The sequence below is a fragment of the Stylophora pistillata genome, chromosome 4 (genome assembly GCF_964205215.1).
Source record: "Stylophora pistillata chromosome 4, jaStyPist1.2, whole genome shotgun sequence".
Lineage (NCBI taxonomy): Eukaryota > Metazoa > Cnidaria > Anthozoa > Scleractinia > Pocilloporidae > Stylophora > Stylophora pistillata.
In genome coordinates, this window is record NC_142522.1 from 14765104 (window position 1) to 14907393 (window position 142290).

Sequence of the window (142290 nt, forward strand, 5' to 3'; positions counted from 1 at the left end):
TTAAGGAACCTAAATCTGAAACACTACTACGCTTAGCCGAACTAGTGCTCACACTCAATTGTTTTTCATTCGGGAACAACTTTTTCAAACAAACCAATGGTATAGCCATGGGTACCAAAATGGGACCTAGCTATGCCAATCTTTTTGTAGGTTTTGTCGAACACCAATTTTACAGCCAATACAACGGGTCCAAACCTGAACTCTACGGTCGCTACATCGACGACTGTATCGGCGCCACCTCCTCTGCCAGAAAGGAGCTGACTCAATTCATAACCGCAGCCAATTCTTTTCACCCGGCTCTGAAATATACCTGGGAAATTTCTGACAATTCTTTATCCTTTTTAGACATCAAAGTTTCAATTGAAGGCAACGGTTTATGCACTAGTGTGTATTACAAACCTACAGACTCGCATAATTACTTGTTGTATTCGTCTTCGCATTCATCTCACGTTAAGAATTCCATTCCTTTTTCTCAGTTTCTAAGACTTCGTCGTTTATGTAGTGATGACTCTGATTTCCACCGCAAATCAGTGTCAATGTGCCAGTTTTTCGATAAACGTGGTTACCCTGATTCTGTCGTTAAAGCGGGTTACCACCGCGCCCAACTTATTGGTCGGCATTCAGCACTACAAACGTCACAAAAGGAAGATTCCGACCGCATTCCATTCACTCTCACGTTTCACCCTCACAACCACTCAGTTAAATCCATCATTCGTAAAAACTTTAAATTATTTCAAAACGATCCAGAGGCAAGCACTATCTTTTCGCAGCCTCCGCTCATTTCATTCAAACGCGATAAAAACATAGGCAATATTTTAGTCAGAAGTTCTTTTCAGACTAATGACCAACCAGGCACTTTTAAATGCGCTCGTGCACGATGCAAAACGTGTCCTTTCATTCACAACACTGATAAAATATCGGGACCCAAACGATCCATTAAGATCACCGATTACTTCACGTGCACCTCCGCCAATGTAATCTATTTTATAACTTGCACTTATTGCAAAAAGATTTACATCGGCGAAACAGGCAGAAGACTAGGTGACCGATTCCGAGAACACCTTCGCGACGTGGAGAGGAATGTCAAGGACACATCGAAACCAGTCGCTGGACACCTAACCATTCTAAGCAACACATGGCAATCTGCGGTCTTTCCGTACACTTAGGTAGCACGGAAAGCCGGAAAACTCTTGAACAATAGCTCATCTTTCAAACCGGCAGTCTAAATCCCACAGGTATCAACGAACGCTTTTCATTCCACTAATTTATTCATGTTTTTCTCGTTGCCATGTTCCCACCAATCACGTAGCTCATTTTTCTGCCTTTAAATGCACACACAACCCACAATTCCCCTATTCGCTCCGAGGAAGGGCTAACGCTCGAAACGTCAGCTTTTATAATCGTAACGGTGGCCAATTTACCATTTCAACTTTGTTGATATATTTAAATTATTTAGCTTCACAATAATCTGCCTTCCCTTTTTCAATCTTCAAAGAGCATACTTGTGAATTATTTCTTCCAGATAGGTAACAAACACCTTTCCTGCTTTTCTCCAAAGACGGCATTCCCGTCAAGGCAGAGGTTTAATTGTAGTCTCATTAGAAAGCATTTCCGGACATAATCACACTCGTGCATTTGTCATCAAAATGGCGGTGTCTTCAATTCAACTACGTCACAGGAGGCGTTGTATCTTGGAAATTACCCAGTTTGGCGGCGAACCAAAATTAGCCTTAAACTTTTTAAGACAGAATCGGTCTTGTTTTTCATTTTCTACCTTCATACCCGCGCGCATACTTGTTTTGCAACTCTTTAGTTACGTATTTTCGTCTTTTGAAGTATTAATTCTGAAAAGAAGCTTTGGTGGCTTAACTCACGAAAGGGGAATCGTGCCAGTAAATTGGATGACCCAATTAACTAAGTATTTGAATACGAATTTCCTGAAATAACCGCCTTGAATGGATCCCAACGATAGAAAAGCTACGATGGATAAAAGGAAATTTGAAGCATCCCTCTTGGGGGAATGAAGAAGAATGTTTTCGACGAGTAAGGGGTAAAAAAACGTACGAGACAGCGAAGCTTCTTTCTCGAGGAAGGACGTCCGTAAACATCTGGACTCCACCTCGTTGTGGTGGACTCTCCCGCATTGCTTTTAACCTGGGTGTTTAAAACACGCAACCTGCCAATTATTTCTTATTTTCAGTCGAAAATGTTATGGCGTTATTTGTACACTTTCAAATGTTCTTACATTAGCTATTAACGTCCTGAAAACCGTGGTTTATGTCTACATATTTATTTGTAGTTCTGACTACCCATCATTTACTAATATTGTTGATCTTCTCTCCATTAGGTCGGAAATGCAGTGCCACCGCCCTTAGCGGCCGCTATTGGCCGTGAAATAAAGAAATGTTTGACTGCTGGATCCAAGTCTAAATCGCCAGAATAAAAACACGCAGTGCAAGCTGGCTGTGTATACCTTTTTGCGATCCTTGCCGCGTCAAGGCGTCACATATGATTTGTGAAACCAGTATTCGCACGCTGTGCGCTCAAATCTTCGAATACATATGTATTTTTTCACTCGAAAGCTGGACCACTTTTAACAGCAGACAGTTAGGCTCATTTCATTCAAACGTTGAATAAAAGCTAGTGATATCTCGTAATTGCCTTTGTGGTTTATATCTCTGCAAATATCAGCGTCCTCAGAGCAAAGTGTTGTCTCTGTTCCAAAACTGCCTCCACAAGCAAAGCCGTTGACCAAAGTCTCCGAATCTTTTCGAAAGATTACCTCAATTCAAGTGGCTTTGTAAAGCCATGTTCCTTCTCTATTTTTCCAATACTGGCAGAGTTGGTGGAAAATGGGATTACCATTGCAAACTAATCTCAAAAGAGGATTAATCAGCCGCAACGCGAAGAAAGCCTCCACCTAGAAACTAAATATTATGAAAATGCTATAAATTTTACGGTCAGCGTCAAATGAATGACTTTGACAAGCTGCAAGAGAACAACTTGCCTGTATTAAAATAAGCGAATCATTCGTCAGAACGAATGATTCGCTCTGACAAAGGGCTAACGCTCGAAACGTCAGCTTTTTAACTCGGCAGTTACGGTGGCCAATTTACAATTTCAGCTTAGTTGATATAACCAATTACCTTGATAAGGAATGGGAACGATTCAGGATGGAAAGGATTTGTCAAATTCAAAAAGTTTCAATTAAATTTTCAAAGATACAAATACTGCGGCGAAACTATCTTTTTTCAGCCCTTAGAAACAACACTCGTGTTAAGTGACATCTTTAAGTGAAAATAGATATGTTTAATAGGTTCATCGTCAATTGCAAATTACCCAACCACTGAAAATTTATTGTACAAAAATGATGCAAAAATAAAATCAACGATAATTCAAGATACCATTCTTGACCTGACTTACAGATAAATATATCAACATATAATTTAAAATATTCAACAATGAAAATGGTCTCAGGGAAAACATCAAACAAATCAAAACAAAATGCCTGTCTTAACTTTACAAAAATGAAAAAAGTATAATTTCCCGAGAAATATTAGGTTGAGATAAGTAAACCTCCCAGAACTGCTACTTGCAATAATAATATTAGCTTGAGCATAGTTAGTGTTTTGTCTTCACTCATTTAGAGGACAAGTATATGAGTCAGAAGGAGAACTTCTGGCACGATCTAAGGAGTAAGAGGGTTCAAAATATCGACATAAATGATCATGCCCATAATCATAAACGTGTGTTGAACTGCACTCGTTTGCTTACAGGACTGATTTGCCTTAAAACAATACATTACTGAATTCTTCAAGGACATCGCCTTCCCATTCACAATTCGAAATCTAAGATACAAAAAAAAAAACAATGTCGAATAAAATTTCAGACCTAAAGACGATTACCCAACCAAACAGAACCGAGCCCTCTTGGGTTGAGATCCATGTTTCACTTGTTGTTTTAGGTTTTTCGCCATTGCAACTGTATCTTAGCTTCTCATGGTCGGGACTATTCCTTTGATGACGGAGTCATTTTCTAAATATTAACATTTCGTGCTGGCCACTTGCACAGAGTTAACAACGACCTCGTCGGTGCACATCAAAATCTCTGGTACTCATACATCAGCCCTCTCCGTGCACTTCAACACTCCATACTGACTTCACTGAATCGCACACGCTCCGCTATATTGCTGTGTAGTTCCATGAAAGGGGGTCTGTCCTCCATTTCCCTTGTCCAGCAGCAGCACATGAGACGGTACAGATCATCTGGACATGTCTCTGGCTGAGGCAGCCGAGTGCAGGGTTTACCTGTCCCATGAAAAATCTTCTGCGCGTTATCGATGACTTCCTCGTCAGTGAGTTCCGAGTAAGGATATTCTTTAGCAAGAGTGAGAATCTCCCATAAAGTGACACCGAACGCCCACACATCACCAGACGTTGTAAAGCGACCTAAGAGTATGAACACACACGTGCAATGAATGTAAATGAAATACGAAAAAAATAAAATAAAATAAAATACGTGAGACGAAAGTCGCTCTCCTCCGCATGATCTACAGCTGTAGTTGAATCTTGTGCTTCCCTGGTATGTTTCGTAAGGGTTCCCTACAGCCCACTCTCGGCAAGTCTCCTCTACTTTTAGAAAAACCCTTCCGATATCTCGGTAAACTTCACGCTTGTTTGTCTAATTGGACGTAACCAACAACCTAAATTACTGTCCCAGATTGACATCTCCCATCGAATAAGCGCCTCTCGTATCGACCAAAATTAAAAAATAAACACCCCCACCCACCCCCTCCTAAAATAAGTGCCTAATCTCCTCCCACAGTATCACTGCCAAGTATTCAAACGATAAGAAACGTACAACAATGGCGTATTTCCTCAATCTCGTCCACCCTTCAAATTCATAGTGGGTATGACCCACTATGGAAACACCTCGAGTTTGAGGAAGAAATTACGAGTCCCAACTGAGCCGTTGTTAAAACTTTACGATCATCTGTGAGTAGCAATACACTGCTTTTCCTGTCGTTGACCCTGTATCACATAAAACGATCATATTTGGGGCCTCTGTGTTACCCTAAATTTAAGGTGAATCCAGACACTAATCAGAGGAATCATAGAATACTATGCGACAATCTGTTACCTTGTAGAATACATTCAGGCGCCATCCATCGTATTGGCAAAATCACACGTCCCTCGACGCGATAATAATGTTTAGAGTACAAGTTCCTTGACATTCCGAAGTCAGCAATCTTGACAGTATATGCGTGTCCCACCAGACAGTTACGCGTGGCCAGATCACGATGCACATAATTTAAAGACGATATGTACTTCATTCCCGCTGCCACTTGTTTGGCCATGAAAAACAAGGCTTGAAGAGAGATATACTGCCCGGCGTCCTGCCATCGATCGTTTTCACTCCAGCTGGGCGTAAGCTCTCTTTCTTTCAGGAACTGATTCAGGTCGCCATTAGCCATGTACTCTACTATCATACACATGGGATCATCCCGACACACACCTAACAGCCGGATCACATTCGAGTGCTTCAGCCCCGCCATGGCTTTCACTTCCTTAAAGAAATCATCCTTAATGTTCTTATCAACATCCAGCTTGAGAGTTTTAATAGCGACTGTTGTACGAGGGTTATTTTTTAACTCCCCGCCCAAAATATCTCCCAATCTTTCAACCTCTCCAATATACACCTCACCAAACTGTCCATCACCGATCTTTTCTTTGAAGTGAAGCCTGTTACGAGGCAGTTCCTTGAGTGTGTCTAGTCTGGGTCTAAAGTTTAGCTCCTCGTCAGGGTTACAGTACATACTGGTGCCCGTTACGCCCTGAAATGGCTCGGAATAAATCTCCTCGTAAATAGGATTTGGGAAAGTATTTAATGATGTGGGAGAAATGACATCAATTGGATCAGCATATCCGCTTACAACTCTAGGTTGGGGAGAATTCGGTATCAAACTATTTTTTTCGCAAGGGGAGTCCGGCTCGGCATAGTCACTATAGGCAGCATCTGATTCCTCCGTGAGGTCTACTTGAGGAAGACTTTGGAGTGTTGCATGTTTGGGAGATCCACCGTTTGTGGATGAAAGCCACAAAGGAGTGTTGGGCTCGGCGTAAATAACCTCTGAAGGAGGCTCAGGCGGCTTCAGTGGCGGTGGTATGGGACGTTTGTCTGAAGAAAAACAAAGACACAGATAGATAAAGTACAGGATACTGTTTTCACAGACTTTCCTTTGCTCTTAAAACATCGCTTTCCACTCAAGTGTTCAAAGGTACGCGAACGCAATGGGTTGGAGGCTTAAACAAACAAACTTCTAATTGGTTGGTAACTTTACCTACAACATAGTTCCTAGTAAATTAATTGTGAGAATTGGTTTTAGTTACAATTCAAAATTGCACCCAGAGTTCAGTTTCTACCCATCAATTGTTTATAGGATGATGTACTTGCATCGTCGAGAGAAGTGCCATGTAAGTCACTTTTAACATATGAAGGGTTACTAGCTTTTGCACATACCTTTTTTTGAAGACTTGTGTTCAGAATGTCTCTCACAGTTTGGTACGTTATTCTGTTCATCGCTTTTCACAGCCCCTTTGTTCAGATCATCCCGTATACTGGCATATATAGGACTTATGGTCACCTCTGCAGCCCCGCGTTTTTCCCCAGCCTCATTGTACACGTTGTTCTTCAAGCTGCCTCTCTTTTCTTCGTTTTCGCTTGCTGTACTATCCAGTCGAGAAACGCGCTGCGAACTTTGATAACGCGCGTACGGCTTTACTTCGACTTTGATGAAGGAGTTGAATGGCTTTTCACGCTGAGAGAGCCAATGAGGATAACGCTTGCAGCAGATAAACAAGGCAACAGCCACAAGGACTACTAAGACGGAACAAATGATTGCAGCTATTACACCACCATTTAAAGAACCACTTCCATTACTAGTCTCTCCTCCTGAATATCAAAGAAAAGATTTCTGGTTATTGTCTTTTTTCAGGTACATTTTGCATGTCTTTACTAGCAATACCACCATCTCTACTATACAGGGGAGCGGTAGTCTCAATCGGCGAGAAGAGTACAAATCCGCTGACGGATTTGAACCAAGGGCTCTAAATCTGCAAGCGAAAATGGACCTGTTGGGTCACCGGCTAAGTCGTGCGAGGAAGGCAGATAGCTCTGCTCTTTCCAATTGCGTCATGGAAACCAGAAATGCAGCAATCACTTTTTGGGGTGGTTTGCAAGTCACCCACCATGTAGCACTACTAATCGCCACATTCTTTATTTTTATTTTACAAACTTCTCCCCTAATACAAGTAAGGTGGGTCGGATGCAGAAAAGCAAAGATAGCATCAAACCTTTAATTCCTTCAATGCCATCTGTTGGGCTGTTAGTGGTGATAACACCTCCTCGACCAGTAGTGGGAGGTTTAGTGGACAAAGGGGGAATAGAAGCACACACGGGTAATGGTGGTGATTTTTCACCAAGTGGTTCTGAAATCAAAAAGGTTTAAGTATGTGCATTATGTCAGCAAATAAACTCAAATTCAATCAACAAAAAGACTATTCTTAACTTCAACAAAAGGAAAAAAACCCTAAAATAAAAATTAATACAACCCAAGAGAAAGTTGACATAAAGGAGGAAGGAAGATGGAAGGACTCAGAAAACCAGGACATTCCTTCCTTAGCTTCACAAGCTTTCAATTTTCTCTTACCAAGTTCTTTATTTTTCTTTAATTCCACTTAATAACTGAACAGAAATATTAGTTCTAGAGAATAAAGGTCACACCGAAAAAGACGTGCAAATTATAATGCACTCACTTACATTGTTCAGTATGTATAATATAGCTACGTAAATGGTCTGAAAACACAGAGTAGTTTTGAAGCAAGCAGAGCAGCAAATGACACAAGAAGAATTGGATGGAAATAAAAAACCTTGCCTGCATAACAAGCATCGCTCAAGATATTCCACTGAAATACCAACACACTTGGTTCACTACGGTATCATGCTGTGGAATAACATCACACCCAAATGGGGCAAAAATTATATTCTTATCTTGAAGCGGGACTGCACTTCCACTTGGAAACAACAGTTCAGTTACACTCTTTCAACAAAACAAATCTTTGAACTTACCTGAATTGAAAGTAACCTCACTGATCAATATCCAGTCTCCAGCATAGGTAAAGTTTAACTTCACAAACTTCCCAACATTTTGGCACAAGTCAACTGTGACATTGTAGTTTTTCCATCCTGTTCCACTTGAAATTTGCTTTGGTTTGTGGGTCAGTGGCTTGTCAAGTGTAGCACCATCTTCTTTAAATCTTACAGTAACCCTAGAAAACAACTTGACATCTGCTTCATCTCTGACATTGCAATGAATTGTCAATGAATAAAAGATTCTTGTGCTCAAAAACTCAAATATGATGTAAGGGTTTGGAGTATCCTTAGAGTTCCAGCCAATCCAACCAACTCCATTATTTTTGGCATAATTGACAGGAGCCAGATGGCCATCAGTAAGCCTTCCAAGGCCAGAGAGCAGAGTGTTGCCTTCGATCAAACCATCATAACTTGAATCAGTGAAGTTGTACTTCTCTTCCATTGTATTACCTTGAAGAGTCTTGTATGTGAAGAGTCCTGAATAATAAGAGGAAATTCAAGTTTTCAGCCAATTTGACAGTAAGAGCAACTGTTGAACAATTGAAGTGTTACTATACAAACATTTAAGATGTTGAGGTTCTCCCAGTGTTTGACACCAACACCTGCCTGGATGCCTTTAAAGAGGTAAGTGAAACTACCATAAAATGTGCCCCAAATCAGTTTTTTGCTCCTTTCAACCAATAAATAGGTTTAATTGAAAACTTATTACAGGTTATTCATTTACCGCAGTGAAGATATCAATGATACATTCCCCGTGGTATCATCAAAAAGGAAGACCAGGCACAAGAATTACAAAAATTATATTCAAATTTAAGTTTGCTGTTGAAATTCTAAATGATGAAAATTGAGTTTGAAATTCTTCTGTATTATTTGTTCTTCTGGTGACCAATTATTCACCCAACAAATTGCTTGTCACAACAAGTAGATGGCCAGAGTTTACAAAATACAGTTGAGCATTTTTACCAGTTTATTTTGATTGTTCATTTGTAAAAAAGAAAAACAACATCAAAACAAAACAAAAACCAAAGCTGGTTCTTAAAAAGCAAAATTAAACTGGCCTATAAGTTAAGTGTGAAACTCTATTATTACATCTGTTATCTAAAACTCTTCCCCCTTTGCATATCAAATGCAAGATTCAACAAGCAATGGATGCAGAAACTGTAACACTTTTTTCAATTACCATTTTTTGGTGAGCAGCCAAGAAGCTCAAGCCTCAGACACACTTGTCTCTTTGGATTTATTCTTGGAACAATTCTGATGGCATCTGCTATGATTGGTGGCTTCAATATGTTTTCTTTCTGAGGGATATGCTTACTATTACCTTCAAAGAGCTGTTGGCAAAGAAACAATAAACACAAGTTAATGAAGGTCACTAAACACAATTAATCAAAACTACATGAGGCGTGTGAAAGATCGTGCACGAGCACATTTAAAAGTGCCGGGTTGGTCATTAGTTTGGAATGAACTTCTGACCAAAAAATGCCTATGTTTTTGTCGACTAAAACATACTAGACAAAACTTGTCCTTTCATTCACAGCGCTGAGAAAATATTGGGACCAAAGTGATCCATTAAGATCACCGATCACTTCACGTGCACCTCCGCCAATGTAATCTATTGTGTAACTTGCACTTATTGCAAAAAGTTATACATCAGCAAAACAGGAAGACGACTAGGGGACCGATTCTGAGAACACCTTCACGACGTAGAAAGGAATGACAAGGACGCATCAAAATCAGTTGCTAGACACTTTAATTTACCTAATCATTCTAAACAACATATGGCACTCTGTGGTCTTTCCTTATATTTAGGCAACATAGAAAGCTGCAAAACTCTTGAACAAAAGTATCTTTCAAATCAGCACTCTTAATCTCACAGGTATCAACGAATGCTTTTCATTCCACTAATTTATTCATGTTTTCTCATCGCCATGTTTCCACCAATGGTGTAGCTCCACTTTCTGCATATAAATCCACACACAACCCAAAATTCCTCCAGTTGCTCTGATGAAGGGCTAATGCTCAAAATGTCAGCTTTTTTATTCGTTACAGTGGCCAATTTACAAATTCAACCTAGTCGATATAACCAAGTTACCTTGTTACCCCCACCGATGCAGCACCACAGTTTCTTTAGAAACTTTCAGCCTTTATTCATTAAAAATGGTAGCATAGGCCAAGAAAAATATGTCCAAGTAGCAGTAGTTAATATTATAACACTATTTCACTTGATCATTCTTTACATTGTTTGTTTAACCCATTAATGGCCGCAGCTTTTGCGGAAAACTGTGTTTTGAAGCTAGTCGGGCAGATTTCGGGTCACTGTTGTGGTTTGAAAAGCTCAAACTTACCAAAAACCACTTGACAGCTCGTGCACTCGACGGCCTTTCAATCCAAATGCAAAATGGCGGCCTGAAAATCTTGGGCACGCGCAGAGAGCAAAATTTCGACATAGTTTTTGGGTTGAAAAGTCATGCCCCACTTACGACTTCTACTTTTCTCTCTTTCTCCTGCCCTTTTTTTCCCCTCTCCTTGCCTAAAGTTTCTCCTCACTTGCTGGAAATTGAGTAGGCTTCATTTTGGTGTAGAGATTTTTCAGAAACTACTCATTATTTTCAAAGCACATGCTCGGAAAGGTAGGTGGGTAGTGAAACATGATCTTCGTGCAGATTTTCAGGTCAAAGTGACACGGTTTTTTGGCTATTTCTCCAATCTCCTCCACTCAATTGCGCTCATTCTGCTATCGTCTGTAAGATATTTTCAACCTGTTCAAGTAGGTGCTCGAATTCGTGCTCCAGGGTTAAAAGTGATGACGTCACAGGACATAGAAAGGGTGTGGGTCCCCATGGGCGCATATGGGCGCACTGGACGTTAATGGGTTAACACAGTTTCATGCAATCCTTTATTTATTGTGAAACAATAAACACTTCACTATCCCACACATGAATCAATAGCCATTAATACTGATTCTGGGTCATTAAAAGAAGATAAATTATCTTCAAAATATGCAACTATTACCAACCAGGAATTTCTCAGCTACTATAATTTCTATTTAGTTTCAAATAAACATTCTTTGTGTTATAAGTATCTGGTAGTTTATTGGCACATACCCTCAATTGATAAATGTTGCCCCCATAATACCAGACAGGTGTTCCTTTGCCTACTGGAGAATAAGTCACCCAGTACTTTTCTACACTTTCAAGTCCTCCATGTCGGCCCTGCGTCACAATGCCTTTGATTCGTAATGGAGTGTCAAACTCAATTCGTATGAACTCTCTCTTAATTGGATCTGTCAGGTTGTCATATTCTTCTTGATCAGGGCACCACCCACCATATCCATCAGCATGATTCAATCTAGCATAGGTAGCTTTGGCCAGTGGTTTAAAGGAGCTGGCACGAATTTTTTCATCCTTGATACGACCATCTTCCATTCCCAAAGGCAACAAGCAATCTGCAGAAATAAAATAAAAAATGGTTACCGGGGTAGGACTTAAAGTCACCCACTGTGGCTACTCTTTTATTAGACCATGATAACACATTAAGAATAATGAACCTTTTTTCTATACTAGGTATAGGTGAAAATTCAAAGATATGTACCATTAAGTGATATAATTTCCTACTTTCTGGCTTTTGTCATTTTTACTGCAATGGCATTGACTACTGTGGTAATTTTTTTCTTTATTTCCATTACTCCAGAGAAGAATTAACTTCTAGCCACAAAGAAATTCAGCTTAGCAACTCTTGGATGGATAATTTTTCATATATGGTGATTGGGTACATGAGATAATAACCTGAATTGAGACAGCCAATCAAAACCCAAAAAATGCCCTATCCAAAGCTGAGAAACCAATCAAATATAATTAACCTGTCACTCCCAAGATGGATAATGTAGGCTGTGGTCAGTCCTAAGAGTGATAGGCTTCATAAAAATTTAACTGACAAGACTAACTGGGAATTTACACTCTTGAAAAAATGTATGTACTGGTTACCTAGTAAACTCAACTACATGGGACTCAGATTTGGTTTTTGAAGTGCCTATTATATTAAACTTCCCTTTACTTTTGCTACAATAAAATTTTCATGCAGCAAAAAGTGCATCACTCTTGGCAAATCATTTTGAAGAAATGTCTTCATAAATATATATATATATATAAAAAATTATTATACAAATGTGAAAGAAGGAAATTATTAGTAGTATACTATTATTATTATTATTACTATTATTATTATCTATATTATATATATATTAAAGGGCTCCATGTTTACTGAGTTTGAGCTTATTCATGAACCCCTTTCACAATACAAATGTAAGATGTGTTTTTATTCCTCAGGTCTGTGCGTAAAAGGATAAGGATGAACACTTATCACCCAAACACTGTGATAATCATATAATGCTTCCCACATGATGATACAATTTATCACTTAATCGAAAACAACTTTACTGATTTTGCTACCAAGATTAACTTCCAAAAATGAATAATGCACAATTTCTCTCTATAATATCCGTACATCAGACAGCAAACAGGTAATGAGAATACATATCAGTTAGAACTTGTTATCTTGATCTAACACCATTTTCTTGTAAGTAATATTAAAGGAAATGTGTTGCAGCTGGAGGGGAGAATTGACAATTTGATCTGCAGAGTTAAAGGGCTAAAGCCAAACAAAAGTTTGCAAGTCTATCAGCATGATTCTTATTACAGACAAGTGCACCTCGGGAGAGATAGAATCAATAACAATCTCACTACCTTGTTGAAAGGATCATTTAGCAAAGACTGTTGACCCTCTAACTGCCATGAGTGACCCAGACAGAATCTCACCTTACAATGTCGATACTAACAACAACAAACATATGAAACATATGTATGAACTGCGGTTATGAGACGTATATGTGAACGATCCTTCGCAGTAAAGCACTATTTGAGCAATAGTGAAAATCAGACCTGAAAAAAATTTCAGGCCTGTACGGGATTCGAACCACTGACCTCTGCGATACTAGTGCAGCCCTCTACCAATTGAGCTAACAAGCCAACTGGGAGCAGGCCATCAAATTAATTCGACATAAACCCGTAGATGATAATCAAACAACAACAAACATATGAAACATATGTATGAACTGCGGTTATGAGACGTATATGTGAACGATCCTTCGCAGTAAAGCACTATTTGAGCAATAGTGAAAATCAGACCTGAAAAAAAAATTTCAGGCCTGTACGGGATTCGAACCACTGACCTCTGCGATACTAGTGCAGCGCTCTACCAATTGAGCTAACAAGCCAACTGGGATCGTTCACATATACGTCTCATAACCGCAGTTCATACATATGTTTCATATGTTTGTTGTTGTTTGATTATCATCTACGGGTTTATGTCGAATTAATTTGATGGCCTGCTCCCAGTTGGCTTGTTAGCTCAATTGGTAGAGCGCTGCACTAGTATCGCAGAGGTCAGTGGTTCGAATCCCGTACAGGCCTGAAATTTTTTTCAGGTCTGATTTTCACTATTGCTCAAATAGTGCTTTACTGCGAAGGATCGTTCACATATACAATGTCGATACTATATCAAGCAAATTGAGGTACGGGAATAATGAAAAAATAATAACAATTAGGGAATTGATAGCTGATCTGATACCAAATTCTCCAGATCAACATCATATATAATAAGGGCAGACAGTAAAGAGAATTACTAATCATATATTAGGAGTACAAAGGTTAAGCCTGTTTACACACTCAAGAAGGTTGCATACCAATAACCCAAGTAAGTAATACCAGTCTATACTTGACTCAAACTCAGTGTGACAGGCAAATGGATTACACTGGGTGTAATGTCACAAGGGCTACTACTAGTAAGTAATACCAGTCTATACTTGACTCATACTCAGTATGACAGGCAAATGGATTACACTGGGTGTAATGTCACAAGGGCTACTACTAGTAAGTAATACCAGTCTATACTTGACTCATACTCTGTATGACAGGCAAATGGATTACACTGGGTGTAATGTCACAAGGGCTACTACTGGTAAGTAATACCAGTCTATACTTGACTCATACTCTGTATGACAGGCAAATGGATTACACTGGGTGTAATGTCACAAGGGCTACTACTAGTAAGTAATACCAGTCTATACTTGACTCATACTCTGTATGACAGGCAAATGGATTACACTGGGTGTAATGTCACAAGGGCTACTACTAGTAAGTAATACCAGTCTATACTTGACTCATACTCAGTATGACAGGCAAATGGATTACACTGGGTGTAATGTCACAAGGGCTACTACTAGTAAGTAATACCAGTCTATACTTGACTCATACTCTGTATGACAGGCAAATGGATTACACTGGGTGTAATGTCACAAGGGCTACTACTAGTAAGTAATACCAGTCTATACTTGACTCATACTCAGTATGACAGGCAAATGGATTACACTGGGTGTAATGTCACAAGGGCTACTACTAGTAAGTAATACCAGTCTATACTTGACTCATACTCTGTATGACAGGCAAATGGATTACACTGGGTGTAATGTCACAAGGGCTACTACTAGTAAGTAATACCAGTCTATACTTGACTCATACTCAGTATCACAGGCAAATGGATTACACAGGGTGTAATGTCACAAGGGCTACTACTGGTAAGTAATACCAGTCTATACTTGACTCATACTCAGTATGACAGGCAAATGGATTACACTGGGTGTAATGTCACAAGGGCTACTACTAGTAAGTAATACCAGTCTATACTTGACTCATACTCTGTATGACAGGCAAATGGATTACACTGGGTGTAATGTCACAAGGGCTACTACTAGTAAGTAATACCAGTCTATACTTGACTCATACTCAGTATGACAGGCAAATGGATTACACTGGGTGTAATGTCACAAGGGCTACTACTAGTAAGTAATACCAGTCTATACTTGACTCATACTCAGTATGACAGGCAAATGGATTACACTGGGTGTAATGTCACAAGGGCTACTACTAGGTACCAGTTCTCAGGACATGAAAAGCTAGTTTAGGAAATTTCAGACCCCATTTAAGGAAATTGTTCTCTTAAAATTATGATTCAGCATAGCATTAGCTGTGTGTTTCTTTGTTTTTAATTTGTTGTTGTTGCTGTTTTTATTGTTTTCTTTTTTTAACAAGAATTGGCTGAAACTTTTTAATTTATGAGTTATTTTGATTTATTAACATGAGCAAGCAGGGAAGAGGGCTCGTTCTGGTCCTTCCTGCTAATTAAAAGAGCCAGCAGTAAATGAATTTACATGTTGCATGAACAATGTCAAGTTTATTCGTTTGTTGTTTCTCCTTTAAGAGTCATACCTGTATATAAAAATCTGTTTCTGTTTTGAATTAGTCAATCAGATAACACTCCCTCCACACTTTGCAGAGAACAAAATTACAGGTCTAATTGTTCATATTCATGATGTCTTAATATCAGGAAAGCTGCAGAAAGCAATACATACAGATAAGTTTGGGAATATTCTTACCCTAACCCAGGTACTACGCAATCAGTTGTCTGAGATGATCCAAAACAGAACTTACCTTCCTGACATCCACCAGGGAGAAAAAAGACACTTGCCAAAAGTAACACACTCCACAAAGAAACATCCATCTCTGCCTTTGAATAATCAAACCATTCTGCAATTAAAAAAAAAACAAATGTGACTTTACATGCATCCTTCATGTGTAATGTGATATTTAAAGCCACCTTAATCCAGATAAGCACAGTTTACAAAGAAAATAAAATCAATACAGTGGACAACAATCAGCCACAGAGCAGTCTTGCACAACGACTAAATAAACAAAAATTCTGCAACTGATACTTTGAATAACAGCCAAAATAGATCAAATTCTATCACCAAATACCACACATCCATAATGTCCAGCCCCACAGACAAGAGTTCTCCTGTTGTTCACTTCTTCAAACGCAATTGAACCAAATAATTTGCAAAAGAAAGCAACATCTGGTACTAGAATTGTTTCCAAGCTTTGTAATGATTCTTGCAAGTACATCGCTCATTTACTTACCAATTAATTACTGTCTAGCTAATCATGTCTCAACAACACATTTTTTTCTGAAACCAAGTATTGACCTCATCATGATTGTTTAAATGTTAGCACCTTCAAATCAACACTGTCATATTTGGTAATATTCTCACTTATCAAAACCTTACTTTTGCCCACACTCACGAATGTGTGTATCCTTAGATGAAAATTTTCCTCTTGTCTTTTAGTCTTTTTGGTTTAATTGTTACTTTCTTTATACTATTCAAAGTTAAATTCTTATTTTGCTAGGTTTCAAGACAGTGAAAATCAAGATATAAAACATAGAAAAATCAAAATCAAAATGGTTTTAAAAATCTAAAGCCAATAAAATACATTGAACCCCAATCCATTTGTAACTGTTACATCTGGAGATGGTTAACACAGGATAGGGAGGAGAGAGAACTGGGCTCAAAAGAATGACAGAATCATGCCTAACATGGTTAGCTGCAATCATTTTTTTGTCAACATTTCATAAGGCAGTGGAGCATGAGAGATGAACAAGGGAGCCATGGGTAATAAAACTCCTCCAAACTTAAAATTAACAGGGGAAGAGCCCCCACATTCGGATACAGAAATTAAAAGAAATGCATATTTATTGGTAAAAAAAAGTTCAGTCTAACAATTCTTGACAAATTGTTTCAATAGGAACACAATGAACTAAATAAAATGTTATACAAATTAGCAGGTACTTAAACAGTAACTAAGCAGGTCACACATCAATTAGCAATGTACATGTACTGGACTTTGTTAAAAATTGGAAAGAGAAACACCTGCATAAACAAACTTTGCAGTAGAAATTTTCCATAATACCCATGAGATTTGGCTTGGAAAATGAACAACCCTCCCCTTACCTCCCTCTCCAACTTTGCCTCTGCTTTCCAAGAAATTGTTGAACTGTCATTGAACAATCAACTTAAGCTTTAGGAGGTATCCACTTGGCCTTGGTCACAGCCAAACACACAAATTATACTTGAGCTTGAACTGCACAAAGCAATACTTAGTGATACCATATGATATGAAAAATTTTTTATCTATACAGTAACACATGATAAAACAAAAAACGGTTTTCTCTCTCTTCCTTTGCTTTATTTCATTTTGAAGGTTTTCATAATTTTAATGGGCAGCATGTATTTTGTTTAAAATTTGAATTTTATGTTGGGCATTCTTTATCAATGTGCTAATTAATGTGATATCATTCTGACATCTGATTTCAATTTCATAGGTGACATAAGATATCAAAAATAAAGGAAAAAAGTAAAACAGCAACTTTTTTATAGAAGTTTCTTGCTTCCTTGGATTTGTAATGTCAGAAAACTAAGTAGCTAAATTTGATATCAGAATACTTGCAAATTAAAATATCTCGTGAGTTGTGCATTGGTCCATAATAATTCTGCTATCTATCTGGAAAAGACATGTTAAGATCTGACAAGAGATTTAGACTTGTTTTGTCGAATTGTGAACAAGGGTTATTAGGGTCATCCAATACGTTTGAAAACAAATGTAAATTAAAGTCAGCAGAAAATTCATGTATAATCATAACCATGTAGAATTAAGAGGTAACACCAATGCTATAAATAGACTCCTTCGCAATGAAATGGTGGGTGAGACCCCAAAATATACCAAAATAATATTACTACTATTGTTAATCGGTCTTCAGGCAAAAATTTGATCACCAACAAATCGTATTACAATTTTGTTGACCCCTTTTCGCATGAGAAACTGCTTTTACATAGAAACGGTTGTAATCCATAACTTTTTCACACAAAAATTCTAAATGTAAATATTTTCCTTGTAATATCAATTGCGTTCTTGAAGCCAAAATTAAAAATTTCCACAACGTGCTTTTGGTTCGTTGTGGCTTCTGGAAGATTACTTATCTTGAAAGAGTAAGCCTTAATTCTCGAATCCTTTTAAACTCTGGATTAGATCAATTTAAGCTCAGATAAAGCCGTGAACAAATATATACATACAAGGAATATGACAAGTTTGTAGTACATATCATGACTCTCACAGAACAATGAAATATTCGCGGTTAGAATTAACGAGTTACAACTTGACATTTCTTCAACGCAAGACACGCAAACATGATGTATTGTTCGTGCATATAGAAGCATGAAAATCATACCCAAAATACATCTAAAAGAGAACTTCCACACCCAATAAAACCCCGCAAGGGCACGGTTATAACAATAACAAACAGTTTCAGTTTCTAAACAACTTCGGTTAGAAACAAGTGCCAAATGTATCTCTTCAGCTCTGGACATTTTAAGACTACAGTAGACAAATTATGTTCCAGGTTAACCTCAATCTTGGCAAAAAAACAAATCGATTTTATGTTAACTTCTTTTAAACGCGCAAAGCATTTCAAGAGAAAAATTGTTTGACAATACTCCAAGTACTTTGGTTTTGTTTTCAACACCAGCATCTTGTGACAAGAATGACTGTGATCTCTATTATTTACTTTCAAAGACTTCATGAAAGACAAACGGTCGAGACAGAGGACAACAGCTGGGAGCGAATTTAAAGTTATAAGCGAGCGAACATCAGCCAAATTTGACTTTCCGAGCATCTGCAGTTGATCGAGTATCTTCTAGCTTACAGCTTTCCTATACCTGAGCTTATCATAAGATTAAAGGGTAAAAATATGCCACCCTAAAAGAACGCACAGCACATTAAGTTATTTACTTTACCGCATACCTTCACCACAAGTCGTTCACAGAAGAAATAATTGCGCGCGCTCAAAACGTTACATGCCACAGCAAGGAGAAGAAGTTGACTTAGATCACGTTCCAAAAGCAAAATTTTTCATACACAGACTTTCACAGAGTGGTGTGAAAGAAATACATCCAGGTTTTCCTTTCTGCCACAATAATCTCACCTACTTCCTACAAAACCGAGAGTACGGTCCCACTATCCCTAGCGGAACGCACCGGAAGTGAGAATGAAATTTGGATGAAGGTCAATATTGTAACACCACACCCAAATGTATGTCTACTTATCTCTTTGTGCTTTCAGACATAGCGTCTACCTCGTTGTTCAATTTTGATTTGACCATACATAGAGTGGTTGAGGCAAAAGATTTTCCTCAGTGCCATGCTTGGATGGGTTCAAGTACTAAGTATTGGTGTTAGTGCTGGTTGTCTTCAGTCTTTTTTCAGAAAACAGCCATTCATCTACCAAGGAGGTTTTGTTTTCCAAATCTACTCTCATACCACCCTTATGGAATTTCACTTTTCCTTTCCCGGATTTTCTTTCTATATCTTTTCATTTCATGCAGTCTATCATAAGTGAAAGGCTTCTTCCATTCAGGATTCCTTTAATGTGTGGTGAGCTGATAATTATTGTGATGCAATTAACTTTTGAACCCAGGAAGAGAGTATGTTTACCTATGGTAGAAAAAGAAATGCCATATCTAGACATGTTTTAGTGTATCAGTCTCAATGGGAGAGGTAATCCTTTATTCCACCTAAGCTTGTAAAGGATGGCAGCAAATGATCTTCAGGCAATAAATGACTCTCAATGTGTCCCAAAAAGGGAAGCAAAATGGATAAATTTTGTCCTCAAATAGGCCAGGTTTTGAAGGTATTGGGGCAACCCTCCCCCCCCCCCTCCCCAAGACAGACAGAATAACAGTTGAACAATAACATGAAAACACAAAAAAGTTGAGTAATGAGTCAGTCTTACATTCTGTTCTGGCAGAACATTCTGTTGTTATGACATTGTCAAAGGATTGATTTTTTTAAACATTTATTTATAATCCATGTTATGACAAAGAGGTTGATTTTTTTTTAAACATTTATGTACAACTCACTTATCCATACATTTAATTAATACCGTATTAGTAATGTGCAATTTCTTAACAGCCCATTTCTAAATAACCCTTGGCCTCATTTTCAAAATGACTCTTGGTGCTCATCCTTTCATATGATAATAAGTTTTCATTCACATGCAAATTAAACTCATTTTCACAAGAATGGTTGAGCACCAGGCCTCGTTTAGAAAAAGAGGCCAAGGGTAATTCAGAAATGGGGTATTGAAACATTTCTTTCTTCACGTGGCAGACCAGTGATCACAAAGGTAAATCACAAGTGCCATTTCATTCTTTAATGAAGTCTTTGTCTCCAAATTTTGATGTCTGCATGGGAGATGCATAGTTCTCTTTATTTCCTATGACAAACAAAAGAATATATAATAACTACCTAAATTAAATAAACAATCACCTAAATACTGGATGCAATATGTATATCCATTTAATGATATTGACACACTTATTTTTTTGTTCTCTTACAACCAAAATCTGTAGTTCTTTTTAGCATTCCATGTTTGGTTTAAACCAACATTAAGATGGTTAATCAGATGGATCATTCTGTTGAGTTAAAAGAACATTCCCTAAGAGAGAGGTTTTCCCCTCTCACAGTCAACTCTGACCAGGTGATCTGTGACGTCATTGCGGGGGCCTGGGGAAAGAAATTTTAATGCAATATCCCAGTAACCAACGCGCGCACCAATTCAATCTGTCTTCATGGCGGCCGGTCGGCGTGATGCGAGGTCGATGTAGCTAACTACTTTCGCACTTTAACAAGTGAGAAGACTTGTCAGGGTAGTTTGAACAATGCAGCTACTGCCATGAAAAGAAACTCCGTGTCTGCGTGGTTAAATACTTTGACAGCTTTTCGCGATGAACATTGCAGACAATCCAAACGTAAGCTCGATGTACTCATGCATTGTATTAGTATGAAGTTTGCTTTTTTATTTCTTACTTATGTACTAGATCGGGCATTCGCTTAATCAACAGTAAATGTTATTCGTAATAAAGCTGCCTTGTTTCTGGGAATGGTGTGTTTGTATTGATTTTATTTTTTATATGTGCTGATTTTAAAGAAGTTTTGATCGAGCCTTCGTTGCTCTCTCGAAGTCAGTTCCATTATCGCGGGCTTTTAGACGCGGCGTTAGTCAGCATTTAAAGTACTTTTAAATATGTATTGTTTCTTTTGCCGGCCAATTGTTTTTATTGTGATTTTTATTGTTTGTTTGGATGTCTTGTCGAGCAAAGGAAAATGTGCTTCACGCCGAGTCAGTAATTCGACTTCATTGCCCATTTCAAAACTTTGGTAAATTTTAGAAAAACATAAAGAATTTAAACGAACATCTTCGTCTTTATCCGGAGCACAAACTGGATGGCTTGTCAACCTCTCGGAAACGGGTTTCATTAAGACAAGGCGCAGAAAAATTTCTAGACGACGAGAGTAATCCTTCTTCCAGGAAGCAAAGGGTCAGTGAACTGTCTGAACGATGAAGAACTTGTGGATTTAGTTTAACCAAAGATTGCCAAAATTGTGTCACCTGTGGACTTTTTACTGCAAGGAACTGATGGAAATAATGATTTTCACAGCAAATTATGCAAGTTCAGAGATGAACTTTACCTACACTACCCAGAACTTTAAGCACTGTTTTGTCCAGAGCCCTCACCAAGCACTGGTTTCTACAACCCGAGGCAAGTGTTCACTGAAATAGTTCAAAAGAACAAACCTAATTCTTGCAACTGGCTCCTTGAAATTGACAATGGTTCTTTTTTCAAGGATGTTGTTATGCCTTGTGTTTTTAAAAAACAGCACTCTGCATTTTTGGAATTTTCTTGTGGAATTGTTGGGTCCCTTGCGATTGGACAGAAGGAAACACAAGATGCACTAAGAAACAAGTGGGGAAGAAATTGGAAGTGGCCATTGGCATCAATCCAATTTTGAGTAAAGATGAGATTTTTGGTAATCTGAATGACACCCGCCAAGAATTACTGAAACAAATTGGTCTAGAATTTAATGAATACACCCAACAATTGTCAGGTTCTGATGGATTACACAGATGGTTTTCCGTGGCTTAAATGGTCTCATTATTTTACCGCAGAAACCAGTGCAAGAGTGAAACTAGTTGAGCCTTACAATTTACTTAGCACAGTTTTGACTGTTGCCCTTTGGTTGGGGAATGATGACTATGAGACAACAAAAAAAATGTGGTCATGCTGTTTACAAACAGCTTCAAGAGCTAAAAACAATTAAACATCCACTGACTGGGCAAGAAATAAAAATTATTAGTCTAAGACACACTTGTGGGGATAGTAAGGAAAGAAGGTTATCTACTGGCAGTTCATCTGCCAAATCTACTTATCCAATCCCAGAAGCACCAGCGCCAACTGGGTGACATGAAGATCATCTGTCCAGAACCAGTTTGGACAGTTTTAGATGCCGAGAGTTGCCAAAAAAAAATTTGAGAATGAACTATGTGGAAAAGCCCCCACTAAAGAAAAGTGCAGAATTTGCAAATCAAAATCTTGGGAACACTGGGCGTAAAAATTTGAATGGTACAACCTTTTTGGAGTACTACCCTGGTACTGCTCACCTTGGGTTTCGGTCACCTGAAACACTATGTTTGCGAATTGCAAAAATTGCGGCAGGTTAAATGTGCCTTTTTGAAACTAGTTCACATCAACATTGATTGTATTGTGCAAGAAAATATCTATATCTCATCCACAGAAAGTTTTTTTGGTTTAACACACTTTGGCACCAGGAAGTTGTCTTTAGCTTTACTTTCCTTGAAACAATTGAGGTAGGGGTCTGTAGGGTGATTATGGACATTTCTACAAAATGTGTAGCTCCGTAAAATATTGATATCTCCCCCTTGGAAGGGATTTTTTATAAGCACCCCACCCTCCAGAAATTCTGAAAAATCTCCAAATATTCTTTTTACAGTTTTTGGTCTTTGAGAATGAGACCCCCAGGAATTTTCATTTGCCTTCTGTGGAAGGGGTGCGGGGATAATGGCTAGTTACTGGAACTACACAATAAGAATAACAAAAACAAAATGTGTAAAGCGACATGTTAAAAAATTATCAAAGTCCTTTTAAATTTAGGAAATAACATGTATGCCTATCACAAGTTTGCACCCTTTCACTAAAAATCCTGTAAAATTATAGTCTACATTTTACATAAATTGGGTATAGTATATAACCCAACTGATACTGTATAGCACAATGATATCTGGAATTTTTACAGTTTAAAAAAGTAGTTGTGTGCTACACAACTCTGCAAGTCTGTTCATTTCATTTCTGTTCATCTTCATAACTGAAGATTCCTTGAGTCTAGATGTCACATCATTACCAAAGTTGGAGAGGAAGGTTCGAAGGCAGAGTTGTATCATTGAAGCAGAAGTCAACCAAAGATTCGAGTGGCAAATGGACGGAGGAATGTATCCTGGAAAGTGAAAAACCACCCTACCGGATTACGGTGGGACTGATGTGTCAAAATGAGCCTAAATTGAGCCAGTTGAAAGAGCTGCTACAAAAAGTTCCATCCTTGAAGCGAGCACCCAATGGAGGCCTTCAGGCAACTTACCAACCAAGCTCAAACGTCCATGGAAATCCCGAGGAAGGTATCCGGTCTTCAAAGATCCGACTCTCGTCAGAGCCGGGTAGTTCGCTTGTGTACGTCTCTTAAGCACATTACCATCACACAATAAAACTGGGTACGTCGTCAAAAATTATGTACTCCCTGATGGAAATGAGTTTTTTTAAAACAGTCTACTGTGGGAAAGAATCGAGCGCTGAGGCAAGAATACTATCCCAGCATTGGACTCACAGAAGCCATCCAAGTAAGTAAAATTTTCACCTTTCAGAACAATAGGTGTCTTTCAGAACATTTCTTTGTCGCAAACTTTCCCGCATGGCAGCTGACCGGCCGCCATGCTTCGAAAACAGATTGAATTGGTGCGCGCGTTGGTTTAGGGGATATGGCATTAAAATTTCTTTCCCCAGCCCCCTGCAATGATGTCACAGATCACCTAGGATGGGTTTGTGGTTGTTTCTTATGACATGGGGCCACTGAGCAAGAGCCTAGAACAAAAGTTCAGGAGTACAATATAACAAAGTATGTATTAATTAAAAAAGTATGTATTATTAAACCCTAGCAAACCATTATGGAATGGGAAAATTTATTTTTGGGGAAGAGAAAGGTGGCAACTTAAAAGCTCAACCAAAGGTTAACTAAACTTACCTAATGACTGATTGATATCTGAAACAGCAGAATCCACATCAGATGGAGGGAAAGATCTCATAATTCTGTGTGAAACAAACCATCCAGAGCAAGCTCCAGTAGCTAAAAGATCCAAAAAAAAATTTAAGAAATTCAATCTACAAGGTAAAAAGTAAAACATGGCTGTACCAATTCATCCTAATGAGTACCTTTTTAACATAAAGTGTCATAGTTTGTCTGACAATGTAACCAATTCTGAGCTATATTGGATGTGACTACATTGTGAGAAAAATAGTTATACTTCAAATGTAAGGAAAAAGAGTTTCACATGTATTAACTATGTTCACTTGGAGCAGTAAATTAAATCCTGAAATTCAATTTTATGTCCTCTGATTTCTTTTCAATTATAAGCCTGCATTAAAAAGGTTCTGGGCTCTAAAGAAATACCTTACTTATAGGTTTTTCTGCCTGAAACATTACAAGTAAGTTTTCCAGTTGACAAGCACAGTAATTTTAATAAGTCATTTAAGGACAAGATTAATGTACTGGGAGGCATTTCTAATTCAACAGGAATATGACACTCAAAATGTAGAAACTTCTTAACCATTAAACACCCACAAATGACCAAGACAAAATTTCTCCTTACAATATCACTCCAATATCAGTACAATATCAAACAGACAAGTGATAAGAATAGAGAAAAATATCAATAAGGAGATTATATAATTATGAATTATATGGCAGAGCATAAGGGGTATAACTCATTAGAGCCTGGAAGTGAAATGTGAATAAGTGATGTTGGCATACAGTGTTTAGATCCAGGTGGAACTGTTTACTTCGAATGACAGTAGACAACAAAATGTTGTTGGAATGGAACTTAATAGGTAGAATTGAGTAAATGAACTTTTCATATCTCATTTATATGTCCCAAAAAAAAAAATCACATTAATACATACTTAGGGATAAGAGTGGAATGTACTTCTTGGGTATTTGCAGCCGAAAGAGTGAAAGACCTGCATAAGTCACGCTACTTCCTAAAGAAATGAAGAAATAACTAATATGTACAAAACCACGAAAAGTAATGTGTGGGGGAATACCCCATCCCCCCAAATCTAAGTTGCTGATTTTGACCAACTTCTAATTTACACATTCAAACTTATACCAAAGAGAAAATCCATTTCAGAATGGGCAGAAATTTCTTAATTTCTATAGCATTCTGTTCATGTAAACATACCAAGTTTCTTAGTTTCATGCACTGTTTAAGATATCCAATACAAATATGATGTATGTATAGTAAGTGCCACTAGGTCTGATGCCTCATCAGCGCATTTGTCATATAATTTTCAGCAATGAGCTTTGCACAGGGTGGCTCCTCTTGTGCACTGTTTCCAGGTAGAATTAAAATTTGGAATTTTGCGAAGGAAGGAAACCCCAAGGACCTGAAGAACAAACTTGCAAACAAGGACGAGGACCAACAACAAACTCAACCGACATGTGATATCAGTTTGGGGAATCAAACTCAGGTCACAGCAATGGGAGGTAGTCGCAATCTCACTGCTGGCCACCATCCCTGCTCTCCCCAGAAGCTACTCTGTAGTCTTACTATACAATGTCCTGCTCAAAAATTTTATTTCAACAGAAACCCAGTAAATTAAATGTGGCCATCGCAGGTTAATTCGATTTATCCACATCAACACATCAATCATTTGCCTCAGTCTTTGCTGGCTCCGATGCTCTCCACAGACAGATCATAGTACAGTATTTCCTACATCGTCAAATACCCGTTTTATATTCTTTGATCGGAAGACAGTAATTAACTGCACCACTGAACTGATCAACTGCTCATAAAGAATCCCCTACAGCCTCTTATTAAAGTCAACAATCAGAACATTTCTGTTAAAAGACGCTTTCTTGTTCGAGCTTACCTACGATTATCGACCACAAACCATACCAAGCTGCCTTTCCTTGATGCTTTCTCCACTCCAATAGATCCTGCAACGACAAAAGGAAATCCAGGATAAAAGTGACACCAGTGTCACAAACAAAGGACTTAGCAAGATTACAATTACAACACATAACAAGCAAAAATAATGGAAAAATAGGTTTCAAAGATGGCCTGTAAACACAAAGTAAGGCCTAACATTCTTATTATTATTATTATTATTATTATTACTATTACTATTATTATTATTATTATTATTATTATTATTATTAAAAAATACTTAAAGAGGGAGCCCAGTTCGCCATAGCGGTTTTCAGTGAGGCCCTCAAAATCAACAATGTATAAAATAAGTAATCACGTAATTAAGGCTTACTGTATTTTGCGAAACCAAACCAAACCAAACCAAATCAAACGAAACCAAACGAGTTAACCCGTACTATATTTTGCGAAACCAGCTCTTCGAAGACTCTAGCGATATATAACTTATTTCTTCCGATTCTTAAACACTATTCGTAGATACAACTCGATGCAGTGATGATTTGTAAATAGAGAGTTTGAGCCAAAAGGTCATCACTGCATCGAGTTGTATCTACGAAAAGTGTTAGAGAATCGGAAGACATAAGTTGCATATCGTTAGAGTCTTCAAAGAGCTCGTTTCGCAAATTACAGATTTACATATCTGTAATTTGCGAAACGGCGCACTTCTGACCTTTTGGCTCAAACTCTTAATTTACAAATCATCACTGCATCGATTTGTATCTACAAAAAGTGTTATAGAATCGGAAGAAATAAGTTACATATCATTAGAGTCTTCAAAGAGCTCGTTTCGCAAATTACAGATTTACATATCTGTAATTTGCGAAACGGCGCACCTCTGAGCTTTTGGCTCAAACTCTTTATTTACAAATCATCGCTGCATCGAGTTGTATCTACGAATAGTGTTTAAGAATCGGAAGAAATAAGTTAGATATCGCTAGGTTTACTCGTTTCGTTTCGTTTCGTTTCGTTTCGCAAAATATAGTAAGCCGTAATTAATAGGTAAAAACTCACGGTGGAAATGTGAAATATCTAAAATATGACAGAAACAGAAAATAATAAAATTGATGTGCAAGAGATGACACACTAACGGAGCCTATTAAGATTCCAAATATTTGAGCGATGAAATTTTAAAAGCATCATAAGGTAGACCTCTCATGTCTTCTGGGAGGGAATTCTAGTCTGTCAATGCACTATCAAAGGATCTGAGCTTTCCACATGACATGCAGTTTACCCTATTTTTAAGAAAGATAACAACAGAGAAGCTCCTCTTACAGGGCGTTCGTGAGCGGTTTGTCGATTGACCCAATCCATGCCACAAAGACGGTGGGTACGATTAATTTATGTTCACATCACGGAAAACAGTAAAGCCTTCATGTTAGATCCATATCACGTCCCACTATAACTGATATCCGTTAGTACTAAGTATTACAATCTTCATGTATGTTGCATGGTATGTCCAAGCTAACCTTGTTCTATTAGTTACTCTAGTCTTCTTTGAGTTACCCTTGTTCTACCCCATTCACCCCCATCTACCCTAAGTTACCCGCATTGTACCACATTAACTCTCATCTACCCAAAGTTGCCCATGTTCTACCATGTTAAATCTCATCTACCATAAGTTACCCATGTTCTACCACATTAACCCTCATCTACTCTAGGTTAGCCGTCTTTCACATCGTTTACCCTAGCTTAGCCATGTTCTACCACGTTTACCCCCATCTACCCTTGGTTAGCAATGTTCTCCCACGTTTACCCCCATCTATACTAGGTTAGCCATGTTCTACCACGTTAACCCTCATCTGCCCTTGGTAACCCATGTTCTACCACGTTCACCCCCATCTACCCTAGGTTAGCCGTGTTACACCTCGATCGTTTACCCCGTCTACCCTAGGTTAGCCATGTTCCACCACGTTTACCCCCATCTACCCTTGCTTAGCCATATTACACCGCGTTTAGCCCATGGGTAAAGTCTAGGTTAGCCATGTTCTACCTCGTTTACCCCCGTCTACCCTAAGTTACCCATGTTCTACCACGCTTTCCCCCATCTAACCTTGGCTAGCCATGTTCTACCACGTTTACCCCCATCTACCCTAGCTTAGCCATGTTCTACCACGTTAGCCCTTATTTACCCTAAGTTACCTATGTTTTACCACGTTTATCCCCTCTACCCTGGGTTACCCATGTTCCACCGCGTTTACCCCCATCTACCCTAGGTTAGCCATGTTCTACCATGTTAACCGTCATCTGCCCTAAGTAACCCACGTCTAATCTCATCTACCCTAAGTTACCCATGTTCTACCACCTTATCCCTCATCTACCCTAAGTAACCCATGTTCTACTACGTCTAATCTCATCTACCCTAATTTACCCATGTTCTACCACGTTAACCCTCATCTACTCTCAGTTAATCGTGTTCTACCACGCCATAGTTAGTAGAGGGGACTACTAACTATGGAATGAACATGTGTACATGTGTGATAGATCCTGGTTAAATTAGGGTTAATGTGGGTCAAAGTGGTGAAACGTGGCTAACCTCGGGTAGATTGGGGTTACCCTTGTAGAACATGGTTAGCTAAGGTAGATGGAAGTTAGCGTGGACGAACAACGCTAGATAAGGGTTAGCGTGGCCTCTACTAACTATGTTCATTCCAAGGCGGAAGGGAGTGGAGACTGTTTCGTTGAGAAAAGTATATAATTAGATATGAGTCATAATTGATTGACAATTAATTTCTCTTTTCATTAAGTTCATGATACACTTGGGATTAGTAACCTCTTAAGATCGCGCAACGTGTTAAAAGTTCATTTTTAGAAGGAATCGTTCCGTGCTAAATTGTGCCCTCGCTGACCGGCGTTTCATATGATTTTGCCAACCGAATGCCCAATTGAACTGCCACCCCGTGTCTACGAGTGATTAGGAATAATCTGCTGGATATCGTCACAGAAGTAAGTGGTCGATGATATGCGATTAATCACTGTAGTTCGCTTATGTTGTAGTTTGCTTTGTAGTTTGCCCTTTCTAATATCATGTAACGTTTTCCTTAACAGATCGAATAAAACCAGAAATCATTTATACGGTTTGCGTCATCCAGTGGATTAATAAGCCCCTTTTTCGCCCCGGATCAGAGACCTCTTTAAGATGATTTGTAATCATGCGTGTCGTTACGTTAATATATCTAGTTACAAACACTGCTCACAGCAAAGTTTAAACATGTTTAAATGCTTTTTTAATAAAATCATCACTGTATCTAAGGGTTGCTCGTTGCTTTGGCTTCTAGTCCATTCAGAAGGAAAATAAAGGAAACTTTATTCACTGAGGTGAACGCAGGCGATTTATGTAATCAATAATGAATATAATCTGTAAATAGTCAAAATATAAATAATCTAACTAAACTGCCTTAATCTGAGTACAAAAGCATGGAGGGTTAATTTTTCTAACGAGAACTAGTAACTCTTGCAACATCAATTAAAACTATGTTTACTAACAGAGTAAGCATGGGAGACCGGTTATGAAACCCCGCCAAATTTTTTTTAGACATCGTAGCGGAAAATGAATCGAGTAGTACACTAATCATGTTGCTCTGAATTGAGACGAGCGCACAATACATCTCTTTTTTTTTTTTTTTTTTTGCATGTGCGCCAACTTTTATTACACTTGCTAATAAAACTGACTCATAATTTGTCCATGATCCGCGTGTTTGCGGAGTTCCTGTCGACGATAGGAACTCTGATCCTTTCAGCCTTTTATGGATTCCGGGTGACCTTTTTCTCTTCACCCCTGACAGCTTCGAGGTAGGGCGAGAACTGGCACCGTACACATTTTTGCAACCGACACAGGAGCACGAAGAGGAGCATCCCTGTCCATAACATAACATAGCATAATCTTTATTTCTTAAGATAAAATCACATATCCTAAGTTACAACATAAACTCACAAGGGATACTATTACATGTCATATTTAAAAATTATCCTATTACTAAAAACGTTCTTAAACCTTTCAGTGTGGATTCTAGGGACAGAGACTGACGTATTTCTAAGATTGTACCTCATGTTCTTTTCCTTAGGTAAAAATTGGAAAAACGGGCATTCGGGGTTATTCGATCTTTTTTTGTAGAGTGCCTTGTCCATGTCTCAGGCAGGGCACTTTTTGGCATCTTCCCTCTTCTTGGCCAAACTTTCTCCACGTCTACAGCTTAGGTGTCTACATGGTATTGTACCAGCTAAATCTTCCCCGTTGGTCCTTACATCCCGGTTCAAATTGTCACAGTTTTTGCAACTGCACCTTCTGGTACACGACATCCCTTTCCGCACACAAGGGTAAACCTTGCGTGTGGATGAAAGGCACGATGACTTGCTTCCTCTTGCCATATTTTTGCCACAACAACAGCCTTTAGGATTATCTTTTACTGATATTTCAGAATCTGCAAGATACAGAAATTACATTTTGTCATAAATGAGTGTTAAAGTGAACTGCCCTTGTCGGCAACTGTTGTTCCTTTTCTACCTGTTTATATCGGTTGTCAGCCTTTTTTTTAGAAGAATAGTGCTAGTTTGAAGAGAATTTTGTTACCTTGAAGGCATTTTTGATGTTTTTAAAATCTGTTTATAAAACTGCTTTGACTGAACTATTACAGGCTATACACCACAACAAGTACAAAAGTACATAAGGCTTCTGTGATAATTCTGGTTTGCAAATCATTGCTTTATTTTTCTTGTTTTCAGCTTTTTCATCACTGACTATAAGTACCGCATCTAGTACGTGCCTATGAACTGAATTAAATGACTTAAATACGAATGCTTTACCATAAAAACAACTAAACCAGACTTGTTATCAGTGAAAGTCAGACAAAAAAATTTTCACAAACAGTTCAATTTTTTTTTGTCTTCTGCGCAGTGATTTATTTGGTCTAAAAGACTATCAAAAAGGAAGCACTAGACGAAACGAACTGATAAAATATAACCCTGGGATTAAAAATTCGCTAGAGGAAGAAAGATAATTCATTGAAGCTCCTTTTTCTAATTGATTCCTCAACAGGTACAGATAAGGGCGAGACAAGCTCACCTAGCGATGTTCAAGGCAAGTTACAAAACTGAAAAGAAAAGTTTGGGTTTGAAAAGTACACTGAAGAAAGACAGAAAACTTAGAGAAGCTTCTTTTTCTAGTTGAGTCCCCAACAGGAACAGATACAGGCGAGACAAGTTCATCGAGTGATATTCAAGGCAAGTTACAATTTTCAGCATTCCCTGGCTTTTTTACATTACTTCCAAGATATCTTTTTACTCACAGGATGAAGTTTTGATCCCAGTTTATGAAAGCTTTTTCCAATTTTCGTATTCATTGCGGGGTGCCCAAGAATCATACATTCTTTGGGTTATGAATAGCTCACTTAAAAAACCATGATGAATGTTGTAAAGCATGCTCGCCTGCTTCGTCTAAATATGACAAATTTTTATATGTTCTTCCTCACGTTGAAACTTCAGAAAAAAGCTAGCGAACAATCTAGCTATTGAGTAATGAGAGATTGAAGTAATGCGATAAACCTCACAATGCACTTTTTTCATGCCACTTATTCGCTATGTCAACTGCGTTATCAATCGAATTTCTAGTCCCTTGTATTGTCCATCAAATCCGAAATGACCTGAAACTTATTACACTCAAGGCAAATTATTACTTCAAGAACTTTTTACACGATAAAACGATAAACAAGCGATGTTACGCCGAAAAGGGAGACGCAACGGAGATGTACAGGGTGAAAAAGATTGGATTAAGTCTATGGGAACAGCATGCATAAAGTACAGCTTTATAAGGGTTGCTCATGGCTTTTATCTTCTCTTCCATTCAGAGGAAAATAAAGGAAAATTTAAAGTTTTTTTCAATCTACTTTGGAAGCGCTACTTAACGCTTCTTTTCCCAATTTTCAAAAGTTAAACAAGTTTGAGTGGTGAGAGGGGGTCATTATTAAGACTGTAACTGAGGCGAACGCAGGTGATATAGGCATCGTAGCGGAAAATGAATCGATGGAGATAGATGGAGGTGAACGCGGTAGAACAAGAGTTTCCTAAGGTAAATGAGGGGTAACTGATAGAACAAGGTTAACCTGGACATATCCTGCAACATACATGAAGGTTATAATACTTAGTATTAAGGGGTATTAGTTATTGGGAGGTGACCTAACATGAACGCTTTACCCAGAAAACCCTTGTAATGTGTTTACATCGGACTACGCATGCGGAAGATGAAAACTATGCGAGCTGAAAAGAAAAAGTAACGATTTATGGGACGAATACCGAACAAGCTGTTTCAACTGAAGTAAAAGGCAAACAACCTCGTTAAAAGCACGGGTTTGAGTTAGTATATAGTTTTTAAAGCTACCATAATAGTGCATTGTCTACCGATGATTTTATAACAAGGGAAAAAAATATGTGAACTCGAGATTGACTCGAGACTCGAACTTGACTCGGGCTCGAACTCGTGAAACGATAGAACTCGAGCGTACTGTATGTGAATTAGAGGTCCAAAGGTCATCAACAGGAATACCTAATATAGCGTGGGCCGTAAAAAAAAAAAGAGAAAAATTATATTAAAAATAAGCGAGAAAGCTAACCCCTTACCTTTACTGTATTCCGTAACCCGCGCCTTATCGCTTCCGGTCGTTTTACACGCACCGCTTCCCCAGACGGTGTTTTCTTGCAGCAGGGTAAAAGTAACAACGTTCCTATCGATCTCCGGGAGAGTCATTTATTTGGTCTCATGATGCGCCGTCAAGGCCGTCTGGAATGCGCGTCACAAATCGAACTGGCTAGAATGGGTGGTGAAACGGAGCGCCTCTCGGGTCGATGCAGAGGAATTTGGAAACTTTTGGTGCTCAAACGGGCAGGTATTGGCAATTCGCTCTCATTGGTGCCATTTCGAGGTAGTTTAGTCGACTTTTGTGGAATTTGTTTGCCTTTAAGTGGTGACGGTTGGTGCTCTGGACCGGTTCAATTACGGTGGCCCAAAAGTGTCACGGCAATTTCAATTTGGCCACGGCAATTTCAATTTGCTCCCGGCAAAATCAACGTGGCCACGGCAATTTCAATTTGGCCACGGCAATTTCAACTTGGCCACGGCAAATTTCAATTTGGCCAAGGCAATTTCAATTTCAATTTACTCACGGCAATTTCAATTTACTCATGGCAGTTTCAATTTACATATGACCACATGTCAGCGGAATTATTGAAAAATCGCAGTAGAACTTGCGCGTAAAACGCATAGCGGTTTAAGATGGCGGTAAACCTAAGAGTGACTTTAGAATCCTTGTTTTTTAAGGGTTATGAGTATCAGGAAATTCTCTACATGTTACGGAACACTACAACATAACAATAAGCCTTAGTACACTCAAGAGAAAGCTTAAACAGTACAAGTTACATCGAAATATGGTGGAGTTTAATCCCCGCTTTTAAGAAACGCCATATTCGACATATTAATAGATGGTCCTGGAAGTTCTGTTGGCTACCGCAGCGTTTGGCATGCTCTCCAGCAGAAGTGAATAAGGGTAAATTGAAATTGAAATTGCCGTGGCCAAATTGAAATTGCCGTGGCCACGTTAACGTTGATTTTGCCGGGAGCAAGTTTAAATTGCCGTGGCAAATATTTCCTCGCCACAATCCTCCACAGTTACCAAATCTAAGATGGCGGCCTAATACGCCGGCACTGCAGGCTAGGATAAACCCTTCGACGATCTTCTACCTACTTACGGTAATTTTTTTTCCCTTTGGAGCTACATATTTGCTCTTGAAAGGAGACAAACCAACTTCACTTTAATTCGAAAAAAGGGTCACAAAGGCTGAAAAAATCTTTGCAGATAATCCTGTAGTGACCGGAAATAACTGTTGCGGGATTGATGTAACTCTTTCACTTACTGAAACATCATCTACGGGACTATATTTGAGAACTCACTTAAATGTCCCGATCCCAGTTTCTAGAAATGGGAAACTCACAAGGGATCTAAGGAAATTGAAAATACAAATGTAAAAAATCTTAGTGGCCAGCTGGGAACTGAGCACAAAAAGGTAATTGCCACTGTGTAAAATCTAGTCACTTTGGCGACCCCACAGGTTGCGATGTTGTTGAGCTCTGTCAAGGTTATGTTTCTTGTTCTAACATAACTTAATGTAACAACAAGTAAATAAGAAGCTCATTGCAATTGCCCAATTGACATTAAGGGTCTGTGATTCCTAGAAGAAGCGCAGCTACCTGAGATGTTAAGTTCCTCACAGTCTTGACAAGCACCATTTCTCTGTTATCTCTCTCTCTTTCTTGCCATCATACACCCATGAATTATTTGCCAAGTAAAGTGCATAAGCAATTAATACTCTTGATATATACTTGAAAACTACATATGATACACGATCCTCGCAGTAGATAGCGCTATTTATGCAATAGCGAAAATCAGACCTGAAAAAAATCAGGCCTGTACGGAATTCGAACCACTGACCTCTGCGATACTAGTGCAGCGCTCTACCAATTGAGCTAACAAGCCAACTGGGAGCAGGCCGTTGAGTTGATTCGTAATAAACCCGTGAAAGTGATAAATCAGATACAATGAAATATATGAAGTTCATATATTTTGAACCGCGGTATTAGATACATATGATACACGATCCTCGCAGTAGATAGCGCTATTTAAGCAATAGCGAAAATCAGACCTGAAAAAAATCAGGCCTGTACGGGATTCGAACCACTGACCTCTGCGATACTAGTGCAGCGCTCTACCAATTGAGCTAACAAGCCAACTGGGAGCAGGCCGTTGAGTTGATTCGTAATAAACCCGTGAAAGTGATAAATCAGATACAATGAAATATATGAAGTTCATAGATTTTGAACTGCGGTATTAGATACATATGATACACGATCCTCGCAGTAGATAGCGCTATTTAAGAAATAGCGAAAACTGTTGATTACATAATGATATTGCAATGCAATAGACCTCTTTCATAACAAGGTCAAATTGGACTTAAAGTACTTTGGTTTAGTTCTAAAAGCCTTCCTAGCCTCTCTACAATGTGCAAGTTATATTCAATAGAGTTTTTCTTCTAAAATGAGGCCAGAGGGTTGTAATAATAATAATAGTAATAATAATAATGTGAAATATTTTTTTACTACATTTTAATTTTGGATATGCTCAAATGTGCTTCACAATATTGAGCAGGGAAAGAAATATTTCAAATCAAACAGAAATTAACAATCTCATCTGGCTGAGGTCAGTTTGCTTTTCACAAAGTCAAGTGAAGTAGAAATCGGTATGTTGATAAGAATTACACAAGGTGTAATTAAGATTGATTCAAAATAATTACTTGTGTAGTGTACAAAAAAAAATTTCGTCAGTTTGAAACGATTGCCTGCTTAAAACGAATTTTTTTTAATACATTCAGATTTCAATACTTCACTGACTTTTTTAAGATGCACCCAAAAATGCATAGAAAGGTGGTGTGTAGAAACAATTGATACGGAGTACTTAAAAGGACAGATCTTATTGATTTGCTTGATTTGTTTGTGTATTAGTTATTGCTGTTGTTGTTAATATTGTAAGGAAAGTGAGCAAGTGTGTTCCAGGCTTACTTTAAATATTCTTAGAGCGCTGGATTCCATGTTTTTCTCAAGGAAAACTACATTTTACGACGAGTTCTCGTGAAACAATCGCGTGTCATTTCTTTGTAAACAGGAGCGGCCCTTTAAAGCAAAACGTAAACCGATATCTAAATTCAAAATAGTTAGTGTTCGCTTAGCACTAATGTTCACCTTGCGAAGCCGAACTAGACGACAGGCGCTCTTGTTAATCGAAACCAGACTTCCCCTTCCAAGTACCTTGTAGTGTCCAGTGTGTACTTTCGGCTTGGGTGACGCGCTGTCTTTAATAGACAACTAAACAATGGCCAGGGTTGGCGAGGGTCTCGTTCGGTCGGATCTTAACAACTACGCTTCTGCCTCAAACTTACAGTTAAACGAGAAGGTGAAAGAGCTTATGGCCTCTGGAAAGCAAGTGTATCATTTAGCGTTTGGTCAGTCACCTTTTCCAGTGGTGGAGTCAGCCCGCTTGGTTCTCGCACAGAACGCTGATAAGAATGCTTACCTGCCCGTGGCTGGAATCTCACAGCTGAGGAACGCTATCTGTGAATTTCATCGAGAATTTGACGGTTTTGAAGTTTTTCCAGACAATGTTATTGTTGGACCAGGCTCTAAAGAGCTGATCTTCCTTCTCCTAGCGGTTTTCAATGGTGACGTCTTCGTTTTGTCTCCTACGTGGACAACGTTCAAGCCACAAGCTCGCCTAGCACACCACGATGCCATTGTTATTACAACTGAGTATCGGCACGACTGGCGAGTAACCCCTGACATCTTAGATCGAGCTCTTAGCCGATCATTAGCAAGGAACAAAATCATCATTTTGGTCAACCCTGATAATCCTACAGGAACTGCGTACGCTCAGGAACACTGGAAAGCATTACTACCGGTGCTCAGACAACACAATGCAATCGTACTATCCGATGAGATTTATGGACGCTTGAACTTTGCAGACTCTCACTGTTCATTGGTCAAATTTTATCCAGAAGGAACCATTCTGAGTTCAGGTTTGTCAAAGTGGGCAAGTGCAGGAGGTTGGAGGGTCGGCTATCAGATCTACCCACCTCAATTAAGACCCTTGTTAGATGCTGTCAAAAGTGCTGCAAGTCATACTTACTCATGTGCCGCTGCACCCGTGCAGTATGCTGCTGTAACCTACTTTACTCCATCTAAAGAGTCCAAAGCTTACATAGCCCACGAACGTCGCATCCTGGCAGCTGTAGCTGACTACAGTTATCAGCACCTTACAGAAGTAGGGGTGAGAGCTGTGAAACCTCAGGGTGGCTTTTACATGTTTCCTGATTTTGAAGTCATCAGATATGCACTCTCCAATCGTGGTATTACCACTGCACAACAAATGTGTGATGCAATCTTTGAAGAGGTGTTGGTTGCTCTCATGCCTGGAGGTCCAGCATTCCTTAGACCTTTAACAGAGCTCACTGTCCGTATGTGTTTCGTCAATTTTGATGGTAGTGTTGCATTGAAGGCCAGTGTGGCTATTGGACTTCACAGCCCACTTCCTGAAGGATTTGTGGAGGAACACTGTATGCTGACGGCACATGGAATCCAGGCTCTCAAACAGTGGATTCTTAATCAAAAGGCCAGTGTGTCTCATGACTTGTAAAGCTTTTCAAAAATGGCCATCCTAACTTATACAGCTACTTTATTATTCCAAGTGTTCAGTGCTAAAACAAATACTAATTTATTTAGCAATCTCCATAAACTAGCAGAAAATGATTGCCAAAAAATTGATTTTGCCCTTTCTTTGGGAAAGCTTCCTGTTAAATTACAAGACGGTATTGTAGCATTTTCCTATTGAAGATTGTATTTTTTTAAATACTGTTCAATCTTCACACTATTAACCCTCAGATACCTGAACTCACCAGTATTTTGAATATAAATTGGTTCCACAAGTGGCACACTGGACTGACTTGTACAGTTCCTAGAGCTTATAACAGTTTCTGTGAATAAACCTTCCAAGAATGGAAGAGCCTGGTTTCAATAAGGAAGGGGGCTTGAAAACAAGTGCCAGAGGCAAAACTTTGTTGAGGGGGTCTGAGGCTATCCTCCCTCATAACATTTTTAAATACCTTTTACATATGTACATCATATTAAAACAATATCCTCGTGCAAAATAAGGGGCTAAATGCCTCCCTCCCCAGCTTTACCCACTCCCCTCAGATGGGACTCTAATCCAACCTACTGGTAGCTTACATCTCAAGAGTGACCTGCTTCTGATTTCTCCCTACAGCATCTGCCTTTAATCAAATGTTAAGGTCATAAGAATAAAGGAAATGATCACCAATTTAAGAAGCTCCTGATTGAAATGCAGAGAGAACTGTGGAGAATATGAATACTAACATTATGGTGTAAATGAATGAACTAGAGGTCAGAATATTTTTCTAATAATGCTGGACTCAAAAGTCAATTGTGTCTTACAGTGTATCATCATATCAACCAATTTTTCCTGAATGTGTTAATCCCACCTTACTTACTTGAACCTTTTTTTCTGGTCCCCCTGAAGTTGCTAAGATCAGACATCCTACAAGGTGGAAGGAGTGGTGGGAAAGGCTGGTTTTGAACATCATTCTTCGTAGATGTTTAAGAGGCATTAGTTAGGAATTTCATCTTAAGACCCACGATGGTAGCAATAGTGGTAGTAATAGAGTGTGTGATGATCATTAGTGATAGTGATATTGATAACAACTGTGCAGGTACTCATATTAATAGTAATAACAATAATGACAATGATAGGGACAATTTTATTAAGCAATGACAATATTGTAATTCTTGAGCATTAGTGTAGCAGCCCACTCAGATTTACTTTTTAATTGACTTCAATATGTGCCAGGATTGAATAAGGATATTTAAACACAAAATTTATTTATTGATGGCCAGGTTTCTTCAATTGCTCAATGTTTGCGATCAAAGGTTGAGTGCCCAATGATTTTTTGCCTGACATGAAGTGATCATGATTATTACTGTATAATAGTAATAATAATATTTAATATTTATATTGAGCATTTTCTATAATAATAATCAAATGTGCATCACAAACATTACAATAAATACAAAATAAGTTGAATTACCATTGTTTTGGACTTACTAGCCTCGTCTTCACATGGAAACACAAAAGGATTATCACGTGTGTGAGAGGCTAGTAAGTCCAGAACAATGGCAATTCAAATTGGATGCCATATTTCGATTCGGTGTATTACAATTGGCTATAAGAAATAGTAAGTATAAACTAATTGTACTAACATAATGTCTTGCTGAATAAAAATGTCTTAAGTTTCTGTTTAAAGTCACTTTTGGTGCAAGCAGATCTAATGCATACGGGAGGATTGTTCCAAAGCCGTAGCACTGCTGCCATGAAGGATTGATCCCCTATGGTAACTTTTGCGAAATGCTTTGGAGTGCTCAGAAGAATTCCCTTGTTATTTCGCCGTAAATCGCAGGATGGCAGTAAAGCAGAAATTAAATCCCTGAGATATTTAGGAGCTGAGCCCTGGAGTACTTTAGAGGTGATCAAAAGGGTTTTAAACTTGATACATAGGCGGGTAAGCAACCAGTGAATTTGTTGAAGGAGTGGCTGAATATGACAGTGTTTAGGTGCACAGAAGATCAATTGCACACAGGCATTCATGACACATTGGAGTTTTTGCATGTGATGGTTAATTGTAACTGACTATACTACTAGTCCATCACTGGGTATCCTGTGGTAGATTATGCCCCTGGTTGATGGGAAATACTGTGAAAATAAAGCCCCTTTCCTTAATAACACAGTCATGCCTTTTATTCAAGAATCCAGGCTGCCCTTATCCCTGAAAGAGATTCTAAATTCATGCAACTATAGAACATGCATGATCTGTGAGTAAACTGCACTTAATCTTACTAAATATTGTCATAACTGCACAGTTGATCACAGAGATGCATGCACCCTGATTGCTTGAAGATTGCATCTTATCTTGTTTCAATTACCTATTGCAAGATGATCATAGTGCAACAACACAAGCACATTGTTATCCCCCCAAAAACAAGTTCTAAGTGCATGCAAACATTGTAGGATCCATAAGAGTAATGCATGATGTGCATGCAATTTGCACTTAACCTCATTCAACATTAGATTAATTTTCAATTTGGTGTTGAAAGTAATCCCAGACTACATTGGTTTTGCTTTCCTTAACTCTGTGATTGGTCCAATAAACTTGCATCACTGACCCTCAACCAATCAGATGCAAAACTAAAACTAATCAACAACTTGGTCACCCATGTTCTAGACAGTATGGTTGTTGAGCTCTCATTGGCCCTTAGGGTTTTCTTTTCCTTTCTATTGATTGGCCATTGTGATAACTTTTGGTTTTGGTTTTACAACACTCAATCCAAAAGTGCTCTGACTTACAGACTAGTGTATTCACTTATGACAAGTATAATCATAGAAATGTGCCTGTGTTGATTGATTGAAGGTTGCATCATATCTTATCCATTGGGAGGTGACTATAGCAGGGGTATTTTCAGATTGAACTGGCGTTTATTGTCTTTATTTTAGACAACTAATCCTGTTTAACACTCTTTCAAATGAACATTGACAACCACTGCTGATTGGCTGGTTACATTCAGTTTATGGTTCTGCTATGTACAGTTCACAAATTGAACATTTTGTTTACACACTAGACCCCACATGTTTTGTCTATTTGCATGTTTCCTTGATGCATTACAAGTTGGAAGTTAAGAAACAGGATTCATGTTTCTGCTCTGATAATCACTCAGAACAATTATTTTCCTCAGGCCTAGTGAAAATTGTTGACTGATTGTTGGTTGTTAGATGGCTGTTAGATATTAAAATCCACACATCACAGATTTTCCTCCTGTTTTGCACTCACAGTGTGTGTCCCCTTAGGAATTATTAAGGTCTGATACCATTCTCTGCATCTCATATGACAACCTTTTCATGCCTGAAATAATTTTTAAATTTTCAAATGCAAGGTAGTGTCAGTCATAAGCTAAGACTATTTGGATCAATTTTACTATAGCTAGTGTCAGCCGACATGGCAACCGACATGTCGACCAACATATCGGTCGACAGTCGGTCGACAGTTGTTCGATAGTCAGTCAACAGGTTGGTTGATAGTCGGTCGATAGTCGGAAGACAGTCGGTCGACACGTCAGTTGATATGTCGACCGACTGTCAACCGAGAGATGGAGTGTCGCGTCTTGGTGGGATATCGGTCAAGTGTCGGTGGAATATCGGTCAAGTGTCGGTGGTCTATCAGCCGAGTGTCGGTAGTCTATCGGTCAAGTGTCTGAACTTTATCAGTAAATATAGTTTGAACGTCGCTCGTGCAGTTTTGTATTGTTGGAGTGTCGGTATTGAAAAATTTGATTTGAAGGCATAAACTTTCAGGTATATAATTAAGTGTCAGTGAAGTATCGGTGAAGCATTGGCCAAGTGTCAACTGAGTGTTGGCCAAGTGTCGGCCAAGTGTCGGTCAAATATCGACCGACTGTCTACCGATATGTCGACCGACTATCGGTCGACATATCAACCGACATGTCGACTGACTATTTTCCGACTATTGACCGACTGTCGACCGACTGTTGACTGACTGTCGACCGACATGTCGGTTGACATGTCGGTCGCCATGTTGGCCAACACTACTTATAGTAACATTGATCCGACTATTTTTACATGTTTTTACTCTTTTCTTTCTTTTAACCAGTTTTTGACATTTTACTTTGTGACCAAAGATATGTAATTTTTATCTCATTGAATTAAGACTACTACTGATACTACCAGCAAGACATGTGGTGATAACGTCAATATAAAAAAAGATAAAAAAAAATTAAAAACAGAAAGCATAGAAAGAGCTTTAGGTATCCTCTAAATTTAAAAGCTTCCCTTCAGCACCAGCCCTCATCACAGCATGGACTGTGTCCCATGCAACTCAAAAATTATTTTTTTGTCTCAAGTCCACCAGCCAGTTTAATCATAGATTCTTCCAATAACACTAGACATGTAGTATTCCCTGTAGCAACCAGGTGCAGAATTAGTCTTGCCTGCAAGAGTGTTTCAATCACCATTGCAAAGGCATAGCTTGGGGGGCTTGGGGTGCCTGTGGACCCCCCAACTTTTAAGCCTTTTTTTAAGGAAAATGGCATGGAGATGGTCATGACAATCTATTTGAAGCAGTGTGACTGCCCCCCCCCCACCCCTTGGGAGCCCTACATTGGATCCCACGACTAATGTCAGCACAAGACAATTAAATTCAATAACTCAGCCAAAGCTTTAGCCATTTCTACAGTTTGCATTTCTCTTCAACTCGAAAAAAATCGTAACGATTCGTAGTACCAGGTATGTACTAAAGCCCGAATTTTTTGTTACTCAAAACGTTGTATTCAAAGTTTAAAAAAAGTACAAATTTAGCGCAGTTCATAAGATCACACGCATTTTAAATACGTATGATGCACGATCCTCGCAGTTGATAGCGCTATTTATGCAATAGAGAAAATCAGACCTGAAAAAAATCAGGCCTGTACGGGACTCGAACCACTGACCTCTGCGATACTAGTGCAGCGCTCTACCAATTCAGCTAACAAGCCATAGCGCTATCGACTGCGAGGATCGTGCATCATTAGCTTGTTAGCTGAATTGGTAGAGCGCTGCACTAGTATCGCAGAGGTCAGTGGTTCGAGTCCAGTACAGGCCTGATTTTTTTCAGGTCTGATTTTCGCTATTGCATAAATAGCGCTATCTACTGCGAGGGTCGTGCATCATACGTATTTAATACCGCAGTTCAAAATATATGAACTTCATATATTCATTGTATCTCAAGCATCTTAAAGGTTAAAATTATTTGAAAGATTTCTAGTAAATCTCGAAATGTTTCTGTCACACTTGTTAAGATCTGGAAAGTCACGGACTCACTCATACCACCTCAATTAACTATGCTCATACCAGATATATAGTGTGATAATTACTAGCTTTTTAAAAGCAAGTTGCTACCTTAAGCGAAAGAGTGTTGCAAGAATTTATTTATTTATTTATTTATTACAATTTAATGGCATTAATAGTAATACATAACAACAAAACTAATATAAATAGCCATACGGATAATCTGTAAAGGAGTCCAGGACCCCATAAAGAACAGATCACCAATGAATATCTACTAAAATAAGTTACAAAGTAAAGTATAAAATCAAAATAAAATCAATAGTTCAACAATAATAACTAATTTAATGCACGATCCAGTAAACATTTCTTGACTCCCCGCTTGAAAACATCAACACTTGCTGCCTTACGAGTATCGTAGGGCAAAAGATTCCAGGAGTCAACTATCCTGTGAAAAAAACTATATTTAAGTGGATTTGTTCTTGCATATTTCTTCTTAAGAGATAAATCATCGTATTTCCTAAATGAATAATGATCCGCATTAGAATAAAAATCTACGTATGAATCGATATTGATGTTACTTATTCCATTGAGAGCTTTATATAAAAAAGTAACATCAGCTAGAAATCTCCTATTTTCTAGTGACATCAAATTTAGCTTCTTTAAACGAGTCTCATAATTGTCCTCAGTCTTTAAAATGAACTTGGTTGCTCTTCTTTGTACTTTTTCAACTTTTTCTATGTTCCTTTTGGTGTAGGGTGACCATACAGCAGAGCAGTATTCAACATTCGATCGAACTAACGCGCAGTAAAGAGTTCTCAGAGTCGTAGTATCATCCAGACCTCTACAAGTCCTTTTAATTAGCCCTAACATTTTGTTTGCTTTCGACACAATAATATCAATGTGCGAGTTCCAGATAAAATTGTCAGTAGTTGTAACTCCCAAGTCTTTGAATTAGGAAAATAAACTTTTTTTGCAATATGTTTTCCTTTTTTTCTCTTGAATGTCTCACCACTTTCAAACGTCCTTTATTTCTATACCCACTCCTTCCTTGGTTTCCGTCTCCACAGAAGGGCTGCGCCCATCGAGGGGTGTTGCTTTCATTCAGATCCGCCGGAAGATTTAAGAAAATTGCGGAGTTCCCAATTAAAGTACAGAACATAGCTCGCATGCTCCATGAAATTTCAGTAAATTAACCTTTGACTGAGGTAAAAGCGTCTTATTATGATTGTGTAAATGGTCTTATTTTCAGTAGCAGGTTCGACTAAGTACCTCGTGGTGCCCCTTCCGGTGGCTCCACCCACGACTAGCTGTATGAGCCCGCACATTCTTTTACCTCCGGTTCTCCATATGCTAATGTGCCATCGCATCCTGACATGTAGTATGTTCGAGTAAGAACAAACTAGTCTGACTTCAATTCTAGATCTGTAGATTATAGGCGTTTCTTGAAGTCGTTGTTGTGATTGTTAAAATGACCTGGGGTTTTGAGCTTTGGGTAAGTGATCAAGAGCTTGACTGTTCGCTTGTCTTTTCTCAGCTTGTGTTCTGGTATTATGAAACATCAGTGATTCGCGATATTCACCATTTTTCTGCGATGACACTAATTCTTTCACGTTTTCTATTTGGCTTCTAGGATCAGTTTGATCTCATTGCGAATCATACATCTTCTGGAATCGAATATGTGGAAAAAGTAGCGAAGTTCGTAAAGGAAAGGTGTGAAATCGAATCGCGATATGCGAGGGACTTACGGTAAGAGAGTAAAGAACTTCATTTTACGAAATCGAAATTCTTTATATGTCGTAACAGAACGGTTGGTATATTGTCCTAGTGCTTTCAAATTCATACTTCACTCTATTGTCGCGTAAGTGTAAAAAATGTCTCAACAATTTGGCATTTTTTTTTTTTAAGTCTCGTATGGATCTTTCCTAAACATCAGCTATTATTGTATGCTGCTTTATGAGCATGTTTCTAACAGACAGCTGATTGGTGTTATTCCTTTAATCATAGAAGCTTAATATTCCTTATCCGCGCTTGCATGACAGTCGTTGCTGTGCGTAGCTGCCTTTTAGAAATACTATCCATGTTTTTACTTTCGCTGAGTAGAAGTTGCTATTAATTCAGGATTAAGGAGACCATCTGTTGAATTGCAAGGATCGAAACAGAAAAGCATATATTTGTGACGTTTATGGCTTGTTTGTAGTAGTTTAGCACAACAAATTGATGGCTTACAGTCATCGAATTTCACTTTTCGACTTCTACGGTTGTGATTTTAACTAGACAGTTGTCGATGTATCTAAAACACTGACAACCACACCAACTTTTCAGTCAAATGATATATTTTTTCTTTCCCGTCATCAAAGGATCGGCTACGATTTTTATTAAAAAAAAAGAGCTGTTTATTTTTCCAGCGGAGTCACTTGACATCCATTATATTGACATTCTGTTTCAGTTTTATGTGTAGTTCATTTCCTCATGAAGAATTCAGCATTAATTACTCAAATCAAAATAAGTACTTTGAGATCTTCCATTACGACACAGTAAAACCCTAAACATAATTTCACAGCAGGTTGCATTCAATTCTTTACCATTTCAGTTACTAGGCCTGAAAATTAGCTCTCTCCATTGATTAGCATCTCCTCATTTCACTGCTATTAAAATTCAAAAGTTGTATATGCTATTTCTTTCACATTTAGAGTAAATGTTACTTCTGTAAGGGCATATTACACAATACAAATCTTGTCACAAACTTCATACCAAGATTACCTTTCATTTCTTTGTCTAGGTTGACAGTTGTCTGAATGCTCGTCAATTTTCTTCTCTGACAATAAATTGAAATTTTAGAGTTAATTTATATTCTTATGGGAATATGGCCTGGGAATTAAAGAGTCAAGGAGGAGGTTAAAGAAAGAGGCAGAATCCGCATCCCTCTTTAGTTTTCTTCCTCTACACATGTATGTAATCTTTCAGAAACTAAATTGTAATGGCCTAATCTTGGTTTTGTGTAATAGTGTATGAAAAACTTAAAAAACCTTAAATTGTTTTGACACGATGAAATGTTTATTTTTCTACTTGGTTGGTAAAAATTAATGTTGCCAAATAATCCTTTCAATAGCAAATGGATATCCCATCAAATCCTGACAGGATATCTTCTAAAGTTTTGAGCAATGTTCCTTTGAATTTGCAACTTATTTCAGTTTTGTTTCATGCAAGAATCCTAATGGTTTGATTGTATCATTTGTGGAAGACTCTGTGTGATCTCTCTTGATTGAATAAAATGTTAGCCTTTCTATTATGTACTATTTCCTTTTTTTCCACTCTTGGACCCTCAAAGACAACAACATCGATCACTTTATTTCCTGGTGCATTCTCTCATCGCACTCACCGTATAACAGCTCAACTAAAAGATGTAACCTCTGCCTCAAAGAAAAATTCCTAATCATCTGCCGGCCCGAACTATCAACACTAAACAAACGCAATGAACTTGTGTCTTCATGCCGCCACAGAAGCAAAGCCCTCCTACGCAACAACTAAACTGTCAATTTCGCACTGCATAAATTAGACTAGTTAGATCATGCAAATTATATTGTATATAAGCAATGGTAAAGTTTATTCTCATTAAATCCCCTGATGAGTGGGCGACCACGAAACAGGCTTGTAGGGATGAACTTGTAGTTTACTTGTCTTTTTCCTCCCACAATATATACTTCGCTCTACTTCTATGTATTGAGCACTGTTCTACGAAAATCAAGTCACACTTTATATATATATATATATATACATATATAATAAATGTGAGGGTAGAGTCTGCCTTAGCATAAAGTGCTCCATGCTGTGTTAGCAGAGCTAAGTATACATTAGTTGAAGAATCAAAGAGGACGCATCGATTCTCTGTTACTCTGAGTTTTGTGCCGAAGTACTCGTCAGACAGATTTTTTGTGGGAAACTCAGAGTAACAGAGAATCGATGCATCCTCTTTAATTCTTTAACTAATGTGTATATATATATATATCTTTAAAGTGCACCTAAACCCAAAAATTTTTTTTCGCTTAACGAAATAAGGGTATTTTTTGGAGTATTTCTGTGCAAACATTTTTTTTATTTGCTCAAATTTTCAATTGTCTGTGCCCAGTCAAAATACGGAAAATCGGCCGCCATCTTGCCCCACGGCCGAGTTTAAAGAGGAATGGCTCTAGCGGGCAATGTGACGTCAAATCGAGAACACGAAAGTCTGCATTTCACACATTTTCGCTTGTTTGAGAAGGTTGTAGTCGATTTGGTCCAAAAATATGCCGACTAAGTGTGTTGTAGGAGGATGTAGCGACGTGCGAAATTTGCAAGAGGGTATCACGCTTCATACATTCTTCTTACAACATACCTGGTCGGCATATTTCAGACAATATCGACCACAACCTTCCCAAACAAGTGAAAATGTGTGAAAAGCAGACTTTCGTGTTCTCGATTTGACGTCACATTATCCGCTAGAGCCATTCCTCTTTAAACTCGGTCGTGGGGCAAGATGGCGGCCGATTTTCCGTATTTTGACTAGGCACAGAAAATTTAAGATTTAAGCAAATTAAAAAATTTTTGCACAGAAATACTCCAAAAAATAAGCTTATTTCGTTAAGCGAAAAAAAAATTTTGGGTTTAGGTGCACTTTAAGAGTGCCACTATGACCAAAATTTCGCATTGCCTTTTCTTTTCACTTCTGGAAACTAGAAGTAAGAAACCCTTACCATGCCAAGTTTAATCGCAAAATCCTCACGGGAAGTATGATTATTTCAACCTTGTTTTTCGTTTTTGGTCGCCCGCCCTTACTCAATTCATAAATGGCCGTGTGTGGCAAAAAGAGTTGGCACTAGTTGGAGCCTTTCGGAAGTGACGTCATATGCGCAGCTCGACCTAAAAAACGTGGCTAAATTTGTATGCCATTTGGAAGAAGAATTTGAGGAAGAATACATCTTATAAAACGCCTAGAATTTCCACTGTCGAATCTCTCACAACACACGAAGCATGATGCGAAAGTGCGCATATGGCGTCACAGGCCAGCTCATGCGTAAAACCGCTTCTCAGTTCAGTCACTGGCTCTCGTTTGCGAGCTGAGTAATGGCGGACGGGTTTTTCGTGAATTTCGGCCAGCTATATCAAGGCGTATTTCGCTTCCATCGACCTAAAACTATCACATAGTACAATTCTAACAATATTAACTTGATTGGCGCTAAAAAATGTGAAAACCAGAGACAAAAATTTTCGTTGTAGTGGCACTTTAATGATTTATTTATTTACTCTAATTAAAAAATATATAACAACCCGATGTAAGTATATTGAATACTTCTATTTTTTCTGAGGGCTTCTTTTTTTTTTTTTTTTTTTTTTTTTCCTAATTGCTGTTGACTTATGTTATCCATTTACATGTACTCTGTTGTTGTAATGGCAAATAAATGCTTGGTTGTCATTGTTTTGTGGACTGGTTAGAAAGAACCATAAAATTAATAAAAGAACCTTGAATCCGTTCCAGGAGTAGCAATAATACATTCATTTCCAATTCTTCAAACTTAATGTAATATACACAATAGGTTTCCTTTCTCAAGCAGTGGGAGAAAGAGTCATTAGATAATTAATATTCATAATGATTAACTAATTTGTGTTACTGTCTAGACAACTTGCAAAGAAATTTAACCCAAAGAAGAAAGAAGAAGAACACATGTGAGTTGCCTGTTCTTTTTTCATCCTTTTATCCCCAAGAGTGACCAGCAGCTAATTTCTCCTTACAGTATCACCCCTGAATCAAACATTAAGGTCAGGAGAATTAAGGAAATGATCACCAACTAGAGAAACTCTTAATTGTCAAACAAATTCCCCTTGTCAGTGCCATAGGAACATGCACACTGATATAAAGGTGTAAAGGGTTAACCATGGATTATCAAAATACCACATTACATTACAAGCTGTGATATTTGTGTACCCAAAATTCTGTATCTAGCCGTGGATCAATATTAATACAGTTTACACCAGGTTTCAATCGTAATATTGTATGTTTGACTTAAAAAATCTAAGACTCGTATCTTTGTATCTATGAGGTGGAATTAAAACTAAAATGACATTAACCCGTTAACTCCTTCAGGGGTTTCATTAATGTTTTCTGCAGGAGGGCAACTGGTTTTCACAGGCGGGAAAAACTCTTTGAACTGAACTTATTTATAAGATAAACTTTCCTCCAGATGGTCAAATCAGGTGGGCAAAGCTGTCCTCACAACCGGTCAATTTGCCCGGTGCCTGGCCCTTAATGAAACCCCTGTCCTTGTAAATTTGTCGCAGTAATTTGTTATTAGATCAGGCTAATAACTTCTATCTGATGGGTATTCTCATGACCTGTTTTCTAGACAGTGTAGTTCTAGATATTATGGGAAAAAGTTACTTGTTATTCACTTCTGGGAATTATTAAAGGGTTATGCAAACAGCCATGAGACTTCTGCTAGTATTCAATTAGAAATGATATGAATAAATTGTACAATTGAAATAGTTAAAGCAAGAATTGTTTTGGGATCATGGCTACTGGTGAACATTTCTGGTTTGACAGCCTGACTTAACACTTAAAAAAAATCAGGTAACTTTTAAACCTGCCAATTTGTTACCATTTAAAATTGAATAAAACCATTCCCCTCAATGTGGAAAAAGTCTTTCAAAATGACATGTTAATCTCATACGACAATGCCTGTTTAATACAGGTTTCTAGTAACAAAAGTGCTGTAATATGGTTTGGCATTCACATAATTATAGTGGTGTCCTGGTTGAGATGTGGACCAGTTTCCACACAACCCTTTCACTTTGAAGTCTCATTAGTAGTTCTCCCTACCATCTGTCAAACAATTTTCTTAGATGTTAGTTTGGAGAATTTTGCTTTGGATCAACTATTGATCCTCTAATTTAATTCTTCTTCATTCTTATGACTTTTCTACTTTACATTGTTTTGATATTGTATGGAGAAATTCTGTCTTAGTCACTCATAGGAGTTGAAGAGTTTAACATATAGGGTGTTGATTTAAAATCAGGTTTGCTTGATACGGGTTTCACTCTATGATTACAAGCAAAAGTAAGTAATTTGATCTTTATTTCACAGCTTTACTTTTCAAAAGGCTTTCATTGGTGTTGTGAAGGAGACAGATGATTTGGCAGGACAGCGTGAACTGATATCAGAAGGTTTAACTGAAAAGATTTGGAAGGAATTACATTTATTGCACAATGAACTTAAGACAGAGAGAAGAAAGGTAAACCTTTTTGTGTTGTAGGTATGGATTCCTTATTGAGAATAATCTGGAATTGCCTTTTTTTTTTCATTTTTTTGAAAGTGGGAATCCTTTTCTCAGAGACTTTCTAGATAATATTTATTTTTACTCCTTGAACACTTATGGAAGTGGCAAAATTAACAATGTTCACATTAATCTTCAAAAGGTTCCATTTCCAGCTGCCCATACTAGAAACAGGGCATTACATACATACAACAGATTCATTTTCAAGATAATAAGTTTTGAAACTTTTGTCTTTATTTTGATTCTGGCAGTGTTAGTGGCCATTTTAGTGTTAGTGATTGGTTAAAACTTTTCAAACAGATTGTGGAATGTATTTTCAAGGAAAAATGCGTTGGTGTGGATAAGTCTAGAAATATACCGTCAGTAGCACGTTGGCTCAACTTATTGACATCTATTGTTATAATTGTAATTTCCAGCATCTGTCTGATGGAAAAAAAGTTCAAGAACTACTAGAACAGTCAATAAAAACAATGGAAGTTGTAAGTATTACTGACAGTAATCCCTTTACTCACAAGATCTCATTAATTTTGAAATTCCCCATAGTACCTGCCATACAATTTCAATGATGTTAGTAATTTGGTAATGGATCAACTAATAATCCCCTCAGCAGTGCTTTCAATAAGATTTTAAATAGGTGGCTACCACGGTACAGCACCCGCCAGAGAGTGACTTGAGTGCAACTTGAGTGCGGTGACTGCGACTTGAGCACGGTGAAATATACCCGGCGACTCACAACAGAATACCTGCTGGAGCTCTGGCGGGTGCCAGGTCTTATTGAAAGCACTGTCTCAGTCAATATTTTTATCTATACTCATAATTTGTCTGCTTGATATTGTATTGGAATTATCAGGAGAAATTTGGTCTCAAGCATTCATGGGAGTGTAAGGGTTACTTATAATAAGTTTATGGTGTTCTCTAAGTCAATAGCATGAGCCACTGTCAGTAATGATTTACCTGCAGTAAATAATGATTTCTGCTTCTTGTAGAGTAAAAGAGCTTTTATGAAAGCAAGTGAAGAAGCCGAACAAGCCCTTCAGGCATACCAGAAAGCTGATCAAGACATGGCCAACTCTAGATTGCAGATTGAAAAGGTGAAATAAAGTTGTGCTGGTTTAACCATTAACTTTCCATACTAAAAGTTCTAATTTATCAATTGAGGTAGTATTTTAATAAAAACTACATTTGAACCCCTCCACAATGGCCTCCTTGAGGACAGAAGAAAGTTGCTGTTATGGAGAGATGGCCATTGCAGAGAGGTGTCTGTTAGTGGAGGTTTGACTATATCTGCATGAAAGCCACACCCTTTTGCCCAAAGTCAGAAAGAAATATTCAGGGAGCAGTTTTTTAAGAAACAATTCACAACTTTTACACTTAAAAGAACACTTTCACGCTTTTACTCAAAATTTTGAGCACAACTTATATCATTTTTAGGAGTAGTCACTCTTCATTCAAACTGTATTCATTCAAGCATTGTAGCTGTGTAAATCTTCAGTTACATATTATGCTGCCAATGTTTAAAACTGGCTTATGGAAATTATGGGCCAGTTGTTGAAACAAAGTGTAGCCTTTGTTTGGCAAAAGTGTATTCTAAACTATCTTCAATTTAGCCGAACCTTTAACCTGAACATTAATTTTTGTAAACAGCATGAAGAGGGCTTAAAGCTCACAGTGAAAAGATATTTATTTAATTAAATCAATCCTTTTAGAGAATACCTGAGGTCTGTTACTTGGTTTGGGTTAGACCTTGTTTTAATATCTGGCCCTCTTAGTTTAGCATTTGGATACCAGTATCAACAATTTTCCTTGACAAGGAGAGCATCATTTGTATAAGAAAATGCATTTTTAGATAGGAAAGCAAATATTTGATACACCTTAACATCAGCATAATTATATAATTATTCTCCTTACAAATTGTAGCAAATTGATTGTAATATCGTTGCTATTTCAGTACAAAAATATATCAGTTGAGAAGGGCCAGGCATGTGAGAGGGCCAAAGAAGAATACAGAAACCAACTTCAACTGACAAATAGCAAGCAAGCCTTACACTACAGCAATGAAATGCCAGCAGTGTTTGATGTAAGTATGTCAGAAAGTTAAATTTGAACAGGGCGATGAGACTGATGTTTTGTGATGCATTGTCCAATTCAAAGCTTCAACACCCCCACCCCCACCCCCCACATTAGTAGTGCAGTAGGTAGATAAAGCAAGAGTAAGAAAAAAGGTGAATTCAAGAAGTTCTTGATAGCTTTTGGTTATTGCATAACAATTAATTGAGATATTTTTGCATAAATTGAATTTCATCCTACCCAAGTCCCTTGAATAACTCTGCTTCACTGTTGTGTTACTAGACCAGAGTCTGCCATTCAATTTGGGTTAGTTTTCTGGTGGTTAAATGCACTCTTGTATAAAGCAAGCCTCTACTGGCAAGATTGCTAGTCCCTCACCATATAATAAAACACATTTTGTGATCAACAAGTGTTCTTTTGGAATACTCTCTTCCTTTGGCCGTGCCCCTCCCCCTCCCCCTCCCCATCCTCCTCCCCCTCCCCATCCCCCTCCCCTCCCACCCTACTAAGAAGTAAAAGAAGACTTTTGTGAAGAGGTCACAACAGGAAAGAAATTTGCTCCAGAAGATGAAGAGGGTACCCCATTTGTGTGATTTTTGTATCATTTCAAAAAGGAGTCTTAAAGTCAGCAACAAAATTAATTTGTTCTTATCACTGAATTACTCAAAATACCTTTGCTAAATCTTCAGGAACTACAAAAAATGGATGAACGCAGAATACAGAGAACTGGAGAATTATTAGTGGAGTATGCTAATGTAGAGGCAAAAACTTTGCCTATAATACAAACATGTCTGAATAACATGAAGGAGAATGGAAATTCAGTCAATGGACCACAGGTATTGATCGCTATCAACTCTTCCTAAAACTCCCAAAAGCGATTAACATATGACCTGTTCCTATAATATCCGTGTATTATCTAGTAAACAGGTTATGAGAACACTCAAACTTATCAGGTAGAAGTTGTTATTTTGATATAACACAAGATTTGTGGAACTAAGGTATCAGGTAATGTGTAGCAGCTAAAGGGGAGAATTATCTCTGAGATCTTAATTGAAGAATTAACAGACAATTTCAGTGCAGTCAATACAAACAGGTGTACAACTAGAAGTGCGCAATCATTTATTCAAACAGCCATGTTTAATTTGGAGTTAGAGGCAATGTTTTTTGGGGGGGAGGGGAGGGGCAAGAAAATAATAATAGTCACTCCCTCACCCTCACCCCCTCCTTATCTTTCATTGTCACTCACCCCCTTGGTACCAATTTCTTTCTCTCCCCAGCCTTTTACTTCCATTAAAATCAAAGAGACTGCCATAATTTTAGCTAAGAAAATACTGAGCGCTCGCTTGTCAAAATTACATCTGCTATGTAGGCGAGTCTACTACATGATCTAGACAGTATTTTGCTAATTTATATTACATTGTGCAATTCAGTTTGAAGGACATAGCTACTCAGTAATGTGATCTAAAAAGGACACTTTGAAAAAAGATTACCCTAACTGCTACCTGTACATGGCTCAAACCAAAAAAAAAAATTTTCTTTTTTGGAGGGTTACCCTGGCAAGAAAGTGGTGTAACCTCACCCCTAGTGTCTCCCTACAGCTTAAGTCAACTAAACTAATTAAAAAAAAAAAAAAAACAGAAAAGGGAAACAGCTTGAGGAGTTTCCCTGCCTGCATGTAAATAAAGTTTAGTGAATGATTTTTTTTACAACACCAGGACAGCAAACTCCTGTGTGATCAAAATAAAACTGACTACAAGCCACCTCAAGATATCAAGTTTGAAGAATATAGCAGCAAGCATACTCTGACCAGACAGCCTGCTGGTGAAAACAAGGGAAAAAAGGCAAAGAAAATCTTTACTGGTGGGAAAAAAAAGAAAAAGGTATGAAAGCAAGCTATTGATCAATACAACATCAATGATAATCATCATCATCATCGTCTTTATCATAATTATAACAATTATAATTCATGATATCATGCTCAACCTCACCCAATAATTACTTATCATTTTACTTTAGACTTCCTATGAAAGCTCTGATTAGTCAAGAGCATATGGTCAAAATATAGTGATGCGTGCAGTTGACATGCTAACCCAATTTCTGCAGTAGATATTGGGCTATCAAAGTATGGCTGATTTCCCAGCCCCTTTTCCATGAAGTGTTGCAGATTTTATAAAAAATATATAATAAAACAGTTATTGAATTCGGTTTTTACATGATATAATGAATTACCTCAGCCTTTGGCTTCAGTCAATAACTCAGACCACAGTTTGATAAGTCGATCCTGATATCATGCACAACCTCATCCGATAATTGCTGATTATCTAAGTCTGACATTAAGATCTTCTTTCTCTTTAGAATGTTGATAATGGATTGGATGGTAATGATCAAACACTGACACCAGGTGAAAAAACTCGCAAAAGTAAAAAGAAGCTTGAGCAGTTAGAGGCACAAGTTGCACAACTCAAGAACTCTAGGTAACTTGCCATGTATTATACTGTTATTTTTTCTAGATATTGTGATTTATAAACTATCGTTTTGGACTGAAGAGGCGGGCAGGGGGTGTAAGAAGAGTCATTTGAAGTTAGTTGTTATGGTACTCTGTTGTACCAGACTAACTGAGTGACTAAAGCGTCGTTCACACGTGCGATGCAAATGCTAGTGAGTTCACACGTCTAACGCAAACGCAAGAAAAGTGAGATACGCAAGCGCAGTGAAAGTATTTGTCCAAGATGGCCGACAACGATTAAGCTTTTGCCGCAGAGTTTGCCGCTGTATGTTTTATCATTCGTTTCGTTTGGTGAGTTCTGAGGAGAAAATTTACGCTTTAACTGTTCACCGAATGGTTTGAGGGCCCTTTTATTTTTACTGCATTGATGTATTTTGGTTTATGTTGACAGTCTTTTGTATAAAATGCCATATTTTAAGCCCGCTTCTCTGGCCACATATTTCAAAGGGGGAGACTCTTTGATTTTCTTTGAATTCTGATAAACTTTTGTCGAAAAATACAGGAATTTTCATCAAGCTTTCCGCAAGTTTTTTTCGAAATGGCGAGAGGCATGGACCCCATAGAACCTGTGTTTCTCGACTTACGTTTGCATTTGTGTTTGCGTGGCCCCCGTTCAAACGTATGGGAAGCAAACGCAAATGTAAGCTCCAGAATAAAAATTTTTCCATTCCTTGCTGTGACGCTTGCGTTTGCATCTGTATTTGCGTTGGGGTAGTTCGCACTTGTAAATCCTCGCATTTGTATTTGCGTGTACGTTTGTGCTTGTATTTGCGTGTGTCCGGTGTCTTCCTCGAGAAAAAATAAAAAAGATAAAAGAACTTTGTAATTTGGTTATATCAACCAAGTTGAAATTGTAAATTGGCCACCGCAACGAATATAAAAGCTGACTTTTCGAGCGTTAGCCCTTCGTCAGAGCGAAAGACGAAGGGTTAACGCTCAAAACGTCAGCTTTTTTTTTCGTTACGGTGGCCAATTTACTATTTCAACTTAGTTGATATAACCAAATTACCTTGTTACCCCCACCGACGCAGCACCACAGTTTCTTTAGAAACTCTCAGCCTTTAAAAGAACATTGGCTTGGGTTGAATCGACCGTCTGTACCTGATGATTGTTAATTTTAGTCTTTTTCCGTTGTCTCTTTTTAGAGAAGGTATGGAGAAAATGGTTGATGTATACAGGCAAAATCCTTCACTCGGTGACCCAGCCACTATTGAGCAAAACCTCAGTGATAATGCTAGGGAGCTGGACGCTCTTAATGTTGACCTCTACAAATATCAGGTTAGAGACTACTGCTTTGTGATGATATCTGCCAGAAATGAGTTCTGCTGTAGAGACTTTGAATTAGACCCCCCATAAATTCGGACAACTTAACAAACTGAGTCCTAAACTCTGTAGAGAAGGGATCTTCACCTTCATTTGCTTTTGACTGCAAACGATCCCCCTGAATTCCTTTATACTGTTCAACTGTAAGCTGTGATTCTTAAGAGGGTGGAGAATGCCATAAATACCTCAAAAACGGTTTCAAGAGTTTTAAATGGCTGTTAGTTTTCATACTGAAAATCTGGAAATAATCTAGTATACTTTGGTTGTTCTGTAGTATCTGAGTAACTGCACACCTACCCCACCACACCCCACCCCCCTCAACTCAACATTTTCCTCAACTTGTTATCAGTTGACTGTTGTTGGGAAGGGCTAAGTGCCCAATTGTTCAAATATCGACAGTGATCCAAACTTCTGATTAAACTTGTTAATTTACAGTGCTACCTAGCTGCTTTGGAGAACAGAGATGCCCCACCGCCTCCTGAGGTCTACTCTAAAACCAGCAGCTCCCAACCAGTGCCGGCAACAAGCAGCAGCGTACCAGACGGGGCACCACCCAATGTCCCTCCCCCTCCTGAAGCTGCGCCTGCACCTCCCCCCGCCATGTTAGTGCCACCGGTTGAAGAACCGGCTGAAGATGATGAGTTTGAAGACGAGCTTCACTGTAGAGTTATTTACGATTTCCAAGGTAACACACGCCTTTTCTCTTTCCTCTGGGTTTTACTGGGCGTCTAAACTGTCTGATTGTTGATCAAACTCCCATTTGACCGTGCACCAACCTCTCATAACAAAGCTACTGCGGCGCATGCACAAGGGTTTCGATGATTTAGACCTACCGCTGACCGTTTAGCCGGCGCTCAGGCTCCTTTTCCGGGCACAGCCGCCTATTTCACCTTCGACAGCCACTGATGGAAGAAGTTATTGAAATCCCTGGCATACGTCTTTGAACAATGGGTTTCGAAAACTCAACATATGCATCTTAGCTTTATCTATTCTAATTCTTTTTTTTTAGCAACAAATGATGGCGAACTCACTGTTGTTGAAGGAGATGAGCTGGTTGTTTTGGAACAAGACACGGATAACAGTGGCTGGACGAAAGTGTTAAAAGATGATGAAGAAGGATACGTTCCATCGACTTATATTGAATATTTGTAGGAGAAACATGGATCACTTATTACAGAGTGCAATCCAATTAAAATAATTTTGAATGGTTGAAGTTTAGGAAAAGTCCGTTGGCAGTAAGAGAGTGCGTGATTATTTTCACCGCTTTCGGCCGTTAAACAGGTCTAGGAATGTGAGGAGAAAGCCAGGGGTGGGTGAGGGGTATAGTCTTTCACCCCTCCCCCCACCTTCTCTAATTTTTGCCCTCGAGTGTTTTTTTATTAAATTCAACGCTGAGAGCAAGCGACACGACTTTGTGCTCTCTTGTTTTGATTATCCAGCTGCTGAAGTTTGTTGGTTTTCTGCTCGTGTGGTTTGGCCAAAAACTTTCCCTGTACCAGAAACAACCAATCAAATACAATCAATCGCAAGGCGCTTAACTGAACAGTTGTTTATATTCGATATTTTTACTTGAATTTTTCCTTAGAAAAGTTTTTACTCCAATGTTTCCCTGGAAAGTTGGTAAAATTATTCATTGAATTGAAATCTAATGAAGATATTTGTTGAGGGTTAACTAAATCGTTATAGTCTGATGTTGGATTTACTGATGCAAATTTTACGCGAAGGATACAACAAAACCAAAAAAAATTAATGCATTTCTGTTAGCGGAAGAGTAGCATGGAGGAAGCTTAGGGTTCGCTTGACGTTGCTTAGCAATGCGAAATAAGAGGTTATTGGAGGCTCCACACGACGAGAATATTTTATTTTTGTGTCGCGTTAATTTTAGATCATTTGACAAATTTATTGGGCGTAGTAATGTAGTATAGCATTGTGTGTAATATTTCTTACAATACAAGGGTTCTCGAAATGATATATAGAAATTTCATATTATGGCCATCTTTTGTTTTTGTTAAGTTTTTTTTAAGAAATATGCATGTTGTCAGTGTTGTCTTACTAATATTGACTTCTGCTCTCACTTAACAAATGGATACTTAAAAAATATAAGAATTCAATTTTTTTTCTTTTTTCATCGAATGTACAACAAATTATGTATCGCCGATATAAAAGTACCACGACGTACTATTTCTTAGTTTGATATTTGTGTTGGTTAGATGGTTATTTGTTTATTTTTTTTTTTAGCGGTGGAATACTCTATGGGTTACACCAAATTGATTTGTTAATAAAATGAGAAATAGTTCTAGTAAATGATCAAGAGCGGCCGCTTTTTTCGACTGTGAGTCAAAATATCGTAATTCAGTATAGGCGCAACTGTTAGAATTCGATAAGCTCATATTAGAAGTAAATAAAATTAACCCTGAATGTTGATCATGTTTCTTAATGTATTTCGTCTCCACTCGTGACTGTGTAAAGCCTATGTCCCTTCTGTGCAAAGTTCCGGGTCGGTCGTATCGAAGCTCGTGGATCTAACTTAGCCAGGATAGAACTTGCACTGAGGCAATTTTTTGTTGCGGTCTGCAATTTCGCCTCCCAGTTCTCCCCCAGATTCTACGAGGGTACCAACTGAACTGTTGAAAGGGGAAAAACTTCTAATCGAGTTTTTTTGAGGAAAGATTACTCTTCTATAATGCCCTTATTAAGCCGGTCATGATGTATGGTAGTATAGTTTGGACCTATTGTTCTAAGGAAGATCTCATGATAGTGTTTCGATTGCAGAAACGTGCAGCGCGTGTAATATTAGGTACAGGTATCAGATCAAGAACTGTAGAAAATTTTAAGAAACTAAATTGGATCCCATTCTATGATGAAGTCAAGATAAGAAAGTGCGTGTTAATCTATAAGGCACTGCATGGGGAATCCCCTACGTATATTGAAAGTACTTTAACTACAAATCACTCCCTGCATGGTAGAGAGACCAGGCATGGCCAGTATAACCTAATCTGTCCCAAGTATCGAAATACTACTGAGGCAGGAAGGTCTTTCCAAGTTAGTAGTATTAATCAGATACAATGAAATATATGAAGTTCATATATTTTGAACTGCGGTATTAGATACATATGGTGAACGATCCTCGCAGTAGATAGCGCTATTTAAGCAATAGAGAAAATCAAACCTGAAAAAAATCAGGCCTGTACGGGATTCGAACCACTGACCTCTGCGATACTAGTGCAGCGCTATACCAATTGAGCTAACAAGCCAACTGGGAGCAGGCCGTTAAGTTGATTCGTAGTAAACCCGTGAAAGTGATAAATCAAATACAATGAAATATATGAAGTTCATATATTTTGAACTGCGGTATTAGATACATATGGTGAACGATCCTCGCAGTAGATAGCGCTATTTAAGCAATAGCGAAAATCAGACCTGAAAAAAATCAGGCCTGCACGGGATTCGAACCACTGACCTCTGCGATACTAGTGCAGCACTCTACCAATTGAGCTAACAAGCCAACTGGGAGCAGGCCGTTAAGTTGATTCGTAATAGACCCGTGAAAGTGATAAATCAGATACAATGAAATATATGAAGTTCATATATTTCATATATATATGAAGTTCATATATCGCAGTAGATCTCGTACAGGCCTGATTTTTTTCAGGTCTGATTTTCGCTATTGCTTAAATAGCGCTATCTACTGCGAGGATCGTTCACCATATGTATTAGTAGTATTAAGTTGTGGAATAGTCTTCCAAATGAGCTTAGGAAACAACGTAGCATCTCCTCTTTTAGAATGATTTGATGAATTATTTTATAAATTCTTATAGAGACATTGATTCTTTTGAAGCTGTATTATAATCTAGTTTTATTATATTTATAATCTTTGAATAGTTACATTGTTCGACTAGTTAGTTCTATTTTTAATCTCTCTGGCTTGGAATGTACTACTTACTAACTTTAGTTTTGAGGGCCACTGGTTTATCAGCGGAAGCTGTTATGTGTATACCCTCTTTGAATAAAGTCGATTATTATTATTAATATTATTATTATTATTATTATAAAATGCAGAAGCCAGTTTCTTTCTCGTGCACTAGGAATGGGATGGCTGGGCCGCCTGGCCCGTTCTCGACCTCTTCTTTCTTACAGATCAGTAGATTCATTCATTGCACAAACAGAACTACGTGTCATCTTCGAGCGTTGAATATTATCAGAATTTAATAACCTTGGTACCGTAGGCGCAGGCAATAAAGTGGAATTTCAGCTTCCTTTTACGTCAAAGGTGAATTTTTTCCGGCTGAATTAATTTGCGAGGCCCACAGCCCAACCTACTTCCATATCTATGACGTTAGTAGCGAACGGTGTGGACAGAATAAAAATTACTAAAATTTACCTCAAGTTTCTCCCGAAATGTACAATGAAAAGGGAGTAGATTTTTTTTCACCAGACGTCTAAACTTGAGCCAAAACTACTTTTGCGGCTGTCAGAGCCCTGCTGCCATTGTTTAGGTATATTTTTAGGCCTGTTACTTGGAATGAAATATGTCTATGATACAGTGAAAGGAATTTCCAGAGTTTCTTTTGCTCAGGGCCCCCTTCTTTTTCCTTCGCTATCTTCCATGGCTTGTTAAACTGGGTTGACACCTAACGGGAGAGCCTAGTGTGGCCGGGCAATTTGGTAAACACACTTTTTCGGAACGCGCGTAGAGGAAAAATAGATGTCTTTAGGAGCCCATGGGCTCCTGACGTCTTTGGATAGAAGCCAGTCAAAGTCTGCGGGGTCATTCGCATTGGCGAAAACCGGAGTGATATTCAAATGCTACGGCGTACTAACAACAAAATGGGTAGGTAACACCTTACGTATGGTGAATAAATTTCCTTTTAATAATTAGGCCGGTTATAGAGCCAGAGAAACTCGGAGGGTCGAAGAGATGCACCTATGGCAGTGACACCAAACAGTACTTTGAAACCGGCTGAAAGCGGTGCATGCTCAAGTTAAGTTAACAGCGACCAATTACGGGCTTACCCCGGTACCTGTTCACATAATGATTATCTTTGCCTCTACAAATTAAAATTTATGGAATGAAACCGTTTGATAGAGTATTTCATGCGAATTCGTATTTTTATCAAATATAATTTCGATAACCCTCACAGGGCCATAAGGGGCTCAAATGCTTTCACTTATCTTCGAAAGGACTTATTCCGATAGCACCGACACGTAAAAACATTATATTCCAATTTAAATAGTAATAGGAAACCAAAAATGATTTTCAAAACGAAACAGCAGAAATAACCATAACACAGCTCTAGACAGTTTTCATAATGGCTGCATTTTCAAGTGCAAACTGAATAAGAAGAATAAGTGGCAGAAAAAATCCCAACCATTATGGCTGGTGCTGTACTGAATAAACAGTGATTTCAAACTTGTCTGCTGTTGTTATCTTTCTCTATTTCCCCGCTTCTCTTGCAAAACTGGCATTGATAAAGTTAAGTCCGGAAAATTAATGAATTTACCAAAGACGTCGGGCGCAGGAGTTCAGCCATTTCAGAAACAAATATCTTGATCAACTTAAATCAGCACATGAACTTCTTCGCGAAATTTCCTTCGAAAAGTTCTGATTTTTCGATAGCAGTTTTGTAAACTCCATTTGTTTCATTGAATCAGTGTACGGAAAGAAGAACTGAGTTCTTTGTAATAGGAAAAGGAAACTAGCGATTCAGACCCACCCCAAGCACCAGAAGTGATTAGTTTTCTTAGTCTTTTGTCGCTGTTTCGTTTTCTTTATTTATTTGATGGTTACCAAGTTTTTCGTTTTTCTTTCTTTCATTCATTTCTGGTCAACGGATTCACGTCAACACCATTGGAGACCCTTTTTAATTCCGTCCGGCAAACCGCACCCGTTTTTTGTTTAGATTTTGCTATGTTCCCTGGTTCAATTTTTTTTAGTTGGTTTTAATTGTTTTGTGTATTATAGAAAAAAATTCCAGGGGTGTTCCGCCGGAGTATTATTGAAAAGCGTTCCAAATTTATTTTAGTGGGTGTTCCAGATTGTTACAGTGTTCCCGAAAAGACTACATTTCCATGCTCGACGTCGTTTACACCAGCACGGCTATGCTAATCCTTTGAAGCCATTTTTCACCACCTCGGAATTTTGTCTAGGATTTACAACAAGTAATAACTCACTGGGAAAGCAGTTACACGCTTCCACACCCGAAAACGATTAGCATTGAAAAATAAGGCGCCGCTCTGCATTAGTGTCAGTGTAATTCCTTGGGAAAGCTTACAAGTCTTTCTCCTTGAAACTTAAACTCAACAGCGCATAAACCGCAATAATAGTAACCTTTTTTATCACTTGGGGCTTTTCTTTGATTGTTAGACCCCCTGTGGTTGACAATTTACTCTCTGTGGCCCCTGCCCAAAGTGACTTTAGCACCTAACCGACAAGGAATATTGTTGATTTTTAGGTCTCCCTATCATGTGCTTCGGCTTCTGAAGCTATTCAAAAGGGATTTGTTAAGAGATGATCACACAAATTACCTAATTAAGTGAACTTTGGGACCTGAAAAGGTCCGAAATTTTTGAAAATGACGCCCTTAGGGCAAACCGACAAACAGTAACCGTTGTGATGTTGTTTGCAGCTTGCGTCGATGAAAATCGAAATGCGTTCGTTTCCATACGCAAAAACCCGAACAATGTCGACAAAATTTCCGTATGTGGCAATCCTTACGAATGATGACATCTCTAGAATTTTCGACACGTCGTATTCAAGTGGGCAGACATTGGCATTGACAAAGCCGTATTGTATTTCACCAATCACAAATGAGTGACAAAGTCGTGTTGTGTTGAGCCAATCGCCATTGTTCTATTATTAACTACGTAAACCCCTGTTATGTGATCAATCGTGCGTTTCAATGAAGCCTGCTTATTACAAAGAGCAGAGAAAGATTATGTCGAATATTTCAGGTAAGAATTGCTCTTGAGCTTTTGATCATTCAAGATGAGAAAACTTCGGGGCCTCGTACTCAGATTTTCTGCTCTTTTGTGACCTATTACAAGGTTAATAATTCGTGACACAGTAGCGGAATTGTTGTTCTAAATGCAACACCATACTTCGAGAATGAAGTGTTTTCGATCGTTCCTCGAGTTCATCTACAAGCTTTTCATACCTGCTTTAATCTTTTCTAAATGTACATTATCATCTGTCAACAATTCGAACACGCTAGAATCTTAATGTTCGTGAGCACATGTGGAAGTTTAATGTAGAACTCAGCGATATAGCTTGATCGATTTGCTATCTCCTGTGTGACTTATATGCATCAGAGGGTGATTGCCAATACTTGAAAAGCCTTGTTTTTCTGATGAAAAATTTGAATGTGCCAAATCTTGTATCAAATTAGAGAAGACATCTTCTTATTCACTGTTTCATTTACTTCTTCACTCCTCGTAGAAGACGCGGCTATGAGTACACAATCGTCTTTATTTCGTTTACTCTGCCGGTCGCTTGTGTACTTAGCTTCCATAGTCTTTGTTTAAATTGATTTCATTTCGTATTCTGTATGCGTTCATTGTGTTCGAGGTATCAACCAATGTACATAATTTAGTGGTTAAACAACTTATAATTGTATATCTGAAGAAATTTTAGAAACCTGATTTTGGCTTTATGACAGGAAAGCTAATGGTGCTAAGACAATTATGTGTAGGTTATAAATAATGTTGAATAGACGTTGGAGTACTTCATTAGCTGAATTTAGATGCAAATTGCGCACTGAACATCAATAATTGTCCCTCCTCCAGTCGAACTCTTTTATAAATAGCGCCGCAGATTCCGCTTGTGACACACCATTGAATAGGGGTTACCGAGTGTAAAAAAGAAACATTGCCCAGTAAACTGGCAACTTTTTTGCTGATGTCTGCGGCTTAGCACTCGATTCCAGCTGATTGACTGGCCTTGATGAGAGTAAAATTCTCCGCATGTTAAGAGCTAATGGCTGGTAATACGATCTAAGGGCAGGGCAAAATCTGTAGCTTTTTTCAATTGCAATCGTTTAGTTGAGAGATCTTAGACTCTCGGCTTTCTTGGAATACATTTCCAATAAACCATGTATTTTAACTCGAAAATCAACTCGAAAACGTCACTTCCGGTGGGATAAAGTGTATGATAAAAAATCGTGGCATTCATATTGATTTGCTTGTAGAGATTGTCTAGACGCAGATGTTTGTACACGTTTTCTGATTTATCCTCGGGGCAAGTTCTTCAAATTTCGGTGGATTTCGATACTTCCGAGTGGGAACCCTCATTGCTGACTCATTAACAAACTTGTGCGAGAACACTGGTAATTGAAGAGGAGATACCCAAATTATTAGAAAAACGTCAACATTTTTTTATCGTAAAATAATCTTACTTTGGTTGGTATTGGACTTCAGAAAATGTGAGTCGCTACTTTACCTGCTGAGAGTATAATGACCACTAAATCATTGTTAAGAAAAGAATAACTGTGTCACGTTCATTCCGTGTTGGATTAGCGATCCATGACTTTTGTAGATGATTCGGAAGGGTGTGAAATGCCCTTTATGTTCATACATTGCGAAGGTGATTAATTATTTTCTGGTCATCAGCTTCTTTAACACCATTTACATCGTTTTACTTCGCTCTCGGTTATGCCACTTTCCGCGAAAGCCATTGCAGTGTAAGTTAGTACGTCGAAGGTTTCACTTCTTGAGAAGGTTCCGACCAGCGCTTTTAAATTGTTTGTAAAACGGAAAACCAAAGGAATCAGCCAGAATATTTACCGCGAGTATCTACGTCAGGTAAGTAATTATCGGTCAACCGCGGACAAGTATTCGATATATTTTCTAGTATGATTCATGTTCTACTATATTCGCCTGGCACGTGCTAAGTGTTTCGTCCTTGTTGAAGGGACCGGCCTCAGCGAGTGCTGGCTGTACTGAGGTACGTAGCGTCGTCTTTGATCGTCTGCAGGCGGAGCTTTTCATAATTTAATATTCATGTATCAGTAAAATCGCCTTACTCACAGGGATTTTTCTTGTCTAGTTTGAATATCGATAACGTTAACTTAATTTTTTGAATAGGATGCTATTTTTTTTTCTTTTGCCAAAGAGCTACAAATGACAATGGCGAGGATTAGAAACTTCCGTTTAGAACAAAGCTGTCTCCTTAGGAGGGAAAAGAATTGGTAGCAGATATACAGAAGTTGAATTGCTTAAACTTTCACCTTTCAGATCCGATCTCGAAATGTTCTGACAGCAATTTGAAAACTAGTTTAATTGATAGAGGGGGAAAAGTGTGTGTGAAGTGAAGACAGAAGTAATCCTGCCAGAAGAGAAAGCAAAGAATTTAATACTCGTATGCCTTTTTTTTCCCGGCAATGTATTGATTACTCTATCGAGTCATTTGGTTATAAATTTTGAGTATAATTGGCTTAATAATCCTTTCTGATGCGAAGCAGAAGGTACTAGTGTTCTGTTCAATGTGCACACACGCGATGTTCAAGAGCTCCTCTAGTAACCATAGCAATTATCGATCACTTTAGGTCAGATTTAAAACAAATCAGGAGTAAAGACAAAGAGCAAATGGGAGAGTCGATGCCTGAGGAAGACGCTGTTGTTTGGTCTGTTTTGCGCCATATTTTACTGTTTCTTTGAAAGCGGCATCAATCGACCTCTTTCGACCGTATTATGGCAGCTAATCGGTACGATTACAATGGCGCCTGTTTAACTAACTTAGGCGCTCACAGCACGTATTTACAACAAAAATTATCTGTGAATGTTTAGTTAAATTTTTCCTCGCTTGAAATTTTCTCTCAGATTCCTGATCCTTGGTTAAGAATAGCGAAGGAAACCAAGAAGTTAGCTATGTCATCGTCGTCACAGACAGCCTTCCGAAGTCGGAGCAAGACTCTGCCAATGCCTTCCAGAGTTAAGATCGAGAAAAAGATTGTACAAGAGCCCAAAACAAGGTCGCCACTTCCCTTCAGAAGGTTAGTTAGGTTATCACTATTGTTGTTGTGTGATCTGTAAATACGTTCCATGTTGTCGTATCTCTTAAATTTGCGTGTTCTGCATCAATTTTTTTTTCTTTGTTTAATAAAGATGCACGCTGTTCAGTTGCATTGTTTTCTACTCATTTTACAGACACAACTGAAACACTAAGAGGTTTTGTGTATATTAGGTTAGCGGCAAATCAGTTACTGAATTTTGTAATGGATACTAAACAAACGGAGAAACAGGGTCTTAAAATAATTGAGAAGAATTTGCTACCTTTCTATAACATCAAGAAATGGTTCGATATTCTAGTCTTCTCGCATAGGGACGAATGAATGGAGGTCCCGTCTCCTGCAGGGTTGGGGTAGGAGGCGTTAATTTCCCACACACGAGATTACTGTGTGATGGATGTCCTCCTCTGGGGCGGGTTGGGTGAGTTTATTAGAGGGCCATGTGTTAGAAAACTCTTTACTGGGTTAGTCATCTTTCTACCCTCTCGAAATAAAGAACATTGTATTTTATTATATTGTATTGTACGATAGTTTGCAGATAAGCAGTGTGAGTTTGATAAACGTCTGGGTCTTATTTGAAAACAGCGTTTGGTTCGAAATATTTATTTTATTTCCTTTCTACAACGTTCCTCGTTCCTTCCTTCTAAAATAAACAGATTACCTTGAAAAAAATTTGTCGCCTACGTCTCTGAAGTTTTAAGGTAGAGGTCATAGCTTTTTAAATTTCCGTGACTTTTTAATCTCGTTTAACACAAATCTTATTTATTTTGGGGACTAAAAGCCACACCATCAATAATTTCTTGATATAAAGTTTGCTTTCATTTCTTCACTTGTCACGCCTTTGTCAGCCTTGCGTGACAATTTAACTGCACTGCACTTTTTCAACTCCGAGATGTATAGGAATGTAATGAGTTTGGTCTTTCGTTTTGCAGATTAGCAGACCTCTTGAAAAGGAAAAAAAAGCGAAGTAAAGGAACTTCTGATTCTTTCAATGTGCCCTTAGAAAGGCAAACCTGGTTTCATGGAAAGATCACAGCAGATTTTGCAGAGCGTTACTTACGGCGTGACGGAAACTTCTTGGTGCGCGAAGACCCAGCAAAACCGGGCAGCTGTTTTATCGTGGTGCGCCACAAACGGTCAGCGGTTCACATACCACTTGTGAAAGTAAACTCGTCTAAAGGAACAAGGATTAAGTATAGGACAGAAGAATCTGAGAGCAGTTTCGATTCCATATGCGAGTTAATCAACTATTATGTAACGGAAAAGAAACCGTTAACCCCGAACACTTCAGCAATAATCACGCATGCTGTCAGCCGCGATGCAACACTTTTGTCGTCGGACGATTTAAAAAGTTTTAACTCCAATCACCACAACAGGTATGTAACAAACACTGTTCCTGCTAATGCCTGTCCGCCTAACCCGCCTGGGACTGGTCCCTTGCGACAGAGACGAATCGAAAAACCAGCTCGCAAGAACAGTGATCCCGGATTACATCTTGAGGTTTATCAAAATGGCGACAAAATGCGACAGTTTACGATGGATTCTCGGGTGAAAAGAAATGTTCCTTCCTCCCCGGATAAATTATCATGGACAGTTCAGCCGAAACAACGGGAGAAAATTCCCGAGGCTTTCCTCGTTAAGGCCGAGAAAGAGGACGATTTTCCATTTTATGAGACACCGTCAGGAGAGAAGAAAGAAGATGATCCGAAGGAAACTTTACAAACGTCGGAACCATTTTATGAGGATCCAGATAAAAAGGAAAGTTTGGAAAATTACTATGATAAACCTGGGGAAAATGAAAAGTCATCAACGTCAGTTGATGCCTCGGGGAAAGCAGAACATTATGATGAAAAAAATGAGAAGGAAAAAGATGATGGCTACTACGACAAACCTGCCAATGGGAACGAAGACCAAGATTTTTATGATAAACCGTCCCCCATAGAAAGCGCCAAAGAATACTACGACAAACCACCCAAGCAATGCAGCCAAGCAAGCCTGCCGAACATTCCCAGAGAACAAAGTCAGGAAGATATTTATGATAAGCCACGACGTAGCATTGACTGCCTGTACGACACACCACGGGCCAGTCAGGATAACCTATACGACAAACCACCCCCCAAACCTAAAAGGACTGAGTCTTTCAGGAACTCAGATCCAACTGTTTCTTCGAAAATTCCTCCCAAACTCGTGTCAAGATGCAGTGCGCCAGCATTGCGGACCTATGATTCTGGCGCATCCGCCCCCAGGGGTCCTTCCTTTGAAACTCTTCCAGAGAAAAGGCATTCAGGGGCTGAGTTTTTCTTGAGGAAAGCCACATCGAAGAATTCATCTTCAGGTGGAGTTAACTTAGAGCCTAAATCCTACTACTCTACACCTCCATCAAGGCAAACAGAAAGTCCTATGTCATCAAAATCTGACCTGGGTTTGCCTGAAAATCTAGACATATATGACGTACCAACTGAATCTGGCGCTACAGAACAAGTACTGACACCTTCAAAGGCAACCGATTGCGAGAAAGAGAACCACACGAGTCCAAATGTTGAAGACAGCAGACCTAAGCGATCAGGTTCTGTGGACAAAAAGGGAATCTTTTTAAACGTGATGAAAAAGATTGGAGAGAACTTGCTTTCACCATTCCTAGAGATTGACTGCTTTGCCCTTGCAAGGCACATGACTCGTGTGGATCTGATACAACTATGGGGCGAGGAGCCGCAACGTCAGTCTTGGAGCATTGAGGATGGTACAGGAGGAGCGAAAGGTCTGGAGATTCTTACGCTTCCTCAAGGAAGAGACCAAAGGGCACAGTTACTTTCAAGGTTAGCATCTGTTAGATTAAAAAATCAGAATTTTTTAAATCAGTCTTGCTTAAGTTCTCCTAGTCTATCGAAAGAATGTCTTCCTCTCTGGGAACGGAAACGTGATGTGCATTGAGTAAGGGAAAGCCCTTGTCGCGAATTAACCAAGGGAACACCTTTGTCGCTGAACGGACACTCTCTGACTCTCACGTACCGTTGCTCATATCGTTATGTAGTCATCAAAACCACATCCCACAAGTCTACCAAGCTTGGATCTCTATCTTTTGCATCTCTATATATTTCTATGTCGCATTAGGAGCAACAACAGAAGGACCGAAACAGCTTTACTAGTTAACATGTCGACTTACTCTTCTCTTCTCGCCAATTTGTTTATCCTTCGTCTTTGCATGTTTTGAGCGATGTAACTCCATTTATCAAGAGGCATAAAATTAAACCTATTTGGCAAAAGAAAGAAACCCTCACCGCCTTGGTTGTCATATTTTCGTAACTTTTCAAGGAGGAAAGAACACTTAAGTCCGACGAAGTGTTTCCTTTTTAACCATAGACCATTGGTTAATCATCTCGCCTTTCCTGTTTCTTTTAGATTTTCTAATGTGAGACACTGGGTAGCGACATTGGTCGTGGCAGCGGGTGACCTGGGCACTAGAGGCAAAGTACTCAAAAAGCTGATTGAATTGGCTGATGTACTGAGCGATAAACTTGGTAATCTGGTGTCATTTATGGCTGTCATGGAAGGACTCTCTTTACCTCAGGTACTTTTTTGACCTGATTCACCTTTTTGTCTACAGATTGGAGCGTGAGCGACAGTAACAATACAGCAAAAGTCGACATTGGTTGGAAAAAATTCACAACAGCTTTCATCGCATTTAGTGTGTGTTCAAAGAGTGTTCAAACATAAGAAAAAAGCAGACTGAAAGAAAGGACCTTTGATTTTTTTTTTTTTTTTAAGATTCATTGTCGTCTTGTATTGCTACAGATTTTCGTTTCTTGCTAGATTCCTGTCGAATTACCTCAAATGAAAGAAAAAGTGGCTTAATTTACATCTTTGGTAAAAATTATTTGATTCGGCTTTCTCTCTTTCCCTTCTTGCATGCTTAAATGATAAAGTTGCATGGTCAGTTTGCCGCTGCGGTTTTGAGCACTTAAATTGATGGATGCGTGCGTAAGAGTGCTAATGCACCTGTGTGCTTTCTTGAATCTGTAAATCCCTTAATCGTGGTTTCTCTGTAGGTAACGCGACTTCACCACGCGTGGTCATGCCTCCATCACCAGTGCAGCTCAACTGCGATTCTCTACCATAGCACTCTCAAGCCATTGGCAGGGCTCTTGAGCTCGGGGGCTCCAAGCCCTTTTCCCGGAGTGAGCCTTCCTTATATCATACCCTTGGTCCGGTACCTGGAAATGACCCCGGAAGAAATTCTCAGTGACTGGGCACACGCTGAGGTAGACCTTGGGTTAGAGACAGTTTCGGCACATTTGGACTCTGGGCGCATTCTGACCCAACAGCTTGAGGAGTTCCGTGTAGAAGCAATTACTCACCTACGCAAAGATGACTTTCTGTTCGATCCTAAACTCATAAATTATTTCCAAGAGAAAGTCAACGTTGGAAATGTGTTAGGACTGGGTCCTGATCCCACTAATCGGACAAATAAATTAAGGACTTTGCTACAGTGGCTTTCGGAAAACGCGGAACATCCCACTAGTGCAGAGACCTCTGGGGTGTAGAGAAGGGAATTTTATACTCGTTCCGAAATCTGCTGATGATAGTTTATGGTTGATGGGATGCCATTTCATTTGTTTCTGTCAGGTCGCTATGAGATTATGGTGGTTGATCTTTCAATCAAACAGCCCTTCTACATTGTAATTTTGTATACTCTGGACTCTGTTTTGATTTTGTATTTCAAAACTTGGTGTTTAATCTTTTTATGGCCAATAAGGTGTTTTCGTTGACGTGGTAAAGTTTACATGAACAATCCTTTATCTTACACTTTTTTTTTTACTTAAAAAAAAATTGATAAGAAGATATGAAAGTGTCTTTTATATTGTAAATAATTCACCCGAATTGGACCTTGAACTGTGAGTTTTAATTTCTACAGTTCGAGAACGTTTCGATATATACATGACTAACGTAATTTTTTGGTTCAGTTAGGTGCCACACACTGCTGTTAATCCATATTTGCACAGTTATGCCGTAAAAGAATCACTGCTTATCGATCTTAGAAAATATTAAACTGAAGCCTAGAGTTGAACTCAGTGCAAATTTCCCAAACATGATAAAGGGTTCATTTCAAGTTTTTGTTTGAATTTTTTCCCTTTTAGATAAACGAATCTTAGTTCAATGCTAAAGTTTCAGCTTGTCTGGAACTCGACTTGGAAATGTAATGAAATCAGTTGATGCCGGGAACATAAAATGTTGTACACAATTTGTGTGAACCTACTTGTAAATATCAAAAGTTGTTGGAAAGAAGCAGAAAGTAAATCAAAGAGCATTGTTAGTGACTACTGGCTTTAGTTTGAATTGAAATGATGCATTATACAGCACTCCAGGTCTTTCAACTTTGCCCTTTCATTCCACTCTCCTATGAAAATTCAGCGCTATTTTAAGCCGGTAGTTGAAAACCCCACTGTGTGGTGACTGATAATCCACTAAAACCTATTGATTTGCTTCCCAATGTTGATTTGTTTGTTAAGCTGTTGCAACCGGTTCCGATTTGTACTTTTAATCGATATCGTAGTGCGTGACCTTTTATATCAAAACTATTGAGCTGTGCAGTTGCATATCATGCGGTGCCGTTTAATAGGCCCTTCATGACATGGATTAGGGTCCCCCGACACTGGACACAAACTTAGCGTGCGATCATTGATGTGACATTAAAACGTGATAGGAAACCATGGTCATGTAGAGCACTATTTGTTTTCTTGAACAAGCGGTGGCTCGAACTTTGAAGTTTTGTGCCAAAAAAAAAAACCAAGTGTTCGTTTGTGTGACCATTCAAATGAATGCTATTGAGTAAGTAGTGCCTTAGTAAGAATTCACCGCCCAGTTAAAAAGCTTTGTACTGTATGAAATCCCTTACCAAGGATCTCATTTGAAGATTAGATCTGTTCAGTAGTACTTTCCTCATTTACTTTGATCCTTTTAAATGAATTTTATCACCTTGGAATTAAAACATTCGGTGATTTTAGTATTTCGCCATGCAAGAGGATAATGGGAGAAATTTTTAATTTAGTTTTATTGAAATTGGTGTGTGAGGCTTTTCTTTAACAATTGCACCTGCTGAAAGTCTCAGCCAACCTTTGTTCTTTATACCTAAAGTACGTTTTAGGGTGATTAATTTCAGGAAAATGAAATTGTCTTGTATAGAGCAGGATTACTCGGTAGCTAAAGGTGAATTCCCCATTAAAAACATTAAATTATTTGCTGCAACATAGTCAAAATTCAGTTTGGGACAGTAGAGAGTTTATCACGTGAATTCAATTGTTTTTTCGTTTCTGCTTAGAATTTATAGTTAACCGCCCTTTGCGGTCCCGGTAGGTCAGAGAAAGGTTAGAAAAGAGAGATGTTTCATCCATCCAAATCGCCGAATATTGAGTAAAGGGAACCTCGGAAGTTATTTCTGACCGAAATGGTTGCCTCCCAGAGAGCCTTACACTTCTCTCCAGAATTCTTCTTTGGTAAACCAACGACCTCGCGCTCTTCAAGGTCTTTTATATCATTGTAGGCGGTATTGTCCCTGATTCGGCAAAATGGGCGGCAAGGAGAAAAAAGAACTTGTCTTATTCTTATTATAGATGAATAAATCACTGTTAATTATTTTCATTGGTTTTTTCCTGAGGAAACGGAGTTAAAAGTTCTCTTAGATGAAGGAAGTTTGCCGATCAAGATATGAAGCAATGCTTTTCTGCATCCCATTCGTTTTGAAAAATATCGGTTTTCAACAACTTCCCTACAAGTTTTGGTATATTCTTCGCTTGAGGAAAAATCATGCTCACGAATATAGGTCGTCTTTGTCTTTTTTTAATAAACAGATTACAAGAGTTAAAGGGCATTTTTGGTGACTCTTGTGAGATTTTTTTCTTTCTTCATTTGCTTTCGTGAACCGGGCTCGGTTAACAGTATATCTTCTAACAGTTGATGCAGCTTTCAGAGAATGGTGCAGACATTTTCTCATAAGACTTCGACCATAGCCTGTAAAATGCACTTTACGAACTTTATACACATGAGCTCGTATTGCTGGAAAATCACTGTCCTAGCTGGATGGGGTAAAATCATTTCAGTAATCATCGAGTTGAAGGATAAACTTTCCCTTGTTGTTTCAAAACCAGTTGTAACTTAAGCCGCATCAAATGATAGTACTTTTAATAGACTGTCGACACAGGTACATCTTATTAGTTTTGACAAGTCTTAGAGATCGATCTTTGGATGCAGGTTTGAAACTTCATACCCGCAATTAAGCTTGTCATTAGACACCGTATAGTTGAATTGTCACTCTATCTTTCAAAAGCAGAAGCCGTGGCACGTGCTTCATGGCCGCATCTTTTAAACTGGCCAACTCCATGGTTCAAGGTTACACTGAGTGCAGAAATCACCATGGGTCTCTTCACATTTAGCATTTGAACAGCTCTCAGTCTTTCAATGCTCTCGACATTTGTCATTTTACTTGATTTGATCCTCATAATCGATCCGGAACTGCCTAGAACTCGATTAACCTTCTTTTATTTCAAAGTTTCTCATCTTTTACACCTGTTGTTGTTGAGATCAGTACCGAGGAGTATCATGAAATCTTACCCACAATTCTATGGCAGAATACTCCGAAAAAAAAAATCAAACACAGGTCACCTTTTGGCATTTCGCACTCTTTATGCGAAACAACCATTAAAAAGTTCGCAGGGAAAAGGTCACGGTGCATGATATTAACAAATAGAGAAGCTGATGGGCAAGGTGCCTTACAAAATTTGCACACTTTCCCCCTACCAGTTGGCACACGCCAAAAGAGTGGCATTACTTTCAATCTAAATTAAGTTGTTTGACGTAATACTAAGCAAACTGCGCTCGGATAATTATCCCAAAAGGTCCATAAATATCGCCGTAAATATTTGAATATTTACACTCATTTGTGCGAAAATTAGACATGAAAACCGTTTCCCGTTTCAACTCAGGTGTTGAAAAGCAAATTGGAGAGTAAGTCGACATTTAAACAAAACCGCTCTATTTTGGTTACATTTAAAATTCGGCCAAATCCGTGTAACTATCCTGGGACACAGGTAAGCACACTCTACCTGCGGCAAGCTTCTTTTCTTTTTCTTCTGCAGTGCTTTGTTTTACATGTTAACTACTTAATAAACTACGACAGTGATGAATGGGGTTGGTAATTGAAAGAAAAGATGCGTGTTCACCTTACAACTGTATGTATTTTACGGCTCTTTGTTGACATTTATCGATAACCAGTTTTGTGTTTTCACGTGCGCGTTCTGAAGATGTTATCTAAAGCAATTAGTTAGTACGGGTTTGATGATCACGACAAAGTTAAGGAAGTAAATCTTTCATTCACCTTACAGTGTACGAACGCTGTATATTGTTAAAAGATAATAATAGAACTGTCTGGCAGTCCAACATGATTAACTCAGCCAAAGCGGTTTATCTGAATAGTTTTCAATAGGAATACTATAATCATATATAGTGTCCATTATTCATACTCCAATTAGCTGCATTTAGTGTTCATCGTTACAGAGATTTCCACAGAATTGTTTTTTCCCGCTTTTGAAGCCTCGTTCTCTTCGTTTGATTCCCGTAGACATAAACTCCGAAGGCGCGAAATATATCAGCCTCCACATGTCAAACTCTGGAAGATTATTTACCGAGTATTTTCCCTTTTAACGTAGAAAGTCATGAGGTAGTATTTAATTCAAAAGAGTTATAACGATTAAATTTCAATTTGTAAGAATTTCAAAGGATGAAAGCGTGGTAAAAAAAAGTTTTTACTTCAAATAGCGTTCAAATTGATTGGGTGTACCTTGCTTACTTGTAAGTTGCCCTTCTCTGTGAAGCAATCTACACGTCCAAAACGTAACATTATAACAAGACAAGTCAATTGTTGACAAAAGGTGGTGTCGTTTTATGAACAAATCGCTAATTTCGCAATCGCAGATCTTATCGTATAGTCATACTCGGCTAGGCACCTGAACTTTCCATTCGTACGCACGGGGGTGTTCTACAAGTTTGTGAAGTGCCTTAAAATAGCAAGTCGTAGCTTGAGGCGACGTGGCCATTCTTAACAAATCAATTTCGAGCTGATTACAAGTTATTATGCAATTTATAGTCACTTAAAATAGAAGGGAAAAAATCTTCCTGATCGGCACAGTAATTAAACAAAGGTTAGGCAGAAACAAGATAGCAATTCAGATGTCAGCATTTCACGGAGACATCCCACTTGGCAAGTTCCTCCCCAGGAACTAGTTCTAAGTTTTAACAAAATCTACTCTATCGCATTTCTGGCTAAAAGAATTCTGTTATATATTTACTCCTGCTGGATCCCCTGCCGAACAAAATAACAAAAGCTTTTGTGTAAGAGATCTTACAGTGACTTTAATAAAAATGCTGTGTTTATCGCGAACAAAAACCCAAAAACATAGAGCAAACAAAAGCTTAGATAATTAAGAAAACTCTGCGAAATCTGTGTTCGTAAAATCTCAAATACTCGTCAAGGTTTCTCCTATAATTAGGCAAAAAGTCAAATATTTTGCCGCTGTTTGCCAAATGATCACAGCTCCTTGACAAAAGCGATAAATTTTAGTTTTTCTTTTGTACCAGCATTTCATAATTTACCAAGAATCGAACACATTTATTTAGTAACGTAATGTAAATATTCGACTCAATTAAATCCCTTTGTTTCAAATAAAACCATGTAATTCCGCGACGAGCACTTTTTTCTTAAACACCGTTTAAAAAAAGAGTATTGAGGTGGTTAAAGAACAAGTGGCAAGGGTAGATATGAATTTAAACATATTAAAAGTCGATTTATTTTTTTTGCATAAACAATATCACGGTCGATGAATGTTTCAAAACTCACTTCCCGGCGTAAACAGTAACGCAATATAAATCGAAATTAGAAAAAACTCTTTGAAAAACACTTCTCGATACCAGGGAATGGAGCCTTAATCTTCAACATAAAACTTATAGTGAGCAAACTAGAACAGGATAAAATTAGTAATTGCGATCTTTGCTTTTATTGCGCGGTTGAAAAAAAAAACATACTGTTTCTTGAAATAGATTTTTAACATTAGGCCCCTAAAAAATCGGATTGTTTAGTTTAGTGGTGGAAGCGTACGAGTAGCAATAAATCAAACAATTTACGACTATTAATAAGCCTAAAATATCATGTCGAAAATGTATTATTGTGAACAAAAACATTCGAACCGAGATGGTTCAATTTTAACATCTTTGCACTCGCATGAAATAAACATCGTTAACAACTTTTACCAATCAAAGCGCAGGTTGTTAACCTACAAGAAACCCTAATGGTCTATTGGCCCGCTCAGCTTGAATACTCACTGTCATTAACAACAGAAGCTATTCGAACTTGTAAATTATTTATCAAAGTTTCCATTGATTGGCTTCCAATTGGTTTAGTATTGTCTCAGAATAATTCTTCGATGACCCGGCTTGCTTCAGCCGGGTGGTAATGAAGAAAGGAAGAGAAAGTTCCCTACGAATGATTATGCGCATCTGATTCAAACAAAATTACGCATAACCTGAAAAAACATATCTCCTTCCTAAAAATGTTAAAGGCCTTTTTAAAACTAAACACTCTCGATTCCCGTCTGGTGTGATTCTATTTAAGCTAAATATAAAAAAATGTCTTTACTAACAAATTGATATTTATGGGGGGGGGGGGGGGTAAACATTTTAATTTCCAACTTCTAAGGTTTAAACCGAGCTTAATCAATTTTTTATAGGACTAATGCTAATCCTTTATCATGTTAGATCAATTCCTTGCATGTGCAGAACTTGAGAGCAAACATATAGCGATCGAATAAAAGGTAACAGATATGAAAAAAATTCGCGAAAATCTACTCCGAAGCACTGCCTGAGGATTGAAAAAGAAAAACTACGCTCTGAAAGACGCACTGACTAAAATACCATCTGCTTATTATCGTTAACTGACTTTCTTCGCAGAAGAAAAAGTCTTTTAAACAGCGCTTGTTATCGAGTCACGTTTAGCTTTTCTCCTGATTGGCGGATCCGTTGAAGGAGGTTTTCCACAAGGACACCTGAGATGTTGTAAAATGCAATTCTACGTAAAATTTTTAATGCATCATTTTCATGTCTTATGCTGAAAATGGGTCGGTTTTTTCTTTACAATGATATTAGCAATTTTTAATGGCATTTTTACCTCAATGTTTTTATCTTTTAACAAACTTAAATTCTTTGGCGCCACAACATAAATATCTCTATTGACATCTTTATTTACATTTTAACATTATGACCAACGATATTTGAAAATGAACTGCCATGCAATTTCATTTTTCGCAGCTCACATCTATTAACGGTTTTAATGATCTCGAGGACAAAGTAAGACCATTAAATGAAATGATGCTCTTTTTAATTTTGCAAATTATTATGTCCATTAGCGGGAAGCTAAAATTGTTCTGAACCATGACAGTCCGTTTTTATTGATAATGTTTACCGAGCCATCCCAATTTAGCTGTGAGCCATAGCTAAGAATACCAAATCAAATTGGGCGCACGATTCCGAAAAACATTCATACTGATTAATTAAAAATGTGGAATCCTACTCGTTCGTTGAAGGAGACATCGAACCACATCCTCGCTTAGTATATTTCGCATTCCTTACAGCGTTGTCAGTTTCCGCGCTCGCTCGCAAAAATGTTACAAATGCCTGTTCAACGCCAAACGGCGGCCTGTTTTACAGGAAGTGCTCCAAACACTGTTAAGATATCTTATAACCGGTCGTTTTTTCATTACTAAAATTGTCTTATTATTCACAGAACATTAGTATTGATAGTGATGGCCTTTATGTTAGGCGTGTACAAATAAACCTCGAAGAGAATTTCTTAGACACGCGTATGGCAGGTGTCTAAAGGTCTAACTTTGGTATTAGTAATAAAATTTACCATTGTATGCATTCAAACAGGGCTTATATTAATTTTCAATTTTCTCCGCGAACGCTGTGGCTATGATGTTGAATTCATGCATCATTGCAGCTGCTCCACAGCTAAAAACAATTAGCGCCAAGGCCCTAATCAGCTCGTGTAGCTAATAAGTTTCAAAGAGAGTGAGTCGTAAGGATCAGAATTGCACGGACCTCAGTCTTCGCACACGTACCCCTAACTATAGCGGTCAGTCATTGAAGCCAAGCCATGGAGCAATCTCTCGGTCTGGGAAAACCCCATAGCCAGTATGTAGTCAGCGATGTTTTAGGAATCGAGAGCCTAGCAACTTCCTCCTCTAAGTGTAAGCACAGTTTATCTGTCTTTATTTTGAAAACAACATTAACTTTAGCAAAGGAACGTCCAAAACCTATAACCTAGGCCTGTCAAAAAAGACAGGGATGAATATGAGTTAACTATGTTCCAAACACTTCCCTCTCTAGTCCCCTCTTTGGTTTACAGAAGCTATCAGACTCAATCGGCAGATCTCCAAGCACCATCAGATCCTCAAGGACATGTTGATGGTGAAAGCTCTGCCACAGTAAGAAGAAAACAACGTAGAAATCGTACCACATTTACGAAACAACAGTTACAAGAGCTGGAAAAAGTTTTCGAGAAAAAGCATTACCCAGATATCGCCCTCCGAGAAGAGCTTGCTGCCAAGATTAACATCAGCGAGGCGCGAATTCAGGTGAACCGTTTTAACAATTATTACAAACACCCATCTCTATGCTTGTGCCTCCTCTTTGAATACACAGAGCTCGTCGATAGCGATTTCAAGTTGCGTGTGAGGAAAGTACTCTGAAAAAAAATCTTAATTTTGCCAAAAGAAAAATTAATGTATGAGATAAAAACGTAAACGGGTGTGGTCGTTAACGATAGCCTTGTGTAATAGTGTGCCCATAATTGTATTAGGACGCCAGGCAAGATTATATTACTAGCGAAAATTGTGTGATCGACGATATAGCTTCAAGCTTAGTGAATTTGTGCATAATTGAATTTCTTTTTTCCACCTTTAAAGTATGAAGATATTGCCAATAAGACATCACCAAGAATAAAGGCTTCGCATGTTGTTTCACCACTGTTTTTGGAACACCACTGCAAAATACCCTGCCACGCTTGCAATCCTCGATGTTTTGAGTTGCGTGGAAATTCGAGTCTTCCCTCTCTCGAGTCTTGAAAAGCTGTTTTCCTTTGGAAAAGATTTTCTGATAAATAGCACACTAAAACGGGTGAAAACTTAGTTACCATCGATTGTCCAATGCTAGGTAAAATTTATGTTCGTGTATTTTTGATCAAGGTCAGATCCCTCATGGGTATTTTGCCTTTTAACAGTCAGCATTTGATTTGGGCCGTTATGTTTGAAAAATTTTCGCCGAAAAATAAATGAATCGATCGATGTGCTGTTTAATCTTCTATAAATCCTTCTATAAAAAAATTAAACAAATTTCCTGACACACACGAAAAAAAACACTGAGTGGTGAATTAGTGGTAACCAAAAACATTAATTCTTTTACAATATCTCAATTTGAACCGTCTTTTCATGCTGTTGTCGAGACTTCCTGTTGCCGTTATTTTGCAACTTTTCCACTATTATTATATACGCACAGCTCTTCCGATATTGAGATACACAATTAAATAGCGACTTCGATCGGTCTGATCGAGAATGTTTGTCTTCAACCCTGTATAAACCTGTTCACTCACGCGGGCACTTCTCAGACTAAGTTTTCAAAACTCCATTTCTATCCTTTAACTGACTGTATGACAGTTCTTCTGCCTTTTCATTTGGAGATAAAAGAGACGAGTCTTGTCGCTCGAACATATTTTAAATGCTTCTTTGTGGAAACCATTTAAGCGTTTGTCTTTTGTTGCCTAACATCAAATAAATTGGAGTTCCCTCTTATTTAAAGGAACACCGAGAAAATTTCGTTAAGATGCAGTTTGTTTTTTCTCACTTTTTAGGTTTGGTTCCAAAATAGAAGAGCTAAATGGCGAAAGAGACAAAATCCGTCACAGGGTTTTACGAAAAAAGTTCGCTATCAAAGCGAAAAACTTGGACCGCACCTGCCCATAGCTCCCCGACCAAGTATTCCCTGTGGACCACCTAACTACTTTCTTGGTTTACCGGGCGCAGTTCCTGTGAGCGCCCATCACCACACATATCCAGGCATTTTGACTTCTCTTAACGCTACAAATTCCAATTACATGTCTTCATCGCAGCTACCGATGCACAACGGTACGCTATGGCCTTGTCAAGGCGCTGCTTTCTCAAGCCATGCCGAACAACCTAAGATGGCGCTCGAAGCGTTGAGAATGAAAGCGAAGTCACATGCCTCTTCAATGTCTGCGTTTGAATTCGTACCTTCGTACCATTAGTTCACGACATAAGGTAACTCGCTGAGCGAGACAAAAAAAAAAAAAAACAAGTGAGCGAGGTCGGTCCACTGATGTAAAGTCAAGCGAGATTGTTGTTTTTGACAAACATTTGAAATAGCCAAAGATTAACTTGAAATGTCAAGATGAAGAAAAGTAGAAAAGTTCGAGAACTTTAGTGCAAATAGTAGGATTTTGATGCGAGTATTTCCTTTTAGCTAAGTCAGTGGAAATACGAACTCTTTCGGTTGAAAAGAGAATTGCAAAATTACCGAAAAACAATCAAGGAATACTAGATGAATTTACGATCATTTGTGGTATATTAGATTTTTATATTATCAAAAAATTACGAGACATTTTATCACGAAAGTTTGCACCTTGGTAGGGTATTAAGCTTTATCCAGTATAAAATAAGAACGTACTTTATTTAGATGTACTTTATGTCTATTTGCGCTATTAGTAAATTTTCTTTTGAAAGACTGTCAGTGGAACCTCATTAATGAAGCTGTGAATACTTCCAAGGCTTTTGCGCTTCGCCCCGCCTGAAACACACAAGCCCTGAGGTGCTAACACACCTAAAGCAAGTACATTTCCACTAGTGATTTCAATAACTGTATTATCCAGAAACTAAAACAACATTAACGCCCTCGTGCCACACATAAGAAGAAAAGATGAGTGTTATTCTATGAGAAAAGATTTACTTTGACTTCATGAACAGAAGAGGAACATTAAAACTTCTACAGGGACGAAACTCAGTCAATGACTTTTAGTTCCTATGTATTTTCGGTGTCATAGTAGTGAACTAAATTCATGACTCTTATCAATGTATAGTTTGCTTTTGCGCTGAATCAATAATTTATCAATGCTAAATTTATGCTATGGACATAAAGAGAATGCTCAGAAATACGTCAGTAACAAATAGCGTGCATTGTTAATAGAAATGGGAGAACGGACAAGTTTTCTGACATCTCAGACTTAAACGAAGTTTATCTGTTGTCTCATAAAACAACAAACCGACACTATTCATATTACTTTGAAATAGAATAACCACGTAACTTTTCATACTTCACCGAAATAATCCATTAGATCAAATTTTCACAATAAAGGAAATTAAACACTTTATAGTGATGCGACCGTGTTCCCCTTAAAAAGACAATAATTACAACAACGTTTACTTAACGGAGGCGCAGTGTTAGGTTCGTTCGGAAGTCCTCTCGGATATGTGCAAACTTACACAAATGTTTGATAAGTTACATAGTTATAGACAATCTCGCAACCAAGACTGAAATGATGTAAAAAGCAGGAAAAATTCAAATAAAAGCACTTACAAAAACGTTATTTATTTGTAATTTCAGCTGTAGCATAACAAGTATTTCCTTTCGCTAAATAAATACGCCGCTTTTGGCATCAATCTTTTGTGGTCCCCTTGCCCACCAGCCGATTTTCACCGCTGCAGTTCGCCGTTTTTGTTTCAAACGGAATTCTATTTTGAGAAACACATTTTCCCTTTCGACAAATACCCCATCTCAGTCTGTTCAAAATGTGACTAAGGCAGAATGCTTTAAAATGGCAACACTTCTCGAATAGTCTATTCTAATTATCCCCTTTTGTTTTTAGTTAAGTTTTGTTGATGGAGCTCTTTAAGCTAAATAGACTGAGGATTTTTTTAATTCTAAGTTCAAGAAAATCAAGATCATCTGGCCCTCCCTATCAATTCTATATGCTCTTTCAAGATATTTCTTGAAAGATTTAGTCCTCGAAGAACCGGTTAAACACCAATGCGGACCAATACATTGAAGACGAAAGAAATGTCATAAACTGGAGATAAAAAAAGTTATTCAGTCTAAACTGACACATTATTTCTTTCTATATAAATTCAGATTAGATTCAGCGAGATTTTGCAGTGCGATAATTTACTTTTCATTCTTATCAAAGGTCTTTTATTTCTAATGAAGTTCAGTGTGTGAACTATGCGAATGATTTCGTTTGGGTAAATTCGAGGATAAATTTACAAATTTGCGTTTTATCACACTGACAAGTATCTTAAACGTACTTTCTAAAGTGAGTTTTAATAGCTTGAACAGACTTTGTTTAAAAACCTTAATGACGGGACTTTTCAATGAGCTTTCTCATCATTTCAAAAGCTTTCCTAAGCTGCGTTGTTTTCTAAACAAAGTTTTGTGATAAAAATGAATGACAAATTACGCGAACGGGATAAGTTATTTACTATTGTGTTCGCGCTCATCAGTAACATGTATTTGCATAATTGCTCGACTCACCTCTGGTTGATTATGAAGACAAAATATACTACCTCATTATCTAGGCGGCCTGTGTTTGGCGAGAAAAACTACGAACAGCGCTTGTGAAGGAAAATACAGGCCCAGGTTAATTAAACAACAACTTTCAAAAATGAGTTGGAAAGCTTCTGGAGTGTTTGTGTAGCGCGAACGCAATGCAGGTGTCGCGGTCGATGAATATATAAAAGAACATGTTTACTAACGGCTTCAGTTGATCAAAATTATATTCATCTATCGTGTGAGCTCGCTTTCTGGGTTAGTTATGCATTCTCCACTGAAATACGTTATAACATAAGCATTAATAGGATATTGTTTCGGTGAGGTTTGGTATTTTTAACGCCCTTTTATGCACAATTCTACTTGGAGAGTTCCCAGCGATATACTTTGACAAATCAAGTCGTTAGAACATACGTCAAACGCTAACTTTCACCAAAACAGTCAGACACAACGTATGCTTGCCTTGATTAAACACAGCGGAAAAAAAGAAAACCTCCATTGTTTGTTGAAGTAATGGAGGAAAAAAACAAGTAGAGAGAAAAAAAAGCGTTTGCGCTCACGATAATTTGCAATTTACTCCAAGTCTAATATCATCGGATTCTAACAAAGTATATCCTAGGTAACATTAATTAAAACCTGGAATATGAAAAGGAAAGGATAGAACTACCCGTTCAGGACATTAAACAAAATTTTCATTTCTGGTGTAAGAATTTAATCTTTACAGGTACTAATGAAAGAATTCTTGCACTTTGATTCAGTTTGATCTTAGCGCACGAAATGGCTAACGCGACCGTCCTTTCAAACCCCCCGTGTCGCTTTCTTTAAGACTAATTTATTTTTAATTAGAACGGCAACGTGTAGTTTTTTTAAAACTCTAATTATGGCAAATAAGACAAGCGTCTCGCTGGCGACGTGATGGGTGTAAAATAGAAAATAAATTTTTTTTGTAGATATCTAATTGCTTTTTGTTCTTCTACGGATTTAGTTTAGAAAACTGTTTTCGTTTTCTTGTGTTTGGGTTTCCAGTCATGGTTCATTACTCTTGGATCACCTTGAACGTATTTAGCGACTACACATTTGAACAAAATTTTCTCGTGACCCTCTCAAAGTACAATTTTTCCTTTCTCCAGTTTATTTATTAAGCAGCGTAGCACGAAGTCTCTCGCTAACCTAGTTTTTTCGGTAATAGTATAAATCCGTTGCTAATGACACTGGAATGAAGTCTGACTTGGAAAGACTTGAAGACTAAATAAATAATGAAAAAAGTTGCAAAAACCCATCTCCTAACCGTGCCATGAAAATATTTTTCTCGACCCCGATACAGGTGTTTCGTTTACAGTGAGAAATGCAATTTTCAAGTGGTTTGATTATCCGGTGAATTATCACACGAGATGCTCTGCCCGCAGCCGATTCAAAAGTTATGAAAAGAGAAAACCGCGTCAATTAAATTCTAAAACACCTTCAGTTATTCATATTAGAAGAGAGTTGAGTTTAGCTGATTTTGGATTGATTTATACCTGAACAATTGTCTAGCTCGGTAGAGAGTTATAAACAACAGGGAGAACATTCAGAATTTTTTTAATGGACTAAGCGAAAAAATAATAATAATAAAAAATAAAACAACTTGTCAAAGGCATTTTTTCCTTTTCAGAGAGAGGGTTCCATTTCATAAAGTAAATTAAAAAAATGTTCTGAGCTTGACTTTGACCTTGGCTCATATTGCGGTGCTTCTTTGTTGAATAATGTCATTTTTAACAAAGTGTTTGCGGTACTTGTCTCCGTAAGTCCAAACATTAAATGTTGTTTATAGTTGATATATAACTACCGATTCGCTTGAGCACCGCGACTAGAGCAATTGGACGGGACACATCGCAGCCTTTAGCAGAATAAAACAGAGACTGAAAAATGTGGCAATATTTAGCAAAACCCTTTTTTTGTATGTCCAACCTAACTCCAAATATTAAATTGTCGGCCATTTTATCTGGATTTAACGTTTTTTTTTTTACCACTGTGGTTCTACGAAGAATTCCCAACATTTTGACAGCATTACATCGCTTTGATTGATGACTACTCGCCGACACTATTGCAGTCCTATACAGGTCTCCCTGATCGTAACCAGTACAGTGTCGCTTGAGATCTAGATTTTCGACAATTTCGTCGCTCATTTTAAGAAGGAAGCTGAAATTTTTTTTCGCAGAAATATTGATTTAGCCACAATATCGTGGTGTATACGCGTGTCAGTTATTACCACCTGGGTTTAGAAGACTCAGTTTCGCTCAGCCACTGCGAATAGTTTATGTTAAAAATTCTGGCGCTATTTGTTTAATTAAACGCTGACAAAATTTACTCCAGTTTCTTCGATTCATCACGATTCATTCAGCGTGTTTAAGGCCGTGATACATGCTAACAAAATTTTTCTAAATTCTTTTATCCAATTCCAGTGCTTATTCTAAGTTGGCGTGAAAACACGAACTTAAAAACTGGATCCTAATCTTAGATACAAACAGATTTCCAGTCATCGTCATCATCAAACGTCTCTGAAAACTAATTTCATATAAGAAACGAAATTTTTCGATCTAGTTAGAATACGAATGCGTCAACCTTTTTATGTCTTGCGCCCTGAAACAATAGCTTAAATATTGATTGCGAAAGATCTTGCCTTATTAATCATAAGTGATATAGATAATTTACATATCATATTAAAAATCTCACGTTTAGGCTCCGTCCCCTCTATCAGGTTATTAGTTTGATAAATACCGCTGTATTTTCAATGAAGTATTTCATTACCTGACAGCCATCAATAGAACCCATCAAGCTTTTCGTCATCCGTTATAGAGAAACAATATCAGAGGCGGAGTGTGGTCGTTTGGAGTTATTCAAAGACTTGTTTAATTTTAGTTTCTTTGTTGTTAAGTGATGCCTGATCTTAGGAAAGAGGATCAGGTGTCTAGAAATAGCATTTTAATCGCAGGGAGTGGACAAAGTAGTTTAAATGTTTCCCTCTTTTCCTAGACTGTATTCCTAAGCTCAGATTATGATAACAGACAAAATAAATTCTAGACGGGCCTAAATATGCCTTTCATATACCGCAAAATGCCTCGAGCGAATAAACCATAAATGAGTGATGCACTGAATAACCTTTCTGACGTGTTTTTTTTTTTTTTTTTAACAAAACTACACATGATTAAACACCGACGCGATAAAACCGATAAAGAAAAAGAAAACAAAATAGGCAATGTTTTTTCCTCTTCAACTTCCCTTAGAATGAATTCCGTGACTCTTAGAGCCAGGATAGCAACGTCTCGTAGCGGTGGCGCTGGCGCCGGTAAAAAATTCCACCTGATCCGGGCTGCTTTAACATTCAGTTTGTTTTCAATGTTATCTATGTGGCAGACACTCTCCTGTGTGGCGACAAGGTAGCCACTGTTTGGTACACAGGCTGCGCTCGAGCGGTCTGAGTTTAAGTCTGGGTACGAAACTCTAGTGGTGTCAAAGGACAAAGGAAAACTTGCGCGGGGAATATGTAGTGGACCAAAGGTTAGTTTCCAATTCATTGGTAAGGGTTGCACGTTTTTCTTTTAAATCATCACCACATTAAAGAGACAAAAGAAAGAAATAGCAATTAAGCATTTAATTCGATAGAACAAGAAATATAAATTAAAAATTGATCACAAACTTAGCCATTCACATTCAAATCAACATAACAATTTACGCAACAATTAGTTTATTGAGAGTGCGATTTATAACTAACCCACTGCTTCGATTCTGTAACAAAACTCAAAGGCGAACTCGAAATATACAACTGTTGGGTGAAACCCTGAGTCACCTATCGAATGTACAAACCAACACTAACATTGAACGTATTGGATTCGATTCAACGGTCAGAAGTGAAAAACGCACCCTTAGCAAGTTTCTATCCATTCAATAGTCTACTATTAACACGTTATTTGTATATAATCATTAGTTTCTTAGCTACTGACTGAATTTCAACTTCAATTGAATAGTTGGATTAAAACGAAACACTGTAATACGAGTTTGTATTTCTACACTTGATGAAACAACAGGAACGTTACTACAACAAGAAGCGCTTAACGAGCCAATTGGCCTTTAAGATCGGCGCTTAACTCCAGCTTCCGCAGCATGAAGTGACAAAGAGTATTTCTACTTCCCCATGGATGGGATGCTAGGACATCGCAGGGGGAACCCAGCATTAAATGCCTGGATAAAGAGAGGCACTGTGAGAGTAAAGCATCTTGCCTAAGAATACAACACAATGTCGGCCTGAGTTCGAACCTGGGTAACTCGATCCAGAGTCAAGCGCACTAACCAAGAGGACACCGCGCCTCAACAAGAAGAGGAGTTCTTGGATAAATATATCAACCCAACCCAGAACTTGTTTATATGTGAGGAAAAATTAAGCAGACTTCAGAATAAATCTACTCTATCGCAACTTTTGCGATAAATTTTAAGTTAACAATTAGCGGAACGTATAAATTAAGCCACTATCCCATACTGATGGGAAATCTTAAGAGACAACTCTTAACAAAAATATACTATGCGCTATGAGAAAAAAGAAAGAAATGTACGTTAACATGGCAATAAATCTGTTTCGTGTCTCCATCATTTTTGCCGTTTATTTTCGATTGTATGTCCATTAGACATCATTTGCCAGCTGTTCCAGCGCATCTTTGATTTGGTTTGGTGTGACACGGCACAGGAAGCAATACATAATCTGCTGAAGTAACCGCAAATGATCAGAGTAGTCTAACAACACTTTATTTGCTGCATAGTAGACACATAACAACAAAATGGCAAAGAAGACGAGATGAATATTAATAAATAAACACATAGCGAAACGGTTCCATCAATGTAGATGTGGCTACTTGTTAATTGAACATTGATTGCTTTCGTCAACTCGTGAGTGAGTTAAGTTTGGTTGAAGACCGACAACACCTACAAACACACGCAAGCAGCAACATAGAAAACAATCAACATCACAACAGTTATTGGACTACTGGATGAATTATGAGACGTTTGTGAGAGGACAAAGCCCTTATGGGCCTTCTAGGACATAAACAGGGGGACTGGGAAACAGGGAAACTGTTTGCAAGCGCATTACAAAACTTGACTTACTCCCACATAAACAGGACAGGCATTGATTCTAAATCAAGATACCATTTCTATGTTTTGTTACTGTTTACACTGTATGAATCACAAACTACAACAGGATTTTTCGTGTACTGTGTCAAACAACTGACCTTATCTTCAAGAGTCCAAGCCCTTTGAAATTGAGACCCAAGCATTTCCAATGAAATACAGAAAAGCCACCTGATGAAAGAGGAAGAGAGGAAAGATGGTTAAATTGTAGGAAAACAAGTCACTGCAGCCTTACAATTCAACCCAAGGTTTTTGGTGATGGCTTGGTATCAACTGAAAGCACCACACATTTGATAATTAGGGTGAATAGGAAACAAAAAGAGTCTGACGTGTCCAGGGTGTTACAGTAGTTACCTAATCAGGGTGGTCCTTTCCCATTTTGGTAGAGTACAATGATTCCAACAATTATTGCTAATTACATACCAGTATCATCTGTACCACAAGCAGTCCGTTTCCCAGCATAACCCATCAAACGAGTCAAAAGGAATCAGCAAAAAAGGAACAAAAATTATTCAGCTAGCACAGGACTGGGCCATAGAAAGACGTGCAACTCTTCGCATGGTGTGGGGATATTTTCTTTTGTTGAATTCTACTGACGTTTTCAACAGATTACATTGGGAAAGTGGACTTCCTATTATGTTGCCATTACAGATTGATACTCCTTATCAAGGAGATGTCACAAGTCCAACACTGCAATCATAAAAATTTGTCCCATAATGTCTTCTCCTCAAAGGCTTGTTCTTTTGACAGCACTGACTAAATATTTTCCTCTCCTCTATGAGCTGGTGACAGCAGTTGCATATTAAGTGTTTTGTAACCAGTCAGATAGCTACTACTTCCTTTTCTAAAATGACTTTGCTAAACTTGCAAATAACATACTGTGAACCTAGGGAAATTTCAGTGGAAGGCTGCATTCATTAATATTCCGAGCCATCCTCATTCTGCAGTTACAGATTCCTGACATATGGTATTAATTGTGGCAATATCTTAGGCTTTTCACTTATTCTGGAAGTTAAAAAAAATACTCACCAACTGATGTCTTCAACCTGCACACCCCTCGCATGGTGCCAATTAGCTGGGGCCCTCAACACCAAGATGAGCATATTAACTGCTATGTCTGCTGTTATCCTCTCTGAGGGGTCCCTTCTGAGGAGTAGTGACACTACTTTTCTTACACCCGAATTGGCTCTGTTTGGGGAAAATAGTACCCAATAGATGAACAATTTAGGAAATCTAGCACCATTTGCAATTGTTTAGCTGCCTCTCACAGTCATGGCTGGCTAAAACAATGTTAAAACCACCAGTAGAAGGCAGCTTATGATTTGGGTGTGGCTTATTCTAGTTTTTGTAGCATGAAGCAACTCAGATAATTCTTCCACCCCCTTGATGGGATGCTATACCAATGAAGAAACCATCCAGCATTTTGTAAATTTCCCCAGACAGTTTTCTCACCCACACCACTGGGTAAAGAACAGAGACTATGGTAGTACTAAGTGTTTCATCCAAGAACACAACACAATGACCCACGCCCATTTTCAGTAAAAAAACCCCTAACCTTTATATGAGTAGCTTGCATTACCTTGGATTTAGTACAAACATAAATGTACCAGTATTATGGCTTACTGCATGACTATATAACAGTACGTTATAAATAACCTAAGTTGAAAAAAATCAACCTAGGTTAAACCAAAATTAACCTGAAATCAAATTTGATCTGTTACATATATGTTGCAAAGAGCTAGACTCTTTTTTCCACACCTTCCTTGAATGACACTACACTCAAAGAGTTTTATGCTAAAACTATTTACCATTTTAATGGAGAATACGCATTCATTTTCTCTCCATCGCACTTACTCAAAAGAATTACTATTACAAAAAAAAAGTAATAACCCTGACCCCTTCAAGACATGACATCTCAACTTTTCACTTGTTACACTATTTACCACACGAAACTGTTCTCAATGAATATCATGATAGAGGGGGCATCCTAGTCGTGCACAATGAAGTAGCCCCTGGATTTGGAGGTCCAGTTTGATTGGCTCTCATAGTGCCTCCCTCCACATAGGAGAATAAATGGATACCTGTGACATGTCAAAGAATGTAGCAGCATGCTAATGATCCCCATGGAATACATGGATCCTAGATGCAAAATTTAAGAACAAATTTCATACCCATTGAAGCATAGTTACTCTCTCTACAAAAGATGTATTTCACTTACTGGACAAGAACAGGAAGTTCATCATCTTTGTATTTACTGCTGTCCAACCCATTCCAGCCAAATGGATTTACACTGCCAAAAAGTTCATAGGCAATGGCTCCTGCTGCCCAAGCTGAAGAAAAAGGATGGACACAAAAACATTGCAGTGAAAACTGTACATATTTTGCTCAAGCAAACATTTTTTTTAGCAGCAAGTGTATACAGTTTCTGCAATAAAGGTGGACATGAATGCATCAAAGCAGTCACAAAGTGGAGCTAATTGCTGTGCACAATTTTATTTCATAGAGAAAAGTACCTTACACTAGTGAAAAGAACACCAAACTTACCATCCGATTTGGTAAAATCAAGGACAGAATCCTTCCCAGGAACAGCTTGTGCGATCTGAGAAAAATTAGTATTATACAATATTTAGAAAATTTACATGTATGGTAATGTATGAACTGCATCACAAGTCATTAGAACTGTTAAAAATACTGGAAATATATTGCTTAATGCAATGCATATCACTCAGTAAGTACATCTAAATTATTGATCAATGAAACATCTTATTCACTGCACAATACATTTACCTCAGGGGCCATCAGAGTGAAGTTACCTCCACGATCGATCTCTGCTGTGTGGAAAGGGAGTACAAGCTCCCTTGATCTGTCTGCTAGACAGCAACCAAAGTCTGCTATCACCAACTGGGGGCATGAACTATTGGCATCTTCACCCAGAAGCAAGTTGTCAGTTTTAAGGTCTCTGTGTGCCACTCCATGTCTTGTGAGATGCCTGATGCCTTCAAGGAGCTGCAGGAGAAGCAGTGAAGACACCCGCGGATCTGGCTTTGTATTTGATGCCAAATATTCTCTGACAGTTCTGTCATATCTTTCAAAAACAATACACAGTTATAATAATGGGCTTCAATGCTGGGGACGTTTCCTATCACAGTCAAAACACTCTTAGCTACTTTCCCTTGAATTACAGTTTGTGAACAGTTACAAACCTTGGCATGACTAGAAACATTGTTCGATTCCTTGCCAGTCCACCTCTACTACAAGGTAGCGCCGCTGGGTAGCTTGTAGAAGCATCTGGTAGGACAGGGGTATCATCAGTAAAGTGATGCAGGATTGGTGAGATGTTTGGATGGTCTGAAAGCCTGGTGTAGGATGAACCTGTCAAACGAAAGATTAATAATTACTTTTCACAGAATGCACAGCAGGGGTTGCAGAGTGCAAGTGACTCAACTCAAACATCTCTCCTTTTTACACCTCACCCAGGGCTTGATGCTAACTTTTCAACTTACGAGCCAAGTGGCTAGTGACATCTTAGATGTTTTTAGATGTTACAACAGTTTCAGTCTGTTTACTAGCCAAACTGGCCAGTGGAAATTGAAAACCACTAGCCATAACTGAATTTCTACAAGTCTGTGGCTAGTGGGCTACCGTTAGTGTCAAGCCCTGCTCACCACTTCCATTGTGCCATTTACTCTCTCACTCCTTTTCAACCCTTTTTACTCCCAAGATCTCAATAGTAATTCTCTTTACTATCTGCCATACAATTATTTTAACATTACTTGAGAGAATTTGATTTTGGATCAACTAGTAATCCACCAATGACTATTCATCTTTATTCTTATCAGTTGCCTGTTTGATTGCGTACCAATATTGCAAGGAGAAATTCTTCCTTAGTCACTTATGGGAGTTAAAGGGTAAATAACTAATCTCTGGGACTGGCTTTCCTCTCAATAAATTCCAATTAATTCTATTCTGATTGGTTTTTGCCATTACTTCATTCTGGTGTTATCAAAGTCTGCTCTGACAACTTGCTGTACAACAAAAATTAATGTACCTGCTTCAGAGGCATTCCACTCATTCTTCCCACTAAGAACCTGATACTCTTTTGAAAACTCCTGTTCAAAAGGGAAATATTCAATTTGATGATGCTTCATCATTTAGGAATGAAAGTTTACAGATATGTAAGTACTATGCGCCACCTTAGAATTATACAAAAGTAGACATGGAGGGCTTGTGAAAATACCCAGTTGTCAAGGGGATTTCACAGCTGAAAGAGAGTGCACAATCTTTGAATAGCTCCTGCTTCTCCTTACATGTTTTGGTGAAAATGTTCTCATTTTGTTTGTTTGAACTTCACTTATTTTCTTATTTGAAGAATCAAGATCATAATCATTCCATTTCAAAGATTAATCATTGTTTTTGATAAAAGCTTAGCTTCTCACAGTATTTTCTACTTTGTGCATGTGAAGCTATTTCAAATCAGGTGTATATTTCAACCCTATCAAGCAACCTAGGCATAAGATAAATGTTTGGGACAAAATGAGAGAGTCTGAATTGCAAAATTTTCCCAGGGAGCATGCCCCTGGACCCAAGAAGGGGTGCACCTGTTATGTGTCAAACTGGGCCTTCAGCCTGATGTGCCTGCCTGTTAAGTGCACATTTCCATAAAATGAAGGTAGCAATGAAAACTTACTCTTTCTAAAGAGCTACTATGAGAATCTGTTCCAAAGTTAAATAACATCTTGATGGCATACTGTTTCATGAAGACAAAATATATATTTATCAGCATTATAATTGTATAACAAATCACCTTTCAAAATGCCAGAAGTGTTGGAAAGCATGAGAGTTAAGAAACTGTTGAAAAGGATATCACCACTGGATTCCTGTAGTGTAACAGACAGTTACTGGCACTGAAAGTTGCCCACCATGTACAATGAGCGACTACTTGCTTAAAATTGTAAAATATTAGAAAAGTATAAGACTTAGTATAATTGTTTTGTAAGTGGTAACCTTCTGGTAAACCAAGTTGTTACTGTGGAATGGTGAGAAAACCTGTCAGACTGGTGTTCAATCTGGTTGGGGGGGGAGGGGGGCAAGGGGGAGTAGCAATATACTCTTAGTCCCTAGTGTTCCTGAAACCAGGATTTATAAACTGAATCGATTGTCATACTAATGCTGACAACAAATTTCACAAAAACCCTACCTCGTGGCCCATGTGTTCAGCTGAATACACTGCAGAGTTTGAAGAACTTTGGCCAAGTCGTTCACCAACTTTGAAGTCCTTTAGTTTAAGTTGTGCGAGGGAAGGTTCCTCAAAACCTTTCTGGAGCTGCAAAAGGAAAAAAAAAGTCATAGCACCAGGTAAACTTTCAGTCTGATAACACTTCACTCTAAAAATAAATTCTGCTAGGCTTTTGTAATGCTATCAGTCAGCAATAACAAGTTCTTACGGAAAAGATGCTTGGTGAATGATTACACTACAAATGTACCAGTAGCTATCATGATTATACAATGTCAGTCTATTTGTATACTTATTTGCACTGGTTATTTACTTTAACGTGAAACCTGAAACTTGTCTACATGTCAATCTAGAGCATTAGCAGTCTGTTATTTACAATATTCATAACAAACTACAGACAGTACACTGTACCTCTGTAAACATACTTCTTGTCAAAAGAACCCTTTGGGCTCTCTCATGCAGTTTTTTAAATGGTTCTTTTCCTTGTCCATCTTCACCTGTTGAAGACACAATTTCCAAAGAAACTGAGAAAAAAATTTCTAAAAAAAAAGCACATTATCAGGTAGTTCTAAATTATTTGGAATAAATAGACAGAAACCAAAATGGTTGTTACTGCACCCAACTAGCTTAATTCATATGTGACTGTGGAAGATTGTTATTAGGTAGTTCAAATGTTTGGAATAAATAACTTTTAGGGGTGAATAGTAAAGTAAGGAACTCTGGCTTAATCTGCCAACACCCTGTACTGAGCAAAAATTGAGGCTAATATTTATGAATCTATAAAAGAGAAACCCTCAATTTAGCAGAGTGGCTATAAATGAGTCATATTACAAAAATAATGAGCCTTATCCTCAAAGGAAGACTTTGTCCTCATTCTATCACATTACCTTGATAAAAAAAAGTATCACCACTTATTTTACAAAAATTTTGTTATGAAACGAACGTTCACATCTGTGATTAACAGTATATTGAAGATAACAGCTAAGTTTCAGGTTAGTGAAAATTTAAAAAGGAACCTACTTGAAACAGCAACTGTAAACCCAAGGAAGGCAAACACAGGAGATTTAGGTCCACAACCTCTGAGCAAGCGGGCTGTTGCCATTCCTAAACATACAACAAAAATTACAATTTTTGTCAATTTTCCATTTAGCAACCTCTTGCATTTTTCAATTGTCCTGCCCGAAAAAATCGACTGCCATGAAAGCAATTATTTTTTGACCAAGTATTGATTCACTTATAAAATGTAGTATATTTAAGGGAGTATAGTAAAAAGGATTATAACTATTGAAGGTTAGAGGAATATTTGACATATTTCTTCCTGCACAAGACCTTGATTAGATCAGATCTTATTTGGACTTGCATAACAAAGAAAGATAGAATGGATATTTGATAACAAGAATTGTAGAAAACCTTCTGTGTTGATAAAAAGCGAAAGTTAATTACACGCACGTACATTTACGTATTGTTTCCACTCACCAGCCGAGTACATTAACATTTGATCAACACTACGGATCAAAGATATGAACGTAGAAATCGCAAATAATGAAAGGGCTTCAAACTTACGCCTTAAAGAGGCAGCTTGGGAGACTGTTCCAACTCTGGCTGTAAAACCTTTCCACAGACCTCTTGCCAACACACCAACATTATTCTTTGGAGCATGGGGAAATGTAAGTGCTAACTGTCTGTTTGAGACACTGCGAGCTGCTGCGAATTCACCAGCACTGATATGGCCTGTTCTTGCTGCAACTTTTCCTAATCGTTTGAAACCATATATCACATCAACAAACTTACAGGAAATACGAAATTACGAAAAGGAAACGAAATGAAACCGAAAGGGTCGGAAACAACGTCATTAAAAACTAGGAAGAAACGACAGAATGGTTTACCAATACCTTGAATTTGCCTGAAAAGCGACCGCACCAAAACTCGAATAGCTGACATTGTAAACAACTTTCTACGGCGAATACATCTTCCTGTGTATCGCGTAAACTACATTTTGAAACTCACAAACCTAATATTGGTCTGTCAGCACAAACTGGATACAGCTCTCAAACTATAACAAGAAGGCTTGGCAACTAATTCGTTTAGCGTGGTTCCAAAGCCATGACTCCTCGTGCTCCAAATTCTCGCTTCATATCAAAATTATGACAATTTCCCTGTGAAAACCAACCATGTCAGACGACGAAGATTTGGCTCCAGTTGTGAAAAAACAAAGGATTCACTTTGGAAGCCTTGAATCTGTAGAAAGAGAACGATTGGCAGCTGGGTCGTCCAACGATAATGACGATGATAGAAACGATGATGACGATCAAGAAGCTGAGGGTGAAGATAACGAAGTGTCTGCGGCCGTCCTAGCTGGAATTAGAGCGGGAAATATAAATATCTCAGAAGGTTAGTGGGTGATTATGGCTAATTTACAGCTTATACATAATTAAGTCTAGCGTTGTTCTTATTCGAAAATATTACATGTACTTCCCTGGAAATATACTAATAATTCTCCTGCTTTGCTTAATTGTCGTCATGAGGACGTCTTTAGCGTTATGGTGCTGTTATCTCAAGATCAGATGTTGTAGGCAGATTTTGACTTTTTCACAGATTCTTACAATATCACTCTATCTTGTATCAAGGGACACTTTTGATGTTCACTGCAGTTCAGTGCAATACGTGTAGCAACAATTAAACACAGAATCTTCCATATTAATGTCATTGCTTTAGCTGCTGTGGTCTCAAAAATGACAGAATCTTACCAATGATCAGGCAAATCGAGTCTTCTTCAGACGGGCAAATCGACGTTCTGCAAAACAACTGCAATGGACATCCGCGCCGGTCTTCTTTTTGCAGTCCTTCTTCCTTTTCCTTAGAGCGCTGTATAATTCTAGAGACCGTACTTTTTGCAACAACAATGATTTCTGTGCTGAGAATTCTGAAAATTTCGATACGTGATCTGCCAGCATTTGCCAAACAGAGTATCCAGTGACTGCGAACGTATTCACCATACATGTTTCTACTTCGTTAAATCGGGGTATAATTTTATTTTATATTATGGATATATCAACAAAGTTGAAATGGTAAATTGGCCACCGAAATGATTTCAAAAGCTGACATTTTGAGCAGTGACGAAGGGCTAACGCTCGAAACGTCAGCTTTTGTAATCGTTACGGTGGCCAATTTACCATTTCAACTTTGTTGATATATCCAAATATTTTCGTTACTCCTACCGACGCAGCCCCAAACAGTTTCTTTCGAAACTATCAGCCTTTATTTTATATTTTGTTTGGGATCCTCAATTGTGTTTGTTGTAACGAGAATTTCGTTATATCGAGTTTCTTTTAATCGAAGTTCTATTCCATACAATTTACTGTAACTTTCGCCTGGCTGAAGAATATCGTTTGGTATACCGAGAACTTCGAGTTTTAAATCAAGAATAATTTTTGAAAGCTTGGTGTTTTTTATGTTGGAATTTATTGGTTACCAGGGTAACAACCCTAAGGAATCCTGGAGCCAAGAAAGAAAACATGGCAAACAGAGCGTGGATAATTTTTTTATCTCCTCCAGGAAAATAAAATAATAGTGTTTAACTTCGATAGATCTGAAGGCCATGAGCACACCAGATATCAAGAATTTTCATCAACACGGCTTGGCAAGGTATTAATGTTCCCTAGCTGAATCCTGCATTGAACTTTTTAGTCAGTTGATGCGACAGTCTGTATAACACGAGGGTAAGAGAAGAAAAAATCATTTATACATCAGCTTATGCTTTATACATACGACTCACGCTCCAACAGGTAAACAACAGGATACTAACAGATTTACTAACGTCACTCACAGATACGACTAACCGACTGAAAAACTCCTCTAACGGTCTGAGCTAACGTTCTAGCGGATACAACTAACGTTCTAATGAATTCAACTAACGCTCTAACGAATTCAACTAACGCTCAAACAGATTCAACTAACGCTCTAACGAATTCAACTTACGCTGTAACGAATTCAACTAATGCTCTAACGGTTACGGATTAGATGCTAACGAATTGACTAACGCCTCTAACGGTTTTCGTTTATTTATCTGACGGATGACTAATGGATAGCTAACGGTCTAGACCTTCTAACGGAATAATTTATCGTTAGTGTACGTTTTCCCAAAGAAGGTCACATATTAGAACATTTCAGCCGGACCATTCCTTATTACTGCTGTAGCATCTTTCAAATCATTGCTTGTGTTCAAGTCACACACAGGACTGTCAAAAGACTTCAATAAATTGCAAAGATAGCCACAAGTAACTTAAGCTACTGTACCTTTTGACAAGAACTCTCAGCTGTGAGAACAAATCAAAGGGTAATAGCTGTGAAAACAAGTGCAACTTCCAGACCAAAAAGAATACACTACAAATGAGAGTTCTAGACTCACTGTAAATGCCCAAAAGATTTTGAGGTTTCATAGGAAAATGTCATCAGCATGTTTTTCCAAGGTAAAATTGTGTGCTCCTCAAAATTGATTGAGGAGAAGTGATATAATGGTGTGAGCAGTCACCTCCCATAGGTCTGGCTTGGCTTTGATTTCTAATTCTGATGCTGCATGTGGCTTGGATTTTTCATTGATTCTCATCCTTGCTGCATAGTTTTTCTCTGTGTTCCACTGGTTTTTCCACTTAAATGAAGCCACCAACTCAGATGAAATACTACTGGATTTGCTACTGCTAAAATCAAATTATTGGTACTGGTATCACTGAGATCATGGGTTTAAATACTGTACAGGCCTGAATTTTTTTTCAGACCTTATTTTCACTACTACATTTATAAGTAGTGTTCATTACTGCAAGGATTGCTAATTCATACATTTCTTTAAATTACAGTATGCATATATGATTTCTATGTATTCAAACTAATTGAAAACAAAATTGTTTTCTTATTCAATTTTTTTCATGGAGGTGGAATAAGAGTTTGTTTACAAATTAGTCACCTCTTTCATCTAAAACCTGGATTGCAGACTGCTTTGTGCAAATATCATAATAAATTGGTCTTGAGTTATTACCACTGAGTACCACTCCTTAGATTTAGTTGAGCATCATCATGGCACTGCATTACTTGCTCTTTTTTACCTCTGAAAAAATTTCAAAAGGTTCTATTGACAGCTGGAATCTTTATTTTTTAGCCTTCACACAGCAGACTTGATATTAAACAGGAGGGACTACTCATAGTCTATTGTGAGGTCTGCATTTAATTTTAGATAACGTATACATGTTTTTTACTTTAAAATCAGGGGAATACCTAGAGCTGTCAGAAGACCAAACCAGTGAGAGACATCAGGAACTTTTGGCAGAATTTGAGAGAAGAAAAAAGGTAACATTGTAGCTTACATTACTTCTCAAAAGCTTCATTTAGACTGTAGACTTTGCTTGTGTTAAATTGTAGAAAATGTTGTTGGCTCCTTCGGTCCAACCAGTGACTGTGGCAGATTTTTGTTCCTGTGAACCATTATAACATCTACTGATGAAAAGTATTACAGATTTTTAATTTGCTTTTGATAGTAATTTAAATTCCTGAGTGCATTGATTATTGTGTGTTTGGTTCTGTAAGAATAGAGGCTAAGTCTACACTTGTAGGGTTGCCTGGGTTGAGACAGCTTTTATCAGGTGTGTAACTGACACTCCGTCACACTTTGAAATGCGTACCTTTTTTAATCTCGACAATTCACTTATACATAACACAAAAAAAAAGTACAGAATTAACAATGCGAACTTAAACCCAAGGAAACTGAAATACAACGAAATGAATACGAAAAAACACAGGAAAATACAAACGAAGGCGTAGCTACTTACAAGCTCTGTACGGCACTCCGGAATAACAACCACTGAATAAAAATTACAACTATGATGTTATATAGCGGATAAAGGCTAAAACAATAGACTAAACAAGGTTACACAATGCTCAAAGGCGATTATATGAAACTACGCTGACAAACTTAATTTACATTTTGACAGCACGAAAAAATACAAACTAATAAACACAGAACTGAACTATCGAGATGAGAACTATTTACACTAATTACAATTAACAAAGATGAACGACAGAACCGATAAAAAATAACTCTCGTGGCTACAAGGTGGTTAGAAACACTTTTTGTGTAGACTGTCTAGTGTGGAATTCTTTTTTATGATAAGATGTAATAAAAAAAGTTGTGATGGTCTTTTATTGTAGGCACGGGCAATAACTGTACCAACAGATGATGCTTCAGTTAAGGCAAGACTCCGAGAAATTGGTGAACCAATAAGTAAGTTGTTTGAAGACAACTCAGTTGATCAATCTTTACTATTCTTGTACATGTAGCTTGGTGAACTACAGTTTGTTTTGGGGGGCCCACCTGTATATATATAAGCTACATAATGTGTGTATATGGTATTACATTTTTGTTGCAGTTAGGGTGTACACTGTAAAAGGTTAACATGAGCAAATTCAGCATGCTGGAATAAAGATAGAACCGTAAGGCATGATGTTAATAAGAATCTGATGTTTTCTTTGCAGCTTTGTTCGGAGAGGGTCCACCAGAAAGAAGAGACAGGTTAAGAATCCTTTTGTCTGAGCTCGGTAAGAATCAAGTAGTTGATTTGAAAATCTTCTTTAATATCTGAATGAATGCATGCATGCTTGAATGCTTTGTTAACTATTAATTATCTGCAGGCATGCATACTTAGAAGCAATAAGGGGGTGCAATAGTTTATTGATTTTGCTACTTGGTTAGCATTATAAATCTGTGTTTTCTTAAACAGGTGAAGATGTATCCTTAGGAAGTAAAGAAGTGGCAGAAAAATCAAAACAGGAACCAGTAAGTATACCTTTGTGTACTGTTGTGAAATGTAAAAAATAATGTGAAATGTCTCTGTTTCAGATTAAGTGCATTATTTTTGTGAATAAATATTTGGTGTTAAATTTTGACAAAAAATGGTGTTAAAAAAGACAGCTTGTGCTCTGACGAAGAGCTAGCGCTCGAAACATCAGCTTTTGTAATCCTTATGGTGGCCACTTTACCATTTCAACTTTGTTGATATATCAAAATTATTTCGTTACTCCCACCGATGCAGCCCCAAACAGTTTCTTTCGAAACTATCAGCCTTTATTCATTTGTGCTGTATTATATTAAATGACAAACCACGGCACCTGTTTTGGAGTAAGCAATTATGGCTGGAAATGTTTTTGGAGAATCACAAGACATCTCAAAATGTGATTCTTTAGAAGCTGAAAAGAAAGAGACCACCAGACCTTTCATAAAAAAATATGGAGAAAACTGACTGAACTTTGACACTACAGCTTGCCTCATGACCACCACAGCAGTGCTTTCAATAAGACCTGGCACCCGCCGGAGCTCCGGCGGCTATTCTGTTGCGAGTCGCCGGGTATATTTCACCGCGCTCAAGTCGCAGTCGCCACGCTAAGTCGCAATCAAGTCGCTCTCCGGTGGATGTTGTACCGAGGTAGCCACCTATTTCAAATCTTATTGAAAGCACTGCCACAGAGGTCATGAGGTTGCCAAATTGGCAGCTTACTGTGCAAAATTTTTCTCCAAATGTTTCAAATTCTATTTGCTGTCAAATGGCAAACAGAAAGGTATTGGTGTAGAGTTGAGCGTTTTGTGTTGGTTGAAAGGCGTGTTATGGGTTTGATGAGAACTGTCTACAGTCAAACCTTGATTATTCACAACTCAGTTATCAGGATTTTTTGATTATCCAGACTTGCTTCTCTGGTGCCATTATCTAGGAACATTTAAATTCATATTTTCGATCATCCAGACTCGTGATTATCTGCACTAAGTCCAGTCCTGGTGAGTCCAGATTATTGAGGTTCAACCGTACTGATTTCACACGATTGAGGTTTAACCATACTGTTTTCACATTATTGAGGTTCAACCATACTGATTTCACATTTTTTTTTCTTGTGTCAGGAAGTTAAAGAAGAGGTGTGGTACCATGAAGGAGATCCTGAACTTAAAATAGCTCGATTGTGGATGGCTAAATACTCTTTACCACGGTTAGTCCCTGTGACTGACCCATTGCAATTTGATTAGAATGAGTATAAAAGAAAAAAAAAGTTTTGAAGATGTATTTCAATTGTGGATAGAAAGTGTTTTTGTGCTTTATTGGAAAAAATTTTTTTGGCAGGTCAAGATGACAAAAAATTCATGCTGGGAACTAATTTTTATGATTTTATTCCATGATCCTTCTCTTGGTTTTCTCTAAACAATCTGGTTTAGTACCTAAAGGTTTGGTATCATGCAAAAAAACATGCAATTTTTCATTATTTTTTTCAAGTTATTCACTGAGTACTCGTAAGGTTGATGTTTCATGGGTGGATGGTTTGAACAAGTTTGAACAGAAAATGCACATTTTGACACTTGACTTCTGCTATACATTTTGTTTTGATTGGGCTGAAGGAAGTAGACTTTCAAAATTAAAACCTGAAAAATGTTCTCCTCATCCTACATGATATTTCACTGAGTTCTCCTGACATTTTGCCAGCTCTCTGGTCAAACAGGCACTCAGAACATACTACTACTTCACCACCTTGAATATTGACACTAACCTTGGAGTTAATTTGCTTATCTAGAGATGGAGTTCATCTCACTAGACATTAGGCAACTGTACTGACATGAATGTCATGTTGTGCTGTAGTTCTACTTGCATATGTATACTTCTTGTTTCTGTTATTCTTATGTAGTTGCTCTATCTGTCTGTCAATCTTTTGGTCTGTTTACACATTTTTCACCATGTAGTGGTCAAAAATCTAATGTACATGAATTTCTGGTTTGCTGAAAAAATGTCTTGGTTTTGCAGGGCTAGTGAAAGATTAAAGCAGATGCGTATCAAGCAAGCTAGACCTGATCCTGAGAAGGCTGCCAAGACACAGGAGTTACATCGGAAGCTACGGGTCTGTGCACATGATACTGTACCTGTAGCTTGAAAACAATGAGGTTTTTCGTCTTGTTGTATTGACAAAAGAAATTTTGAGTTTCGAGTTTTGATTTGCAGGGTCTGAACAACTTTTGTAGTCAAATTGGTGATGATAGACCACTGTCTTACTGCCAGTTCTCTCCAGACTCATCCATGCTAGCCACGGCATCATGGTAGGCTTTAAACAGACTCACATGTAGCCCTATTAACAGTAAAGGCATACCATACCACACATATCCTTTTACAGGAATAGTTCATTAATTTTGTTCTCTCATTACAGAGGGAAAAATAAGAATTTGAATCCCCATTAAGTTGTTGAGCACCAGAGCTTTTGATTTGGTGGTCTGATGTTCTACCACTGAGCTACAGAAAGCTCAATGGTGGACATGGCCTTAAACTAGATTATTATGTGGCAAGCATTCTGCATAGTATGGCTGAACAACACTATTTTTTTGTCCTTTTTTGGTTTTAGGAGTGGCTTGTGTAAACTGTGGTCAGTTCCTGATTGTGAACCAATAGCAGTTTTGCGAGGTATTCTGACAAATGTTGTTGAGTGTGTTTTGGTTACTTTCAAACTGCGAGTACTGCAAATATCCTTAAATCCACAATTGTCAATCATAAATGATTTTCTTCTCCATTTTTCAACAGTTTATAAAATTTAATTATGTACAGTACCATAGTTTTCTCTTCCATTAATTTTTTTTAAATCATTCTCTTTTAATACAATGTATCTCAACTTTTTTTTTTTGGGTTGTTAATTTGGTAATAAGTGATGAAGAAGTTTTGATGCTGTGCTGTTCTTCTTTACATAGTTGATGACGTATATGAGAACGATCCTTCGCAGTAAAGCACTATTTGAGCAATAGTGGAAATCAGACCTGAAAAAAAAAAAAAAAAAAAAAAAAATTTCAGGCCTGTACGGGATTCGAACCACTGACCTCTGCGATACTAGTGCAGCGCTCTACCAATTGAGCTAACAAGCCAACTGGGAGCAGGCCATCAAATTAATTCGATATAAACCCGTAGATGATAAATCAAACAACAACAAACATATGTGTGAACTGCGGTTATGAGACGTATATGGAAACGATCCTTCGCAGTAAAGCACTATTTGAGCAATAGTGGAAATCAGACCTGAAAAAAATTTCAGGCCTGTACGGGATTCGAACCACTGACCTCTGCGATACTAGTGCAGCGCTCTACCAATTGAGCTAACAAGCCAACTGGGAGCAGGCCATCAAATTAATTCGATATAAACCCGTAGATGATAAATCAAACAACAACAAACATATGAAACATATGTGTGAACTGCGGTTATGAGACGTATATGAGAAGGTCCGTACAGGCCTGAAATTTTTTTCAGGTCTGATTTCCACTATTGCTCAAATAGTGCTTTACTGCGAAGGATCGTTCTCATATACGTCTCATAACCGCAGTTCACACATATGTTTCATATGTTTGTTGTTGTTTGATTTATCATCTACGGGTTTATATCGAATTAATTTGATGGCCTGCTCCCAGTTGGCTTGTTAGCTCAATTGGTAGAGCGCTGCACTAGTATCGCAGAGGTCAGTGGTTCGAATCCCGTACAGGCCTGAAATTTTTTTCAGGTCTGATTTCCACTATTGCTCAAATAGTGCTTTACTGCGAAGGATCGTTCTCATATACGTCTCATAACCGCAGTTCACACATATGTTTGTTGTTGTTTGATTTATCATCTACGGGTTTACGAATTAATTTGATGGCCTGCTCCCAGTTGGCTTGTTAGCTCAATTGGTAGAGCGCTGCACTAGTATCGCAGAGGTCAGTGGTTCGAATCCCATACAGGCCTGAAATTTTTTTCAGGTCTGATTTCCACTATTGCTCAAATAGTGCTTTACTGCGAAGGATCGTTCTCATATACGTCTCATAACCGCAGTTCACACATATGTTTCATAGTTGATGACATTAGTTAAAATTCTTCGTACTAACAGCAATGTAACTTTCAAACAAATTGTGAAGATTATGTCCCTGTTTATTTGCAGGTCACAATGAGCGTGTTGGCTCCATTGTGTTCCATCCTCAAGCTACACTGTCTTTAGATGAATCAGGACCATGCATGGCATCATGTGATGCAGACGGTGTTGTGCTTTTGTGGGCATTGAACATGTATGGAATCACACAGTTGATATAACCATCTAACATTTTTCTTTATTATCATCACTTGTCTGTATGGCACTGAAACATAATTAATTTTCAATCCAGCCTGTCATATGTGTATCAGCATGAGGGTAGTGGTGAAAAGAATTGTGGTTGGTATATTACTGGCTGCAGGAATAGCAGTACCTGCAAGATGGTGGATTTAAGCACAAATTATTTTTTTCAGGTCTGATTTTCACTATTGCTTAAATAGTGCTTTACTGCGAAGGATCGTGCACATATACGTTTCATAACCGCAGTTTATATATATGTATTTCATATATATTTGTTGTTTGATTTATCATCTACGGGTTCATGTCGAATTAATTTGATGGCCTGCTTCCAGTTGGCTTGTTAGCTCAATTGGTAGAGCGCTGCACTAGTATCGCAGAGGTCAGTGGCTCAAATCCCGTACAGGCCTGAATTTTTTTCAGGTCTGATTTTCACTATTGCTTAAATAGTGCTTTACTGCGAAGGATCGTGCACATATACAATTATGCATGTGTTGTGCACGCGTAAAATTTTACATGAACCATTACACACCTTAAATTACATGCAGTCTGCATGTAATTTGACTCATGTCAAAATTACCATGTCCTGATTACATGAAGTTTGCATGTATTTCCACTTAGCAGTGTACATGAATCTAACAATGGAAGTTTGAATCTCAGAGTCCATATTTCAATATTTGAGAAATTCAGCCTTGCTTGTGTGTACTTGAAAATTATAAGGTTTTAATCTTGGGATTGCTGCTGTAATCCACAGTTAAATCTTTTTCTCTCATTTCAAACCACACTAAGTGAAATTTCCTTTACCAGGTATTCCATACTCAGTCAATTACAAATCAAAAGTTTTAACTCTGACGGGCGAGAAATTGATGGAAATGCGTGACACCATGTGGCATTTAACAAAAAACAACCAAAATCAGATTGATGTTGTGGTGACCCTACACCTGTAGCAGAAGTCATTATCAGTGCACATACTAACCTTGCTTGGTGAAACATATCAATGATTCAGTCTTTAACCCCTAAGAGTTACTAATACCACACTGCTCCTTACAATATCACCACTGAATTAAACATTAAGGCCATGAGAATTAAACAAATGATCACTAACCAAAAGAGCTCTTGACTGATAATCAAAATCTCCTTGTCAGTACTGGAGGTATGGAGAATGTGCATACTGATGCTAGGGTTTGAAGGTTAAATTGTGGCAGTGAGAAGGTTGATACTTACATGGTACTTTTTCTGGTAAACTGTCTAGGGACACACCACTTGCAAACATTGAGGGACATGAGAAGCGTGTGTCCCGTGTGGCCTACCATCCATCTGGGCGATTTCTTGCATCTTGTTGGTGAGCAGTGTTAACTTCTGTTAGTTCCAGTAATTCAGTCCATGGTTATTCATTTCCTAACTGTCAGACAAAATATTAAGTCTGCTTTTTCCTTTTACTGGATTGATGTGTGGGTCTTTGTTTAGTTTTGATCACTCCTGGAGGCTATGGGATTTGGAACAGCTAAAAGAGGTCCTCCATCAGGTATTCAAAATTACTCCAGTTGCTCTGTTTCCAAATGATTTCTTTCTTTTTTTTTTTACATGATTATTTGATGGTTTGTGAATGCTCTTATTGTAGGAGGGTCATTCCAGAGAGGTGTACAGTATTGCATTTCAGGTGGATGGCTCACTTGCAGCCACATGGTATGATTCCTTACTCTTCCAATTGTTAGATTGTTTTAACTAATGATTCTGTCATGGTTGCCAAAGGTATATGGAAAATTCTTTGGGGTTAGGGAATTATGGGTTGAGTTAGGAAAAGTTGAAGATTTGCATTTAAATTCAGGAATAATTTCAATTGTTACACCACTCTGTAACTGCTTTTGATGGGTGGAAGACCTTTATCATTATGATCTTAAGAATGTTTTTTGTTGTAGTCTGATATGTTTTATCACGGCAGTTTTACAAATGCTCAGTGGTGATTTATTAAAAAAAAAAAAAAAAAAAACTCAACGGGTTCAAAGAAGGGAGGTACAAGTGGCTTAGTGGCTGCTTGTGCATGTTGATTGTTTTGTTAAGGAAATTCTATTTTTTATCAGGGAATTTTGAAAAGGATTTCCGTGGCAACCATCCCTTATTCAATGCCCGTCTTTTATCCCTTAAGTGGTCAGCTCTTCATTTTTGAACCATTTTTGCCACCAAGGACAGTCGATAGAAGTTACACACGAGTAACACATTTGAAAAGAGGAGGCAATGTTGGACTGCATCATGAATTTCACATAGTTACCTTTTGTTATGTGTACAGCTCCTATGAAAGCAGACATGAAAGAAGCTACTCTGTTATTTTTTCAGTGGGCTCGATGCGCGGGGCCTGGTATGGGACCTCAGAACGGGTCAGTGTATCATGTCCCTGGATGGACATCTGAAAAAGGTGCTAGGAATAGACTTTGCACCTGATGGGTGAGTTACACCAAAGAGTACCTAGCCTGCAGTGCCGGCGTATTTTGGGCGCACGAATGCACATTTTCGTATTAGGCCGCCATCTTAGATTTGGTAAATGGGGAGGATTAGGGCGAGGAAATATTTTCCGAGGGAGTAGGTGTTAAGTGGAAAAATGGGCAAAGGGGGAGAGGGAGGGGAAGGGAAAAATGTGCACTCGTGCGCCCAAAATACGCCGGCACTGCAGGCTAAAGAGTACCCATCGATTGGGTGTCTGCGTATGCGTGAAACCTAGACCAAAGAAATTACGACCAAGCAAAGTATGCCAAACATATCAAATTATCTTATTGCTAGCTCCGCGAGCTGCTGAGGTGAAGTTAATGCTTTGTTCTGATTGGCTATCGAGTGCTGCTCAGTTAACAATTGTTGTGTTTATTTTTTTTTTCTCTCAATAATAAATTTCTCATCGACCAAACTTTTTCGCGTGAGCAATCTGAAGACATCGAGGAAAATGGAACTAATAAAGGATTGGAGTAGTGGCAGAAAACCGTCGTTTTATGAAGAGAGAGAGGCGCTGCTTGATATAAATTAGACTTAAATCTGCTCAATTGAATGTTACGTACAAATGAAAAATTTATTTCATCCAATTAAAAACATAATTTGAGATAGAAATTTAGGAGGTAAAAAAGTAGTGCGGATGAAATTGTGTAAACTTGTACGTGTGCTTGGACTGAAGTTTTCTTGTGTTTGGAATGTGACGCTATGAAGGGGTCTTTATGTCTCAGATATCATGTCGCTACCGGAAGTGAAGATCAGAAAATTATGATTTGGGACTTGAGGAAGAGGCAGTGCGTGTACACTGTTCCTGCTCATACCAACCTTATATCACACGTCAAGTTTCACGGTAAGCCGTGTTATCTCTAATAAGTTTGAAAAATGCTTCATTCTACATGATCTGACGTGGAAATGGGGTAAAAACAAAAAAGTGGCTCACGAGGCCCAACCGTCGTACGTGAACTTTTACTGTACGGACACGTGGCAACATGGAATCTGTTCGTTTTACATGATAAAATAGCAAGATATTTCTCGTGGTTCTCTTCATATTTCTGTAGATGCTGCAGTTTAGTTTGTTCATTTAGTTTTCTTAAATATTTTTCTTTCATTGTGTAGATGACTTCTTGGTTTCGGCATCCTACGACAAAACAGTAAAGGTAACTTAGTAAATGGATGTTGTTATAGTTCTCATTCATGGGGCGAGTAGAGTTGATAAATAGAGAAGAGGTTACTATTTTTTGTAAGTGTGTGGATGAATTTGAAGTTGTAGCTGGAAAAATGTCACGAGGGAAACGCTTTCGGTGTTGGTTTTTTATCCCAACCTTTCGGCCTCGTGTCGCGAATAACATAATGCTAATTTTGTAAGGCACAAAAAATACTTAAAGAGAGTGTTAGATATCTTGGTTGAGAGAAAGCGGCCTTAATAATTCATTTCTTCTCTTATCAGTGCGTAAAGTTTTTTTACCTAAGAGCAGTTTACATTGTTTTGGCATAGTTAATAAATGAATTCTTTTTTTTTCTTTTCACAATTTCCAGTTAACACTGTTTTATCTGCTTAGTATAGCTTATACTGTCCAATCTACATTGTGTGGTCTACACTGTTTCAGTTTACACTGTATTAGTTTACAAGCGTTTTTTCAAATTGCTTTGCGAACGGCTATCGGAAATATCGTGAAAACAGCTGCCCTCCAACTCGCTTTAAGTTAAGCTTGTCGGCAAACTTAAAATAAAATTGTCTTTAAATTCAAGCCACCAAACCAGGTAGCTCAGTTTAGTGAGTCGGCAGTTAAGTTCCGCCAATGAGAGGGAACTTGTAGTATTTCATGGGATAAAGCCATCAAATCGGAAAGAAACTATGCCTTCGATTATAATGTCTCCCGCAAAATAAGATGGACAATTATCTATCTTCGAACTCAGAAGCTTTCCAAATGATCCACGCAAGCAATTCAAGATGAGTTCCTCCCTTTCAACCTTAGAAATGCGAAGCTTTCAGCTGTAAGCATGAAAACACGACTATTGTTTAGCTTGAGGGGGGGGGGTAAGTTTCTAAAGATACTGTTGTGCTGCATCTGTTGGGGGGTGGAGAGGGGATCTAAGACCGGATTTATCAACTGAGTCGATAATGTAGGTTGGTCACCATAGAGCCCAAGTCTTTTTGGGCACGACTAACGCTTTAAACCTTAGCCATCGCTTAGTTTACACTGTATAAGTTAAGTTTAGTTTTAATTTTCAGGTTTGGTCCCACCCTGGCTGGGCGCCTCTCAAGACTCTGACAGGTCACGAACAGAAAATAAGCTGTGTCGATGTTTCACCAGGTCTGTACTCTGTGAGATATGGCTTCTGAACTCTTACAATACTGAAAGAAAATCCGACGGGAGATTCTTCCAAAATGTTCGTTTGTTTTCGATAACAGGCCCTCATTCTCAGCGCTGCAAACGCGCCCTTCTGCGCCCGCGGGAAGAGTCGAGACGAGTTCGGGGGGGGATGATCAGTCCTAGACAACTTCTAGACTTCTTGCCTGCTTGTGTTGCTTGAGGCCTTATACTTTGCTCGAAAGCCATCGCACATTAGCCGCACTGCAACTTCCTCTCTGTCTTCTTACAAAGTAGTTCTTTCATTTCAGATGGTCAGTACGTTGTGTCCAGCTCCTTCGATCGCACATTTAAGCTGTGGACGTCTGATTGACGTCTGATAGACCCCCAACAGAGCGATTCTGGTAACACACCTTGTCAGTCATTCCAGAGGACACTATCAGTTTACATCCTCATGAGGTATTGGTCCCCACCCATTCACATACATGTTGCTGGTCCAAACTTGTGTACGGGGTCACTGATACATAGAAAATGACACTGTATATATTTTTTCAAATTGCCTCAATTAAAGTGTTTTAAAATTTTGTTTGGATTGAAGTACTGCGTCTCCCATGTCCTTGTTAACAAGTTCTTTAATTTTTAAATAAAGCCTAAATCAATTCTATGGCATTTGAATGGCAGAGTTCGACTATTTTTCATTAGTTTTGAGTGCAGCGATTGTTATTAATTTGTTTATGGCACGATCACTAACACAGAGTTGTCATTAACAATCTTTGCAAGTCACCGTGAAAAGATATCAACCTTTTATTGATCGCCTCAGTCTATGTTCGACGTTTCCGAGTAGGCAATAAACACAATTGAGTGGTTTTTTTATATGACATTAGCGTAATGTTTTCACGGTCTTTAGCCCAGCCTAGGCCATTGCTTTGAGCCGTGACATCACTGAGAAAGGCTCCGGCTCACTTCAACCCAGACTTCGCGCGGGAAATGATATAGAGGAGAGCGCGATGGGTGTAATTAGCCACACTCACTGTGAACAAATGGATAAATAAATATTCGTCTAGAGTTTTTTTGTTTCTTTTTATAAGCCTCCCCTCTATATAAAACCTCTTACCCCGGCCGGTAGTTTCACTTGCCGTTTATATATCGTAGGTTTTCCACCAAATAGTCCTTACTGTGATCGTTTTTCATTAAATCCGGGTGACAATTCGGAAGAAAAATATCACCTTACACATAGGCCCTAGGTGTCTTAATCTTTCCCGTGAGATCTACCACCCCCCGCCCCTCCTCTAAATGGCCCCCGTCTAAAAACTCTAATAACGAATTACAAATCCCCTTCCACTTATCGGGGGCCTCCGTGGAACATTTTCGGAGATTAAGTTTCTTTACCACGAGTTTTTCGTAAACTACCGATGCAGAGTAATTGAAAAGTCAGGGAGTCTTAAAAAAGAAACCAAAGGCTCCGGGTAGTACTGATGAGACTTTCCTCTATATCCTTGGGAGATTGCTGAGAGAAATCCTTGGGGTTAATTTTAGTAGTTTGCTATCAAATACACAATGCAAATTGCCATGGCAGCAATTTCAGCCGTGAAACTGCTTCTTGTATATTTCTTCAAAGTCAAGTCTCTGCGACTCATTGTAGAAAGTTCTATCGCAGCAATAACGATTTTCGCAAAATTTCTTCGTGCCTTAAGAAGTAGGTTGGCGGCACTACTTGTTGCGACTTGTTCTCTGGTGTTTGTTAGCCCAAAGGAATCCTGCCAAATGTTCAAGAAAATCGATTAAAGAACAAAGTAACAAACTTTCACTTGGTTAAAATTCATATACCGCTAAAAATTGTTCACGGCGCCGTAAGAATTTGCTCTCTCTCTCACTCTCTGTAGTAAGTCTAGAAATTTAGAGTGACAGTTTTGACTGATTGTCCGCAATTCCTTCGTAGCCAATACTCATTCTGTTTTGGAAATGAACAAGGAACATCTTCTGCATTTGGCAGTACATCATTTATTGGGAAAGTTTTTTTTTTTTTTCCATTCATTAGTGGGTCTTGTGTCCTTTACACTGTGACGTGCTGTGTGAGTTTGTTTTGAGGATTACCCGCCAGACAGAAGATTTAAATATTGATGTGTACTTCATGTTGAAGAGAAGGTTATATGTTCAGGCCAACGGAATAGTTCTAAACTTAAAAATTACACAGTCAGGCTTCAACAAAGGCTCTTGAAATATTTTTTTGTGTGAAATATTATTCAGTAAACTTTCATATAAAAGATAAACAAAATCCTTTTTTCTTGTCAGATTCATTGTTTTTTTTTTATCTGCAAACTATAAATGTTTCCTAGGAGATGTTTGGTTAAGCGAGGAATTTGTTTTAAAGTCCGCATTAACTTATGGGCAGTGTGAAGGTCAACTGTGGTTTGATAATTCCAAGAATTATAATTTTATCAGTCTTCAGTCGAGACTCAGTGTGAACATAATCGTAGATAACCAACATCTTTGGCTTAGTTGCAAATGCAGATAATTGACATTAATTCAAGAAATGAATATCCATAGGCGAAGGAATCTCGCAAAAACTCAAAATAATTTTTTTCTGAAATTATTCAAATTCCGTCTGTTATCATTTGAGTGAAGAAGAAATTTGCATTAAAATACTTTTTACAGTTAATGATTTCGATATGAAAATTAGCGCGAACTATGTAACTGGTTAAAACGGACGTTGTGTATTTCTGTATAGGAGTATGTAAAAGTTGGAAGAATTTTGTCTTAAATTCTCTCGGCCATCGAGAAAAGAGAAAAAAATCGACTGAGCTCTGATAATGTGAACGGTAAGTCTTTCTTTTGTATTCTCCGTGTCACTTTAAATGCGGAGTTAATTCAGTGGCTCGTGACAACAATTTTGACGACCTGGTAGCATACTGCACTGACTCAAATATTTTATGTCTTTAAACAGATACGTTCCAAAACCTCCTCAGTAAAATCACACCGAGCTTATCACCATTGAACAAGGATCTTTCCTACTGTTTTCGTTTGTCAAAGCAAAGAACTTCGTCTATCAACAAGTCTTAAAGTCACAGGTAATGTTAAATCATCGAACTTCTGGACAAAATTTCGATACTGAGCTTAAAACGTATTTTAAAGTTAAGATATAGCCAAACACACGGCATAATTATAGTGTTGAAACGATTTGCAAGCGTTGTGAGTATTAACTTAAGTGTATTGTTTTTATCCGTTTTGTGTGCGATGAAGATTGCTTTCTTTTGTGCCATTTAGCATCCCGCGACGCAAAAATCCGTGTTTTGATTGCCAACCTAGCCACTGTCATAGAACATATCGCGTATTTTGTAGAGCTTTGTACTTGCCTTTGAAACCAGTCGAATGTTTATCGAATGAGCTTTCCCTACTAACACGAACGGGTTGAGCTAAAGTAGAGGTTGTACACACTGGTCACTCGCACAAAGTTTCTCATGTTAATTTTCCTCTTATTTGAATTGTCGGCATATAAGACCGTGTCTAAAGAACAGTTTTTATTCAGAAAGTTAACAAAGTCAAGTTTGGCGCTTGAAACGTTGACACTGAAGAACAAGGTTCGTGTGACGTTTAACAAAAACAAATAACTAAACTTTTTGCAGATTAATCCTTTGAGAGCTCAAGCGATCAAACAATAGCTAGCACGACGTTGCATGTCTTTTTGGTGAGATATACAGAGTTAAAACAATCTGTGTATTATTTTTAAACTGTACACTTCGGTGGATGCTGGTAATTTCATATTCATCAAGGATCTTCATTAAGGGCTTCTTTTTTCTCGGAGCTTCACACCTTTCGATCCATTGCTGCAATGTTTTTCAGATTTTTCGAATTCGTGCAACACAGATCTTGCCTTGGCTCTACGTAAGAAAATAATAGCGTTAATACAAGGTTAATTTCAAACCTTCAAAAGTCTTATATCTTTATTTGATGAAAAATTAAAGTATACTCTAGTCAAAGCTTTGCAACTTTGAGGAAGAACTTAGCGTGGCTTGTCTGTAATTATCACTGGAAAGATCTTAGACGACCAAATTAGCTTTAAACGTTTCTTTAATGACCAATTTAAGTTAGTGTGTCTAACTGAACGGTTTTTTAAATGCTATCGTTATCAGTTTCTAGACTGTTGCGGCTTTCGGATCCAACATGAAAAACCCGATTGGCTAACCACTTACGGAAGTGAATCAGCGCACAAAACCACGGAAAATGTGGGTTTATTTTCTTGTCGCTGATATTCTAATATCAATTTTGTGGTTCTGTGTTATTTTAGGACTTGACAGTTGATTGTTTATGGAAATCAGTATCATTAAGAGCTGGTTCCACCGATCATTGTTTTCAATGTGAAGGAGCAATTAGGATGAACCATCTACGTTTTTCGTCTCTTTCACTCCATCGAGTCGGCTTTGTCTACTGACCACCAGTGAAATTAGTGAAAAGTTATTCTTGTTTCGATTAAATGTTACTTTTTTTATAAATATATTTTTTTCCATTAAACAAAACAAAACGCCCTTTAGAACCACTCTGAATTTCGTTTGTACTTAGTCGCCCGGTCGGGAGACAAACCATGCATGAAGTCTCGTAGAATTTTGACGTTGTTTGGAGAGTGACAAATTTATGTTTACCTACTTCGTTTTATCGCTAGAAACGGTGACTTCTTTTTATTTTCTCTTTGTAGTCTGCTCAAGTCAAAACAGGATGTGAAACGGAAAGAAAACGCTATTGAGGCGACATTCTGTAGGAAGTCGTCATAGCCAAGACTCGTTTCAGACATTTGGAACACACACATTTATGACCAATATCCAAATCATTAAAATGATTTTGATATTGTTATTAAAACTTCTTTCAGATTAATCGAATTTTAAAAAATATCTTTTGCAGATAAATTTGAAAATTGTCTCATTTTAAGTTACAAATATCTTCTTTTTTTTCACGATTGGGCGAAATTATTTTTCTTCATCTACGTTTTAAGGTTGAAATCTTCCAGAGATTTTTGTGCTCTTTGAACGTGCACTTGCACAATTGATCTTAGCGCGTTGGTTTTTTTAAATGTTACTTAAAAGTTGGCGCTGCTTTTTTCGCCAGACAGTTTCTTCCTGTGATGACGCAAAACACTCCTTATGCAAAAGCACGTATTCATTTTAACTTGAAATTGCAAGATGGTCAAATATCTTGTTTCATGAAAACATCTCTACGGGAATCAAAATGGAGAACATAGAAAATGAAATCGTAGACGACTGACAGAAAGACGATTCAAGAGCCTACAGCAGTTAATGTGTAGTTGTTGGAGATACAAGAATATGAATTCAGCCTTTCAAATTTTTTGCGTGTGTGAATTTTGCGCATAAAAGCATGCGGTCTACTAAAAATTGCACATTTAGAGAGCCTTAGATAAGTCATCATATTTCAATTATTTCGGGAATAGATTGTGAATGCTTCCGTCATATTAAAAGAATTTACTCCGGCCATGTAAGTCGGAGTCTCGAGTCAGTCATGTGAATAGCGGTCAAACTGATACGTGGGAAGAACCCAATGTGACCAATAGTTTTTTATATGAACACAGGCAGCTTTTACCTAAGATCTGCACATGCACGTCAGTAGAGCGATCTTTCTTTAAAGCACGAGATTAACTCAAACCAAACAGGAACTAAAAGGGCGGCTTTAAGATTGTTTCTCTACCGACAAGAATTAATGAAGTTCTTAAGTTGGACATAAGATGCAGATTAATATGGGAAGTTACTTAACGTAACAAATTACTAGCAAGCTTTTCCCTGCGGGCTAAAGTAGATAATGGCATGAGTACTTCAAAGGTAACACATTATTAGGATATTGGTATTCTGGAATATCTGCCATTGAGTGTTTACTCTGCACACTATACATGTGTTCAGGAAGTCATGCTTTTAATGTGAGTAATGTAGTTTTAATGCATTTTGCAAGGGGAAGTAATCGTGTGGTAGAAAATGTTTTCACTTAACTCACAATCTTGGTGAAAGTTTGCGCGGCAAAGGTGCACAATAATTCGATTGGCGTCATACGTGGCTTTCAACTTTTTTACAAAATATCTATACTTTATGTAATCTAAAAGAAAGAGCTTAACGTACGTGTGACAAAGAGAACTACAAGATGAGGTTTTCAAGGCAGAACATGGCCAATACGACAGAGAGAGAGAGAGAGAGAGAGAGAGAGAGAGAGAGAGACAGAGAGAGAGAGAGAGAGAGAGAGAGAGAGAGAGAGAGAGAGAGAGAGAGAGAGAGAGAGAGAGAGAGAGAGAGAGAGAGAGAGAGAGAGAGAGAGAGAGAGAGAGAGAGAGAGAGAGAGAGAGAGAGAGAGAGAGAGAGAAACACTAAACCCTTTTAAACTACCGCAGACTCCAGGGCCGTTATTTGACCCTTTCCCATCGAACATCCCATTCCATATTCCCTTTACTCTTCTCTATACGTTTCCTTTTGTCCTGACAAGGAGAAATCGTTTGTCAATCAACGCTTCTTAGGTTGGCGATCATTTCCTCTACTCTTATGATCTTAATGTATGATTCAGGAGTTTATTGTAAAGAAAAATTGGGTGCTAGCTTGAAGGGTTAAACAAAGTTTAGGCACGTTCCAAGCCATCTTAAGTAGAGGTTAAAGTTAAATCGAAACGCCAAATTCCTTGAACAATTTCAGGTTTATGGCTAACAAGGAAAAAATATACTAGTTTAAAGCAAGAGATTATACTTCTTAAGGCAACCCACGTTTTGATGAAACCACCATGTGTCAGTGCGCATTGTGTGTTGTGTTATCTCTAACGGGAACCCGACCAAGAATTCTCCAAAAGTCGCTTCTTTCTTGTTGTTTCCTCGCATAATATAAAGCATTGCTTGTTTAGTGCAATTAACAAATCTCCTTACGAATACGCATTGGATGTGAGATGATAGAGATGATGGATTAGCAACTACGTGCGTAGCCCCGAAGTGGCCACAACTTTCCTACATTAAAAAAGTATTAACTGTTTTATATCGCGATTTTCGCTTACTCATGTCCAAACAGCGTCAATGGAATAATAAGTTTACCAAAATCAGAGATATTACAAAATCCGAGACAAAAAGTGCGAAAAATTGCTTTGTTTATTCAGATGGTATGAAAACAAATCAAACTCAGGAATTACAGGATACCAGGTTTAATAAGATACGCCATTAGCCCTTCTATTCGGCTTGATCACGTTTTCAAATTTTGCTATGGTATAATGATGACAATAATAGTAATGACATTAATAATAATAATAATAATAATAATGATAATAATAATAATAATGATAATAATAATAATGATAATAATAAAAATAATAATAATAATAATGATAATAATAATAATGATAATAATAATGATAATAATAATAATGATAATAAGAATGATAATAATAGTGATAATAATAATAATGATAATAATGATAATGATAATGATAATAATAATAATGATAATTAAAATAAAAATAATTTGCATATACCACACAAGTGAATAGTGCTTTTCGCGCGCGCTGATTGGTTAGCTTGAAAGTGAATAGCATTTGGTATTCCCCTCCGATCAGCTGATGAGACAAAACCACGCGTCAAGAGTTAAATTTCCGACCATTTTGCGATGTATCAAAGAAATAGACTTATTTTTCGCATCTGTGTGATATATGCGAAAACAATAATTCACCCCAGTGTCGGTGACAGAGGTGGACATTTACCTCGCGGCATCCCGGCTCCGTAAACATCCACCACTATTCGCTTCCATTCCGATGAATAATTGTTAATTATTGTAATATTAATACTAATGGAAATAAAATTAATATTCGGAAGCCACAAGTATGAACAAAAATTTCAAATTGTGAGATTGGGATAATGTGAAACCGGCTGGAATTTTTAAAATTCCTTCTTGTTCTTAAATTTTAGATATATTATTAAATGATAACTGTATAAGTAAGACACCTTTTTTTGGTTTCAAATATTTCATCCTCGAGAGAATCGATTACTATCCATGGCAAGCTCCAAGACATATGCGTTATTAACCAAGCTTGTTCGGTCAAGATGGCTGGTTATTATATGGCTGTGTCTCACAAGGACTGGAAACTACCGAATTCACGAATTTGATTGGCTGGAATCAATATTGAAAGCGGTCTAGATTTTCCCATCTAGACCGGCATCTAGACCGGTCTAGAAAAAAAAGCTACAAAGAATATAAAAAAAATGGCATATAAAACACAGCCATATAATAAACATCTTATTAACCGAGCTAGGTCGGTCTGCATGGGAGAATCTTGACCTCGGTCGCTGGCACAGACCTCACTGCGTTCGGTCTGTACTGGCGACCTCGGTCAAGATTCTCCCATACAGACCTCCCGCTCGGCTAATAAGAACTAAATATTGGCCGAGTTCTTTTTTTGGATTTTTGTGGACCTAGACTTCGTCTCTGTTCATAAAAATGCGAAAAAAGAACTCGTCCAATATCCAGTCATCTTGACCGAAAAACCTTGGTTAAGAACGCACATATAATTTTCAAATTTGGTCATGATTCCCCAATAAAGTATGGATAATATTGAATTGATAATATTGAATAGCAGTTGACAATCTGAACATTGTCGTAGAGATAAACAAATAACTGCATCAAATATAAAAGTAAATTGAAATACGATAAACAAGTCATTCTGTTGTGACGCCAAATTTGAACTGTTCATTTCAAATACCCTGGAGTGAAATTTCAATGAGCAACTTGCCAAGTAACATGGTCATATGAAACTTGTAGTCGCTGAATTGTGAATATTCATGTCTTTTTTTTTATCTTCATTGGACTGAATGTGACTGACGTATATGATATCTATTGAAATTTAAGTTATCTTTAAGTTCCTCATGATTGATCAAATGGAAATATCCTAGCATATATCTCTGCGGAGAGGTTTGTTAGATCAATAAAGAAATTCCTAGAAAAAACGCTCCACATACGTTTTCGTGTATGGCTCGATTGCCTCCGCTGAATGATTTTGCTTTCTTTTTTAAAACAGAATGTATCGCTGGCCAAACTTTTTTCCGCGGAGATTAAGGTGAGTGAGATGAGAGAGAAGATAAATTCAGATATATTTTATTTGCATGGTATATTGAATTTCGCACGAAAAGTTCGTTAAGGTTGCACAACAAAAGGAATTGCGCAGACGGTATAATCTTTAATTTGTGGTAACTGTTTCGCCGCCATTATTCCATGGAGAACTATGACTGTTCCTGATTATGGAGTCATTCGTAATGTATGCGTGGAAATTGAAATATTTTCGTTACTCGTAAGCAGTTCCTAAGTGCTTGTCTCTCAGGACGGAAAATTGACATATTGTGCCGACTTGATTCCGTGTTTTTAACTCCTGACATTTTTATGCATTTTCCTGTTATTCGCCTCGTTTTTGTGATCTTTCTTTTCTTTCTTATTTTGTTTGCCACTCCTAGCTGAATAACAAGTCATTAAAATTTTTAATTTCATTCGCTTTTTTTCTGTCCATGAATATCATGAAATCTAATTAGCAGCGAGTTCTTTCCGCAATGACGGGTATAGAGCGAAGTCGTTTGTGATGTGACATAATTAAACGAGCGAATGGTCGAATACTGCACGATTGGTCCTTATGTTACTATAGGGGGGACCTTTTAATGTTAAAGAACAAAAAACCTGTGAGCTTTTTCGCTAATTTTTTTGTTCAAAATATCCCAGTTTCTCTGAATCATACTCAGTCGTTTATATGACGCATCAAAACTCATTTCCGGCAAGAAAACGGTATCACCACGACAAAGAAACCTTTAATTTTTTTTCCCAGAAAACAAATTGCTTTTGGTAAAAGAAAATGCAGGAAATAGAAGGATTATTGCCCATCTCCTATCTTACAAAATAGATTAGTTTATTAGGGTCGTGAATCTCTTCGGGGGATGCGGTTGAATTGTATCGCGTTTTCGACCGGACCTCAATCAAAAGCTAATTTATGTTTTCATGTCTCCTGCAACAATACCTTAAATTTCAGTGAGACAAGAACTATTATAAAATGTGTGCTGTTGAGTTTATCCTAGCATTGATAGCCGCGAATGGGGTGTTAGTTATAGCTTTAAACATTAGATATCTTACTTGTTATACAAGTCTTTTTAAAGGAAAGAATAGGGGAACTTCCTCTACAATTGGAACTCATCGAAACTTCACTTGTTCGAATGTCGTGATAGCTTCAAGGCTGTTTGTCCTTTTCGTATTAGTTGATGAATGAATTGAAAGTTCTAAGTCAGCTATTTCTCGCAAAAAGATTAGAATTTTACTTTTTTGGGAGATAAAAAAATTACGGCGGGAATTTTTGTGCGTAGAATGTCGCTTTGCTAACAGATGTTCAACAATCTTCACCCACTAAGACGGAAAAACGAGTTTTCATATCTGTCGTCTTTTCACTCTATTTTGACTCGTTTCGAATGATAAACGAGTCACAAACAGCGTCAAAATGGCTGCAAGGCTATTTTCTGGCGTAAAAACTCAAATTATTCTAAAATTGTTTTTGGGAAGTATGCCAAATTCTATGTGTGAGTTTTGAGCGATAAGTTGCATTTGGGAGTTTAAATACAGGTTAAGACTTTAGGTGGCAGCCTGTCAGCTCGATGTCTTATTATAATAATGGAAAGAGGCGAATTTGAATATCAATAGCCAGTAAGGTCTTTCTTGCTACGAGCAGGTGTATTATCGACTGATTAATATGCGTACTTCGCTACGGTACTTTTTGTTATGAGAGCCGAGACCGTGGACCATAATTTCTGAACGAGCTGGTTACCGCTAGCGACGTCCGTTTCAAAAAGGGGAGGAAAAAAATCTGTCGCCTCGACATCATTGGTTGAAGGCTGATGAGCTTGTTTTATAGAGAGTCATCAGAAATAGCGACCGCACTGTCAATTTATACGCAAGCATATTTAGGTCTCTACGATGTGGAATTTTATCAAGATTTACTGAGGCTTTATTATGCTACTTGTTAACGTCGCTTCTTGAGATCAGTTTTGTTGCGTTGTGTTCGTTTCACAGCCCGCTCAAAAGACCCATACGGTGTTCAACATTTTGAAATGAGGACAACCAGTGTTGACGCAACATTTGGTGCTCTATACAGGAATGGATAAAGACAGATATGCAGCAACAGCAGCAAAGAAGACAGGCGACTCGTCCCTGGAAATGCCTATCGCTTCAGTCGATAACAATGAGCGCTTGTCGTACTTGTCTCAGAAGGCACGCTCTATGTCTTTGTACGGCAGTCAATTTCTCCAAGAAGCGAGAAGTCCCACACATGCTTTGTTTTGCCTGTCAGAGACTAATCCGTTACGAGAACTATCAAAATCGATCGTGGTGTCGAAATATCCTTTTTGTACGATGTAAAACTGTTTATAACTTGCAGGGTTAAGTATTTATAAGTTATGTTCTCTATGGTGATACCTACAATAGCGGCCTCAAGGGAATGCATAGCTCGTATCATTCTATTCGGTTTGACGTTTACAGACCTAATATGTATAGCTATATTTAAGCCGTAGGCTGGTAATCTCTAACACAGAGCTTTATTTGATCCTTAACCTATCTTAGAGTGTTTGAATATTTTATTTTACTGGCTATCGGAGCCAACTGTATCGTGTTGGCTTTAAACACACCGCTTCCAAATAATGATCGGACCGACATGGCTCAACAGTTGGTGAGTATGCCTGAAAACCTCCTTTTTCACTCGGTGACGTAAGGCCTTGAGTCGACAAAAGATGGTGTTGAACATTTCTATATTTATTGTATGTACTGCAGGAAGATGCTGAATATTACTTCGTTGCTATTTTTTGTGTGGAGGCGCTGTTGAAAATAATGGCTTTCGGCTTTGTGCTTCACCCGGGATCCTATCTTAGAAATGGTTGGAATATTCTGGATTTCACTGTTGTTGTGGTGGGGTAAGTTATCTCATAACATATGGCTATTTCATCGCTTGGCACGCTCGCTCATTTCGCTTGCGGATGGCGTTAAACAAAAATTTGAAAGTTGTTTATTTTAGTTATTTATTTAGCTATATTTTTTTCTAACCAAGCACTCGCTCTACATGTAGTTTTACCATTTAAAATTGGAAAAAAAGCCTCTATTCACACAACTAACTACCCAGCTGTAATTTTTTTGCGATTTCAGTTCCGTTGATCAGGTTCAAGCGTGGTGGTTTTAACCGCCATGTAATCTAAATAATTGTAGGTTGGAGTTGGGCTCACGCACGCGCAGCGCTTCAGAAGATAAGCATATACTGTGGCAAAATCTATTTGGAGTATAAATTACCTAAGCTCTACGTTTCCTTTAATACAGACGGCTAAACTCTCGAAGAAATCATTATCTCAAAAAGTGCTTCCTTTTTCTTTTTTTTTTTTTTTTTATCATCACGTGATGAACGCAGCTCTCGGTCAACGGTTCGATTCTTGCAAAAGTTAAGCTACTGCTACTGTTCTAAGACAAATGGTTTTGTTCCCATCAGAAATTGCCTGATTCGAGGCGTTTTTTTTTATTCGGACATTTTAACAAGAGTGGTCATGCTTAAGGCACCTTATAATGAATACTGCGATCGCACGGATGACAAAAAAAGATATACAATTGCAGCGATTTACAATTTTTCAACGAGTTACGATTGTTTACTTGAAAAAGGCGTCAAAGCTCTTGATCTCGCTAAGAAATAAGTTAAAAATTCCAGTTGATATTTAAACGTCCTACAACGGCCACCCAAACAGGTGGTCGCATACGGATCGAACCATTTTGACTTGAAATTAAACCTGAGTAACTTTGCGACAGAATCATGTCCAGCAAGAGGGATCAGTTTTGTAGACGTATCCATTGCTTAAGTCATTTGTTTTGTTGTTCTTTTGTTGTTATGCATTAGTTCTTCTCAGGATATATGCGCCATGTGGAATTGTGATGAGTTTTTAAAAACTAGATCTTTTTTTATTTTTGTGTCAGTGACTTTACGCTGTACGGAGAGGAACAGAATAATTCTCGATTATCTTTAAACCTTTTCACTTCGTTATGACTTGCAACTCATTTCTTATAAGGAAAATAACTAACAAGGTGAATTAGGGTAAAGTAAAACATGGATTCCGTTGAATAAATAAATTTATTCTTTCTTTTGGTTTCTCTCGAGTTCAAGGACTCAACAAAAACGAGTTCTTCCTTAGTCTCTAGTGGCCTTACAGCTGTTCGTTTGCTCATCAAGTAAACAGTTTGACGTTAAAGCAACGAAAAACTCTGTTCCATGGTTCCTCTCAATTTTCAAACGCGACTTATAACGACGTATTGTTTTGTGAGCAAGCTAATTCACATAAAGGGAACTTCAATGAACTAACGGAACTGTTTGATAGTGTAGCTTAGTCACTATGCCATGTATTGACAGAATACTTCTATCAAACTGTACCATAAAATGCAAAATCCCCAGCTTTGCGAAGCAATTAGATATGGCGCTCAAACTGAACGAATATGAGCCTTTTTCGCGCCGTTTAGGAATGCTCACTTTTCGAATGGAGCTCTAGCGAATAATATAACTCTTTTGCGTCCAAACGTTCTTTTCAAAGACTTGAACGAAGTGGAATTACGGATACGAAATACTGATACTAGAAATTAAAATGCTTATAATTTACTTCCCAGAAGTCCTCGCCGGGCGACCATATATTGAAGACACCCAAACCAGTTGAAAAGCTACATTTATTTTGTTTTGTGTATTTATTTTTTCGTCAAATGGCTGAACGGATGACGATTGTTTAAATTGAAGCATAATTTATGTATTTTGGAATCTAGACATTCCCCAGAAGCAAAATTTGAATTATTTAAACGTCTTGAAACCTTTGGAATTAACCGCTCACGCTATTTCACGCTTTTATCTCTATCACACCTTTATGTTACCTCAATGTCTGGGTTTGATTTTATTGTATAAAAGTTCTGTTTAGTCCTGTATGGGCTTAAGATAAAAACGGTGTTTTGGTGTTCAGGCCGGTTGCCAAAACCTGAGGCTTTTGTCCACAAGTCAGGTCAAAATTTATCCATGTGTGTGTATGGAAGCTTGACTAAAATTTCCACGGCTCACTTTTATCAATCTTTTTTTTAATTTATCTTTTTTACTCGTATATGATTTAATTGTTTTACATTCACTCCTTGGGTCGCACTAGCATACCAGAGAGATTTGTGTGTTGGGCTGACAACCGACGTCGACTTGTGATACATGAAGTGAACGCTTCTGTCGTGCAGTCTCGGAGTTTAATTGTAGACAATCAGCGCATGATTGTTCAAATAATTTAGAGAATTTAAGCTGAGACGTTTCTGAGACGTGGACGAGAACTGGGAGACGAAACTAATTTTGGCGCACTTTGACGTCAACGGATCGACTGTAGGGCGTCGTTTTATCATTTGAAACCGAATTGCGCTGACCAGAAAGATGCAGCGAGCACTAAAAATGAAAATTTGTAGCTTCCGTTATCCATTTTAAACCAAATTGTACTGACCAAAACGGTGCAGCGAGCATAAAAAAATGAAAACTTGTAACTTCCGTTATCCAACCTTCCAACATTCAAGGCCAGACAGATGTTGAAGTAGGTTTGAACTAGATTTAGAGACTTCTGGTCCATTGCTGTAATAATACAAGGAAATACCAAATTTGTGCTCAGTCAGTAAAGCGTAGGCTCGTGCATGTGTAGAGTGTGGCCATGTGTCTTTTCTCAGCTTCAGCTGTTTTTCAGGTTTGAATAAATAGCATATGATCTCTAGGGATCCCTATGGTTACAAATTTTTTTCCTGTATCATGTTTAGGAAAGACCAAAATATTTCTAAAGGTGATCACTTGAACATGGGATTTTGGTTTGTGTTCGTTAGATTACCGCAACTCTTTGTTCATTTTCAATTTTTGTTTGTTTCCCTTAAATTTCCGCCCCTCTTTGTTCATTTTCAATTTAATTTTCATATACATGTAAGACCTGATAAAGAAAAGAAATATACCCTAAGGAAAGATTCGCGAGTGTTGGTTAATCGGGAAAAACTTGAGTCACGTTCGAACCTCACGCCTCGCCATTCCGCAGTCCTTTGCCCTTCTCGCTGAATTCAAGAGAGCTCGTTGGTGCGTTAGGCCATGATGTAATTAATTTACAGATCTTTATATCTGACTAGCGGGCATACTTCTAAATCAGCAATGTTGAAAGCATCCTTTGAAATGATTAAACTAAAGGAAGATCAATGTATGTATTTGTGAATGGTCTTCAAAAGATGTTACTCATTCAAACGTGGGAGTATAAAATTTTCATCGAACTTTAAGCGGATGTTACCTTCAATAAGTGGAACGGAACACTGTAATGCATCCAAGCTATGGGGGAAAAAACCTTTACCCATGCGCGAGTAACCTCACTCGTTCCAGATCTCTTTATTGACATATCGTTAGTGTCGCTCGGTTAGCAGGTGCATTTTTTCGTGCAAATTAATCAGGGTTTAGTCTCAACGGCACTCATAAACAAACTGCTCGTAACCACTAAGGAACGTTTGTAGTGGAGATCATAATCAACAGCATACGTCTCATATTTGACAGAAATGTTAATTGAACCTTATCATGATACACTACAATAAAAAGTGAAGTCGAAATATGTTGACTATTCAAAGTGAAAATGTATATTTGTGGTTCAGCCTCCAGTCGCCCAATTTGCTCCAAAAACGTTCTAATACCAATTACTCAGGAATTATATGATACTTCCTTTCCCCTCCCCCTAGGGTTATAAGTCTTCCACAAGTCAGCGCAATTCTAGGAGGAAATGACACCTTGGATGTAAAAGCGCTAAGGGCTGTGCGAGTGCTCAGGCCTCTTAAACTTATTTCTGGTGTACCAAGTAAGTAATAAGTTCTTTCTCTTTTCCTTATTTTTATACTCTACAGCCTGTGACTCGTCAGCATTCCGATTAGGTTGAGTCAGTTGTTCATGTACAAGTTCTCGTTTACAATACGTTAAAAATAGTTGCTTTCCATATTCGGTTTGGATCAGCATGACTTTTTGATTTCGAGAAAACGGGGCAACAGGCTTTTCCAATGATGCGCCTCTCAGGGTTTCCATACGAATGGAGAGCGTCCAACATGAGTGTTTAGTCTGATAAAGAAGATTTAGATTTTTAAACAAATTATTGTTTTTAGTGCCATTGGATATGCATAGATGACATTCGGGATGATGTGCTAAACTGATGTTTTGATATAAAGGTGTTTTTTGTTTTAGTTTCCTGCCCGTTGCGCCTCTTGGCGCATGGGGCAGCTTCGAAATATCTCCATTCTTTCCTATCCTGGCCCCGCTTCTGGATTGCCCTTTCTCCCCCTCCCCCCCCCCTACGTCTCATCTATGGTCATCATCTCCTCCCCGCCATGTTGTTTACGTGGGCCTCTTTTCATCTTTCCCTCTGGTGTCCAGTGGATGGTCACTCTTGCAAAATGGTTTAGTCTTGTTTAAAACCAATAAGGGTTTATGTATTATCTTTAGTTCAAGTCTATTAGACTGAAGTCAGAAAATGGAGATGATACAATAAGAGTCTTTTGTTTTTTCACAAAATAAAATCTGTTTCTCTTTTTTTCTAATTTTAGGTTTACAAGTCGTGATGAAGTCCATAGTCCGTGCCATGGTTCCTCTTTTGCAAATAGCCCTTTTGGTCTTGTTTTGTATTCTTATTTATGCAATTATAGGTTTAGATTTTCTCAAAGATAAATTTCACACCACCTGCGTCAACAAAACAACAAGTGAGTGCTATACAGTTTTTCTTTCTCCATTATTACCTGTTCCTTTGAATTTGAGTAATGTTAGGCAAGTGTCACCAATGGGCTTACTTGAAATCTTTTTTTGATTTGTTTTTGGTAATGTTAGGCAAGTGTACACCAATGGGCTTACTTCAAATGAGAGTTCTGAAGTTCGGTTTCTCATGGGGGCTCAGAACGGTTTTTTTCTCCCAAGTTCGTCTCAAGACAAAATAACATCATTCATTTTATCAGATTTGTTTTGTGTATAATTATTAAACTGTCCTGTACGTGATTTATCATTTAAAACCCTTTGCGACCTTTTCTCCAAATGATTTTTACAAAAGTAATTGTGAGTGATACATCAGAAGGGGTTGGGTATTTTTTCAAACAGTGTGAATCTCTTCACTGGAAAGCTTGCATTGCAACTTAATAAAGTTTATTGAAGTAGACATGTGTACTTGTTGCTGTACTTTTTCTTTGCTAATTATTGAACTTGAAATCTTTTTTTGATTTGTTTTTGGTGAGTTTGTTCCCATCAGCCGTCTTTATCAAATTTTCTTTCTCATAAATAAACTGAGGAAACGAATATTATATTCAGTGACATTTAGCCACAGAAGTCTTTTGCATAGTTATCTTTTTAGACATTTAGATACCTTTTTGTGATGTGTTACAGATTGCTATAACGGCATTTAAAATACCTAGGCGGCTATTTGTCGTTGTGTTGTGTTTACACCATAATACCTGTCTTTGTAGATTTGACAGCATCATCAAACCCTAAGCCGTGTGATAAGGGACCGTTTCCTGGAGTGAGACGGATCTTTCGTGGTCGATCTTGTGAGAACGATACGCAGGAATGCCGCGAATATTGGATTGGTCCGAACTCCGGCATCACGTTATTTGATAATATCGCATTGTCAATGCTTACTGTGTTTCAGTGCATAACAATGGAAGGATGGACGTCGATTATGTACGATGTAAGAAATACGTCTCTTTCAATATGTCTGTTGGGAAACTGTCATTGACTTTGCCACACTACGAACTGATTGGTTTCGAAAACTTGCTCAACCCTTCCGTATAAGCAATAACCATAAGCAACACTGAAGCCAATCAGGACTTGCTCATTCGCGTTTTCCCCCGATTTTGATTGGTAGCATGTGTTCCATGTGATGTTTAATAATAATAATAACAACACCTTTATTTAGACACGGTAATGTTTAAAGCTGAACAGCTTGTGGGGTCGTGTATAAATCCAAATAAACTCTGAATTAAATAAATTCAAATGATGATGGTTTTTGAGGAGAGAGGAAAACCGGAGTACCCGGAGAAAAACCTTAACTTTAACTTTAACTTTAACTTTAACTTTCACAGATGTCGAAATACACGACATTCTAATATTGTTTTCTTATCTACGTGAGCACATACACACACACACATACACATACACACGACACATGCACATACACACGACACATGCACATACACACGACACATGCACATACACACGACACATGCACATACACACGACACATGCACATACACACGACACATGCACATACACACGACACATGCACATACACACGACACATGCACATACACACGACACATGCACATACACACGACACATGCACATACACACGACACATGCACATACACACACGACACATGCACATACACACGACACATGCACATACACACACTCATGCACATACACACGACACATGCACATACACACGACACATGCACATACACACGACACATGCACATAAACACGACACATGCACATACACACGACACATGCACATACACACGACACATGCACATACACACGACACATGCACATACACACGAGATAACGGATACAACTCCTCCGCATGCCTGAACCAGCTCGAGTTCAGGCGACACAATGGCGAAATAAGTGCGCATGCTTGTTACTCGCAAGAAACTTGCGCGTGGAAAGGAATAGGAACGACGATATTTCCATAGTAATACTATCGGGGTAAAATGCCGGCATTTTTAAAATTCCCAATGCTTGTTTTCACTTCTCGGGGATAAGTCTAAACCAAAACGGATAAGGATACTGTTTTCAGGAAAGTTTCTGTCGAACCTCCTCCGTCATATCTTACTCAATATAAAAATGATTTATGAAACAGATGGCAAAGTAGCGGCTCAATACGTTGAGCAGCCGTAACATGGCTACAGACAAACCCCCTTTAGAAAAAGTTTGTTGTCTCGACGGAAAAACCCGCGTCAGCTTATTTTTACAGAAGAAGAATTACAGCCCTGAACGCTCAAATGACTCGACTAGCGGAGCATGCGCACTTACTAGCCGCTGTGTCAGCTCAGGTCCTTATTTTTCAATACCAGAACGAACATGAAGAACGTTTGTATAAAGAAAAGTAGTCACATATTGAGTTTGAATTATGAGTTAAAGTCGTATATTCTGGTGTTTTCCCCAGACTTTTGATGCGATGGATACTGACGGATATCTTTATGCCTGCTATTATGTCTCGCTTATTGTAATTGGTTCTTTTTTCGTCCTTAACCTTGTTCTTGGAGTTTTAAGTGGGTGAGTTTTGTGTATTTAACTGCTTCCGCTATAAAATTGCTGGATAGATTCGTGAACTATGCCATGCGAGTATCTTCGTCGGTTCTCAAAGTCAAATGTCCCTTACCCTTTCACTCCCGAGATCTCATTAGCAATTCTCCCGACAGTGTGCAATACAATTCTTATGATGTTGGTTTGGAGAATTTCGTATTGGATTAACTAATAATCCTATAATTGACATTTTCTTTATTTTCATCACCTGTCTGCTTGATATTGTATTGATATTGTAAGGAGAAATTCTTTCTTGGTCACTCATGGGAGTTCAAGGGTTAATAAATCAGGGATAACGTCTTCACAACTTTGAAGAAACCAATTTGGCTAGTTAGCAGTCGATGAGAGTAGTGGAAACATTAGTGAGTGATTGTGTCTTTGTACTGTTTATCACCAGGGAATTTGCAAAGGAAAGAGAGCGTGTGGATACTCGACGAAAATTCTTTAAAGTTCGCAGACAACAACAACTGAACCGTCAGGTGGATGCTTACTTGTCGTGGATAGCCAAGGCCGGTAGGTTTTACCAAAAGACAGCTAAAAACGTTTACTAAGAGCAAGAACACATTGCCCTTTTTACGTTTGAGAGTGGCTAGCATTTAATTCCTCGTTTCATTATCACCCCTCAATCAAATATTAAGGTCACAAAAATAAAGGAAATGATCACCAACTAAAGAAGCACTTAATTGTTAAACAAATTCTCCTTGTCAGCATCTAATTTGGAAATGTATAGAGCACAGTATGGGGGGAATATGCTTACTAAGTTGGCTTTCAGTCCAAAGTTTGTCGAATAAAAAGTCGAAAAGCTGTGATGAAACTATGTAGAATATTCTCGTCCATGTTAGGCAAAAGAGGTGTATCCTTAGGACTCTTATTCTTGTCGAAGGAAAAACAGAAGGAGGGTCCCTCTTAAACTTCTGGGTACAACTGAAAGGGTTAACTGAATTATGTTATGCAATTTCAGAAAATCTTTCATGTCTAGAGCAAACGTTTTAGGCTTTCCACATTTACTTTAATTTCTAATACAGCAGAAACAACAGCAGACGACAACTTCAGGACGAAACATCTCAGTTTGAACGACTCGCAATCACAGCTTGTCACTAGCGACGTGGTCAGTAATCCAGGAAGGGTAGTCACCAGGAGAGAAGGAAACTGTTACCGACTCAACGTGCCCGAGAGGTAGGCTGGGTCATGGTTAGTTGCACCGTTTATTTATAATGGAGAAGTTTCACTGACAGTCGTGATTTTCAAGCGTTTTAAATCGTCCAGGCCGGCTATTTTTCACTCTATTTCTGTCTTTCAGTCCGTATTTTCTCGCTTGTAAAACGATCAAACCGACAAACTGCACTGTGTCAAGTAATGCGCTCTTGACTATGTTAATGGTCACAAATCTTGCGCATGTTCTTGACCCTACTTGGTGCAATGACATCATAGGGGAATAACAAATCCTTTAGTTTACGCTTAAGATATTTGTCTATTGACAGCCGGGTATTCTTTTCTAGCACGGGTGCACTTCAGCGATTTTTACAGTGGAACAGTAAATTATCTGTTAAAGTCGGTCACATGGTGAAAACTCAAGCGTTTTATTGGACTGTCTTGGTTTGCGTTTTCCTCAACACAATTGTTCTCGCAGTGGAGTACCACAACCAACCGCGATGGCTGTCCAATTTTCAAGGTAATGTAAACAAAGATGATTTGTGGTTCATGAAAAGAAAAAGAAAATGGTTTGGCTGTCGATACGTCTAAAATTTAATATATTTAGCCACCAAATTTGACGATTATTGTTGTCTTTCAGAATGGGCAGAAATCGTGTTCTTGACGTTATTCTTTGTGGAGATGATTCTGAAGATCTATGGTCTTGGACTTCACATATATTTCAACTCAAGTTTCAATTGTTTCGATTGTTCGGTAGGTACTAACCTTGTGTCCTGTGAAAAAGAAAAAATATCCCTTGTTAAAAACAACTACAAAAAGATTGAAAGCCTCACGTTTGTTTTTTACAGATTGTGATTTCAGGATTTCTGGACATTATTCTTTCTAAAGCCGTACAGATAAAACTCGGTATCAGTGTATTGAGATGTGTTCGTCTTCTTAGGGTCTTCAAGATGACCAGGTAAGATTTTGATTAGAATAATCGAGGTTGTAACTTCTTACCCATTGACAAAGATGATTAAGTTCACAACAGTCTTTTTTAAAGAGCGCATGCATCACCCAATGATATTTCAATTTTGTTTTAAATGGAATATTTAGCGCGATAGGCTCATCTTGCCCTATAGCATGGACCACACTTCCAAAACCCGTAATTTTTGGACAAAGTCGCGATGGATTCGCAGAAAGCGGCAGAAGACAATCGAAACAAAGAAAATATAAACGATTCTCGTGGGTTATCAGCAACTTAAGAGGCTCTTTATTTTGAATAAATTCTCCTTGTCAGCACCATAAGGAATGTGTAGAGAACAGTATGGAGAATATGCATACTGATGTTAGGGTGGAAAGGAGCAAGTGCCAACCTTGGTTGCTAAACACATCTTATCATGTTACAGACACTGGAGATCGCTAAGGAACCTCGCCACCTCTCTCGTCAGTAGCATCAAGTCTATCGTGAGCCTGATTTTCTTGCTCTTCCTGTTTATTCTGATTGCTGCTTTACTTGGTATGCAGATTTTCGGTGGAAAGTAAGCATATGTCTTTGTGAAGCCTTTTTTACCATCCTTATCTTGATTTCATATTGATAATACCGTTTTCTTGGGCCAACTAGAGCAGCTCTTACTTGAGTGTCGCAAGTAATACAGGGTTGCATTGATTCACTTCACTCTTCGGGCGATTTGGTCAGAAACTCGCGACACTCAGACAGTTAGCTTGGTCTCACTTTGAGTTCTCACCGGCGCCTTGCAATATTTCCTTTCTTATAATCAGCTGCTATGACAACTTTTGTTTTGGTTCTAACTCACTCAATTGAAATGCACTCATGTCTTACTTGTTTCGTTAGTCGCTTGGTGTTTTAAGAGAACCGAGATAACTAGATCACGAGGGAAACGCTTAGACTTTTGCATGTTTTTGAAGAGTTTTGAGAAAAACACTAAAGGAATTTTCTTATTTCTGTTCTTCTTACATTAATATTAATTTACTATTACTTTAAGCCCTTTTTTGCAGAAAAACGTTGTTTCAACAATTTTCTAAAACTGAGCTTTCTGGCATTATTACTCGACCTAAAGAAAAACGCTTTAGATAACGACAGCCGGAAATACCCGAAGGAACATAGTGCAGTAAAACAGATTATTAACCAGGTTTATCTATTTTTCCTAGATTTACAGAAGAAGAAATTCCCAAAACGAACTTTGACAATTTTCAGAATGCCATGTTAGCCGTTTTTCAGGTTGGTGTTTATCAAAATTTTTTGTAGATTTACCATTAATAGTAGTGCTTGTTTTCCTTTTTGCCTGGTGGAAATGCCATTAGCGATAGTAATGTATGGAACTGATGTGAGCCTGTAACCGATGTTGCTCTGTTTTGTTTGTCAACAAAGATACTCACAGGGGAGGACTGGAATTCTGTTATGTACAGTGGAGTGATAGCTTACGGTGGACCTCATAATCCAAAAGGAATTGCTGTAAGCTTATATTTCGTCCTACTGGTTATCTTAGGAAATTGTATCCTTGAAAGCGAAAGAAACTTAAATTGTGAAAAGTTGTTGTTCGCTTTAATTTCGTTAAGTCAAAGTAACATTCATAATGGTTTTTTGTAAAGACTTTATGTTTCCTTAACTGTAAAACAGACACGTTGTTGAATGTTTTCTTGGCTATCGCCGTCGACAACTTAGCAAACGCACAAATCTTGACCGAGGACGAAGAAAACGAGAAACTTGAAAGAGAACGCGCTCGAGCAGCCAACAAAAAAATGTACCAACCTAGCGGGAAGGGTTGGGCCGGGAAGGGTTGGGGTAAAGCTGGGAACAAACTGCCCATGATCATGGCCATCAATCGAATGGTACGCAAGAAGAATGGAAATGCAGCAACTTCAGCTGGGGAAGGAAACAGGTAAGTGGTGAGTGATGAACGAGAGATGGCAAGAACTGAATAGTCATCAAGCCAATAAACCGACCGACGAATCGACGAACGATAACCGACAAATCGACAACTAAAGAAAAATTCCAGAACTGGCGACTCTACGAAAACAGGAATCAGTGAACATCGGAATTGATGAACCAAAATTCCAAGGGGCGAATGAAATTTAAAACGAAATTCTTTTGCGTTGCAATCATGTTCCCAACCCTAGTGTTTCTGTTGTGTTGTTTACACTGGTAACAAAGTGAAAGACTTAACTGTTTTTTAATGCGATGACGACTTGTTTCGCAATGTAAACTGTGCGTCTTTTCAAATGAAAGTAAGTAAAATCGAATCTATTTTCATCATATCTGTAGCACGACCTTAGAAAATGGGGAGACTAGTGTACCACCAATATCTTCGGTAAGTAGTTGCACAGACAGAGTGAATTCAATAGTATATTTAGATTCACGTCAGCGTTCTCGTTGTGTTTGATCGTATAGTAGATTTCGGAAGCACGTTCAGGTAGAATTAACTCGCCATATATTAATGATTAAATTGGAGTTAAGACGATCATACTTTCAAACTTTTTGGGGATTAAAAGTCGTGAGGACGTTTACTCCGTTAACCTATAATTGACTCTGTTTTTTCCTATTTAGTCCTTGAAAAGAAAGATAAAGACGTACAGGCGAGAAGCAAGTCTTTATGAGAACAAGGAAGAAAGAAACGGGACGGCCGCAAATCCCAAAGAAACACCTGGAACGAGTAGCGATGCGGATGAGAAGAAACATAAGACAAGGAGGATAAAGAGAGGAAAGAAAGAAGCAAATGGCGACACCGAAAGGGAAGACCAGGATGACGAAGGTGAGAAAAATACAAGAAAATTTCACCTCAAAGGGTGACATGAACGCGACAAGTCATGCAAAGAGTCACGAAACAACGCCGGCGACGAATTATCGCCATGAGTAATAGACGAATAGCGTAATGTGTCGCGTAACGAGTCACTCAATTAGAAAAGCTACTAAAAAGTCACGCAAGAAACAATTGGCCAAGTAAGACAAACAGTATGATTTGACACAGCTGAAGATATCTGTGATGAAATTGATCACTTATTCCAGCTCCAAGCTCCAAGCTCCAAGTTCCAAGTTCATTCTCGTTTGTTTGTGTTGTCCTTTCGTCTCTCATTCTATTGTCAAGATAAGGAGTCATCGTTTAAATTTTTTTGTGACCTACTTCAGGAGTCGTTACGTTCAACACTACCTCAATCTTTGCTTAAAACGAGGAAGTTGGTTTGTGACACATCATGAGCCCCCACAGCTTCTCAGCTGATTTTTCCAAAACAGGAAACACTATATGTTTCTTTACGTGCTTAAATATGATTGTCCATTTTATTATTTTTATTTAAGATGAAGATGATCCACCAGTAAGTCGCAGGAATTTTATAAAGATGTTGAAGACGGGAGGTAGATTTGGTCATCGTCGGCGGCATCCTCGGAAAAAGAAGCCTATTCTGAAGACAAAAACGTTTTTCATATTTGGACCAGAAAACAGGTGAGATAGAATAACGCAAGACATGTGACAGACGGTCACGTGATGTGTGGGCACGTGATAAGCGGACTTTAGGTGTCGCAACAGAGGATATCAGAAATGTACTCTGGCACATTTGATCCTGTATGGTATACTTCGATGTGGTCAGTTGGTTGAATGCAGGATTTGATTAAAAAAAAAACTGGCTATTGCTAATAGAAGAGTAAAACTTCTTGTAAATATTGAGAATACCATTATAAATGAGAGTTAGCCTGCAAGATCAGTTACCATTTAAAATGTATCCAATATTAGTTTTGGTTATGAAAAATTCGAGAACCTCGCGGAATTAGCCCTTCTCATTTTTGCATTGACTTATCAGGTTGGTAAGTTTCTGTCCTAAGGTAAGTTTCCTTTGGCAGACAAATCATATTAAACGTTTGTTGAAATTTACTTCAGTATTGCATGAAGTTGAGGTTTCCATAGGACAAGATGAACCATTCAGGAAAAAAAGGGAGGGTATAAAGCTGTTGTAATTATCGTTATTATTGCTATCTATCATTTTTTTAAACAGATTTCGGCGCCAGTGCCATCGGATCGTGAACCTAAGACACTTTGACAATTTTATGCTTGTTATAATTTTATTGAGTAGCATCACAATCGCCATCGAGAATCCAGTGAATGATGACGCCAAACTGAACAGGGTAATGTTACTTTTTGTTTGACGATCAGTAGGAAGTAGTGTTTTTCTCCTCACGGGTTAAGAATCTCTTGTTAAAAGATCCCACTTATACCCTAATACTTGGTCCTGTTCTGTTTTTAAACCACGGGTCTCATCTGTATCACAACAAGTCTAGAGTGCGTCATTTTAAGACAAAAATGCAAGAGTTTTTACTTAAATAATTACTGAATTGGCCAAGCCGCACATTCGCAGCACTTTTTCTTTACTTGATTTATTATTGTAAGTGAGGTGGCTCTCCCACAAGTTCGGTAGCTTCCTGGGTCTCCTCGCCTTCTAGCTGTTAACGCTTTAAATAAATCTTCGTATTGTTAAAACTAAGGCAAATAAAGAAGATGATGATGATTTTAAATGCTTCTCTTTGAGTGGAATCTATCGCTCTCTCTGAGAGCGTCTTCTCGTCCTGAACAATTCTAGATATAGCTCTTAACTTGTAAGGTCCTTATGTGTACTCTGTGTTTGTTGTCCTTAATATTACTTTTCCTCTTCGAGGACAAGTATTCAATATTACATTTCCAATTCAGGATTTTCTAAACTTCTTCTCAGTAAAGTTCTAAACATTTACTGGTTTTATCTGGTTTATAGGTCCTGAAATATTTTGACTACGTCTTCACCGGAATATTTGCTCTAGAGGTACTCATTAAGGTGAGTTATAAAGAGTAATCAAGTTTGTATTGCTTCTAGTATGATTGATAATGTTACTCGCGGGCAATGCGATCTGCAGTCGATAAGACCAACATCCTTTACACAGGGAGCTGTTATATTTGACCAAAATCAGCTGACCTCAGTTTGAATTTATTGTACTCAGGTTGTGGATATGGGGATCATTCTTCATAAGGGCGCCTATTTCCGTGATTGGTGGAATATTATTGATGCTCTTGTAGTGTCTTTTAACATCGCTTCGCTCATTTTAGTGTAAGTGCATATCATATCTTTATAAAGCAATTTCATTCGGCTTTAATTCTATTTCTTTCCTATAAATATGCTCGTGCCTGATACTTGTAAACCAACTGAGGATCTGTTGCATCATTCCTTGACACAGTTCGGTCTGCGATCAACATCTAGATACCGGGGGGATATTCCATTCTCATTGTCACTATTTCCGAAGTTAAAAACACCATGATAGGTATGCTGATAAGCGCCCAAAATAAAAACCTGGGGAACCCCAGGGCTAACTTTACCCGCCTTCCCCCTCCCCCTCCCCCTCCCTCCCCCAATTTCCCTCCCCTCTTCCTCAAATCTCATATCCCCCACTGCTGTGCGCTACTAGTTCTTTTGCGACGCTGCGTATTCAAGCAAAACTGAAAAACAAAAAACGAAGACGGGACTTTGAACAACCTACATCACACTTTCCCTCTTGGTTGATTGGTTGCAATCCATTATTTCAGCTTTGACCAGCTAAAGCAGGGTGGAGGATGTAATTTAATCAATTTGAGGTGACAACATTAATCATGGAAGCTGGCGTAACAGATGCACCGTAACATGTGATGTTTCGTTGTAAATGACTCTGTTGCGATAACCCTCTTGATTATTGTCCCTTTTTTAGAGAAATAGGTCAATCTGGTAGTGGCCACTCTTTGATCAAAGCACTCCGTGTATTCCGAGTTCTACGACCATTTAAAGGCGTGCACAAAATTAAGAAATTGCAGGTAAGTGTTACACGTCAAAAAATCTCATTTTTGTAGCTTACTGCCTCTAATAGAGGCAGTAAGCCTCTTTTAGATTTTTCACGCCCCTTTCCGACAACCAATCAGAGGTATTTTACCCCCAGAGGTATTTTAGTACTTTACTCTGATTGGTTGTCGGAAAGGGGTGTGATTGATGGCTGTCACCCGAAGCTTGGTGGCATGAAAGTGAGATTCTCAACGATCCTGACAAGAGGTTCTCTCCGCTCACTGCTTTGCAGCTTGTTGGTCGGCGCTTCGCGCCGAATTCTCGTACTCCGGTAGAGAGAAGAGAACCTCTGGGACCAGGGTATGCAATTATTTGCTCCACAAATATTTGCCCCCCAAAGGAGTTTATGTGTTGCATTGCGGCGATTATTTGTCCAGCGATTGATTTTTTACTAAAAAATCGAGATGAAAGATAAAAATCACTAACTATTTTCGCATGTGTGCAAATAGGCATGCGGATCAAACTTCAAAGTGACCCATGCAAATTTCTCCTTGTGTGAAGAGATCACAAGTTTCATGGTTTCAATTAACAGGAAGCAAGACGAAAATGACTAAAAGAGGGCAAGAGATATTTCGGGACGACTGTTTTATTTAAAACAGTTCTTGATTTGCTGTTATAAACGAAAAACGTACGAATTTCTTACGTGTACAAAGCCCACGCGGTAAAATTCAGCATGCGTACGTAGATCGTTGTTTAGTTGACTTCAGGGGCAAGAAAAATGCGTAGTGTTATGTTGAAAATTCTGAAAGTACTACGATTTGACGCAAAATCTTCAATTAAACAATACTTTTTGAACACATCGTTACTCAAACGTAATATTTACCGGGCAATAGAATCGTCGAATTGTCGCTGGGCCCTGCTTGAAGTCCGGAAGTTCGGTTTCGGTTTACGGCCACAGTTCGCATCGCTGTAGAGAATTGTAGTGTCGTTGACTTAAGAGCTTATTCTGTCACCTTTACGACCTTGGTATCCATTATTTTCCTGACAGAGTATTAGATAGCACTGCTACTTTATATTAAGAGTTCCACAAGGTCTAGCTTGATCGTAAAGGAACGAAAAATCCGACTTGAAAATTTTGAAGGTTGGCCGCGCGGACGCTCTCTTTTTTTCAAGTTTGATCATTTAGGGGCCGACCATTTAACTTTTGAGAGGGGGGTGGGTGATTTCTGGTCATCAAGACATTTTTTTTTCTAGCAATCTGCTGTACAGGAAATTCTTTTTTCGTTCTAAATGCTCTTTTTCTTCTGTTACATTTGGGCTGCATGCATTTTTTTTCTTCCAACAAGCACTTGCAGGAAATTTTTTTCAAAATCACCCACCCCCTTCAAGAGTGAAATGGTCGGCCCCTTGGTATGAACGCATAGAATGATGGCCTTCTAGTACCCCCTGACGCCATCAAAAAATTTGTGTAAACGACGCAATCTTATTGGTTCGTTGATCTCCTAACCATGAGGGAAGGTTGGGGAAGGGAGGTAGGGGCGGTTACGGGTGGTTCAGGTGTCAATGTGTTAGCATATTATAATAATATATTTGTTTCCGTTCATCGCGGAGCTTAAATTTTTGGTTGCACTATATCTTGAGTTGTGAGTAATTTTTAGTGTCGTTTCAGGGTGGTTAAATACGGTATTCTAAGTAATAACAGGTGCAGGAAGCTACATGCACTCATTGACTGCCTATTTTTAACCTTGAGTGTTCAGAACTTTAAATTTTTTTAAAATTTTTTTTACAGGCTGTATTTCGCTGTATGTGGTACTCAGTAAAGAATGTTGCTAATATCCTGATGATTACCATGTTGTTTTTGTTCATCTTTGCCGTCATGGGTGTACAACTGTTTAAAGGAAAGTTTCAATATTGCAACGACAGCTCAAAGCGTACAAAGGAAGAATGCCAGTAAGACCGCACAAACATTCCTTTTTTATATGATTGGGGCATTGGCGGGGGGTGGTGTGGCCCGAGAAGGGTGACGGGTGGAAGTGGTAGATTGAAGGTAGATCCAAAAATGCCAATCCTTCCCATAACAAATATTTTAATTTATTCCATTTTCATTGCAGTTACATCCTCACATGATAATGATAATAATAATAATAATAATAATAATAATAGTAATAGTAATAATAGTATTAGTAATAATAGATAATAGTATTAATTTTACAATAACAATTAATAAAAATTTAGATCCATGACAAAGCAGTGGGGTAGATCAGAAGGGAACTGACGAACCATGCGTGCTAGCCAACCGTTATAAAAAGACTAACTTAGAAACTAGCAACCCTACTAACTAACTGCTGATTTTAGCCCAGGTCAGTGGTATGGGGGCGCTCAGGGTCTAAGACCTTATCTTTATAGAAGTTAGTGCATAATCTCTTAAAAGAAGAAACACTAAAATTGGCAGTCCTCAGCTCATCTGGCAAATTGTTCCATAAATACGGAATCCTGTCAAACTTTAACGTTCAACTTTAAACTTTAAACTTTGGGATACCAGTTTCAGTTTTATGTTAACGTTTACCTCTGAGCCTGAGCCAAGGTAAGACCCAACCTTGGTAGCACCAAATGACTAAATGTGGATGACCACTTCTTAACACGATAACGATCGGATGTCGCTCTGGTTTAACGGCGTCCTTCAGCGCCCAGGTAGTTCACCTGGTATTTACTCCATAACTTAAGTGTAACGAGAAGCCAAAAGGTCGACCTTTCTGGTCCGAGGCGGCTTTTTACATCCTGAGAAGATCTATAAAAATGTTTCCTGAGATTTGACGGAACTCAGTTGAGGAATACAGTTCGATTTATTGATGTGATCTAGTGAAAGTCACATTGCCCATAAGTTGGAGCCCAAGGAAGTTGAATAAATTCCACGGATTTTGAGGTAGAGATGGAGTACGTGACTTATTGTGGATTTGGTTCATTTGCAGAGGGAAATATTTTGTTTTCAAGTACGATGCGAACCAGCAACGGGAAGAAGTTGAAAAGGTTTGTCTTAGTTGCACTTTATGTTTATCAATTCTGCTATGCTTAAGGAATCAAAATTATTAATCAACAAAATTAATAATTAACTTCATTTTTCAGTTTCAAATAGCTGTACAATCATTATCATAATGGTGATATGTCTGACACTGTGTTCTGCATTGGTGTTGTCAGGTAGAAGATCGCAAATGGAGTAATAAAGACCTCAACTTTGACGACGTATTGCAAGCCATGTTGACTCTTTACACTTCTTCTACTGGTGAAGGATGGCCAAGGTGAGGTTATTGTTCACAACTTAATGATTGCTTAGAGAAAACTCAAGGGTTACATAGCTTCAGTTTAAATGTTTTCGGGCGGTTTATGAAAATTCTGTATTTTTATCGATAAAATCGTACGAGGTGTGAGTTGTGTTAGCTAACCTCGTCACTTGGAGATTTGTACTGTTTTTCGGGGTTATTGTATTTTTTTTCTGAGTTATCTGGTGTTTAGAAGCGGCATTAATAATTTCCTTGGCGGGTGCACTTACGAAGGAAGTGATTGTAACATTTTATGCGTTAGCAAAGAAAAAGAATGTTTCAAACGTCATTACTTAAGAGGAAACGAAATCCTTGCAAGGTAAAATTACGACGTCCCTGACAACCGGAAACTGTCGATGTCAAATCTTCTAAACTAACAAATTCTGTAGTTGGTACATTTCGCCTTCATCAAAATCTTCCATCTAAGTTTTTGAACCAAGGAGAGAAGAAGTATTCGTGATTTCCAATCTATACATTTTCATCGAAATTTAGTCAATAAAAACTTGGTTAACCTGCTGGAGTAAATAGGGTTTCAGTCGGCGACAAGAGTGGGCCAGGCCGGGAAGTAAAGATGAACCAATTAAGACGAAGCGACTAACCCAATAAGCTGATTCTTCTCGATTTGATTTACTTGATCCAGTGCCATGAAGACCACTATGGACACTACAGAAATAGACAAAGGTCCAATCCATAATTACAGCCCTGGATACGCGCTTTATTACATCGCATTTGTTGTGGTATTCTCTTTTTTCTTCCTCAACATCTTTGTGGCTTTGATAATCCTCACCTTCCAAGAGGAGGGTGAAAGAGAAATTGCGAGTTGCGAGTTGGATAGAAATCAGGTACATAAACTATTTTTATTCTTCCTTTAGGGATAACTAAATTGTGTCGCTGTTCATTTTGTGCATGGATCGTTTGTAATCTGTGTCAACACGCTCCATCGTCGGCCATCCCCAAATCTCTTTTGGTTTATTCTATCCGTTTTGGAGTTTTTCTATCTTGCCAAACTATTATTTTGTAAAAGTGATGTGGCTAGCGAAGCCGGTAAAATTCAGAGATGAAAAGAATCGTGCTTCTGCTAAAGGTTGTTGCATCCAAGACCGTGCGCAATCTTTTGCTTTTGTGTCCGCACATTCTTCGATGGGTAGTTTCTGTTGGCCAGTCAGTTCAAAATAGTTGGTGTGCTATTGAACTTAGAGCAAGGGCTGGTCAATAAACCCCCTACCAAAAAACCGTAAGAAAGACATCTAGTGGTTTCATTACCTTTGTTTTATCATTGTTTTACGTGGGTCATTCTTTTCGTCGCAGAAAGCGACGCAAAAAATGAATCTTGACTTTTCGCCCTTTCCTAAATTGTGCAAAACATGTGAGCATTTATCTTTTGTCTTTGCAGCGGGAGTCATGAATGAATTTGGAATATACTAATTGTCAAATGTTCTCTCTAACAGCGTGATTGCATTCAGTTTGCGCTGACTGCTAAGCCTGCGCAAAGATATATGCCAGCTGACCACAAAAGCCTGCAGTACAAGGTCTGGGTAATTGTGATGTCGAAGCCATTTGACACATTCATTTTGGTGCTGATAGCGCTCAACACTGGTGTTCTTATGTCTCAGGTAGGTAGCTCGGCTAAAGTTAGTGTTAGTTCGTCCTGTTCGAACAGACTTTCCCGTCCCGTTTTTAGGGATATCCTGGTGTTTTCTCAAAGCGGAAGAAAAAGTTCTCAACCTAACAGGATACTCTATTCTTAATGATGAATAGAATTTTGCCTCTCTGTCCTCGCATATCTTGCAAAGCAGTCGGTTGGCTCATCACCTAAGACTTCTTTTAACCTTCTGTCACGTTGCCCGCTTCAAATGAGCGTATGCTCTCTAACCTTCTGTTCTGTTATTTCCATACAGCATTATAAGCAAGACGACCAATTTACAGACATTCTCATGTACCTAAATATCGCCTTCACTGTTCTCTACATGATAGAAGCTGGGCTGAAATTTTTTGCCTTAAGACTGGTAACTATGTTTGAAAATATTTGTTTAGTCTACAGGGAGCGACTCAAAATTCGGGCACAATTTGTCTCCACACTCTGTAGCCACGTATTTAATGAGAACATGATTTGCTCGACATCGATTCTTCTTCTTGCATGCTGTGCATACTATTCAATTCTAACAATAAGTTCATGATATAAGAATTTCGATCTAGTAGACTATCCCTTGGAACAATGTGGAAGTAAATCGTTCCAGAGTCACAGAGTAATTCCAGTACAAGTCCAATTAAAAGCTATCGCATTTTCTCGGAAAGGGAAAGACTGCTTTGTACATGAACAACCTACCCCCCCCCCCCTCACTCTTAGCCATTCCTTCAAACCAAGGAAGAAACACACCTGAGCAAAGAAACTATATCCATATTTCTTGTCCTTTTTTTTTTTCAGAAATATTTTCGGGACTACTGGAATATTTTTGATTTCATCGTTGTGTTAGGAGGTCTGATGGATGTTCTGGTGACAGTCGTTGACAAATATGCTAAAGAAACACAGGTAACTCAGGTGATTTAAATCTGTAACATTTACTATTTCTTGCAGTATGATTAACCCTCAGAAGTGATTAACATATGACTCCTCCCTATACAAATCCACACATTATCCAGTTAACATGTACTGAGCACACCCAGATTTCAGGTAGAGGCTTTTATCTTGATCTAACACCAAATTCTTGTAACTTATTCACAAGGAAATGTGTAGCAGCTAGAGGGGAGAATTGTCAATCAGCTGACCATGGGAGTTTAGGGGTTAGGCAACGAGGTTTTCGTATCCTTCTTTCAGTCGGATATGACTTTGTTTTGTGC

The 142290-nt window shown here is 38.2% G+C and overlaps 9 protein-coding genes and 1 long non-coding RNA gene across 26 annotated transcripts in view; 6 read left to right on the forward strand and 4 right to left on the reverse strand.

Moving 5' to 3' along the window:
* The window catches only part of LOC111320812 (DNA (cytosine-5)-methyltransferase 1.S), a 28700-nt gene extending 26043 nt beyond the window's left edge, over nt 1-2657 (forward strand). Inside the window, exon 46 of the mRNA XM_022923514.2 lies at nt 2348-2657. Within this exon, the coding sequence (XP_022779249.2) occupies nt 2348-2443 (96 nt within the window). The 3' untranslated portion in view covers nt 2444-2657. The remainder of the gene's footprint in view (nt 1-2347) is intronic.
* Nucleotides 2658-4001: 1344 nt separating this feature from the next.
* On the reverse strand, nt 4002-19037 carry LOC111320787 (discoidin domain-containing receptor 2). Its single transcript, XM_022923495.2, has 9 exons — nt 18897-19037; nt 15696-15791; nt 11256-11596; nt 9332-9482; nt 8128-8628; nt 7353-7487; nt 6520-6951; nt 5140-6177; nt 4002-4448 (listed from the first exon to the last, which is right to left on the reverse strand). The coding sequence occupies exons 2-9, from the start codon at nt 15763-15765 to the stop codon at nt 4141-4143; spliced, it is 2976 nt and encodes a 991-aa protein (XP_022779230.2). The 5' UTR covers nt 15766-15791; nt 18897-19037; the 3' UTR covers nt 4002-4140.
* Nucleotides 19038-19929: 892 nt separating this feature from the next.
* On the reverse strand, nt 19930-27630 carry LOC111322159 (uncharacterized). Of its 3 annotated transcripts, none has more exons than XM_022925218.2 (5): nt 27474-27628; nt 26146-26212; nt 25177-25254; nt 24242-24343; nt 19930-20366 (listed from the first exon to the last, which is right to left on the reverse strand). In XM_022925218.2, exons 1-5 carry the CDS (start codon nt 27510-27512, stop codon nt 20296-20298), a joined length of 357 nt encoding a protein of 118 aa, XP_022780953.1. In that variant the 5' UTR covers nt 27513-27628; the 3' UTR covers nt 19930-20295. The 3 variants fall into 3 exon arrangements, with proteins under 3 accessions (XP_022780953.1, XP_022780960.1, XP_088614644.1); XM_088758518.1 differs by lacking the exon at nt 19930-20366 and adding an exon at nt 21988-23740 and having other exon boundaries at nt 27474-27630; XM_022925225.2 differs by lacking the exon at nt 25177-25254 and having other exon boundaries at nt 27474-27629.
* A 16398-nt stretch (nt 27631-44028) lies between these two features.
* LOC111321632 (cdc42-interacting protein 4 homolog) lies at nt 44029-58318 on the forward strand. Its single transcript, XM_022924576.2, has 13 exons — nt 44029-44186; nt 44325-44440; nt 48347-48394; nt 49809-49956; nt 50415-50477; nt 50985-51089; nt 51947-52075; nt 52755-52901; nt 53781-53945; nt 54421-54539; nt 55717-55849; nt 56330-56579; nt 56904-58318. Exons 1-13 carry the CDS (start codon nt 44163-44165, stop codon nt 57044-57046), a joined length of 1590 nt encoding a protein of 529 aa, XP_022780311.1. The 5' UTR covers nt 44029-44162; the 3' UTR covers nt 57047-58318.
* Nucleotides 58319-62706: 4388 nt separating this feature from the next.
* Nucleotides 62707-71211, forward strand: LOC111321560 (uncharacterized). Of its 6 annotated transcripts, none has more exons than XM_022924479.2 (5): nt 62707-62845; nt 65708-65880; nt 66828-68711; nt 69295-69463; nt 69942-71211. In XM_022924479.2, the coding sequence occupies exons 2-5, from the start codon at nt 65756-65758 to the stop codon at nt 70434-70436; spliced, it is 2673 nt and encodes an 890-aa protein (XP_022780214.2). In that variant the 5' UTR covers nt 62707-62845; nt 65708-65755; the 3' UTR covers nt 70437-71211. The 6 variants fall into 6 exon arrangements, with proteins under 6 accessions (XP_022780214.2, XP_088615231.1, XP_088615229.1 ...); XM_088759105.1 differs by lacking the exon at nt 62707-62845 and adding an exon at nt 64078-64311; XM_088759103.1 differs by lacking the exon at nt 62707-62845 and adding an exon at nt 64345-64690.
* Nucleotides 71212-77993: 6782 nt separating this feature from the next.
* LOC111322179 (retinal homeobox protein Rx2) lies at nt 77994-81592 on the forward strand. The gene is made up of 3 exons (XM_022925247.2): nt 77994-78185; nt 78325-78572; nt 79844-81592. The coding sequence occupies exons 1-3, from the start codon at nt 78092-78094 to the stop codon at nt 80255-80257; spliced, it is 756 nt and encodes a 251-aa protein (XP_022780982.1). The 5' UTR covers nt 77994-78091; the 3' UTR covers nt 80258-81592.
* Nucleotides 81593-86164: 4572 nt separating this feature from the next.
* On the reverse strand, nt 86165-94970 carry LOC111320823 (serine/threonine-protein kinase Pink1, mitochondrial). 2 transcript variants are annotated; one of them, XM_022923533.2, is made up of 14 exons: nt 94831-94970; nt 94502-94690; nt 93959-94042; nt 93350-93435; nt 92903-93028; nt 92393-92452; nt 91754-91814; nt 90909-91077; nt 90493-90790; nt 90250-90304; nt 89924-90035; nt 88735-88893; nt 87807-87876; nt 86165-87280 (listed from the first exon to the last, which is right to left on the reverse strand). In XM_022923533.2, exons 1-14 carry the CDS (start codon nt 94877-94879, stop codon nt 87203-87205), a joined length of 1596 nt encoding a protein of 531 aa, XP_022779268.2. In that variant the 5' UTR covers nt 94880-94970; the 3' UTR covers nt 86165-87202. The 2 variants fall into 2 exon arrangements, with proteins under 2 accessions (XP_022779268.2, XP_022779260.2); XM_022923525.2 differs by having other exon boundaries at nt 86165-87283.
* A 135-nt stretch (nt 94971-95105) lies between these two features.
* Nucleotides 95106-109441, forward strand: LOC111320836 (U4/U6 small nuclear ribonucleoprotein Prp4). The gene is made up of 18 exons (XM_022923545.2): nt 95106-95329; nt 98199-98278; nt 99137-99209; nt 99461-99523; nt 99706-99761; nt 100875-100960; nt 101764-101857; nt 101959-102053; nt 102353-102411; nt 103905-104028; nt 105322-105411; nt 105537-105594; nt 105691-105755; nt 106404-106511; nt 107276-107394; nt 107661-107701; nt 108778-108859; nt 109168-109441. Exons 1-18 carry the CDS (start codon nt 95110-95112, stop codon nt 109227-109229), a joined length of 1575 nt encoding a protein of 524 aa, XP_022779280.2. The 5' UTR covers nt 95106-95109; the 3' UTR covers nt 109230-109441.
* A 2084-nt stretch (nt 109442-111525) lies between these two features.
* LOC111321799 (voltage-dependent L-type calcium channel subunit alpha-1D) overlaps nt 111526-142290 on the forward strand; it is a 43546-nt gene continuing 12781 nt past the window's right edge. Inside the window, exons 1-33 of one of the 9 annotated variants that reach the window (XM_088759107.1) lie at nt 111526-111675; nt 111801-111924; nt 117887-117925; nt 119908-120230; nt 120454-120559; nt 120661-120800; nt 124621-124736; nt 125473-125625; nt 126376-126596; nt 128079-128188; nt 128616-128731; nt 129244-129394; nt 129718-129890; nt 130011-130123; nt 130219-130328; nt 130759-130890; nt 131522-131591; nt 131742-131865; nt 131991-132252; nt 132636-132681; nt 132918-133122; nt 133665-133809; nt 134357-134486; nt 135107-135166; nt 135330-135436; nt 136068-136170; nt 137925-138085; nt 139105-139162; nt 139331-139431; nt 140093-140294; nt 140901-141065; nt 141351-141458; nt 141878-141991. In XM_088759107.1, the coding sequence (XP_088615233.1) occupies nt 119992-120230; nt 120454-120559; nt 120661-120800; nt 124621-124736; nt 125473-125625; nt 126376-126596; nt 128079-128188; nt 128616-128731; nt 129244-129394; nt 129718-129890; nt 130011-130123; nt 130219-130328; nt 130759-130890; nt 131522-131591; nt 131742-131865; nt 131991-132252; nt 132636-132681; nt 132918-133122; nt 133665-133809; nt 134357-134486; nt 135107-135166; nt 135330-135436; nt 136068-136170; nt 137925-138085; nt 139105-139162; nt 139331-139431; nt 140093-140294; nt 140901-141065; nt 141351-141458; nt 141878-141991 (4041 nt within the window). In that variant the 5' untranslated portion in view covers nt 111526-111675; nt 111801-111924; nt 117887-117925; nt 119908-119991. Of the gene's footprint in view, nt 111676-111800; nt 111925-117706; nt 117781-117886; nt 117926-119631; nt 120231-120453; nt 120560-120660; nt 120801-124620; nt 124737-125472; nt 125626-126375; nt 126597-128078; nt 128189-128615; nt 128732-129243; nt 129395-129717; nt 129891-130010; nt 130124-130218; nt 130329-130758; nt 130891-131521; nt 131592-131741; nt 131866-131990; nt 132253-132635; nt 132682-132917; nt 133123-133664; nt 133810-134356; nt 134487-135106; nt 135167-135329; nt 135437-136067; nt 136171-137924; nt 138086-139104; nt 139163-139330; nt 139432-140092; nt 140295-140900; nt 141066-141350; nt 141459-141877; nt 141992-142290 lie in introns of those variants that run through there. The other 8 variants (XM_088759111.1, XM_088759108.1, XM_088759110.1 and 5 more) reach the window with 8 other exon arrangements.
* On the reverse strand, nt 112360-115936 carry LOC148732580 (uncharacterized). The gene is made up of 2 exons (XR_016000824.1): nt 115599-115936; nt 112360-112734 (listed from the first exon to the last, which is right to left on the reverse strand). It is a non-coding gene; the product is annotated as an uncharacterized LOC148732580 (long non-coding RNA).

Bases quoted from the DNA above. Each gene is read 5' to 3' on its own strand.
- LOC111320787 (XM_022923495.2), bottom strand. From the start codon at position 15,765: ATGGATGTTTCTTTGTGGAGTGTGTTACTTTTGGCAAGTGTCTTTTTT. The intron at 8,629-9,331 runs GTAATTGAAAAA...CTTATTATTCAG, and splicing joins TGGCTGCTCACCAAAAAATG to GACTCTTCACATACAAGACT. The intron at 6,952-7,352 runs GTTTGATGCTAT...TTTGATATTCAG, and splicing joins TGGCATTGAAGGAATTAAAG to GAGGAGAGACTAGTAATGGA.
- LOC111322159 (XM_022925218.2), bottom strand. From the start codon at position 27,512: ATGGATTGGGTCAATCGACAAACCGCTCACGAACGCCCT. The intron at 24,344-25,176 runs GTATGTATTAAT...TGGATCTTTTAG, and splicing joins CATTCCACTCTTATCCCTAA to CTACTGGAGCTTGCTCTGGA. The intron at 20,367-24,241 runs GTAAGTTTAGTT...TGTTTGTCATAG, and splicing joins AGATATCAATCAGTCATTAG to GAAATAAAGAGAACTATGCA.
- LOC111321632 (XM_022924576.2), top strand. From the start codon at position 44,163: ATGACCTGGGGTTTTGAGCTTTGG. The intron at 49,957-50,414 runs GTAAACCTTTTT...TGTAATTTCCAG, and splicing joins TTAAGACAGAGAGAAGAAAG to CATCTGTCTGATGGAAAAAA. The intron at 53,946-54,420 runs GTATGAAAGCAA...CTTTCTCTTTAG, and splicing joins GTGGGAAAAAAAAGAAAAAG to AATGTTGATAATGGATTGGA.
- LOC111321560 (XM_022924479.2), top strand. From the start codon at position 65,756: ATGTCATCGTCGTCACAGACAGCCTTCCGAAGTCGGAGCAAGACTCTG. The intron at 65,881-66,827 runs GTTAGTTAGGTT...TTCGTTTTGCAG, and splicing joins TCGCCACTTCCCTTCAGAAG to ATTAGCAGACCTCTTGAAAA. The intron at 68,712-69,294 runs GTTAGCATCTGT...TGTTTCTTTTAG, and splicing joins AGGGCACAGTTACTTTCAAG to ATTTTCTAATGTGAGACACT.
- LOC111322179 (XM_022925247.2), top strand. From the start codon at position 78,092: ATGGAGCAATCTCTCGGTCTGGGAAAACCCCATAGCCAGTATGTAGTC. The intron at 78,186-78,324 runs GTAAGCACAGTT...TTCCCTCTCTAG, and splicing joins AGCAACTTCCTCCTCTAAGT to TCCCCTCTTTGGTTTACAGA. The intron at 78,573-79,843 runs GTGAACCGTTTT...CTCACTTTTTAG, and splicing joins TCAGCGAGGCGCGAATTCAG to GTTTGGTTCCAAAATAGAAG.
- LOC111320823 (XM_022923525.2), bottom strand. From the start codon at position 94,879: ATGTCAGCTATTCGAGTTTTGGTGCGGTCGCTTTTCAGGCAAATTCAA. The intron at 91,078-91,753 runs GTACATTAATTT...TTCGTTTGACAG, and splicing joins GTGGAATGCCTCTGAAGCAG to GTTCATCCTACACCAGGCTT. The intron at 90,036-90,249 runs GTAAGTTTGGTG...CTTTTTCTTCAG, and splicing joins TGATTTTACCAAATCGGATG to CTTGGGCAGCAGGAGCCATT.
- LOC111320836 (XM_022923545.2), top strand. From the start codon at position 95,110: ATGTCAGACGACGAAGATTTGGCTCCAGTTGTGAAAAAACAAAGGATT. The intron at 98,279-99,136 runs GTAACATTGTAG...CTTTTATTGTAG, and splicing joins AATTTGAGAGAAGAAAAAAG to GCACGGGCAATAACTGTACC. The intron at 105,595-105,690 runs GTATTCAAAATT...CTCTTATTGTAG, and splicing joins TAAAAGAGGTCCTCCATCAG to GAGGGTCATTCCAGAGAGGT.